General features: G+C 43.5%; 3 protein-coding genes, 2 long non-coding RNA genes, 1 other non-coding gene and 2 pseudogenes across 12 annotated transcripts; 1 reads left to right on the forward strand and 7 right to left on the reverse strand.

Moving 5' to 3' along the window:
* Positions 1-3,837: 3,837 nt before the first annotated feature.
* LOC122216329 lies at positions 3,838-26,382 on the reverse strand. The gene is made up of 3 exons (XR_006200832.1): positions 26,096-26,382; positions 25,429-25,734; positions 3,838-4,359 (listed from the first exon to the last, which is right to left on the reverse strand). It is a non-coding gene; the product is annotated as an uncharacterized LOC122216329 (long non-coding RNA).
* Positions 26,383-27,255: 873 nt separating this feature from the next.
* TRNAK-CUU lies at positions 27,256-27,328 on the reverse strand. Its single transcript has one exon. It is a non-coding gene; the product is annotated as a tRNA-Lys (tRNA).
* Positions 27,329-31,157: 3,829 nt separating this feature from the next.
* Positions 31,158-35,904, reverse strand: CHCHD5 (coiled-coil-helix-coiled-coil-helix domain containing 5). Of its 2 annotated transcripts, XM_042933029.1 has the most exons (4): positions 35,657-35,904; positions 34,445-34,585; positions 34,179-34,344; positions 31,158-31,327 (listed from the first exon to the last, which is right to left on the reverse strand). In XM_042933029.1, coding segments are annotated over exons 1-4 (333 nt in total). In that variant the 5' UTR covers positions 35,659-35,904; the 3' UTR covers positions 31,158-31,303. The 2 variants fall into 2 exon arrangements, with proteins under 2 accessions (XP_042788963.1, XP_042788962.1); XM_042933028.1 differs by lacking the exon at positions 35,657-35,904 and having other exon boundaries at positions 34,445-34,596.
* A 67-nt stretch (positions 35,905-35,971) lies between these two features.
* Positions 35,972-41,556, forward strand: LOC122216332. 5 transcript variants are annotated; one of them, XR_006200836.1, is made up of 5 exons: positions 35,972-36,270; positions 36,862-36,908; positions 38,580-38,724; positions 39,211-39,390; positions 40,892-41,556. It is a non-coding gene; the product is annotated as an uncharacterized LOC122216332 (long non-coding RNA). The 5 variants fall into 5 exon arrangements; XR_006200834.1 differs by having other exon boundaries at positions 38,672-38,724; XR_006200835.1 differs by lacking the exon at positions 40,892-41,556 and adding an exon at positions 39,776-40,389 and having other exon boundaries at positions 38,672-38,724.
* Positions 41,557-43,554: 1,998 nt separating this feature from the next.
* POLR1B (RNA polymerase I subunit B) lies at positions 43,555-70,469 on the reverse strand. The gene is made up of 15 exons (XM_042933030.1): positions 70,234-70,469; positions 66,158-66,325; positions 65,759-65,905; positions 63,963-64,095; positions 62,734-62,870; positions 61,728-61,951; positions 60,567-60,738; positions 58,019-58,190; positions 56,405-56,686; positions 55,362-55,495; positions 50,703-50,873; positions 49,937-50,093; positions 46,848-47,044; positions 45,609-45,862; positions 43,555-44,965 (listed from the first exon to the last, which is right to left on the reverse strand). Exons 1-15 carry the CDS (start codon positions 70,408-70,410, stop codon positions 44,083-44,085), a joined length of 3,408 nt encoding a protein of 1,135 aa, XP_042788964.1. The 5' UTR covers positions 70,411-70,469; the 3' UTR covers positions 43,555-44,082.
* LOC122216334 lies at positions 68,450-69,014 on the reverse strand (annotated as a pseudogene).
* Positions 70,470-78,355: 7,886 nt separating the features above from the next.
* TTL (tubulin tyrosine ligase) lies at positions 78,356-116,274 on the reverse strand. 2 transcript variants are annotated; one of them, XM_042933033.1, is made up of 8 exons: positions 116,059-116,274; positions 113,061-113,139; positions 102,499-102,731; positions 94,441-94,576; positions 93,242-93,511; positions 84,775-84,918; positions 83,377-83,485; positions 81,754-81,838 (listed from the first exon to the last, which is right to left on the reverse strand). In XM_042933033.1, exons 1-7 carry the CDS (start codon positions 116,213-116,215, stop codon positions 83,416-83,418), a joined length of 1,089 nt encoding a protein of 362 aa, XP_042788967.1. In that variant the 5' UTR covers positions 116,216-116,274; the 3' UTR covers positions 81,754-81,838; positions 83,377-83,415. The 2 variants fall into 2 exon arrangements, with proteins under 2 accessions (XP_042788966.1, XP_042788967.1); XM_042933032.1 differs by lacking the exon at positions 83,377-83,485 and having other exon boundaries at positions 78,356-81,838.
* A 4,609-nt stretch (positions 116,275-120,883) lies between these two features.
* On the reverse strand, positions 120,884-121,038 carry LOC122215093 (annotated as a pseudogene).
* Between the last annotated feature and the right edge of the window lie 23,141 nt (positions 121,039-144,179).

Consider the following 144,179-nt stretch of genomic DNA (forward strand, 5'->3'; position numbering starts at 1 on the left):
TGTGCTGACAGATCAGAGCCTGGAGCCTGCTTTGGATTCTGTGTCTCCCTCTCTCTCTCTGCCCCTTCCTCTCTTTCTCTCTCTCTCTCAAGAATAAACATTTAAAAAATTAAAATAAAGAAATAGTACTATGAGCATTCAGATGCATGTGTATGATCATTCATTCAACAGTACTTATTGAGCACCTGCTATGATCCATGCATTGCTCTTGCCCAAAACACACAAAAATTCTTGCTCTGAGAACTTACGCTCTGAAGAGGGGCAAAGGAGTCGGGCAATAAATGAGACAAATCAGTCAAATCTGTGATATGTTAGATGCTGATATGGGCAATGGGAAACACTTTAGTAGGGGCTGGGGCGTGATCCCAAATGCCTTTCCTCTCTGCTGCCTCAGCTGCACCCTGAAAACCTGGGGCTGCTCCCTGCCCACTGAATCATGCCTCCACTGTGCTTCCTGGGGGGAGGGAGCGGGGGGGGGGGGGGGGAGGAGATTGCCCCGCGTGACTAGGAGGGGCTGTGGCAGGCCCTTGGGGTCAGATGGGGAGCATCCAAGGCATGTGTTGGCACACGGGCTGCTCATCTCCATTTATCCTGGGTCAAAGTTTATGAATATTTTTCTGGCTTTAATTAAATATTACCAGAATACTCTACATCAGTAGTGCTCAAAGTGTGGTCTGTGGACCAGCAGCATCAGGATCAGCATCATCTGGGAACTTGTCAGAAATGCAAATTATTTGGCTTCACCCCAATTCTACTGGATCGTAAACTAAGAGTAGAGTCCAGAAATCAGTGTTTTAGCTAGTCTTAATAGCTAAAGAAATGCTTTACCAACTCACATTCCTACAAGCTATGGTTACAACACACATTTTCTACAGTCTTAAGACTTTAAAAAATCTTTTCCAAATTAAATCCTAGACTAGGGGTACAGATTAGATGTTAAGTAAAAAGGTATTTTTAAAAAACTTATTTAATGTTTGTTTATTTTTGAGAGAGAGAGGCAGAAAGAGGGAAACACAGAATCTGAAGCAGGCTCCAAGCTCTGAGCTGTCAGCACAGAGCCCGATGTGGGGCTGGAACTCACGGACCATGAGATCATGACATGAATCAAAGTCAGATGCTTAACCAACTGGGCCACCCAGGTGCCCCAAAGATATTTTTTGAAAGAAGTAAAAGATAACTCTTACAACTCAATTATTTGAAAATAAGGATCAAATCATCTGATTCTCTGGGCCTTAGTATCCAGTCTGTCATATAAGAATATCCATTCAACCTGATGATTGACCTAGTCCTAAATTTCTATCCCTAGATTCTATGTTGTTAAGAAACAACAAAAATTGGAAATAAATGAAAAATAATTAAAATGCATAAAGTGAGCTATTAAAATACTGATAGTCATACATATTTCTATTCTTCTTTATATTTTCCAGAAGAAGTAGAAGCCGATAGTATTGACGGATGTTAGGCTGTATTCTAGGCAGCGTGTAAAGCACTTGGTGTGTAATCTTATCACATCAGCACAAACAAGAAACAATCAGAAGAATATTTTTGGCTTTAATTTATGGATGAGCAAACAGGCTCAGGGAGTTTAAGGATTTTGCCCAATATACGCCTAGCAAAAGAGAGGATCAGGAATCAGGTGCTTTAATCTCAGTCTGTGCTCATTTTCCTGAAAGCCACATTTGTAGATACGGGTGCTTATCTGGGCCTAATCCCTGGAATACTGTGATTCTTTGGAGAGAGGATTAGAGGTCAGTATGAGGATAAGTGTTGGCCAGAGTCCATCTCACAGAAGGTCAAGTGGGATCCCAGATACATCGTGTGGTTATTTTGCCAGCCTTACTTCCCTTACCAGAGGAATAGGTCTATTATGGTAAGAATGGCCAAATTCCTTCCTTGAACAGGCCTCCTATAGCCAAGATAATACCTAAGAATTCTGTGCTTGTGGAACAGTGCAGAAATGAGTTCCATAAAGATTTGAAAGAGGCAGGACTAATGATTTTTACCGCATCTGCATTTACCTCCCATTTGGTGAGTGTAAAAGGCAAATGGTGGTGGGGAATGAAGGCAAGGGAACGCAAACATATTCTGGGTGTGGATTTGCCTACGTGCCCACGGCACTTCTGTCAACACTGCTGTTCATAGATTTACAAACGCTTATTCAATTACAGTGGTGTCTCACAAATTATTTGGCCATGGGATACTATTTTATGACAAAAAATGTGGGCAGTAGGCCCAAATCACGAAATTCCCTGACGTTACCACATGCCATATCTCCTAGAAGCAGACAGCTTCCCAGAATGGTGTGACCGCCTACTGGAGTCTCAGCTGTAGTGGCAGTGTGAACACAATGACTTTAGGGTGCAGAGTAGACCTGTGGGTGCCTCCCCAAATCCCCCATCAGGACCAAGGTGGTCATTCCTCAAGCTGCCAGGGTTTTAACTGCTGGTAGCTCAGTGCTGAGTCCCCTTCCAAGAATGACCTTGGCCCACGGGCACAATTTCACCCCGAGTCATGCACCCTCCATGGTGTGGGGATACGCAGCGTTTCAAGCATGTGTAGAACTTCTCTTGATGGTAAGAAGCCCTGTGGGGAAAACGCTACAGTGAAGACAGGGCCAGGGGAAGCAGTACCCATGTGGGACCCACCAGGCGCCCCAGCCCAGGCCGGTGGTGTGGGTGAGGTAGTGCAGGACATGGGGAAGAGACCACCGCACTGATGGAAGAGCTGACACAGGCAGGAGAGCTTCTGACCACCTTCCTGTGGGCTGTCCGCCCTGCCCTCCCCCTCTGACCAGTTAGTCCCAGTAAGCCTTTGAAACTATAAAAGTCAGTGACTAACTGCTCTGCTGACTAGAGCCTCCAGGCATCAAAGGAGTCAGGTTGCTGCATAAAAATGTGGCCAGACATCCCCAGATGCGGCAACCCCAGAAGGAAAGTTTGGGCCAGCGCCTCCAGCTTCTTGGGGGCACTAGTCCACCAAGGTCTCTGAGGATGCCTGGGCCTGGTTCACAGATGGATCAGCCAAGTTAAAGACCAGTGGAATGTGCTTGGCCCCTGCAGCTGTGCAGCCACAGAAAACAACTGTTTAAAACTTTGCACGAAAAAGAGAACTCTTCCCAGTGAACAGAGTTGGAATCAGGCGTGCTTGTCCTGAATAAACCCTCCAAAATGTACCTTGCTATATCTTTATTGATTCATGGACAGTAGCCAATGGATTGCAGGGATTGGATATACCAATCATGTGACCATGAAAGGAGAGCAACCACCTGGGCTGGTGGGAAGAAATACCTTAGACCTCTTGGTTCCTGCCCGCAGAACACCTGGCTTGTTCTGTCATCTTGGAGTAACCTTTGTACCACATAGTCCCCACTGCCTGTGCCCTAACTGCAGGACACCCATTCTAGTGGACACCTTAAGTTAAGGACTTTAAAAGCGGAGAATCTTTGCCCAACACATCAAAAAAATTAATTTTCAGGACACTTATGGTTCTACTTAGGCTTATCTTATTATTGCTGATCTCCCTCTTCCACCTAAATACACACACACACACTTCCCTTGGATTGCTGAATCTGTCTCACCCTCTTGACCCTGCTGATAGATGCTTGAGAGTTCCTTCTTTGAACACTTTGGAAGTATTCTTCTAGAAAGTATTCTCTCTTATAGGTTCTTTCTGGTACTTAAATTTCCTTTACACGGCTAATCCCAACCCCCAGTCTTTTTTTTTTTTTTTTTACATTTATTTATTATTTTTTGGAGAGAGCAAGGGAAAGGGGCAGAGAGAGGGGGACAGAGGTTCTGAAGTGGGCTTTGCACTGACAGCAGAGAGCCTGATGTGGGGTTTGAGCTCTCGAACCATGAGATCATGACCTGAGCTGGAGGACACCCAACCTGTCACCTAGGTGCCCCTCCCAACACCCCGGTCTTGCAAGAATTAGACCTTGACCTCACATAAGTAAAATGCTGCTGCTGAGATGACTCAAACCTTCTATTAGCAGAATCTAAGTAACCATGGGCAGGACACAGTATTGAGGTTGGGCTGGGCTACGATAGCTAATATACCTTTGCCCCAAGTGAATAGTACTGTTCACAGTTAATATCAGGTATATAATCACCTGCCACTCATAAACAGTCCGAACTATCCAGTGTCAGTGGTGATGGATGATCACATTGCCTGGATTTTCTGCTGACCAGTCAAGTCAGGGTATGTGTAATAACCAACACCTCTTCTGGCACTGAAATTAATGACATGTTAAATTGGCCTGGGCCTGGAAGGGAAGACTGGTTGCCATCCATCTTCTTGTAAGTCAGCCTGGTTGTCCTACGAGGAGTTACGGAGGTGGCCATTCTCATTCATTGTTGCCTAAAGTAAGGAAAAAGGATTTGGTCTAAGCTCTTATCAGTACAACTAACTATAGTATTTGATGGCGTGGTTTATATTTCTCTTTTTTTCATTTTGTTTTTTAAGTAACCTCTACACCCAGTGTGGGGCTCAAACTCAGAACCCCAAGATCAAGAGTTGCATGCTCCCTGACTGAGCCAGCCAAGAGCCCCTAAAAAGAATTCTTAGCCATGATATATGGAGGTACAGAGGTGGTGAGGTAAAACATCTCCACTATAGTGCCCCGGCAACCTTGCATGTCTCCACATAGCCCACGTAGGCAAGGCTAAACTGAAGTCTGATGCATGTCGTGGAGGAACACCTTCTAACCCCCTAAACTATGACAAGATAGGCAGTCTTCTGAGGAGCTGTCATGAGACAGTTTATCATCTGCCTCCCTGGTTCCAGAGAGGCATGGGACTTTAGGTCTCACCCTCCTATGAGGACCACCACAGACTATAAAACGCTGGCTATAGTTTATAGAGTTGGCACCAACATTCAAGGGGTGAGGATTAGACAGGACATTACGGCAGGGGGTGGGAATCTTGGAGGCCACCTTCAAATTCTGCCTACCACCGCTCTTGCCACATCGCACATCCTTAGCCGCAGTCTGGCACGGTGCCATCCATCATCCACATTGCTGTCATCTGGCCTCTTTTGTTTTGCTGTCACCCTGCACAAGGGCCATAGGGATCTGGCACTTCTGACTGCTCACACTTTCACTCTCTATATAAGTAATAAAGTGCCCAATCTGAAAAAGTAGCTCATTGTTTCTTTGCCCGCTAAACCCGTCAGCTAGGCCTTACCTTGTCTTGATCCCTCCCAGCTGGAGCAACCACACTGCAGTCCTCTTGGCCATAGCGGGAAGACAGCAGGCCTACCAAGTGGGAGAAGGAATCGAACACCAGTGGAACTGCAGGACATGGCCAGTGAGTCCAGCAGGAGTTGGAGAATTGACATGGGACTGGATTCTCCTTGTGTTGCATCAAAGGAGGCAAACCATGAAGTTGGATGGAGAGTGGATTGAATTGGGAGCACTGCTATGTGGTACAGGATGTAACACCCTGGCAAGGAGCAGGCAGTGGTATTTATGCTCTACTTGGTTGGCTCATGGAAGCTTAGAAAAAGCAATGGCTTGCACTAAATGAAACAGAACTGCCAGCACTGCCATGGCAAATAGTGGCTGAAGGGATCAAAAGACTCAGAGAAGTGGGCATGCTGGTGTAGACAGGCTACTGAGGACAGAAAACCCACCAGGTGGCTGTGGTCCACAGGAGGACCTGAAGAACATTCTATTTTTCCCAAGTGATAAGGAATGTGCTAGTGAATATGGCCACCAGCATGGGTAAAAAGTCCAGTGGCTGCTCCTCTCTAGGCCAGGGCTGATGGGAGATGCCCGTGCAGAAAGAAGTACGCTTCTAATTCTGATGAGGATGACAGAATCTCAAAATAATAGAGGCCAGTGATGGCACGCCACTGCCAGCCGCAAGGTGGGTAAGATTACTATAATACATGACAAGAACAGTTGTAATTCACAGCAGCCAGAGGAGTCTGTTCCCATAGAGAATTATGGAGATGGTATTAGAACATAGTATTCCTAGGGGGCAAGATATAGCTTAATTTATACAACTAAAGGGAATCAGATGGATGATAAAGGCTCAAGGCAGCCATCCCAGTAAAAAATTATGATCAGTTGCCCATCAGACCTCTGACTGAAGGGAGGCTGAGCTGCATAAGGAAAGATCCTACAATGTCATGGCAAATGTATATGGTAGTGATGGTCCCTCTCCAAATGGACCTCTAAAGGGACCTCAGAAGAAAGGAGAATAACCAGATATTTCAAGGCCTGTTGGACACAGGATGAGTTAACACTGAGAAGCAGAGACGTGAAGTATCATCATTATGGAGCCCAGCTCATACATGGCATCTGGGCCAGGCCAAGTCATAGTGGACCCACTGTGCCCATAGATCCACCGGATGCTCATTTCCCTGATCCACAAATAGATCACTGGAATGGACATGTTTCCCAATCAGAATAACCCCATATGGTCCTCAGCCTGTGGGGAAGAACCACTATAGGGGGAAAAGTCAAGCGGAAGCCTCTGAAACTGCCTCCCCTGACCAAAATAGTATGTCAAAAACCATATTCCATCCCAGGGGGGATTGGCCTAACAAATTAGTGTCACCCATAAAGATGAAAGAATGTGCAGGTGGAGGTGCCTATCATACCCCCTTTTAAATCACATCTGGTTCCTGCACAAACCAGATGTATCCTAGCAGAAGGCAAGTAAACAACTGTGAACACAACCAAAGGGTAGCCCCAGTGGTTGGTTATCACGGCTTTGCCTGAGAGGTGTCCAGAAGATGTTTCTTGGTTGAGCTTAACAGGCTATCAGGAATGCAGTACGCAGTCTGATCTGGCAAATGGCTGTTTTGCATCCCGATCAGGGGCCATTTACAATCTTGCCCCAGGGTATAACTCTCCCAACCTCTGGTTGTTGTCAAAAATGCCTTGGGGTGGAATTAGGACCCCTGAGAGCAAGTCTGGGTTAGGTTAAAAAAAAAAATCTTGCAGGGTGAAGAGCAGGAGTAGACCAACTAAAAGTGTTTACAGAGAATTGCAGTCATATGCAACATAATGTTGAGCTCCCTTTTGGAACACAAGCTCTGGGAATCTGTACTCATTTCTGGTACTCCTTTCCTCCCTCAGGATGGACTGGGGCAAGAGACCTTGGAAGCAATGAAAGGGGTTACTTCCACAAGCCTCCTAGCCTCTCTCCAAGACCGACTTGGCCCACTTTTTGACCCTGTCCTGCAGATTTTGCATTTATTGTACCTTCCTTCCCAGCCATTCCAAACAAGAGACTTGCTCTTTCTCACCTAAAACTAAGCAGGGACCTCCAACTTCTTCCACCTGTTGGCCCTTAAACTCCACTCGCTGCATCACAGGTATCTTAGGAATCCTTGACCCTCAGCCTCTAAGGCTCTCAGCCTGTGCCTCCCACAATTGACCTGTGAGTCCAGCAGACCCCACAGGTGCCTCAGAGCTGCCCAAGTTCCTCTAAAATAATTTTTTGTATGTATATATGTATTGATGTATTGTATTTAAAAAGAATTTTTTTTTCACTGTTTATTTTTGAGAGGCAGAGAGACAGAGCACAAGCAGGGAGGAGCAGAGGGAGAGGGAGACACAGAATCCGAAGCAGCTCCAGGCTCTGAGCTGTCAGCACAGAGCACGACACGGGGCTTAGACTCACGAACCATGAGATCATGACGTGAGCCAAAGTTGGACGCTTAACCGACTCAGCCACCCAGGTGCCCCTATTTATGTGTTGTAAAGAATCTTTCTTCCTGGAGAAAGCTTCTTGCTCAATTCCAGGCCCGAGTAATCCTTCAGGCAGCCTGGGTCACAAGTTATGATGAGCAGGAATGTCTCTGGGTATTTAACATTCTAAGGCCTCTTCTTGTAGAATCCCTTCCTTCACCATTTTTGGGCAAGTATTTGAGTTCCCACCGTGTGACAGCCACTGTGCTTGAGCTGAGAGTATCAGGATAGCATCTAGACTTTCAGCTGACTTCTCACCAGCAAGATCGGAAGCCAGAAAATGATGGAATATACCCAGTGTTCTGAGGTGAAATGACGGTGTGTCAGGACTCCTTCAGGTTCAGCAATTCGTATAGTCGGACTCATTCCATATAGTAAAAAGACATAAAGCAAAACAAAAAACAAGCAAACAAACAAAAACAAACAAAAAAGGAAATGGTGCGTGGGGCACAGTCCAAAGGAAACCAGGTGCAAGCTTCCAAGAGTCCTCTCCCAGGGGAGTCACACAGGACACGCTCGATTCTTCCAGCAGAGTTGTGACAACATGTGTAAAATGTTGTCCATCAGGGAAGCTCATTAGAGGCTCAGGGTGTAAGATTTGTACTGGGAACTGGGAACGTAGGCACCTCTGTCTAGCACAGATCAAAATTCCAGACTCCCAGTAGGAGAGCAGATGTTCAACATAGACCATATGGTACAGTTTCGACACAGTAAGCCATTCTTGTCAGTCAGGGAATGATGGGAACACTTCTGAAATCCAAGGACCCACATGCCAGCCTCAGGCCATCCTCGTAAGCAGTCCTTTCTAAAGATAGCGGTCTTGAGCCACCCTGTTAATGCTTTTTTTTTTCACAGACTGTCAACTTGGAATTTTACAATCAATAAAAGTACCCTTGAAGAATGAAAGCAAAATGAAGACATTCCAAGCCAACAAAGTAGAGGCTCTGCCTCCAACAGAGCTGCAGTACAGATGGAAAGCAATCCAGAAAAAAGATCGAAGGAAAGAATGAAGAACACTTGTGGTGCAAAACATAATAAAAATGTCTGCCAGGCTTAAAATAACAAGATGAACAACAAAATAAGGGGGAGAGGATGTGAGGCTAGTGTATTCAAATATCCTTGCATGATGTGAAGGATGGTAAAACTATTCACTAATTTTGGACTTTAATAAGTTAATTGTGAATGTCAAAATACCTAAGGTAAGAATTATTAGACTAGAAATAGAAATCCCACACTTGTACAAAGGAAAAAAAAAGGAATTCTATAACAGTATTTCACCAGTACAAAAGAAGCCAAAGATGAATAGAACTAGAAGAAAAGGCAAAATATAAAGCACAAAAGAAGATGACAAAAGTATTCCAAACGGGTCACTGATTATCATATAAATTATAATAGAATATACATAATATAAATAACTGAAAATTTTCACTTAAAAGATTTATAGTAAAGGAATACAAAAGGATGTATTTAGACAAACTAAGGAAAAGAAAGCAGATGTGGCTATGTTATTATCAGACCAAATAGAATTTAAGGCAAAAAAGCATTACTAGAGATAAAGAGGATCACTCCATTATGATAAAAGGTTTAATTCACCAGAACATGAAATAAATACAAACTTCTGTGAACCTAACTGAATAGCATAAAATACTGTATATAAATAAAAAATGGGCAGAACTACAAGCAGGAATTCACAATGCTACTATCCATGGGATATTTTACACATCACTTTCTGTAATATTTTGATCAAGATGTTACTATATTGACTAAACTTGGCAGCCAAAGGCATTATCTTTGGGGCAAAAACGGAACAACAGTTGTGGAGCACACATTGTTTTGAATTTCACATCGAGCTTTTACGAAAAAAGATCCCACGTAACATTGTTCACCAAATCTCAAAGGATTGGTGTCACTCCTTGACCATAATTCAATTAAGTTAGAAAGTGTTAACCAAAAGAAAAGTAGAAAAACGCCATATTTGCAAATTCATGAAATAACTTCTATTTTATTTATTTTTAAGTATGTTCCATGCTCAACGTGGGGCTCAAACTCACCACCCTGAGATCAAGTCACAGACTCTACCCCCTAAGCCAGCCAGGCATCTCCTCATGAAGTAACTTCTCAATATTCATGTGTCAAAGAAGAAGTGGAAATCACTTAGGATGCAGAAATGAAAAACAATGATAATGCTACCATATCACAAACACTGTCTAGATATTACAGCCCTAAATGCTCATGTTAGAGAAAAATAAAGGCTAAAAGTGAAAGATCCATGTAAGTAACTTAAGTTACAAAAAGGACAAAATAAATGAATTTCTAGACGATGAACTGCTGCATTAAAGTTACTGGTATTTTTCTTAGTTGTATTAAATCTTGCAGACATGCTTTCCCAGTTTATACTCCTAGTAGCTCTGGTTGGAGCAAAATTTCTTACACTCTCACCAACTTTTAAAAGAAATAACTTGCTAAATTAAGTTCTAGGATAGGAGTACAAATGTATTTTCAAAATGTAAGTTAAATTGTATGGCTCATCGTGTGAAAATAAGGAGCAAATCATCTATATTCTCTGGGTCTAAGTATCTAAAATCTCAAGGGGGGTTTGTACCAGCTCAAATCTACTTTCAAGAAATATTATGAATAATTAAGTGATGTAAAACCTTTGAAATTAAATTAGAAAAATCAAAATGCTATGGAATGTAAGTTATCAAAATATTGATGAAGGAATGACAACAACTCAGGTTTGCACTCTCCTTCCAAAAGAAGTAAATGGGGGCGCCTGGGTGGCTCAGTTGGTTAAAGTGTCCGACTCTTGATTTCAGCTCAGGTCATGATCTCACAGTTGGTGAGTTCGAGCCCCATATCAGGCTCCATACTGACAGTGCAGAGCCTGCTTGGGATTCTCTCTCTCTCCCTCTATCTCTACCTCTCCGGCTCTCTCACTCTCTCTCTCTCAAAATATAAACTTAAAAACACATTTTAAAAAAAGGAGTAAATGGTATTCATGGTCATTAGACTACATTCTAGGCAGCACTTAAAACACTTGATGTAAGTGGTCTTGCCATATCCTCACAACAATCTGATAAGTATTTTTAGCTCCATCTTACTGATAAGCAAACAGGCTCAGAGAGCTTAAAAACCTTGCCTCTTCTCCTCCTCCCCTTGCCCTCCCCACCCTCCCCCAAAAAAAAAACTGGAAAAAAGTGAGGTCAAGAATCAGATTCTGGTCATTTTTAAAGCTGTGCTCATCCCACTAGCTGCCATATTGTGGATATTGCCTCATATCTGAACCTAATCTTTGGAAAGCCAAAGTGCCCCATCATCCAATGGAAAGGAAAGAGCTTATGGAGATCGGCAGATAGAGTTTTGGCTGAAGTCCATCTCACAGTGGGCCAGGTGAGACCTTGAACTAATCTTGTGGTTATTTCCCCAGTCACATCAGATATATTTCCCAGCTGGTGAAATCCCCACATTTCTTTCCTGACCCAAAGAATAAAGCCTATTGTGATGGGACAGGTCAAGTGAAAGATTCTAGAACTGCTCCTCCCCACCTCTACCTTAAATACTCAACCAAAAATCAATGCCCTATCCCTGGGGGAATCCCTATCTCTTGCTACCACCATCCAGAACCACCACCATCCAAAGCTCAAAAGATGCAGACCTGGTGATCCCCAACATATTTTCATTTAACTTATATGTTTGGCCTGCACAAAATTCAGATGATAGATTTTCACAAATTTAATCAGGTGGTGATGCCAATGCTCAATAGGCCCATGTACAAGTGAGAAGAGTGTACATGGAATAGTCCATGTATGAGATGGCTTGGCCATAGTGGGTAATGGAGTCCATGCCTGGGTTCAACAGAATGGCTTTTCCCTCACAAAGGCTGGTATGCTATGACACTGATGAGTATCCAATCTGCCATCAGAGGAGGCCAACACTGAGCTATGGGAATTCAGAAATATGGTTTAGTCTAGCCAAGCTGTCATACTACAAAAACATCACAGTGACCAAACTGCCTTACTAAGGTATTTAGACAAGGAGGAGATGAGAGAGGTAGAGTCTGAAATCTTTGTGAGTTGATTTCCAAGGAGAGTGTTTCAAAGCTCAACAATACCAGAAGCCTGTGGATGATAGAGAGCATATAGATTCATTGAATACTTGGACTCTCAGTCCCTTGTTGGGTGGCTTTGCAGGCTTTGTTACAAAAGGTGCACCACTGTCAACCTGCAAATGATCCAGAAAGCCAAATACATGATAGTCTGGTTTCAAACACCACAATGGTATGCCTAGAGTCAGCTAATGAGACTGGACCAGCAACATCATAACCTAAAAAAGTGTAACAATGGTGAAGCACTGTTGGAAGCCAAAAAAACGAGAGTCAAAGGTCCAATGTAGGCAATCCATCAAGAATGGGTAGAGCCAATGCCCCTGTCCTGTGGATTCCTTCACTGTTAAATAAAGGGGCCAATTTTTGGCAGAAGTCATAAGTCTTGCATGTAGTGGAGGCTTCTGCATCAGAAGCAGGGTCCTCAACTTTGTGTCCAATGTAGGATGGTGGATGTAGTGCCATGTTCAGTATGACTGTGGGTTCAGGAGGCAATGTGGACCACACAGGTTGGACCAGCACCTTGACTCCAATCAGTCTCCTCAGAGAAAGGGTCCTTACTATGTGTCCAGTATGCTGAGTCATGAACTACAATTTGTTCTTAGTCTGCAGCCCAAAGAGTCAGTAGTTTTCTAAGTAACAGAACCGATGGCTAATCCAATGGGGACAGGCCAAGAGTCAGAAAAAACATGACTTAGAATATCATCTAAAGCAATGGTTCTTCCCTTGTGCATGTTGGGTAGGAATCTAAATTGGCATTGCCACTGTGGAAAACAGTATGGAGGCTCCTCAATAATTAGAAATACTATGTGATCCAATAATTCCACTACTGGGTATTTATCCAAAGAAAACAAAAAAGACCCATTAGAAGAGATATAATATGCACCCTGTATTTACTGCAGTATTATTTACAGTAGCAAAGATATGGAAACAACCTAGGTGTCCACTGAGAGATGAATGAATAAATAAGATGTGGTATAGGGACACCTAGGGGGTTCAGTTGGTTGAGCATCCGACTCTTGATTTCAGCTCAGGTCATGATCTCACAGTCTGTGGGTTCGAGCCCCACATTGGGCTCTATGCTGACAGTGTGGAGCCAGCTTGGGATCCTCTCTGCCTCTCTCCTGCTCGCTTGCTCGCTCTCTCTCTCAAAATAAATAAAACAAACATTAAAAATTTTTTAAAAAGATGTTATACACGATGAAATGTTACTCAACCATAAAAAAATAATGAGATCTTACTATTTGTGACAACACAGATGGATGTAGAGGGTATTGTGCTAAGTGAAATAAGTCAAACAAAGAAAGACAAATACCATATGATTTCACCTACATGTGGAATCTAAAAAAAAAAAAAAAACAAAACAAAGCAGAAACAAACTCATAAGTACAGAAAAAAAACTGATGGTTGCCAGAGCTGAGGGGATGGGGGGATGGGCAAAATGGAGGAAGGGGAGTGGGAGGTACAGACTTTCAGTTATGGAATAAGTCAGGGGGATGAAAAGTACAGCATAGAAAATGTAGTCAATGGTATTGTAATAGCAATGCCTGGTGACACACGGGAGCTACACTTGTGGTGAGCACAGCACAATATATAAAACTGTTGAATCACTATGTCATACACCTGAAACTAATGTAACACTGTGTGTCAACTATACTTCAATCAAGAAAATAGTAATACATTAATTTTAAAAATAAAGTGATGGTTCTTAACCAAGAGTGATTTTTTTCGTCCAGGAGACATATGACAACGTCTGGAGACATTTTTGATTTCCATGACTGAGGGTTGGGATGCCACTGGTTATCTAGTGGGTAGATGCCAGGATGGTGATAAACACATTACAGTGCCTGGGACCTCCCCATGCCCCTGCAGAGAATTATAGTGCCTAAAGTGTCCATTGTGATGAGGTTGAGAACCTTGGTGAAAGGCCCTTCAGTCCTTATTGCAGTTGGTCTTCCAGAGTTGTCACTGGGGCTGGATGGGTGTTCCCCATTCTAGCCTACCTTTGTATCTGTTTTAAATTCTCCATAATGAGGGCACCTGGGTGGCTCAGTTGGTTAAGCATCCAACTTCAGCTCAGGTCATGATCTCACCATTTGTGAGTTTGAGCCCTGCATCAGGCTCCGAGCCCTGCATCTGAGCTCTGAGCAGCCTGGAGCCTGCTTCAGATTCTGCATCTCCCTCTCTCTCCTCGCCTCCCCTACTCACACTCTATCTCTCTCTCAAAAATAAATAAACATTAAAAAAATTTTTTAAATAAATTCTCTGTAATGAAAAGTGTAATTAAATGTAGAGGCCTAAGGAACCAGAATTCTGGGCAATCTCCATTCTTATTCAGACTTTCCAGAGATTCCTATGCTTTCTGAAGTCTGAGAACATGACTATAATTGCCAGGAATGCTAGGAGGATTGTTTTTGTTTTTTGTTTTTGTTTTTTTTCTGGGCCCAACAGAGACTCAACAGAGACTCTGTTATGAAATTTCCCACCAATCTTTGACAACACACTTACTTGCAAACATTTTACTTCTTCCAGATCCTCTTTCTAACACTTGAACTAAAATTTTCTGCTTGTGCTCTCTTCTAATTTATCACCTTCACAAGGGCCGGGAATTTTGTCTGTTTTGTTCACTGATACAGGTAATCCCAGCACTTAAAACACTACCTAACACTTTATAGATGCTCAATAAACATCTGACTGACAGACTGAATGGATGAAGGAGGGAACGAGCTAGCTTTTTAAAATTTGTGAGTTTTTTTTTTTAATGTTCATTTATTTTTGAGAAAGAGAGAGCATGAGCAGGGGAGGGACAGAGAGAGAGGGACTCACAGAATCCAAAGTAGGCTCCAGGCTCTGAGCTGTCAGCACAGAGCCTGATGCAGGGCTTGAACTCATGAACCGCAAAATCATGACCTGAGCCAAAGTCAGTCACTTAACCGACTGAGCCACCCAGGCACCCCAAAATTTGTGGGCTTTTTTTTTTTTTTTATTTTTTTTTTAACGTTTATTTATTTTTGAGACAGAGAGAGACAGAGCATGAACGGGGGAGGGTCAGAGAGAGGGAGACACAGAATCCGAAACAGGCTCCAGGCTCTGAGCTGTCAGCACAGAGCCTGATGCGGGGCTCGAACTCACGGACCGCGAGATCGTGACCTGAGCGGAAGTCGGCCGCTTAACCGACTGAGCCACCCAGGCGCCCCATGTGGGCTTTTTTAATAGCAATCTTTTTCGAGATAGTATTCACACACCATAAAATTCAACCTTTTAAAATTCAACCTATTAATTTGGTTTATAGTATATTCACAAAGTTGTACAATAATCCCAACTAATTCCAGAACATGTTTATCACCCCCAGTAAGAAACCCTGTACTTTTAACTAACTTGAATTTAAATAAAAACTTGAAGCATTTAAAACAATAAAAATAAAAAGGGAAAATGAAACAAACACACAAAAAGAAACCCTACACTCATGAGCATTCGCTCCCCGTTCCTCCCTCACCTTAGTTCCTGGCAACCGTGAATCTACTTTTCTGTCTCTGGATTTGCCTATTCTCCGGCCATTTCATATAAATGGAATCATACAGTATATAGTCCTTTGTGACCACCTCCTGTTACTTAACATGATGTGTTCAAGGTTCATCCATGTTGTAGCATGTAGCAGTATTTCACCCCTTGTTATTTAAATTTTGTTTTAACGTTTATTTTTTTTTTTTTATTTTTTTTTTCAACGTTTATTTTATTTTTTGGGACAGAGAGAGACAGAGCATGAACGGGGGAGGGACAGAGAGAGAGGGAGACACAGAATCGGAAACAGGCTCCAGGCTCTGAGCCATCAGCCCAGAGCCTGACGCGGGGCTCGAACTCACGGACCGTGAGATCGTGACCTGGCTGAAGTCGGACGCTTAACCGACTGCGCCACCCAGGCGCCCCTAACGTTTATTTATTTTTGAGACAGGGAGAGACAGAGCATGAACAGGGGAGGGTCAGAGAGAGAGGGAGACACAGAATCTGAAACAGGCTCCAGGCTCTGAGCTGTCAGCACAGAGCCCGACGCGGGGCTCGAACTCACGGACCGCGAGATCGTGACCTGAGCCGAAGTCGAACGCCCAACCGACTGAGCCACCCAGGCGCCCCTCACCCCTTGTTATTTACGGCTGAATAATATTCCATCATACAGAGATAGCTCGTTCTGTTTGTCTATTCATCAGTTGATAAATACTTGGGTTTTTCCCACTGTTGCGCTATTATGAATAATGTTATGAACACCCTTGCACAAACTTTTGTGTGAACATGTGTTTTAAACTCTTTCGGGTGGAATATACCTAGGAGGGGGATTGCTGGGTCATATGGTAACTCCATGTTTAATTTTCTGAGGAAGTGCCAGGCTGTTTTCTGAAGCAGTGGCACCATTTTACATTCCCACCAGAAATGTATGATACTGTGACTACCATGGGTTCTTGCGTAACAATGTATTTCACAAGAGTGAAAAGCACCCACTTAGCACCCAGTTTCTTGCTTCTTCTCAAATTCAGTAAAAATCCTGATTTTAACAAGTCAGGGATTTTGCTGAAATGAAGGCAAAAAATAATTTAACAAAATATTTAATAAATCTGAATTCTACTTGTCTTTATTTTATTATTCCTCCAACCATCATCAATCACCCAGACATGAGCAGTAAATGTTAAATGGAGTCCCCTATGATATGCTGTCAACTTTTATTGTCTATAGCCACAGCTTTATACATTGGGGTGTTTTTTTTTTTTTAATGTTTATTTATTTTAAAGAGAGAGAGGAAGTGCATGCACCTACATGTGACCTGAGGAGGAGCAGAGATAGAGGAAGACAGAGGATCCAAAGCTGGCTCTGTGCGAGAGCCCCATGAAGGGCTTGAACTCATGAACCATGAGATCATGACCTGAGCTGAAGTCGGATGCTTAAGTGACTGAGTCACCCAGGCACCCTATACATGTTTTTTGATTCTGTTAATGTAAATATGTGTTTATCATGGGAGGAGGATAAGACATATTTCATTTAGCATCTTGTCACTTTGGCTTTGTAAATATTGGATGTATTGGTGCAGGGCCTCCGTTACACTCTTGCCTTGGTTGCGAATGTTGGGGGCCAGCTGGTAGCTGCCTAACTCTGCTTTGTGATCTAAGCAATTAATCTCTTTTTTTTTCCCCTTGCCAAATCTGGTAGGTACAAAATGCTGGATAAGACCTATGGTTTATTTTGTATTAAAAAAGAATTTTTTTTTAACATTTATTTATTTTTGAGAGACTGAGAGACAGAGCATGAGAAGGAGAGGGGCAGAGAAAGAGGGAGACACATAATCCGAGGCAGGCTCCAGCTCTGAGCTGTCAGCACAGAGCCTGATGCAGGGCTCAAACTCACGAACTGTGAGATCATGACCTGGGCTGATGTCAGACGCTTAATGGACTGAGTCACCCAGTGCCTCAGGATCTATGGTTTAAATGGCAAGTAAGAGAACAGCCCTCCCAAAGGAAGTTAATGAGACCAGGTCACTATCTGCTCAAGTTGAGGTGGACTTTCAGCCTCTCTTCAGGGCTGGGGACATTACCAAGACAATGAGTTTAAAGTGGTTTAAAAACAATAGGCAGACTTACTCTTCTGGAAATCTGACCCCTTTATGTGAAAATGCGGGTGGGGGGAAGGCCATGTTGCTCTGTGCAGCTATTACAAGCCTGTTTCAAGGTGATTCCACTTGGTGTTATTCTCCATGAACACAGATTATGAGATGTCTTCTCCATGAACTGAAATTTTCTTGGACTTCAATCAAATGTAGACAAGTAGAATGAAAGCATGGCCCAGCTGATGCTTCCACCTCTGGCATTTCTCCAAACCAAGGTGGCCTTGATGCCTAGGAAAGCCCCATGCACATGGCAGCCTGGGGAGCAGGGGCAGGAAAGGCATCTCCCCATGAGGAAGAACATCCACATAATTTTTTCCTGTGCATGATGTGAATCCATAAATTCATGAGAGACAAAAACCAACATCCTCTAATGAAAATTTCGGACTTAGAGGACATTAATAAAATGCTGTCATAAAATTCCCAAATTCTCAAGGAACACTTAAAAGTTAAATTAAGATCTGTCACAGGTACATACATGCAATTGAATAGAGGACAGGCATCTGATCAGAAAAAGCGGAAATATAAAATTTTAATTTGGTGGGTAAAAAAACCGTGGTATTTCTGTCCTCCTATTATCATGCCTTCCCCCTTTCCTATCTTGTTGGGAAAGAAGGTTGAATTCTCCATTCAGTGCTATGGCAGTCAAGGGGTGGGGAGTGGGTAATCCCTTCACAACAAAAAGAAGAAAACCAACTCTCTTCTTCACACGCAATGGTTCAGGAAACTGTAGGGGTGAACTGCAAGGAATTAAAAGCCTGAAGGATGCAACCAGTGTGCAGAGCTCATAAACATGACATGATGTAAGCTACAGGATCTGCATCTGAGTAAATGGTTGCATATGCAGGAAATGGGAACCGTGTGAGGGATCACAGCAAGGGTGAAGGATTGTCCCTCCCCAGACAAGACTAGCACAAGATTAACAGAGTCCTTGTTTCATCTTTAAAATGAGCAAAACGAGGGGCGCCTGGGTGGCTCAGTCGGTTGAGCGTCCGACTTCGACTCAGGTCATGATCCCACACTCATGGGTTTGACTCCCGCGTCGGGCTCTGTGCTGGCAGCTCAGAGCCTGGAGCCTGCTTCCAATTCTGTGTCTCCCTCTCTCTCTGCCCCTCCCCCACTCACTCTCTCCCTCTGTCTCTCTCTCTGTGTCTCTCAAAATAAACATAATAATAAAAATAAATAAATAAGTAAAATAAAATGAACAAAAGGGGAATTGTATATAGTCAAGGCTTAAGATACTGGGCAGCAACAATAATGCCACCAAATCTTTTTCCTTTTAATTTCTTTTTGAAAGACGAATGTGTGAGTGGTACTTGGCCAAGTAGAGGTGGAATATTTGATTAAGAAAATGATGTTATCCAGAGTTTGTAAGGCTACTGGATTGAAATGATGTTGAGCCATTTAAGTTAAGGTGTTATCAGTTGGATTGTACTTTATATTGTGTCTTAGATTTTTTTTTCTTTCTCTTTTTCTTTTTTTTTTAGAAAAAGCAATTTTTCTGGACTGTAGCTAAAAACAAAGAGGATGATAGGGGCAACTGGGTGGCCTAGTCGGTTAAGCGTCTGACTCTTGGTTTCAGCTCAAGTCATGATCTCACGTTTCATGAGTTTGAGCCCCGCATTGGGCTCCACACTGACAGTGCCGAGTCTGCTTAGGATTCTCTCCCTCTCCCTGTCCCCCTCGCTCTCTGCCCTTCTCCCCCTCGAAATGAATAAATAAACTGAAAAAAAAAAAAAAAAAAAAAAGAGGATGATGATGGCCTGAACAACAGTCATCAAGAAGTTCTTCTCCAACGCTTCTTGTACTTTATGTGATCATTCATTTCCCCCCAACGTTTTATTTTGGAAAATTTCAAACCTACAAAATGCTGCAAGGACAGTACAGCATACCCTTCACCTCGATTCATCAATTCTCAGCCTTTTTCCATATTTGTTCTTTCTAGACAGATATAGCTGTAGATACCTGTTTATATGTAACATGTATATATACATGTACTTATGTATAAATATACATGTATATGAAGGATAGGTATAGGCACATATCTAAACTTAGATATAGGTATAGGCATATATAAACACACATTTTTTTCCTGAACTGCTTGACAGTAAGTTATGAGACTTCAACCCTACACACTTCAACATGTATCTCCTAAGAAGGACATTCTTCTATGTTAACTCAATATCATTATCAAACCCAAGACACTTAACATTTCTTCAATACTTTTATCCAATATCCAGTCCTTATTCAAATGTCCCCAACTGTCCAAATAATGGCTTTGAGAGACTGCCCGCACAAGGGTAATATCTCTTCAGTCTCTTTTAATCAAGCACTGTTCCGTGGGTATTTTCTTTCATGATACTGATGTTTTTGAAGAGTCCAAAACAGTCACTTCACATGGTACCTCTCAACCCAGATCTGCCTGATGTTTCCTTTTTCTTTTTTTTTTTTTAATTTTTTTTTAACATTTATTTATTTTTGAGACAGAGAGAGACAGAGCATGAATGGGGGAGAGGCAGAGAGACAGGGAGACACAGAATCGGAAGCAGGCTCCAGGCTCTGAGCCATCAGCCCAGAGCCTGATGTGGGGCTCGAACTCACGGACCGCGAGATCGTGACCTGAGCTGAAGTTGGACACTCAACCGACTGAGCCACCCAGGCGCCCCGATGTTTCCTTTTTCAAGGGAGGTCACGAATGAGAGGTTTAGGTATTGCTATGAAAACACACAGAAGTGGAATCTGGGCCTGTGAAGAGGGCAGGGACAGGGAAGACTCTGAGGGGCTCTGGACTGACTGAGCTCAGGTCTGAATGATGAGTAGCAATTAACTCAGCACACTGAGCCATCGAGAGCAAAAGCACCCCGGGCCCAGGGTCCACGACGCTGTAGCAAAAGAGAGCGTGGCGGCCGAGGGAAATTACAAGCTTGGGAAGACAGCTTGGGGCTGAGTGTTCCCGTCAAGAAATCTAAGAGGAAAAAAAAAAAAAAGAAATCTAAAGAAAAGTCTATGCAGTCAAGTGAAAGCCCACGGCAGGGGCCTGGGCTAGTGATAACTATCTACGAGCCAGTGATTTAATATGCTCTATAATGAATGAGATCACTGCAGAGAGTAGAGAATAGAAGAGATGGGGTTTAGGCCTTGAAAAATACCACCACATGATGGCTGGGTGGGAGAAGGAGGAGGAACAGCCAGAGAAGGAGGAGGAGACCTGCAGAGTGTGTGTGAAGAAAGACAAAGGAAGAAGGGGTTCAAGAAAGTAGTAGGGCAGTTAAAGAAAAGATCATCTGACGCTTGTTAAAACAGTAAGGAAGACTTTATTCGGGCTATTGCAATAGGGATATGGCAACCGGGGAGCAAGATCTGGCTCAACTCTGAATCCAAGGCCAAGTGGAGATGTACAGCCAACAGAGTGTCGGTGGATGGAAAATTACTAAGAGGGGACATCAACGATTCTTGCCTTTACCAAGAATCAAAGGTAGGGCATGAGGAATTTGAGTAGATGTCAAAGATGAGGAGATTCTCACTAAACCGACTTCGTAGAATTCTTTGCTGAGACTGGGCTGGGAAGGCCAGACACAGGATGGGGGGGTCAAAGCTGAGATTTAGTCAAAGAGAGGCCCAGAGGAACCTGATTAAAATTTGATCAAGGAGAGAGTCCTTGTCAGGGGTCAGCCGTCCAGAGCTGCAGGGATGAGGACGGAAAAAGTATAACCACATGGACGTCATTTGACTTCTGCAAGAGCTATGAAGTTTGAGGATATCTTTTATACAGTTCTATGTAAAAATACTTATTTTTAAAAGTAATTCCTTTTGTATATCCATATATGGAAATATGATGAAGCCATAAAAAGAACAAGAGAATTATTTATGTAGTGATATGGAATGGTTGCCAAGTTAAATCTTTAAGTGATAAAAGGAAGGTGCAGAAGAACATGTATAGTAAGTTAGCATTTGTATAAAAAAGGGGGCAATAAAAATACACAGACATATATATGGGGGAGTGTGCCCCCATATAAATGCGTTTGCTGGTGTATGTGTAAGATGCTTTGCAAGGAGATACAAGCAACTGGTAGCACTAGGTGCCTGCAAAGACAGGAACTCAGTGACCCAAAGCATGAGCAAAGACTGTGCAATGCACAGCCTTTTGTACCTTTGGAATTTGGGGCCACATGCAAGTATTGCTTATTTTTAAAATTAGTGTATGAATATTCTGAGATATTATAATTTGCATTTCGCTAGACATATGTTCAAATGATAATATAAGGAGATCTATCTTCATTTCTAAGTTATATGTATCCCATTTTATAGACAAACCATTATTTGTCCAATGTTTCCAACTATTCATTATTAAAAACTATACTGCAAGGTCTTTCCTGTACATTCATGTTTGTACGCACGTTTCTGTCGCATAAATTCTGATAGATGGAGCAAGACAGTTCCACATTCCCTTCCAGAAAGGCTGCTCTAGGCCACACATTTCCTCCATCCACACCAGTGGATGCCCCTTGCTCCATGTGTTTCACACTGAGTATCCGCCCCGAATTGTGCAAGGTCTCTAGTGTGGCAGAGACGAGGCCGAGTGCTCACTTGCTTTTCCTCTGGAGCACACAGGTAGGCCACATTTCCCGGCATGCCTTGCGCTGAAGCAGGGCTGAGTTCTGGTTGATGGCAGTAGTGATATACAGCAGCACGGCTAGAGCTGGCCTCTAAAAACTCTCCCCGTGGTCCTCAAGCTTTCTCTCTTCCTTCATCTGCTCAATGGGTACAGAGGGTCACATGGAGGACTCTGAGCTCTAGAGTATTACTTGTCAAGCAGAGAAATAAACTTATCATATCCCATTGCTGCCTCCCCCCCCCTCCTAACTAGGATTTGACCCACACACCCAGGACCTGTCACCAAGTCCTTTGCTCAGATGTCATCTTCTCGGGGCACCTGGGTGGCTCAGTCAGTTACGCATCCAACTTCAGCACAGGTCTTAATCTCAGGGTTCCTGAGTTCGAGTCCCGCATTGGGCTCTCTGCTGCCAGTGGAGAGCCTGCTTTGGAGCCTCTGTGCCCCGCACCCCCCCCTCCCCCCACCGCCCTCTGCCTCTGCCCCTCCTCATCCCTCGCAAAAATAAACATTTAAAAAACAAACAAACGTCATCTTCTCAAAGGGCATTCTCTACCACCCAACCTAGCACAACCTTCTGCCATCACTCCGCTTATCTGACCACCTTTGAGGGATCTGATTGTCTTCTAATACTTATATTTCCTCTGAACCTTCTTCCCCAGACAATGCTGCAACCTTGATCAACCTGGCTAGCACCATTTAGGGTAGGAGGTGAGACATAGCTGCAGGTGACCACTAGGCCCCTGACCTCAGCCCGCCACTCACCACTATTCTGGGGACCCTGTACCTCACGACAACTACAGCCGCACTTCCCAGGATATAATCCAAACAGAGGATGGTGACCACCTTCTTCATTCATTCTAAAACACTTATTGAGCACCTACTATGTAGTAGACACGATTCTAAATGCATTCAATATACCAGGGAACAAATGAGACAAAAATTCTTGCCCCATTCTGGTGGACGAGACAGACAATAAACAGTAAGCCCAATAAATAAGTGCCTTATATGAAAAGAGGCGATGGGGTGAAGAAGTTCAGGGTAAGAGGTAGGTGTCTATGCTAAGTCGGATGGAAAGAAGGTGACATCTGAGAAAAGACCTAGAGGTGACAGTCACATGTTTATCTGGGAGAAGTTTTCCAGTGAAACAATTATGCAAAGTCCCTGAGGCAGGGCCAAGTCTGCAGTGTTCAAAGAGCAGGAAGAATTCCATGTGGCCGGGAACCTGGAAGGAAATGAGGTCAGAAGTAATGATGAGGAGGGTGCCCAGATCACACAGGTTTTAGAGGTGAGTGTAAGGACTTTGGCTTTTGCTCTGAGTAACATGATGTGCCTTGGCAGTTTTAGAGAAGTGACATCTATTCTGACTTACATATTTTAAAGCAATTTTTTTAACGTTTATTTGTTTTTGAGAGAGAGAGTGTGCATGCGTGCATGGGGGAGCAGAGAGAGGGGGGACAGAGGATCTGAAGTTCTGTGCTGAAAGTACAGAACCCGACGTGGGGCTCAGACTCACAAACCTTGAGATAATGACCTGAGCCGAAGTCAGAAGGTCAACTGACTGAGCCACCCAGGAGCCCCTATTCTGACTTACATATTCAAAGGGATCCCTCTGGTCATCGTACTAAGAACCTGCCCAGGGGTGGGAGCTGAGTAGAAATTGGGAGAGCAGGGAGGAGGCTGCTGCAGAAACCCAGGGAGAGTGACAGTGGCTGGTGCTAGATTTGATAACAGGAAGTGTGGCTCTGTTTGAAGATGGGGCCAACAGGATCTCCTACCGCACTGGCTGCTAAGAACACAGGAATCAAGGAGCCTTCCAAGCCAGCCTGAAGAGCTGGAAGAATGGAACCACCTGAATTAGGGAAGGCTGAAGGTGGAGTGGTTCTAGGAGCAGCATCGGGGGCTCAGGTCTGAACTTGGTAAGGCTGAGAAGTTTCAAGACATCAAAACAGAGACACTGGGTAGGCAGTTGATTGCAAGCGTGGAGTTTGGGAGAAAAGTCTGAGTGGAGACTGAACTTCAGAAGTTGACTACTTTCCATAGTTGTTGTTGCTGTCCCCACCCCCACCCCACCCCTGGTCTATATTTTGTGACTCAAAATAATGAATCATGCGTGGCCACATCACTCTGAATGATAGGACTTATGTGTGCAGCTGAGGAGCACTGTAGTTGTGTGTTAATAGTCTTTTTTTTTTTTAATGTGTATTTATCTTTCAGAGAGAGAGAGAGCGTGTGCACATGTGGAGAGGAGGGGCAGAGAGAGAGCGGGAGAGAAAGAATCAATCTCAAGAAGGCTTCACACTGTCAATGCAGAGCCAGACCCCAGGCCCAATCCCACAAACCTTGAGATCATGACCTGAGCTGAAATCAAGAGTCAGACGCCCAAGCAACGGAGCCCCCCGGGGGCGCCAACAGTTTGTCTTCGACTGTGGGTTAACTGTTGTGCTCTCTAGAGAGACCACACTAGTCTAACTTTCAGCACTTTGAGTAGCGTGACTGTGTTTTCTAGGAGTTCAGACAATGAAAATGAGAATGATTACGTAACAACACCAGCATGACATAGACGTCACTGAAACACAGATCCGGTGATTGAGGCAGGTGAATGACAAATGGGAGGATGCGTGTAACTGGGTTAGGAAAGCAACTGCGCAGAAAGGAATGTGAGCTCGCGCACAGTGCGCAGACACGAAAGCACCCACGGAGACTGAATCTCACAAGTTCAGGATAAGACAGGCGAGTACTTCCAAATCTATCAAAAATGGGGGCTTTTCGGTCTCCCCCAAAGACACCAATGCTCAGTGGAAACTAGCCGCCACTGAACTGGGGTGGGCACACCACACAAACAAGCAGGCATTATCATACAGTATCCTTCCCTTAAGGATTCAGATATTGCACATTTCCAGATTCAGATAGTGCAGCTCAAATGTCCTGTGGGCTAACAAAAGGGGGAAATTCTGGAAACAGATGTGTTGGCCCCCTAGGGTGCAAAACCGATTCTGTCAGGTCTTCCTGTAGTTGGTTATTCATGCTATAGTTAGTCTTCCTATAGTTAGTCCACTGCAGCATGGCAGCAACAACAAACGTGCCCCCTAGCTCTCAGGTACTTCGATTCGAAAAATGGAGTTTCAATCAACTTTCTTAACTCCTATGACTACTGCAATGCAATCACAGAAGACGTAGAAGATTGCTGATCCTTTATCCAAAGACAAACTAGACTTTTCTTATTTCTTTGCATATTTGGCGGGCATGCAACCCATCCCATTCAGTCTCTGTTTCTTAGCAAGGAAAATGAAAAGACCTTACTTGTTAGACATCCTGGACATCTTCTGTACAACATTGCTAAAACAGAGATGTAATTTACTTACCTGTGACATTGAGGTGTTCATAATGTGCATTTTGGTCATTTCCATTTCCTCAAAATTCACAGACGCATTTAATGAGATTTTTTTTACTTGATCGCTTTTACTTCATTATGTAAAATTTGCTTTGACGCGCAGCTCAGCAAGCCCACATCACACTAATTCCTGGTGTCAGTCCGATGTGATGACATCAAGCTCAGTATCCTCTTGACAAAAGCACTGATCATGGAATAATTAGGATTTTCGGTTTCACCACCACATAGAAGAAAAGAAGGGTGTCCTCAAGACTGCAGGCAGTTTAGAGAATTCTTACTGTAAAGGGAAAGAGAAAAAGCAAACTTACCGTATTGTCAGAAGAAAAAAATATGTCGTTATTTTTTCTTCAACGTAGATAATTTGCTTTTTAATCAGTACTATTGGGTTTACATTCTCTTTTTTAAGTCTTTCATTTAAAGGGGTGCCTGGGTGGCTTAGTCAGTTAAGTGTCTTGATTTTGGCTCAGGTCATATCTCATGATTCATGGGAGTGAGCCCCAAACTCAACTCATATTGAACCCTCTGTCAGCACAGGGCCCGCTTGGGATTCTCTCTCTCTCCCTCCCCCACTCATGCTCATGTGTACTCTCTCTCTCTCAAAATAAATGAACATTCATTTATGTATCTTAAGAACATACACGTTTGCCTGGGCCTGGTTCCATGGGACTTGTGCTCTGCTGGGTACAGATGCTCGGGGTTGTTCTGGTCTTCATTTTCTGGTCTGCATATCCCCCTTTTCCTCCCCAGCACCGTGCACTGCTCCTCCACAGTCCTGGTGTTATTCTCAGTGGCTTCTCCTGGAAAGTACGAGATTTGCCTTGGACTAGACTATCTGCCCACACTCTGCAGCAAGAGCAGCTCCATCAACCGTCCAGGCATCTGCCCTTGGGAGCCTCAGGAGGGCAGATCCCTTTGTTACACAATCTTGTCCATGTCCTTGGCATTTTTTTTTATTTTTTTTTTTATTCTTGAGAGAGAGAGAGAGTATGAGTGGGGGAGGAGCAGAGCAAGAGAGGGACACAGAATCTGAGGCAGGCTCCAGGCTCCAAGCTGTCAGCGCAAATCTCGATGCGGGGCTCAAACTCACAAGCCATGAGATCATGACCTGAGCTGAAGTCGGCCACACAACCGACTGAGCCACCCAGGTGCCCCACATCCTTGACGCTTTTGCCGCTTCTTAATACTTTTCAAAGTGACACTCTTTCCTTCTGTCCAGCTGACCTGACATACCATGCATCCCATAATGTCTGGCCCATCAGAGAAGAAAGAACGGATTCAAATTATTTGGGTCTGACCTTGTTTCACGTCACCACCTCACTGGCAAATATTTATTGGGTTAAAAAAGAAAGACTATGACACTCGTCAGCTCTCTGTGTCATCAGGGGCTTCCAGATAGGCTCAACAGCTTTCACACCTTAATTCCAAGCACGTTAATATTATAAAACACAGTCAACCAAAATTGAGAAATTCCAGTAGGACAGCACTTCTCATCCTTGCCTGCACACTGAAATAGATTTTCAAATCAGTATATACATTTTTTTAAAGTAGGCTCCATGCCCAACATGGGGCTTGAATCCATAACCCAGAGATCAAGAGTCACATGCTCTACTGATTGAGCCAGCCAGGTGCCCCTTGGTATATATTTTTTAATACCAAAGTCTGGGTCTCACCCTAAAACATTCTGATTTAATTGCTGTAGGGTGTGGGCTCAGACTTTTTAAAAGCAACATACTTTATGGTAGAAGCCAGCTGGCTTTTTTTTTTCTTTCTTTTTTTCTTTTTTTTTTTTAAAGCTCTATGCCCAACATGGGGTTTGAACCCATGACCTTGAGATCAAGAGTCACATGCTTTACCAACTGAGCCAGCCAGGTGCCCTGCCAACTTGCTTTCTTTCAGGGTTATAAACTTCCTTAGAGAATCTGGTTCTATTTGTGCATATTCTGACTGAAAGCTTTTCACAGCATAAATAAGGTGCTTGCTTGCCCACTGAAGGGAAGTACTGACTGAAATACTTATTTCTTATTCTGATGACTTTATCAACAAAGTCAGTATATTCGAAGGCAAGCACAGATCCTCAGTTCAACCACCAAGGTGAAATGGAGATTGCTGGACATCTGCTTTCTGCTTAACAAACCCTACCTCCTCACCTCTGCACTCCCTTGACTGCCATTTTCTGCCTCCTCAGAATCCTGAGGGTCATCGGCTCACTCAACCACTTCAGCATCTGCACACGTCCCCATACACCGCCACCTGTCCCTCCCCGCACTGTTCTCAATACTCCCTCAGCCTTCATGCCCACCACTTCTAGGTGGCCTACTTGGTTGAAGGTAGTCATTCTTTGTGAACTGAGTCAAGCATTTTGAAAGCATTCCTGTTATTGCAATACCTCCACCAATGGCAGTTGTGACAGGATGCAGTGATGGGTGGCAGCAGCAGCGACAGGCAGCAAAGGAAGTTGAGATGATGGTGGCTGCTGTTAAGGCAGCCGTGACAGGCTGGGGCAATGGCGGCTGTGGCAATGGGTGGTGGCCATTGTAATGAATGGCCACAGGGTGGCTACCACTGAAGTGAACTGCACTGAGGCAGCTGCTCTTTGCTAGAGAGCTTTCTCTCCACCGAAGTCCACTCTGCCTCTGTATCTGACAAACAGGAAGCAGCAGGGAATTTGAAACTCCAGTCCCCTAAGTGACCCTGAACTAAATGACTGATGGGGGTTAGTGTATAAATACCCCCCACCTCTTGAGTGGGAAGGTATGTTCTCCACTGTTTCCCAGAGTTCCCCAGAGAATTAAGCTGTTGCCCAGTGATAATCTGCTTGATAAGGCAGCCTTGATGTACTGCTTTCCCTTCCTGTTTCACTTCCCTCAGCCTTACCAGGGCTTTCTGGGGTCATCTCCCAATGCCTTGCCTCAAAGTCTATTTATGGGGGAACCCAACCTAAGATAGTGCATCATGAACCAAGGATTATGATCCAAGCACAGATGGCACATTAACAAAAGCTGACCCTATGCCAAGCCATAAAGTCTCAACATATTTCAAAAGATTGAAACCATATAAAATGTGTTCCCAGCCCAATTGCAATTAGGCAAGATAACTAGAAAAATCCCCATATGCTTAGGAATTTAGAAATACAGTTTTAAATTTCTAAATAAGCTGGGATCAATGAAAAATGCAAAACAGAAAGGCTTGCTTTGTGGGAAATTTAAATACATACATTAGAAGAGAAGAAAGATGAGGTGCCTGGGTGGCTCAGTTGGTTAAGCATCTAACTTCGGCTTAGGTCATGATCTCACCGCTCGTGATTTCGAGCCCCGCATTGGGCTCTGTGCTGACAGCTCAGAGCCTGGAGCCTGCTTCAGATTCTGTCTTTCTCTCCCTGTCCCTCCCCCGCTTGTACTCTCTCTCAAAAATAAACATTAAAGAAAAAAAGGCTAAAATTCAGTGAGCTAAGCTTCCATTTCAAAAAGGTAGAAAACAGGGGTGCCTGGATGGCTCAGTCAGATAAGTGACTGACTCCTGATTTCAGCTCAGGTCATAATGTCACCATTCATGAGCCCCACATTGGGCTCAGTGCTGAAAGTGCAGAGCCTGCTTGGGATTCTCTCTCTCTCTCTCCCCCTCCCTCATTTGCTGTGTGTGTGTGTGTGTGTGTGTGTGTGTGTGTGCGCACGCGCATGCGTGTGTTCGTGCGCACACACGTACTCTCCCTCTCAGAAAGATAAAAAAGGTAATTATAAAGAAGATAATTAAATTAAAAACAAATACACAACACAAAGAACATCGACAAAGCCAAAAGTAAATTCTGTGTAGATTAAAATTGGTAAACTAATCAAGACTGAATAAGTAGAAAACAAAGAGGGTACAAATAACCAATGTCAGAAATGAGAAAGCAGCTTTCACTGCAGATTCTATAGACATTAAAAAGATTATATGAGGTTATTATGAACAACTTTATGGCAGTTTGAAATTTTAGATCATGTGAAAAATTCCTAAACGCAATTCACCACAGGAATAGAAACTATTAAAGTTCCTATGGTAGTTTAAATGTGGGCAAAATTCCTTGCAGCCAAATGCCATCAAGAGGTGGAGTCTCCTACCCCTTTAACCTGGGTTGACCTTGTGACTTGCATTGACCAACAGAAAGTGGTAAAAATGGACCTTGACGGTTCCATTTTTGCTCTCTTGGACCGTTGATACCACCAGATAAGGAAGCTGGTCTAGCCTATTGGGAGAGAGGCCACTTTGAGAGGTTCTACATAGTCTCGACCTGTTTTGTCTGTTCTTATCACAGTTCCTTTAGCTACATGGAGCAGAACCCCACTCAAGCTTACCCAGGCAAAGGGGGTTGGCTGAATACAAAGAATCTGAGGACTCAATCCACAGCCCAAGAAAACTGGAGCTGCGAACAGAAAGCCAGCAGGACCCAAGCAGCCCTTTTAGGGACCACAGAAGCTAATCACAGTCCTCCCTCTACCTGGGTTTTCCCTGCTTTGGGCTTCCTGGCATCTGTTAGCTCTTGCAACCCCGATGGCAGGACTTCTACCTCAGCTCCCAAGCCAAGTGACAACTTTCTTTGTCTTAACGATCAAATCCTGAGGAGACACTCTGGCTCGTTTTTCCAAGCCAGAGCACAAGACTTAGGCTTCAAATAGTCAGTCCAGTCATCACTGGTCAGTCACTTCTAATTTCCGGAAGTCTGGAGTCACCCACAGGGGGAAGCGACATGTCTGAATGAATCTGGCTGCAGGTCCTGGGCACACCAACTGGGCACCTGGGGTTCTTTCTCCTACATACGTGTCTGTCTGCCTTCTGTCCTTTAGGACATGCCCCTGCTGGGGAGCGTGTAATCAAATAGCTGGGCCCACAGAACACGGACTCCTGAGGAGAAATGCTCAGGAGCTGCAGCAGCCATTGCTGGTCCCTGCCCACATCCACTCAGCATTCTTCTGGGCCCTGAATGCTTACTTGATTCTCCACTACTCTCCGCTCAGGGCTCTTTTGATGGCAGGGCACATGACAACGCAGGCAGAGGTGCTAGATGGTCAACACCCATGGCAACAGCCCCAGTGACAGATGGGGAGTTGATGATCTATAGCCCAACTTCCTTGCCCCTTGGATTGAGCCCACTGACCACGGTGGTGACTGGCCTGATAATGCACCTTTTATTGGCTGCCTTCCTGTCTCACCTCCCCATTCCCTTCCAAATGCTTCTGGAATCACACATTCCAAATATACTATCTGCTCTCCGGTTCTCAGGGTTGGACTCTGGAAGAACACAAACGAAGGCAGAAGTCCAGGGCAGCAGACTCTAAGCCACATTCCACAATGCAGCCGTTTTCAATAAGAAAGCCAGTATTTTTAGCCCCATCGCCTAGTGTGCATGTCTATCACACAACTGGCTCAAAACTCAGAAGGAAAAGAAGTGTGATATTTATTGCCCTCCAAGCCTCAGGTAAACACTCAATAAAGACTTGGTAAATGCTAAAGTGGAAGGGAGAGAGAGCCTTTTCCCATGTCTGTGCAGGAGACAGGAAGTGGCCGTTGACAGAGTTAACAAGGGAAGAGGAGTCAGCTTAACCCTGGTGAACACGTCCTTCTTTGGCACGGTAAGTGAAGCTGGGGAACAGAGGAGCAAGGTTTCTGCCCAGCCAGCTCTCCAGGGGCCCCTCAGGTGCTGAAGGCAGGAATCAAAGCCCGGTATATAGAGTCTTTATTTATTGTAAGTCCTGCTGTCCAGAGAAGCAAGACCCACATCCAGGGTCCTCATGACTTCACCTGGCCACTCTTCAGGGGTGGGGGCATCAAGTGGCCACTCACGTCTAGTTTTCCTACGGCTCAAAGAGTCCTCAGGAGGCAGGAAGCGGCTGTGCCTATAGAAAAAACACATCAACACCTACTAGCACCTACTTTGTGCCCGGCCCTGGGACCACCACCGGGGAGATTGCAGCAGAGGCTGCCCTTGCCAAGTCCACAGTCTGGAGGGGGAAAGTATTAAGTGATGACCATGCCATCTGCCATGTGAACGCGTGAGACACAGTGAATTGTCACTGGGAGCAGGGAAGGCTCCATTTACTATATTTACTGAGCACCTCCTCCGTAACGTTGTTACAGGGCACTGAATGAAGCAGGCACAAATCTCTAACTCGAGGAAGAGACAGACAACAAACAAACAACTAAAAATATGTCAACTGGGTAAGTTCTACGAAGAAAAGTAAATCAGGGTGTGTGGAGGGGGAGGTAGAGGTAGCACTTCTGTCAGCTACATGAACATAAGACGTCCTTATATCATGTTTTCTGAGATGAGACTGGCTACATGTTTGCCACTTTGCAGAGCAGAGAACAGAGACTGGCATCTCGCTGCCCGCAATCAGGTGGGGAAAGCTGCACCTGGGATGCCATTACCCAGAAGGAGGAAGATGGGGAGGAGGAGCAGGTGTGGTGGTAATTATTCTGAGTGCACTGACGAGCTATGACAAGGCTGTAAAGGGGAGAGATGTGACCTAATTGCCATTTTTACAAGTTCCTCTGGCCGCCAGGGGAGAGTAGACTTGGGGGGCGGGGCAGGATGGCCACAGGGAAGACCAGGGAGAGGCTGGCTGCTTATGTAGGGAGGGAACAACTAGCCCTAAGATGGGAAGGTGAGGTCTTTACTGTTCACATGCCCAAACAACTCGGAAAAAAAAAAAAAAAAAACAATGCTAACGTATGACCAACATATAGACTAAGAAACTAATGTGAACGGTATGAAATTACTAAATATTCTCTAAGAATTAAAAGTCCTGATAAAGAAGATGTGGTTTATATATACAATGGAATACTACTTGGCAATGAGAAATAATGAAATCCTGCCATTGGCAGCAACGTGGATGGAACTGGAAGGTATTATGCTGAGTGAAATAAGTCAGTCAGAGAAGGACAGATATCGTATGTTTTCACTCATATGTGGATCTTGAGAAACTGAACAGAAGACCATGGGGGAAGGAGACAAAAAAATAGTTACAGACACAGAGGGAGGGAGGCAAACCACAAGAGACTCTTAAATACAGAGAACAACTGAAGAAGGGTGGGAGTGTGGGGGAGAGGGAAAGTAGGTGATGGGCAATGAGGAGGGCACTTGTTGGGATGAGCACTGGGTGTTGTATGGAAGCCAATTTGACAATAAATTATATTCATTAAAGAAAAAAACAAAAGTCGTGCTAGTGTCGGCTGTTAGGGCCTGAACTTTTCATTTACTGCTGCCTTATCAAAATGAAACAAAACAAAACAAGGACTACAGGGCCTGTCAGAAAGGTATCTCAACGTTTAGCCAAGAACTTCTCTGCAACAGGCAATAGAAATGAAGCAGTGACAAGGCAGTAAGATATAAGCCATGATGGAGGGAGCTCAGAGACCATGGGTGCCTGGGGATGGGGATAGGCCAGCATGGGAGATTTCCAGAGGGAGGTGATATCTAAGTTGGAATAGCAAGTAGCCAGGTGGCCTAGAAGGGCAGTCCAGGCAGAAGGAAACAGTTGGGTAACAGCCTGCCAGCAGGACAGACATGCATGCACTCGAATAACCCATGTTCACTGGGGCTGGAACGCAGGGCTTGAGATGGAAAGTAGGGAGTGGTGGGGCCAGAGTCCACACCATGCAGGGACCTATAAGCTGTTCCAGAAGTGAGATCTGGCCTGGTGGAAATGAAGAGTCATGGAAAAGTTTCTTAAGGGAAGCAGAACATGGTCAGATTTCCTCTGGGACTGCTCTGGAACTATCAGAGAGAATAGATTAAAAGGGATAATACAGAGCCATGGAGGCCCAAATGAGAGGGTGTTAAGAGGGAGGTGGTACAAAATGTGACTTTTGTCTTAGGAGCTCACAGTCCATCCAGTGGGGGGAGACAGTGAACATCTAAAGTAGTGTTTCTCAACTTTGTTTTTTTAAACATTTATTTATTTTTGAGAGAGAGAGAGAGAGAGAGAGAGAGAGAGAGAACAGGGAAGGGGCAGAGAGAGAGGGAGATACAGAATCTGAAGCAGGCTCCAGGCTCCAAGCTGTCACCACAGAGCCCGATGCAGGGCTCAAACTCACAAACTGCATGATCATGACCTGAGCTGAAGCTGGATGCGTAACCAACTAAGCCACCCAGGCACCCCTCAACTTTGTTTTTATTACTGCTCCCCATGAGGTCTTTATAGACATTTTTTAAAAAAACTGCAGTCACCCACAAAATTTTAATACCGTAGTTATACTGCATATCTGTTTATGTACTATATTCATTAAAGAGAGTAAGACTTACCCCCCTCACCCCCATCCCAGTACAGCTGAGGGGCAGTGAGGAAGGGAACAGAGAGCAGGTAAGGAAGCCTGAGGAAGAACACAGAGAACCCAGCAAGGACCTGGGATTTTGTTCTCAATGTGAATGGGAAGCTATTGAAGAGCTCTAAGCAAACATGTAATGTGATTCATTTTTAGTTCCTCTATGCTCTCTCTGGCCACTGTATGGAGGCAAGTAAGACGAGATTCAGGGGGACCAAGGAAAAGGCTGGAGCAGGGATCCTGGAGGTGAACAGGTCAGGAAAGTGGCTGGACTAAAGCAGGGGCTATGGGAAGGGGCAAGAAATGATCCTGTTCTGGATTCTGGATGCACACAGCGCAGGTCTGTGTGGGGGTAGGGTGGGGCTGGGGATAACTCCCAGATCTTTAGTCAGACCAACTAGAACTGATAAGCCCCTGCCTCACCTCCACATTCGAGGGTGAGCGTGGTGGCTGCACCTGGTCAGCACACTGCAGGAAGCGGCGCACGTGCTCTGCACAGTTGCCCACTGCTGCCTCATTCTGTCGAAGACACTCCTCAAAGGCCTCAAAAGGCTCAGCACAGGCCTGGCGGATCTGCCGGATGATTGGGCTGTGGAGGTAGGGCATTTCAGGCATTCAGACTTCCATTCCACTGCCCACCTCACCCCCTGCCTCCCGCCACACATTGTCTCATTCTTGCCCACACTCACTGGGAGGATGTGCATTGAGCGATACTCATCTTAAGGTGGTGGCAGTCCCGCTGCCATGACTCAGGCTTGGCCGCCACACACTGGCCATATTGCTCCAGCTCCCGGCCACAGTAGCGAGCAGTGACCTCCAGGGCCGCCTGCCTGTGGAACATAATGGGCTGAGGATAATTCCAGGCAACAGACAAGAAAGGGAGTTCTGGTCTGGGTTGGAGGTGGAAGCAGGAACACTAGGGAGTCTGAAGGATCCTGGGATAGGGTCAGGGAAGTGGAGGGAGAGGAAAGGCATGAGCCCTGGGGAATGTGGAACAGGTTGGAGGGCTTCTGGGAAGATAGTGGAGATCTTTTCCAAAAAAGACCTAATTATTCAAAGGCAAGCCTTGGGATCGTGCAAGAAGGGTCTTGGGAGTCCAGGCATCCCTCAACAGAGCCCTAACTATACTGAATTCTAGGGGAAAAAAACCTGGGAACCCTAAAGGATTTGGGAGTTCCTAAAAAGAGGTTTGTAAGCCCATGTGGTGAGATCTTGGGTCCTGGGGAAGCGTCTCTTGACCAGAGAGTCTTCAAGATTAGGCCTGAGGACAGGGTTACTGGAGGTGAGACTTGAGGCCCTGGGGTAGGTTTGGGGATCCTGGGGTGGGTCTCAGAGTTCTAGAGATGTGGAAGTCCTGGATGAGGATGGGGCTCTGGGACAGCTCTGGAGGGTCCTAGAAGTAAGCTCTTGGGAACAAGATCTAGAAATCCAGAGCGGAATCAGAGGTCTAAGAAAAAGTCTGCGGGCACTACAAGGCAGGTCTGGGGTACTGCACAGATCTGCAGGTTCAAAAAGGTATGGTCAGGTGATCTAGGGGGACGAGCCCGCAGCTCTAAGAACGGGTATAAAAACCGTAAAAGTCCTGAGACAATCCTGAAGTCTGCAGGGTGAGGGACCAGAGCTTAGATCCTGGGGGCAGGGACTGGGTGTTACGGATGGGCCTGAAAGTCCTCAGTTACTACGAGAAACAGGGGCGGAGCCTAAACGTTCAGAGGGCGGGACCTCCCTCTCTCTTCCACGCGGAGATGGAGCTTGTAATAGACGGCGCTGGGCCCTAAGGGTAGGTTCTCCGAGGAACAAAGAGGCCAATCCTTCTTCCCGGAGTGCGGGCCTAGGTTTAGGTCACTGGGGAAGGGAAAGGGCGAAGCGGCAGATCGGAGGTAGGCGCTCCCACTACTCACATCTCGAGGCCGGTGCCGGAGGGAAATCAGTCAGGGAGAAGAGCCCCGCCTTTTCCGGTGCAGGCTGTCATGGCGGCGCCCAGGTCAGCTGTCCCTGCCTCGTTTTTTCCGGTTACAGAACCGGCAAGTTGCCTCGTTCCCTTTAGGACCAACCTGTCATGGCGGCGCCCTGTGTCTCCTTCCGGTCCCGCCTGTATTGGCAGCGCCTGCGCAGCCACCGCGGGCTCCCAGTCTGACTCGGTTGTTGTACCTCTTTCTACTTCCGGATTGCGGGGGCGGTGCCGCAATGCACCGGAAGTAAGGCGCGGCCGCTACTGCGCGAGTTCTTAGTTACCCACTGGGATTTGGTGGCTAGTGGTTACTGCAGTCTATCAGCGTGGCCCCGTTGGTGGCTAGGTTAGGCACGGTGGCTGCGGGCTGCTGGGCGCTGGGAGTCTGTTGCATAGCGCCGCGAGGCCACCATCTGTTTTGCGCAAGCGCTCCCTGTCCCCTCGGGGTGCTGGTTCGTGCGCGCGCACGGAGCGGCGGGAAGAGGGGTCGCAAGAGTGGGACCAGCCGGCCTGGACGTCCCACCGGCTGTACCTGGGTTACCCAACCAGACCCCCTCCTTCTAGGTATAAGCCCAGGAGCCAGGCCGGACTTGATTTTATTTATTTTTTAATTTTTTTTTTAACGTTTATTTTTTGAGATAGAGACAGAGCATGAACGGGGGAGGGTCAGAGAGAGGGAGACACAGAATCCGAAACAGGCTCCAGGCTCTGAGCTGTCAGCACAGAGCCCGATGCGGGGCTCGAACTCACGGACCTCGAGATCATGACCTGAGCCGAAGTCCGGAGGCTTAACCGACTGAGCCACCCAGGCGCCCCCGGACTTGATTTTAATAATGTCTCCATGTGATTATGGGCATGCGTAATTCTTTTTTTTTAATTTTTTTTATTTTTTAATGTTTATTTTTGAGAGAGAGAGAGAGTGTGAACAGGGGAGGGGCAGAGAGAGACACACACACACAGAATCCAAAGCAGGTTCCAGGCTCTGAGCTGTCAGCACAGAGCCCGATGCGGGGCTCAAACACACGAACCGTGAGATCATGACCTGAGCTGAAGTCGGTCGCTTAACCGACAGAGCCACCCAGGAAACCCTTCTTTCTTTTTTAATTTTTTTTTTTTTTTTTTTAATGCGCAATTCTTTCTGATTTCTCCTGGCAGGGTATTGTTTCCACCTCCTGTCCTGTCCTCCAGTGTGAGGCCTGATGGTATGTTTCCCCACCTGTGAGGTTGGGCGCAAGTATCCCTTGGGCAGAGACTAAGCATCAGCCCAGCAGTCTAATATGTAGGGGTCTTCCCAGACTCTGGCCAAAATGAACATAAAATGCACTTCATCTTGGTGTTTGAGGAGCAAGAGCTACTTGTGAGCAAGTGACAATTACTTGGAGTATTGTGTACTTGCTCATCTGTAAAGTAGGGATGATGATATTGACATCTTTTACATAGAGCATAGTGCATGTGAACAGTTTAAGGCACAGCCTGGACCCTCAGGAGTTCTGGATAAGTGAGAGCTGTTGGAGGAGGCTATTACGGTTTTGCTGCTCTTGGTTGGCCCTTGGTATAAGATTGTGCCACTGGCCATCTGAACCTGCCTCAGATGACAGGGACAGGTTTGGAGCCATGGGCACGGGAGGAAAGCTTTTCACCCAAAGCCCTCCTTCTTACTTGCAAAAACTTCCAAGTGTATTTCTGGTAGGAGAGAAGGGGAGGAAACCCCATAAATAGCAGAATATTTTGGCTTCAAATGTGGACTGAATCCTCATGTTTCACATTTAAGTGAAATCTTAACCTGTCCCTTGCCACTTCTCGAGTCTAATCTCGAAGTCTGGGTAATGTGCTTCCTCAAGGGAAGGGGTTCAAAGATCTGGGTTCACAAGTAGAGAAGATGAAGACCCCAGCAAGAGATCCATTCTGGGGAGTGTGACACCTATGCCCCCAAGCTTCTAGGCTGATTTTGGCCTATAGCACAAGAGTGTAACTAAATTTCTCTCTAGGGATCAAATGTCAGGCAGACCTAAGTGACGATGGGGTTTGGCGTGAAGCAGACCTGGGTTTGAAACAGAGATCTTGGACAGAATCTTTCTGCTCTCTGGGTTTCAGTTTCCTCCAGAACAGCTGCTTCAGGATGCCCTTGTGAGCAGAAACCGAAGTGACATCTGCAGAGCAGATGGTTTGGAGCACTTTGTACTTTCCCTTTCTAGCCTTATCAGAATTTGTTAGTATTGTAATTGTTTTCTTATTTTCTGCCTGCTTTAAGACCCTGGAACTTTACAAGGGAAGGGGCCTTGTATCTATCTTATGGTCACCACTGGATTTCCTCCCACCCACCCACCCACCCATAGCATGGGGTCTGGCAGAGTAGTGGTGGAATGAATGAAACCATATGCTCACAGGATTGCGTGAGGATAAGATGAGACCCAGTCATTGACTCGAATGATACTTATTAAGTGCTGCTTTATGTGCCAGGAACTGTTTTAGCTGTTGGGGAAACAGCAGCGACTAAAATAGACAAAAATTTATACTGTTAAAAAGGAATGGGGCGCCTGGGTGGCTCAGTCGGTTAAGTGTCTGACTCTTGATTTCAGCTCAGGTCATGATCTCACAGTTCGTGAGTTCAAGCCCTGCGTTGCGCTTTACAATGACAGTATAGAGCCTGCTTAGGATTCTCTCTCTCCCTCTCTCTCTGCCCCTTCCCTGCTTGCTTGCTCTCTCTCAAAAAAAACTAAACTAAAAAAAAAAGGGGGGTATATGGTGTGATGTTTTGATATACGTAGGCATTGTGAAATGATTACTGCAGTCAAGCTGATTAACATATCCATCAGCTCCCGTAGGTACCATTTCTTAAGTGTGATGAGGACATTTGCGATCTGATCTCTTAGCAGATTTCAAGTGAGGCCTCCAGAACTTGACTCATCTTACAACTGAGTTTATACCCTTTGACCAACATCTCCCCATTTCCCCCACACCCCAGGCCTGGCAGTTACGATTCTGTTTCCATGAGTTCCGCTGTTTCAAGTTCCACATGTAAGTGAGATCATGTGGTGTTTGTCTTTCTGTGTATGTCACTGAGGATATAGTCCTCCAGATAGGGCATGTCAGATTTGATGAGAGGCAGGGAGTGTGATGGGTGGGTACCGGGTGGTGGATGGGAGCGTGCACTTGTTGAATGTGACTGACTTGGAAGGAGTTGTTCAGTGTTTTGATCCCTGGCCAGAGTAAGAGCCACCACTAATGGCAGCACAGAAACAACTTTGACCAGATGATCTGTGAGCTGGCAACAAAGTGAGTCCTGACTCTTGATCCCCCGAGGGGCCCACGTGGCAGGAAGGGATGGTGCCTGAGTATGTCAATGATTTCCTAATGGAGTTATGAGAAGAGCACTGTAATTAGGAGAGGGTCTCCTGGACTTCTGAGAGCTCCTTCTGTCCCCTCAGGTGGCTTTACTGCCACCTTCATCTTCTGGGCTTTTCTATTTTGCCTTTTCTAGAAGCTCTCCCTCTTGATCTTAAGTTTATAGGACATGATGGGTGGGAGGCAGATCCTGACAAGCCCAATACATGTGAGATCTCCAGGCTGAGGACGGCAGTGAGCAGTCACGTTCTTCCAGCCACATTACATCTTTTCTCACTAGTCAGGTGGCTAGTGACGTAGAGCTTCAGGACCACTCCTCCTCTGGAAATAGTGGCACAGGTAATTGTTAGAGGAAACCATATACTCTGAATCGGGGTGGGGGGGGTGTCTCCTGGCCTCTTTTCTCCATATTTTTAAAAATAATTTCAGGGTTTTTTTTTAAGGTCTATTTATTTTGAGAGAGAGAGCAGGGGAGGGGCAGAGAGAGAAAGAAAGAGTCCCAGGCAGGCTCCTCACTGTCAGCGCAGACCCTGATGAAAACTGAGACCGTGACCTGAGCTGAAATCAAGAGTCAGATGCTTAACCGGCTGAGCCACCCAGGTGCCACTTAAGCTCCTTAGTTTAAAAAAAAACAAAAACAAGAAAAGACAGGGAGAAAAAGGAATGCTTTCTTTGAAGCTTAACTTTCACTTCACCAGTGTCTCCTGGATCCCATGTCTCCCAGTTTTTTTCTTCCAGAGCCCAAAGCCTTAGGATTCCTGGGAACTGCAATGAATCCCATCCCTGCCTCTTGCTTCTGGATTCCAGCCATTTGTCACTTCTATGCAGTGGCCAGTGAGGCTTGGAAGAGGGTCCACTTGTTGGGTCCTGCTGTGCTCCACACAGGCCTGTATTAAGGGTGTTGGGTGAGGGAGGGTTTGGGAAGAGGTGAAAGTCATGGCTCTGTCCTAGAGAAACTGACAAGCACTAGCTTAACAACTTAGGTGATGATGGGTGTGCTGCAGAACAGAGGGTGTGGTGCCCTCGTGGTGAGGTCTGCTGGGCTCTGTTCTGCCTCCTGGGGACTGGTCTTAGGCAAGACCTTGACCGCTCACTCAGGGCAATTCTTTCCTCCTCCCCTGGGCTGCTGCCTGGTGCTGGGGTTCCCAGTGGGCCTGGCCACCTCCTCAGCACTGCCTGTGCCTTCCTCATCCACTGCAGATTCATGGGGTTTGAGGCATAGGAGATACAGATTCAGAAGCTGCAGCTGATGAATGGGTCCCAGTGACGATCTCTTCCAGGTCCTCCAGAGCTGTGGGCCACAGGCTGAAAGGGAGGTGTGCAGAAACCCATCCTAGATTAGAGAACATTGCCCTCACTTTCTTGGCTTTGCCTTCAAGAAGTGGTATTTGAGGGGTGCCTGGGTGGCTCTCTGTTGAGCATCTGACTCTTGATTTCAGCTCAGGTCATGATCGCAGGATCATTGGATCAAGTCCTACATCAGGCCCTGTGCTGAGTGAGGAGCCTGTTTGGGATTCTCTCTCTCTCCCTTAAAAAAAAAAAAAAAAAAAAAAAAAAAAAAGTGGTATTTGATGTTTCAAGTAAGACCCTACACCACTTGGGAAGGAAAAGGAACCATGGAAAGGGTTAATTAAGTGGTTTGGTTCCCTTACAGCCAGTCTGGGCTTCCTCACCAATCTCTGTCCACATGGAGGCACCCTGGGAAATTGCACACTTAGAACTCATGCTATCTAACCTGTGCTCCCTAGGGAGCTGAGCCTCAGCGGGATTAGATTCCTGAGGTTGCTATAACAAACTACCACAAACCTGGTGGATTAAAACAACGGAAATGCATTTTCAGGTTCAGGAAGCCGGAAGTCCAAAATCAAGGTGCTGGCTGGCAGTTGATTTCCTTCTGGAGGCCCTGAAGAATCTGTTTTATGCCTGTCTCTCAGCTTCTGGTGGTCGCAGGCAGTCCTTGGAGTTCCTTGGCTAGTAGATGCATTATTCCCATCTCTGCCTCCACTCGCATCACCTGGGTGTCTCTGTCCTCTCCTCTTGGGACACCAAGGCCAAAAACCCAGGGGGCACTTTAACATACATCCCTTTGCCACAGGCTGCCCTCTGTATCATTGTCAGTAATTAATACTTGCAGTTTTGTCAAAAGACTTACTGAGACTGATCAGAGGCCGAGGGCAGTGTGGACAGCCTGTGGGAATGTGTGAAGCACTCCTGCCTGTACCAGCTCTTCCATCAGTGCGGTGGTCTCGTCCCTAGTCCTGTACTGCCTTACCCACACCACAGGGCTGGGCTGGGGCACCTGGTGGGTCCCACATGGGTACTGCTCCCACTGACACTGTCCTCATTGTAACATTTTCCCAACAGGAACGCTTCTTACTATCAAAAGATGTACTACACATACTTGAAACCTCTTTTTTATAAATAGATCTTGTAGTACCTGTTACAACCACTTGGGTGTATGGCATGTCCATTAAATAAAACTCAGGTTACTTTCAAAGACCACAGCAGGGCAATTCATTTTTGTTATATCAACATTCTTGACAGAGACAAATAATTTACTTCATCTTGTGTATAGCTCTTTGATTAAAAATGCACTTTTGGGGGGGCACCTGGGTGGCTGTTAAGTGTCTTGACTCGGCTCAGATCATGACCTCACCGTTCGTGGGTTCAAGCCCCACTCGGGCTCTGCGCTGACAATGTGGAACCTGCTTGGGATTCTCTCTTTCTCTCTGCCCCTCCCCAACTCATGCTTTCTCTCTCTCTCAAAATGAATGAACTTTTTAACTAAATATTAATCTTGAAAAAAAAAAGACATTTGTTTTATAACAACATTCCATTCATATGTGTATCTTGTCTATACCTGTATCCTTTTACTGCATATAGTGATTTGTGTTGTACCAACCCAACATTCCAAGAGATACAGAATATATCACCCAATCCTCTGGCACAAAAAAAAAAAAAAGAGAGAGAATCTTGATCTGAACCTCACATCTTACACAAATACTCAAAATGGATAAATGGATCATAGATTTAAATGTAAAGCATAAAACTGTAAAATGTTTAGAAGGTAACATAGGAGAACATCTTTAGGGTTGAAGAGTTCTTAGGACACCAAAAAGCATGATCCACCAAAACCCAAAAGCAAATGAAGAACTGTGCTCCATATCATGGAATGCTGAGCGGCAGTAAGAAGGAATAAACTACATGCAACAACTTGAATGGATCTCAGGGGAATTGCATTGACTGTTAACAGCCAATTTCAAAAGGTTCCATACTGTGCGATTCCATTTATGCAATATATTTTTTTCTGATATTCTTGAAATGACTAAATTCTAGAGATGGAGAACAGATTAGTGGTGGCCAGGGGTTAAAGATGGGGGATGGAGGTAGGTAGTTATAAAGTAAAAGCCTGAAGGAGCCTTGTGATAGAATAGTTGTGTGTCTTGATTATGTTGGTGGTTACACCAATCTACACATGAATAAAACAGAACAAAACTGTATACACAGATACAAATGAATGCATGTAAAACTGGTGAAATATGTCTCAGCTCTATGAATTGCCCCAATGTCAATTTTAGTGACGAATCTAAAAAGTTTAGCTGGGGTACTAACAGTAGGTGGAAGTATCAGCCAGTAGGTACAATGTATTTTTCCTTATTTTTTTCCAACAGTCTCATGAAGCAAAGCCAGGATATCCTTTGAATGGATATTCTTCTCAGTCTAGCACGATCTGTCTTACAGTTAGTAATAAACACCTAAAGCCAGACTCAAGAAAGAATTATTAGTGAAGTTTAACATCAAAGAGCATGCATTCACAAGTGAATACAACAAAGTTACGTATTGCAAACACTGTTTATAATAGCCAAAGAATGGAACTTTCCAAATACCCATCAACAGGGGACGACAGTATATCCATGCACTGAAATACTGTACACAGGAAAAACAGCCACTGGATTTTAGAGACTGGTATGAAAAAAGAATGTAAAATATCTCAATAAATTTATTACATATGGAAATGGCATTTTGATGATATTACATTAAATATAGTATATGAACATTATTTCTGAGATACGGAAACAACCTAAATGTCCATCGAGAGATGAACAGATAAAATGTACTATATACATATAATGGAATATTATTCATAAAAAAAAAATTCTGCCACATGCGACACAAGTAAACCTGAAGGACATTATGCTAAGTGAAATGAGCCAGTCACAGAAGCACAAACTCTGCCATGATTTCACTCATACGAGGTATCTAGTCACTCACAGAAACTAGAATGATGGCCCGAGGAAAACGGGCAGTTGCTGTTGAACGGGTGTCAGATTCCACTTAACACAAGACGAGTAAATTCTAGATACCTGTACAATGTTGTGCCTGTCATTAACAATACTACCATGTACACATAAACATCTGTTAAGAGGATGGATGTCAGGGTGGATGTCAAGTTCAGTGTTTTTACCAAAAACGAACACACACGACCCCAAAGGGCACAAGGAATCTTCTGGAAGTGGCGTTTATTACCTTGATTACAATCATTTCACAGGTGTATGCATGTGTTCAAACCCATCAGATTGTATACATTAAATACGTGCAGTTTTGTACAACAACTACATTTCAATAGAGCCACCTTTTGTTTTTACTTTAATGGAGATATAAGAAAATATAAAATTACATCTATGGCTTGCATTGTATTTGTATTGGACTGCTCTGCTCTAGCCAGAGAAATGTTTGATGGTCACTGCCTGCTGAAAATAGGATACAAAGAACCTAGGGTTGGAAAGACTTCCCTGTATATCCGTCAACTTACCAGTGTATCATTTTTTGAACATAATGTATTAAAAATCAACTTCAGTAGTTCTTATACTGGATAGACTCAGAAATCCTGAATTCTCAGTTGCTAGGTCTTGGTTGAAAACTCTAACACCCTTGGAAAAACTCCACAGTAACCAAGTAATATCTTCACTAAACTGAAGTTACATCTTATTTTAATCTGATAGTTTTCCTAACCCAAAAGGCCACATCAGGTTAAATGACATCCAATTTCACTTTGATGTTCATAGCTGCCAGTTCGGCTACAAAATACCGGAAAACGTAAGGCACAGAAACGGTGTCAATAGTATCGCTGCGATTACACAAAGTACAGTTGTACTTTCTGTTGCGCATGGCAGACCAAGAAGGCGGTGGCTTCTCCAACAGTGGAGAGAGTAAACTACCACACTCCACGCACACGTGGGCTACCGATCGATCCGAACAGTTGAAGAGGCGGTCATGAAGGAGAAAAGATGTACCGTGGGCTAAAAGAGCATCCCGCTCCATTTCCCCAAAACGGATTCCGCCCTGGACGTTTCTTCCCCCAATAGGCTGGTTAGTGACTTTGTCTCTGGCTCCCGTCGTTCTAACCTGGAATTTGTCTGAGACCATGTGGCGTAAACGTTGATAATAAACCACGCCTATGAAGATGTCTGCTTCCAGTTCTATCCCACTGATGCCACTATACAGCCTCTCGGTGCCATAGAAGTTGTAGCCAGCAGCTTTCAACATCTCACCGAAGTATTCTAAGGCTGAGTTCTCCTCTGAAAAGGTGAAGGGTGTAGCATCGTGGCAGAGACCGTGCAAAGCAGCAGACTTCCCCGCCATGCTCTCAATTAACATACCAATGGTCATGCGGGAGGGAAAACCATGAGGATTGAACAAAATGTCTGGGACCATCCCACTCTCAGAAAATGGCATGTCCTCAGCTGGCCACAACCGGCTCAAGATGCCCTTCTGCCCATGACGACTGGCAAATTTATCTCCGATAGTTGGGTTCCGAGGGACTCTCATCGTGATGCAAATACACTTGAATTTCCCACTGCCGGTGTCATTACTACACACTTTGATGTTATCCACAATGCAATTTTCTTTACTCCTAGGAAAAAATAAGCAGACGGGAGGTCAAACTATGTTCTTTAAACTTACAAAGACACTTAAGTCTTATTGATATAATTAGTGCATCTTATAGGGTATTTGCAAAACTTATTCCTACCTCTACTCTCCAGTACAAATAGAGATGGTGTCCCTACAAGTATTTACGAACAGGGCTACTGATTACATTCACTACACAACTATGCCCATCCGAAAGAACGGTGACAGAGGCAACTGAAAAACTATGATGAGACCTACTGTTGAAACAATTTTCTGGATGTAAAATAAGCTAAGAAATTTTTAATTTTAATAAAAGGCACAGTGAACTTGACATTTTAGCTAGGAAAATTCCTAACAACATGCCTGAGAGAGATGATCAAGTCTGAATAATACAGTTTTGAAATAAATCACAGGTAACTTATCAAACTATGAGACTGACAAGAGAAGTAAAAAAACAAAGGCCATACAGCAGACACAGAACTTTGTCTCATTTAAGAAACGCCAATTCAGTTATGACTGAGTCAGTGACTAAAACCATCACTTCTGTCTTCTCCAGAATTCTCCTGTTAAAAGATAACATTCACTGACCACCAGCAATTTCATTGAGAAACAGCCTTCACAAAGTAGTATTGGGTATCCGAACTTACTTATAGTAGATCACAAAGTTTTCCCCGGTGTTGAGGTTCAAGTAGCCATAATACGGATCTCCATACTGCAACTGTGCTCCGATAAATGGCAAGCCATCATCATCTAACTTCTGCAAAACCCGTGGGTCACCAGGTTTGACTCCGAACACCAGACTATCATCTCCTTGTTTAATTTTTTCAGAGAGATCTATGAATTCAGACTTGTAGACACTTCCATGGGCAAAGCCTCGTTCCCAAGAGGCCTTATTCACAATCTGTGAGGTCAAAAAAATCATTAATTTAAGAGACTGAGGCCAAATGGGGATTTTCAAAATTAAAACTAGTTAGAATTAAAATACTGCGTTTATGATAACTGCCATTCTAATTTTAAAACTCCAAATTTTCCAAGTCACCTACACTAATAAAACCCAGACACTTGTAAATGGCTTAAGACCTGATCATACATAAATATAAATGATAGGGGCACTTTGGTGGCTCAGTCAGTTAAGCATCTGACTCTTGATTTCGGCTCAGGTTGTGATCTCACAGTTCATGAGATCAAGCCCCACATCGGGCTCTGTGCTGATTAAATTAAAACATTAATAAAAAAATTAAAACATTTTTTTTTTAATGTTTGTTTATTTTTGAGAGAAAGAGTATGAGCAGGGGAGGGGCAGAGAGAGAGGGAGACACAGAATCCGAAGCAGGCTCCAGGCTCTGAGCTGTCAGCACAGAGACCGACGTGGGGCTCAAACTCACAGACTGCGAGATCATGACCTGAGCCAAAGTCCGACGCTCAACCGACTGAGCCACCCAGGTGCCCCAAGGCTTGCCATTTTCAACTGAGACTAGGAATTCATCATTTAACAGAACAGAACAGAACAGAACATTTAACAGAACAGAACATTTAACAGAACACATTTAACAGAACAGGACATGAAAATATTCCTTCAGTAATCCCACAGTAAACAAAAAAGTTAAAATGAAAAGAAATGAGGGGTGCCGGGGTGGCTCAGTCAGTTAAGCATCCGACTTCGGCTCTGGTCATGATCTTGCGGTTTGTTGAGTTTGAACCCCGCGTCGGGCTCTGTGCTGACAGCTCAGAGCCTGGAGCCTGTTTCAGATTCTGTGTCTCCTCCTCTCTCTGCCCTTCCCATGCTCATGTTCTGTCTCTGTCTGTCTCTCAATAATATAAACGTTAAAAAAAATTTTTTTTAAAAAAGAAAAGAAATGAAACTACATTCTCTTGGCAGAACTCACCATGGCATCTTCCATATCGTAGCCAGTGTAAGAAATAACAGCAACAATGGCATTTGTCCCAATTGGATAGTTATCCATATCATAATAATCATACATGTATGGTCTCACTAAAGGGCTTTGTGGAGTCTGAAGACGATACAGTTTATTATCTGATCGAGCTTGGTAAGTGAGAAGTGGAAAGCCCATAGTTTGCTTCCCTACAAAGGAAAAAAAACCCTTAGCATCGTTTTCCCCTTGACTATAAAGGTCATATATAAAATTGGTAACAATAAAACATGCATCATCAGGGAATGAATAAATCAATCGTGGTGGTTCTGCTCACTACAGACTAATACACAGCATGAAAATGAAGCAGACCACGTGTATCTATGTAGCCAGACCATGAAAATGATGCTGAGAGGGAAAAAGCACAGAATGACATTTAATATTATACGCTTTAGGTATACATCCCAGATAATTCCACTCCTAGTTTATGGACACGTGTATAATGTAAGAAAAGCATAAAAAGGATGCATATAAATTACAGGATATTACTAGTTGGGGGACAGACGGGATGAAAAGCAGACAGTAACTATTATCTACCTACTTAGATTACTTCCTTACACACACACAGAACACAATGTCAGTATCTGCTAATTCTGGGTGTGGGGTACAGAGGGTAGGGAAGTAAGACTCTTCTTTGTACTACTTCACATTACAGAGAATCAACCTGAAACAAAATGATTTATAAGACCATATGTGTATGCATACATACACAGTGAATTTTAAAATCTAGAAAAGGAGACTTCCAGCTTCCAGTAGGAGAAAGCTACACCTCAGCACATTAAGATCCAGAACAATGCAAAACAAAAAACCACCCCCATCCCCTCCCCAAACACACACAGTATGAAAGCACTGGAGTCAGAAACTGGAGAGGAATTCACACTTGGACAAAAGAAACAGTACAGAGGGAACTACTAGCTTTTTCAGTTTTTAATGTTTTTGCCTGATGGTTCAGTCACTGTAGTGGCTACAACTTAGATAGAAACCTACAGTCTTACCAGCCTACAGAACCAAGGAACAGAGTTCAGAACACAACAGCAACTGGAAAGTAAGGGGGTAGATTTTATAAAGGAAAGAACCATGAAGAGCCTTAAATTCTGCAAATAAACGGAGTCCAAATCCTTGGCGGACTAAACTATGCATGTGACAGATCCAAGCAGGCCACCTGAGGCTAAAAGAACATACTTCAACTGCTGTGTTCAGCTATCTACCAATTAAATCTAAAAACCAATCTTTTTGAAGGACCATAATAGAACTGACAATCTTTAAAACCTATCATTCACGATGTCATGGATACAATCCAGTATTACTAGAAATACAAGGAAATAGGAAAACACAACCCATACTTAAGAAAAATGTAATCAATGCAGATGGATCCTGAGATGACCCAGATGTTAGAATCAGAAGACAGTGATTTTTAAAAACCTGTAATAACAATGCTCAAAAACATAAAGGAAAATATGTTCACAATGAAGACAACAACCTCAGAGAAAATAGAAACTATAAAAAAGAAACAAACAGAAATGCTAGGCTAAAAAACTAAATATCTGACATAGAATGAAAAATCAGTGAAATTAACAATAGATCAACAAAATGATCCAACCCGAAGACGAAAAAAAAAGACAGAAAAGGAGATTATAAACCAATGGCTTACAGAACGATACCTAAAGGTTTAATATACATGACACATAAGTGAAATCTCAGGAGAGGTATGAGAGAATGGGGCAGAAGCAGTGTTTTTACAATTAATGGCAAAAACTACTAATTTAATTACATCTTTTATTTTTTATTTATTTTTTGACAGAGAGAGTGGTAGCAGGGAGAGGGGGTAGGCGGGGGGAGGGAGACAGAGAGAGAGAGAATCTTAAGCAGGCTCCATGTCTAGCAGGGAGCCCAAGGCTGTGGGGCTCATTCTCAGGACCCTGAGATGACCTGAGCCAAAATCAAGAGTTGGATGCATAATTGACTGAGCCACCCAGGCGCCCCGATTAACTCTTTAAAACCAGATTTAAGAAGACCAATACACTCCAAGCACAAAGAACATCATATCTCGGCATATCGTACTCAATCTGCTATGAATCAAATATAAAGTAAAAATCTTAAGGACAGGGGAGGGTGGGGCGCTGGGGGGAGGAACACATTATCTACAAGCAATCAACCATACATGTAACCACTGACTTCTAGTAAAAATGAGAGACCAAGAAGAGACAGTTCCATACCTTTTAAGTGCTGAACAAACTAACTCTCAATTTAGAAATGTACATCTATTTCCTTCAAGTGAAGATCAAACAAAGACATTTTCAGAGAAATAAAAACTAAGAGGATTTGTAGCCAACCACCTAAACTATAAAAAATGCTAAAGGAAGCTTTTCAGGCTCAAGAGATATTACTTGGAGGTATTCAACGGAACACGGAATCATCAGGCAGGAATGAAGAATACTGCAAGTGATAAGATGTGGGTGACTACATGGTTTGTATTCTTCAGAAGTCAAATCACAAGACTTCAAACAAATCCAAATTGACAAACATCGTACAAAATAAATTACCTTTTGGTTCAAAAACATCAATGTCAAAAGTGACAAAGGCTAAGGATCTGTTCTAATTTAAAAGACTAAAGAGACATGACAACTAAATGCAACTTGTTATCCTGGACTAGGTGCTACGCAGAAAAAAAACCTGCCACAAGCCATATTTTTGGGACAATCAGTCAAAATCTGAGTAAGGACTATAAAATAGTATAACAACATCAATGTTAAATTTCCTGATTTAAACGCTTGCCCCTGGTTACGTAAGCGAACATGCTTGCTGTTAGGAAATACACAATGAAATATTTAGGGGTAAAGGGGCATCGTGTCTGTAACTTCCCTTCAAATGGAAAGCAGGGCAGATGAGACAAAATGTTAACAGAATCTAGATAAAGGGTTTATAGGAAATCTTTGTACCATTCTTGCAAGTTTTCTCTGAGTTTGAAAGTATTTCAAAATAAAAAAAGTTACAAGCGCTTTTCTTCTGTGTGAATACCACCACCACTCTCTACTCCCTCTTACCCATCTGGCACTGGTACATGTTCCGAGGACTCTGGTTGTGATCAGAGAAAGGGATGAAGTTGGCGATCACACTCAGCAGGCTGTGAGGGAAGAGCTCCTGGTGGGTGGTAACTCCAGCCAAAACCTCATCCTCGAAGATGGCAATGTTCATGAAGATCTGGAAAAAAGGAAGGGCGAGAAGTTCAAGGCACAAAATAACTGGCTGCTAACATATTAACTCATCTTATCTCTCAGAGTTTAGGACTCAAAGCCTTGAACGAAAACCTTCCCCACTCAACATCATGAACACGGACAGGATCCACTGAGAAGCATGGGGAAGCTTCCAGTTAGAAATATCGCTTACCTGACCCGTGTCACTCTAAATCCACCCTGGTTCAACTGTGGAAGATTGGAAGAAAGAAATTTTTAGGTAGCACAAAGCCCACAGTTTCCCAACTGCAAAGATGGAGGCAAAGGCGGTGAGTGAGTCTAATGGAATGTTCCCACCTCACCACCTGACGCAGAGTCAGGTGCATAGGAGCTGGGCAGGATGGGAAGGCAGGTAACATGACCATCAACCCTCTCTCTCAATAGGTGAGCGGAGGGAGGAAATGTGAAAACGGCTTTGTGTTCATCACAGAGGAGACAGAGGTAAGTTGTGATTTTCTCTCAAACTCCCGATGGTTATCAAACAGCGCTAACATTTTTAAAAAGTAGCAGTGATTAAGTCTTCAGAAGTCATATACCACACGAGTAGGTTCAGGCACCAACACAATGCTTTGTGTACCTGTTCCATAGTTCCAATTAGTTCTTCTTTGCCTAATTCCAAGTTCTGCACAGGCCGCACAAGTCTACAAGGAGTAGTAAACAGGAATAACCCTGGGTATAGACTTGGTTTCCCCGTCATGGGGATAAGGGCCACTTCCATCCAGGGAGGAATTCTTTTTTCTCTCAACACCTGTTTTCAACAAAAAGAGAGTTCAATTAAGAAGTGATGTAGGGGTGGGCACTTGGGGGTCATGATCTCACGATTTGTGGGTTCGAGCCCCCGCGTCGGGCTCTGTGCCGATAGCCTGGAGCCTGCTTCAGATTCTCTCTGTCTCTCTCTGCCCCTCCCCTGCTCATGCTCTGACTCTCTTTCTCTCAACTAAGCCACCAGCCAGACTCCCCTAAATGGATCAAATTCTTAACACAAAGGCCAAAAAAAAACAACAAACAAAAAAAAAACCCAAAAAACCCACACACACAAAACCCCCACAAGTTAACAAAGATAAAACCTGAAATTAATACTGAAAAAGGTTCAAAGTAATAAATCAAAATTCTGCATTCTCTCAAATACCCACTGCTTAACCTAACCAAGAAAAAAAGCTGGAGGGGTGTGTGGGGATGGGGAGGGGGACAAATGTACAGAGTAAGAAATGAAAAAAAAAAAAAAAAAAAACCCAGTGAAACTAAAATTTAAAATCATGGGTCTACTCTAAGAAATCAAGATGAAATGGATAAAATGCAGGTTACCAAAACAGAAGACCCCAACAGAGGTAGAAAGCCTTTTTAAAGATGATCGATTTCCATATTAGAAATAAACGTATCTAGAAACTATCCCCAAAGAAAGCACTAGAGCCAGATGGTTTCACAGGGGAATTCTAGCAGACTTAGGACCAGATAACCCAATTTCTACAAACTGTTCCAGGGCACTGAAAACAAAGGAAAACTTTCTAATTCTTTTTATAAAGCAGAAATGTATCTATTAAGAAAAAAATAAATTTTTACTATTTAACTGGTATTTCTTAAATATTAAGAAAATGATTCACCATGACCAAGTGGGATTTATTCCAGGAATTGAGGGTTCATTATTCATCACTAGTACTAGAGAATGATGATCAGGGAATAAATTAATATAATACACTTAGTATATCGAAAGGAAAATACTACAGATTTCCCCCAGAACACATCAAAGAATGAAATACAGAATTACCGTATGATCCAGCAATTCTAATTCTAGGCATACACGCCAAAGGACTGAAAGCAGGAACTCAAACAGGTACTTGTACATCCATGTTCACAGCAGCATTATTCATGGTAGCCAAAAGGTAGGAGCAACCTGGGCACCTAGGTGGCTCAGTTGGTGAAGCATCTGACTCTTGATTTCGGCTCAGGTTATGATCTCACAGTTTGTGGGATCAGGTCCTGCATTGGGCTCCGTGCTGGAAGCACGGAGCCCGCTTGGAATTTTCTCTCCCTCATTTTTGTCCCTCAGCCCTGTCACTCAAAATAAATAAGCTTAAAAAAAAAACAACAACAACAACAACACAAAAGGTGGAAGCAAGCTAAGTATCCATCAATGAACGAATGGATAAGCAAAATGTGGTAGTATACCCAATGGAATATTCTTCAGTCTTAAAAAAAGGAATGCAATTATTTTTACGTTTATTTATACATGTAATCTTTACAGCCAACGTAAGGTTCAAACTCATGACTGTGACATCAAGAGTCACATGCTCCTCCAACTGAGCCAGCCAGGTGCTCCAAAAAGGAATGAAATTCTGACACAGGCTGCAACAGGAATGAACTTGAAACATTACGCTAAGTGAAATAAGCCAGACACAAAGGGACAAATCCTGTATGATTCCACTTACATGAGGTACCTAGCAAAGTCAAAGTTCACGAAGAAAAGTAGAACAGTGGCAACCAGGGAAGGAGGAAATGGGGAGCTCCTGTTGAATGAGTACAGACTTCCAGTCTGGGATGATGGAAGACTTCAGGAGATGGATAGGGTGGTGGTTGCACAACAACCTGAACATACTTAATGCCACTGGACTAGAAGCTTAAAAATGGTTACAATGGTAAATTTTGTTATATGCATTTATGAACAAAACAAAACCACAGGGACCTCTGGAAAAAGTGAAATCATACAACTTGAGCATCAAAATAAGCAACAGCAACAGAAGACTCATGAAATAAAACAGGCATCTGTAAATCTATGCTGCTGTGAATAAAAAAACAAATAAGTGGAAGAGAAAGGAAAACTCTACCTTACAAAATAGCAACTCACAAACACAGAAGGAATGATAGAGCTAGGAAACAATCACGGGGCAGCCATCACAATAATCATTCCCTCAGGAAAGAATCATCAATGGGAGAGTAAGAATTCTGCAAAGAATTCGCCAACTTGCAGGTAAAAACTTGATGAGGATTTCACATAGCTTCTTCCAAATATCTCTCCACAAATTACTAACTACCCAAAAAATTAGCAACAGCACAGTGCATCAACCTAGAGAACACAACCTTACCGCGATCATAATTAGCATCACTAGCTGCGGGACAAGTCAACATCATGTGCCTCTTTTTTTTTTTTTCATTTTTTAAATGCTTATTTATTTGAGAGAGAAAGAGAAAAAGAGAGAGAGAGAGAGAGAGAGATTGAGAATGAGTGGGGGAGGGGCAGAGAGAGAGACACACACACAGAACCTGAAGCAGGCTCCAGGCTCTGAGCTGTCAGCACAGAGCCTGATGTGGGGCTTGAACTCACAAACCGTGAGATCATGACCTGAGCTAAAGTTGGCCGCTTAACCGACTGAGCCACCCAGGGGCCCCAAGATCATGTGCCTCTTGAAAGGATATCCTGAATTTCATCATCAGAAAGCTACACACCAACATAAATAAAGGATAGCTATACAATAACTGGCCTGTAGTTTTTAAAAAAGTCAAGACACGAAGAGCTGAAGGGCCGTTCAAGATTAAAGGAGACTAAAGAAACATGATAATTACATGTAATACATGATGCTGGACTGGGTCCCAAACCAGGATAGAGAAAAAATTGCGGTGGAAGACATTCCTGAGACAACTGGCATAATCTGAGTGTCAGCTGTGGACTCCACCACCCTAACCTTCCCTGATGTTGAAAAGTGTACTGGGATTATTGAGGAGGAAAAGCCCTTGTTCTCAGGAAGAATGCACTTGATGGTGGCAATCTTCATGGAAAAGGGGATTGGTCTGTATACCATCCTCAAATGGTTCAGAAGAAAAAACTATACAGGTTTATAAAGGGCATACAAACGGATAAAGCATGTGGGGCAAAACCTAACAACTGGTGGATCTAGGTAATGGGCAGATGGGAGTTCTCTGTGGTGTTCGAACACCTTTACATTTAAAATTGTATTGAACAGGGGCACCTGGGTGGCTCAGTCAGTTGAGCGACCGACTTCGGCTCAGGTCATGATCTCACGGTTTGTGAGTTCGAGCCCCGCGTCAGGCTCTGTGCCAACAGCTCGGAGCCTGGAGCCTCCTTCGGATTCTGTGTCTCCTCCTCTCTCTGCCCCTCCCCCACTTGTGCTCTGTCTCTCTCTGTCTCTCAAAAAATAAATAAATGTAAAAAAAAATTTAGAAAAATTATATTGAACAATTTGAAAACTAAAAATACCGAAAACTGAACCAGAGTACAGTTTGAAATAAACCAGAGCACGAACTATAATTCATCCTGTTGCCAAAGAACAATTCTTCAATGCCCATTGTCTCATACCAAAACTCTTGTTAGGAAAATTCCAAATATAAGTTAGTCAAAGAATGTTATTCTACTTTTTTTTTTTTAATGTTTTACTTATTTTTAAAAGAGAGAGACAGAGCACAAGTGGGGAAGGGGCAGAGAGAGAGGGAGACACAGAATCGGGAGCAGGCTCCAAGGCTTTGAACTGTCAGCACGGAGCCCAGTATGGGGCTTGAATTCACGAGCTGTGAGATCATGACCTGAGCCGAAGTTGGATGCTTAACCAACTGAGCCACCCAGGCGCCCACACCTGACTTTTTAAAAACATACTTTCATGGGGCGCCTGGGTGGCTCAGTTGGTTAAGTGTTCGACTCTTGGTTTTGGCTCAGTCATGACCTCACGGTTTGTGAGTTCGAGCCCCACATCAGGCTCTGTGCTGAGAATGCAGAGGCTGCTTGGGATCCTTTCTCTTCCTCTCTGCCCCTCCCCCTCCCTGTGTCTCTCAAAAATAAATAAACTTAAAAAAATTGTTTAATAATAATAAAAAATAAATAAATAGAAATCCACTTTTAAGACCCAGAAGGTAACAGGGTGTGACTTATAACTCGCATATCTTCAACATTACTTGAAATATAAAGGATGTATTTTGAGGCCCCCTGTATGCCACTAGTATTAACAAAACAAAAAAAGTTAAAAATTTGTGAGATTAGCAGACTAGGGCCTCAATGAAACTACCAAAAAAATGCATGCAGGTCAAAGTATCTGTCACTGACCCTAACCTCTGAAGCCAGCACAAGACAAGACTGTGACACTACAGGGGATGTAGAGGCACTTTCGGAATCAGCTTCTGACCTCCAGACCCCCTGGCCAGTCTACGCTGCCCTGGGGCTACCTCGACAACGAGAAAAGGACAGACAACCTAGGAGTAAGGGACAGAACAGTTCACAAAGACACAAGATCACCTTAAAGTGTCGGAGAGAATCTGCAACACCAGGAGCAAGGTCCTTATCCACCCAGCCAACCATGACGCCGTCCAGCAGGACAGGGTAGCACTCGCTGTACGGCCGGTGTGGAGCTCCATCAACTGGAGTGACCCCTGGGGAAGTGAACAGACCAAATGCTCACACCAGAGTGCTTTCTCCTACGTTAAAAAGTCCCTCCAGATAGGCTCGACAACCGCTTCATCATTTTAGAGATCTGGCCTCCAAACCAGAACATTTTTATATTGCTTACATGTTTCTAAGCCCTTTCAGCAAGGATACACAAGAAACTGGTGACTCGGACTGTCTTTGGGGAGAGCAGCTGGGGGACAAGGGTATAAGAGAGGCTTTCCTATGTATATCTTCTATGTTTTGATTAGAACCATGTAAATAGATAAACTTTTCCCCAAAACCTCAACTGCACTTGATCCTCCTTATTTGAGGATTCCACATCTGTGAATTTGCCTACTTGCTAAAATTTATCTGTAACCCCAGCATCAAGACTAGTGGTGCTTTTGTGTTTATTCCAGGACATTCAGCCAAAGCAGAGTTAGCAGCTGTGAGTCCCCCAGAACAAAGGCTCTGTCTCTTATGACATCAGGGTACAGACTACTAGACAACCTCTTTTTAATGGTCTTCCTGCAAACTGACACTGTTTCCTACTTAGAGATGCAGTGGTCGAGTCACCAGATACAGGGAGTGACCCAAAATGTTATTTCTGATATTGCTGAATGTTAATGCATTAACGATAATGCTGAATGCTGGTGTATTTGAAATGTTTTGACATTTTTATTTTTGCAAAAAATAAAATAAAACTATAGCATTTAATTTCTCCCTCACTCATTCTCAAAAAAATGCACCTGACCTACAGACGAGCCAGGAAACCAGCCCGACTCCTGCACAGAAGAGTAAACAGAATTCTTGCAGAATTCTTGCTTAGTTCCCAAAGAAGTATAACTTGACAGTTTGCACCTGTTAAAACCCCCACACCCAAACAAGACTGTTTATCACTGTCCATCACATACCCAAGCTGCAGAGCAAAGCCGGAATAGATGCTGTATACACAAACTGTGTGACGACCTCACACACGGCAGTCAGGTGGTTCATCAGGCCACAGGGCTCCCCATCTGGGGTGTGCACAGGACAAAGGAAACCCCAGGACTCCGGCAGCAGCCTGCGTACTGTGGTGGTCCTCATCTTAGCAAAATCAGCCCCTCTGTGCACACAGCGGAAATGGGAGAGATAGCGTATGAAGTTCAGCTTATCAGCCACAACACAAAGTCCAGAATCTTGCAGGAAGCCAAGACCTTAATAAAACAAAAGTCATTCAAAAACAGGCTAAACTTAAAAAACAAGTGTATTTCGATGTGAGGCTCTGAGGACAAAACCTCAGAGCACAGTAGAAATCAGAGTGAGTTATAAAGTTTATTAGCACTGACGAGTGGGAGGGATTTACAAAATTAGTAGTAAAAAGGCAGTAACCCCTCCCCCCAGATTTCCCAAGTTATATTAGCCCCACTGGTTCCCTCTCTCCTCCTATTACTACCTCCTTTGTGGGAAACGTTAAATGAGTGTGAAACAGCAAGTAACTAAATGGGATTCATCAGAGAGGGATGGAAAATATGTAAGAAGTTGTTAGTCGTAAAAAAAAATCTGCATCGGTACTATCTGTGTAAAAAAAAAAATCAACAGTATTACTTCTGGGCCCTCAATGACTACTTAGGTTTTTCAGGCCTTTCTGATGCACCTGGTTTAGGTGATGCACCCCCACCCCCGCCCCAGACTACTAACGGTTCTTCACAGATCTAAGCTATCTTTAGAATTCTAGAAGGAGGCACAGAGATGCATGTGGTGATAAGAAGTGGATTTAATCGGGGCGCCTGGGTGGCGCAGTCGGTTAAGCGTCCGACTTCAGCCAGGTCACGATCTCGCGGTCCGTGAGTTCGAGCCCCGCGTCAGGCTCTGGGCTGATGGCTCGGAGCCTGGAGCCTGTTTCCGATTCTGTGTTTCCCTCTCTCTCTGCCCCTCCCCCGTTCATGCTCTGTCTCTCTCTGTCCCAAAAATAAATAAAAAACGTTGAAAAAAAAAAAAAAAATTAAAAAAAAAAAAAAAAAAAAAGAAGTGGATTTAAGCTCTACAGATGCCTTGTCTCAAGCCCTTCAGATTGATGCACACTGATGCACACTTGTCAAATTTACAACATGAAATCCGTCTTTAGTGAAAGGGACAAATGCACTTTTTTAAAGGCTTTTCTTTTTTTTTTTTTTTTTAAGTAGGCTTCACACCCAGCACAGAGTTCAACATGGGTCTTGAACTCATGCCCCGAGATCAAGACCTGAGCTGAGATCAAGAGTCTGACGCTTAACCAACTTAACCACCCAGGTGCCCCAAGAGATGAGTTCACTTTTAAAGAGAACCTCTCTCAGCAATATATAAATCCATATTGATCAAATAACTTTAAAACTGTACCTAAAATGAAGTCTGTCTATTTTTATTTTTTAATTTTATTTTTTTAATTTACATCCAAGTTAGTTAGCATGTAGGCAACAATGATTTCAGGAACAGATTCCTTAATGCCCCTTCCCCATTTAGCCCATCCCCCCTCCCACAACCCCTGAAGCCAATCTATTTAATTTCACCTGTTTTAGAACGCAGATTCCCAGTAGCAAGAAGATATTCAAATGGTTTTGTAAGGTCTGTTCCCATATTAAAAATCTTCATCAAATTTTCAGTGTTTATGGACACATTGGCCTTCTGAGCCCTCTTGTCTAGAGCAATTTTTATAGACACTAACCAAGCTTCCATTTTTTCCTGAAATAAAAAAAATTGAAACGATTACATTTAAATTACTCACATTTCATACTTACTCCCACATAATAATCCCATGTCCATAACAAAGGCCCACTAATTTATACATTTGACATGGAGAACGTCTGGTCTATAAGCCTGAAAAACAGTCTTTCCTCACACTATTCCTGTTCAGGCAGAAGCCACAAACTCCTGCATATCAAGGTTTCTCAACCTCAGCACCACTGACATTTTGGCTAGATAGTTCTTTGTAGTGAGGGGCCAGGCCCTGCATGCAGGATATTTAGCGCTACCCCTGGCCCTGACCCACGGGATGGCAGTAGCATCCTGCAAGCTATGACAACCAAAAATGTTTCCAGGCACAGTCAAATGTCCCTTGGAGTGAGGCAAAAACTGCTCCTAGTAAAGATTACCCACATTCACGAAAAGAATCAAAAGTTTGCTCTGGGAGGAAGCGCCTGGGTGGCTCAGTCAGTTGAGTGTCAGAGTCTTGATTTTGGCTCAGGTCATGATCTCAGGGTCGTGGGATCAAGCCCCGCATTGGGCTCTGCTTGAGATTCATTCATTCATTCATTCATTCATTCATTCTCTCTCTCTCCCTCCGCCACCCCCACTCGTGCACACACTCTCTCAAATTAAAAAACAAAATTAAAACAAAAACAAAAATCACGTTTGCTTTGGCTTTAGAAAAGTTTTTCATTAAAATGCTCTCATCAAGTAGTCAGAACAGCTTCAACCCCAGAAACAGGCAACGAGAGCAAAGCTTTAAAGCAGCAGCCACTCTGTTAACAGTAAAAACAACTAAGAAGAGTCCAAGTCCCCAAATGACGCCCAACACACAAGACAGTTGACACTGGTAGGAAAGAGTGACACTCTCTTCTCCTGTAAGTCTGAAGCAAAATGGAAAAGAAGTGAGATAGCAGAGTCAGAAAACAGGAAAGAAAAGCCACAGACCTGAGGACCAGAGACCCAGGCAGCAGCTCTGTGACCTGAGACAGGAGACCAGAGGAATGAGGACCGAAACGGTCTCTCCCTGGTAAGAGGTTTGCCTATTGTCACTTTGTAGTTAACTTGCTAAGGTGAGCAACTAGCATGGGGCACATACTGTAAGCTGGCACTCTGCATATTTATTGAAGCCTCACGACAAACTTTTCTTCAAAGAGCAGTGCATTATAGGACGACCTGGGCCCAATTTATTTCTGTCTTAAGAATTTTCCAGACTTTACAAGGGTAGCAGGTACATAAACTTATTATGAAGACTGAGGTGCCGGCTTGTAATCAAACACACTTCTACGGAGAGACAAACAAACTATCACACTAAGTAGAATAAATGAACATTATAAATAGCCTCCCGTCAGTGCAGGTCAGGTTCTCCTGCCAACTCGCATTTTTGGAGTTCTAGCACTTTTTGACTTCAGAAATGCAGTCGAGTGACTGGAGACCTGTATGTAAGGCCTGCACACAACAGCGCAAGAGAAGTGAGAAGAGGCCTCTAAGAAGCCTTCCTATGAGGTCCCCAGCCTTTCTGGTAAAAGGTTCAGGGGTATAAAGCTGAGCAGACAGTGCCTCTGGCAGGGAGGGCAGACACCACAAAGGATGATGAACAGCGTTCACCAGAGCTGTTCTAAAGTTCAGAGAGGGCAGCTCTTCAGTATCTCTCACTCCCTCACTATTAAGAAGCCCTCAGAACCAAGCACGGAAATCACAGGACACCTCAATCTCCGCTGTGATATTCAGTGAAATGGCTACTGAAGTCTGTAGTTCAGATTATGTCACTGTCCTGTACCTTCCTGAAGATTCTTACTGTGTTCCAGAGTCAGGGGTTCAGAAGCTTAAAACAAAGCTGGTATAAAAGTATGGAAATGTGGGGCGCCCGGGTGGCTCAGTCGGTTAACCATCTGACTTCGGCTCAGGTCATGATCTCACAGTTCGTGAGTACGAGCCCCACGTCTGGCTCTGTGCTGACAGCTGAGAGCCTGGAGCCTGCTTTGGATTCTGCGTCTCCCTCTCTCTCTGCCCCTCTCCTGCTTGCTCTCTCTTTCTCTCTTTCTCTCTCTCTCTCAAAAATAAATAACATTTTAAAAAAAGTATGGAAATCACACACGTTTGGCCAGTTACATGTTATCATTAACGTTATGACCGAGACTTGATGTTGCCTTTAACCTCTTAGAAATATTAAAGAAGTTTCTGAATTTGGTGTAAACTTAAGATCTTGGATTAAATCCCTTACTGCCGAACAAACAAAAAATTAAAAAGGCAGGCTACGTAAAGTGCCGAAACTACAAATTGCAAACACGCAGAAAACAGTGCTGCCGGAAACCGTCTCACCATTCCACAAGAGGGACGACTGGCCCAAGGGTGAAAGCAGCAAGCGTTTACCTTCAGAAACATAAGGAAGAGCTGACCAGGTGTAAGGACTTCTTGATTCACTAAACTGTCAGGATTCTCCTCCATGCACTCTCCTTTGGCTAAAGCAAAGAGCTTCCGGGTCATGAGACAAAGCATGTAAAACTTTTCAGTACTGGATTTCAAGTGGATACAGATGCACTGGCTGTGTCAAAACAGAAAGCGAAGCTGAAAACGACTGAGCTGCTACTAGAACTTGATGTCCTACGAACCCAGGTTCCCGATTCCTGTTTACTTAAAAGTTCATGCTCATTTTTAAAGACAACTGCTTTTCCTCTTTACTGGCAACATTAGCAAAAGGACAGTACATACTCACAGGGTCTAGAGCTGTGCTGGACCACATGGCATGACATGCAGAATGTGGCTATTTAAATGTAAATTAACTACAACTAAATAAAATTAAGAATTCAGTTTCTCAGTGGCACTGGCCATTCGGGTGCTCAACATGTGACCTGTGCCTACATACTACTTTAAACGCTAGTAACTGGGGGCGCCTGGGTGGCTCAGTCGGTTAAGCGGCCGACTTCGGCTCAGGTCATGATCTCGCGGTCCGTGAGTTCGAGCCCCGCGTCGGGCTCTGTGCTGACAGCTCAGAGCCTGGAGCCTGTTTCGGATTCTGTGTCTCCCTCTCTCTCACCCTCCCCCGTTCATGCTCTGTCTCTCTCTGTCTCAAAAATAAATAAACATTAAAAAAAATTTAAAAATAAATAAATAAACGCTAGTAACTGTACATGGTTATATAACAGAGTCCTTGCCTTGGGCAAATAAAGGGACAGGATGCCTACAACTTTCAAATGTTACAGGAAGAAGAATGCTGACCTACGTAAAGAGAAATCAAGAGAGCAAACGTAATAAAAATGGTAACAACTGGTGAATGTGAAGTGTCCACGGTACTATTTTTGCAGCAATTCTGGAAGTCTGGAGTTGTTTCAAAATAAAAGTTTAAAAGCACAATAAAATAAAACGAAACTACTATAGAAAGAAAGGTGTGGATGGCCAGAGGAACAGAGCTGGGCCCTGCTTCCTTAGACCAGAATGCTACCCCCAGGTCCATTCTGATTCCCAGATGACTCATAGCCCTAACTACAACCTCCCGCCCCACAGACAACCGTTTAGGCAAAAGCACGTACTTACTTAAACAGAAACTCTGCAGCCTGTTCATTTGGGTACCAGTCAGGGAGACTGAGCTTCACTCTGAAGCGTTCACCTAGATAATTAAGGACCTGTTTTTGTGTGGAACAACCCTCTTCCGTTACGATCCTTAACATCTGAGAAATGGAGTTCCTAAAGAAAGAGTCCTCCTCTTTGCCTTTGATGAGCTCCTGAAAAATCTGGTAATCAGAGAAGTTGACAAGTGCCTAGAAAAGAAAAAAAAAAAAACAAAAAAAAAAAACAAAAAAACCAAGGTTTTCTTTTTAATCGCTAGTCATAACTAAACAATTTTAGCCATTCTATTTCTCTGAGGAAATTTAGCACTCCACTACTGGCAAATCCAAATGAACTCTCCAAAACAAGGCATGGCTTGTATGGTAAGACAGCAAGATGGCCCCATCATCATCCTTGCCTTCTGGTATTCACAGCCTTGTAGAGTCTCCGCTCACACTAAGTCAGCACTGGCTGTGTGACCAAGACAACATGGTAAAAAAGTTGATGTGTGATTCTCAAGGTCAGGTCCCAAAAGGGACTGTGGCTTTGGCCTCACTCTCCTGGCTAACCCTCTCGGGGAAGACAGCCGCTTCCAGCAGCCTGTGGAAAGGCCCACGTGCACAGGAACCAGGACCTGCTGCCACCAGCCTGCAATGACCTGCCAGCCATGAGTGACCACCTTGGAAGTGGATCCTCCGGCCCTACTGGCCTTCTAAATGACTGCAGCCCCTGCTGACATCTCACCGCTACCTCCAGAGACCTTGAGGCACAAGTGCCCCAAATCCCAGCCACTTCCAAATTCCTGACCACAGAAATAGTGAGAGAGGAATGGTTGTTGATATTTTGAGCCACTGCATTTTGGGTAATTTGTTTTGGAGCAGTGCACAGCTGATACAGCCATCAATTCCACTCGGGAGAACCTATCTACTCTGCACAGAATGTGACCTCCACTGAACCTCTTCATAGCAAAAGAAACACATTCGTTAAGTCACACCTTCAGTGCAAATCCCAAAGGAAGAAAAAACAGTTCTTTCCGGTAAATAAAGTTCAACATAACCGTGCCATTTTCCAGGTAGTGAAGGTTCATGTTGACAGCAGAATGTTCTTCCCTTACACAGTGCATTGAAACTCCTATTGAAACAAAGCAAAAAGTCAAAAACTCAGTAATACTGTAACTGCTTTGATAATTACTTTTTTCCCTAAATTATTTTTAACCCTCTTAAAAATAGAGCCAAATCACTAAGGTTAGCCAAGACTGGCAACCAAAAATGTCTCCAGACCTTGCCAAATCCCCTAGGGCACACAATCTCCCTAGGCTGAAAACCACTACAAGTAACTGAAACTACAAATTTAATGAAACTTCAAAGTTTCCTTGTAGAGCTGGGTCCGTGTGTTATATAACACGTTATATCACGAGCACCTTGCAGAGCCTCATCATACAGCGCTTTATATCCCCTGTACTCTGTGGAATCTGATCAAGAGAAAATGGCTTCATCCAAGAGTCCAAATGGAGAAAAGCAGAATTTTAGATTTTGATTCAGCTTTAAACAAAGACTGGAACGGCATTCCACATCAGTGATGCAAAAGAATAAACGACTAGCCGTTTTGACTTGCTGAGATGCTATTATTCTAGGGATAGTATATATGGTTATCATTAGAGGCTGATTTTTAGCTCAATTATAAAAACAAGTTATTCACTTGCAGGGTTACCAAAGAATGAAAATGCTGTCTTATGAAGCCAGGCTCTGTCACAGTGAGCACTCAGAGGCCAGGTGGCTGTCAGCCAGGGACTCCAAGAGGAATGCCACGGAAGAGGAAACCTACATAGGAGACTTCTGAGGCCCACACCCCCCTCTGGTTGAGTCAGGCCAGCCTTCGTCTCCATAAATAAGAACATCAGTACATGCATTCTTTCTTTCTTTGTTGTTAAATGTTTATTATTTTTCTGAGAGCAGAAGACAGAGGATCCAAAGCAGGCTGACAGCAGAGAGCCCAATATGAGGCTTGAACCCACAAACTGCGAGATTATGACCTGAAATGAAGTCAGATGCTTAACCGACTGAGCCACCCAGGCGACCCATACATGTGTTCTTTCAATGTGAAAAAAATTAAACATAATAAAAGTAGGCTTCCTGCTATAACATGCTTACTAACTTAACAGAAATGCTTACTAGAAAAACAAAACTTTTCTAAAAGAACATTCCAAAGGTCACTACAACTTACCATACTGAGTATAGCCAGGCCCTCTGGTTTTCCATTTTGGTCTTACCATTGCAATGGGGAAATTTCTCCGAGGCATAATTAACATTCGGATGACTTTTTCAATGCCATTGATTATAAAATAGCCTCCCATTTCCTGCCGAACAGATGAATTATAATTTGTTAAACAAAGATACACCGTCAACATGAAGATAACTGCCAGACGCAGTGCAACGTGCAGAAGAGGCACGCAGAGGCAAAAGGGTCTACAGGTCCCCTGGAAACTTCATGGAAACTGTCAGTGTGTGAATTAAGTTCTTCTCTTAAGTGCACTAAAAAGGTTCTAGGGACCTGGCAGAAAAGTATGGAAGGATCAGGATACTTTCCTCTACTAGACAGACTCGAACTAACTTGCCTTTCTGTCCCCCTAAAATGATTTCATGATTTAGTCTTCAAATGATATTTAAAAAAAAGAAAAAAAAAAACCTCTTACTTGAAAGAGATAAGAGATAATAGCCATTTTGCTTCCAGGTGAATATGGTTCCCAAAGAAGTTAAAAAATTTTGACTGTATAAAAACTCTGGAAACCAGAAATTCAGATTAGCTAAAGAGGAAACTGTTTTTCATAGTTCTGGTATCACATTTTTTTTTTTAACTAAAAAAAATGTTTTTCATGCTTGTTTATTTATTTTTGAGAGAGAGAGAGACACAGAGAGAGAAAGAGAGAGAGAGAGACAGAACACGGGCAGGGGAGGGGCAGACAGAGAGGAGAGAGAATCCCAAGCAGGCTCTGCACTGTCAGCACAGTCTGATGTGGGGCTCAAACTCACAAACCGTGAGATCATGACCTGAGCTGAAACCAAGAGGTGGACACTTAACTGACTGAGCCACCCAGGTGCCCCTCTGGTATCACAGTTCTATAATAAATAAAAAGCTACTACACATCGATACTATGAAGCAGGTATATCATGCTGGGTGCTCTATGTTACCAGCCCCGTTAATCCTCATTACAATAAGTGGCACAGTTATTATGCCCAGAAGAGGAAACTGAGGCACAGAAAGATGAAAATTCCCATGGGGCGCCTGGGTGGCTCAGTCGGTTAAGCGTCCGACTTCAGCTCAGGTCACGATCTTGCGGTCCGTGAGTTCGAGCCCCACGTCGGGCTCTGGGCTGATGGCTCAGAGCCTGGAGCCTGCTTCCGATTCTGTGTCTCCCTCTCTCTGCCCCTCCCCCCGTTCACGCTCTGTCTCTCTCTGTCTCAAAAATAAATAAACGTTAAAAACAAAAAATTAAAAAAAAAAAAGACAATTCCCAAAGCCACATAACTGGTAAGTGGAGCACTTGGGTGTCAAACCCAGATCTGACACCATAACCCTCATCCCATCACAAAACAGTCTCCCTACTGCCAGCAGAGTCTATACGTCTTGAGTACTTCAACTCAATACTGCAAAACCACGTATCGCAGATGAAAACCATGCCGAAGGAGAGGTACAGGAAGCAATTCAATATGCTCACAGAATCTTACTGTTGGTAAAGCAAGCATCTCATACGGAAAGTGTATCATGCAGGAAATTAGGGAACAACCTATCAATACTTCCCCCATAATAATAATAGTCTCTGTGTGGCAACTTTTCACACACGGTCTCATCTGAGACTCATTCTGAGCCTACGAAGTATGCAGCACACAAGATACCAAGCCCCATTTTACCTATCCAGAACTTGGAAGCGGAGAAAGAAAAACTGACTCTCACTGGCAAGTTTCTATCTTCTCACTCCCATCTCAGGCCTTTTCTACCATCACCTGGATGCCCGCAATTACCTCTGCTTCTTCATGGTGCTCAATGAGGGCTTTTGGAGGAAGGTTGTATAAGTTGCAAAGCTTAGACTTCACCATGATGGGAACATAGCCAAGAAACTGTTTAATGACTCCTTTTGAGATGCCATTCACTGCCCAGCTGATATCAGCCTAAATGAAAATGAGAGAAGAAAATTACTTAATAATAAACAGAAACTACCTGGATCTACCAAAGCAAGTAAGTATTTTAAAAGAGTAAAGAAGAAGACCATCAGGTAAATGATTTTATCCTTTGGATTTAAAAGATAGGATCTTTAAATGACAGTACCAAGAAAACAGAATTCTGGTAGAAGTTTTATTAGGCACCAGCCTTATTCTCAAAAACGTACAACCTAAGAGTCACACGCTGTCACTTGTACTCACTGTCAACTTGCCCCGGTAGGTACTCCTCCGGCCCCGACATTCTGCGGGATAAATGTTGAGCTCTTTGCAGATGTTTCCTTTTGGAACCATCGGTGGACTGATGACAGCATCCACAATAGTAAGAGAGATCCGCTCATCTTTGAAAGCAAATTCAAAGGGAGGTATAGCCTGAAATACAATCCACACGATGAACTGCTTGCATTTCCAAGGCCCTCTTTCTCCAAGATTCTTCCAAAGCTCTCGTGTTCTACAAGCACTGATGCCCAAAATGCCAAACATGACATATCTAAAAAGACGGTTAAAACTACATCTGGTCTACTCATACCCTCGTTAAGTACCTGCAACTACAATGAACTAATTCAGATTGTGAGTGTCTGCAACACGTCACATTTGTAGCAGGCTCTAGGGTACAGTTGTGTTCAGAACAAAACTGTTCTGTGAACCAAGTGCCTGACTTCTCTATTGTACGTGGTACCTGCAACGTGCACAGCAAGACAAAAGGGACTGCTCCTAACAGGAGAGGATACGGAAACATCCTCCTGATTTAGGACCGGGCACTCTAATGCCATCATTCTTTACGCTGATATTTGTACATTTCATTCCATGGTGGCCTCATGCTGAAACCAGAGCCTCACAGGTGGTGGCCACGGTGGTTCTTCCCGTTGCACAACAGCTGCTTCTCTGCACCACTCCCTGGGGAAGCTCTCCTGTTCCGAGGAAGGGGCATCGCTGAGCTCTCCTACATATTAACTAGGAACAACCTCCTAGCCTTAGCGTTAGAACAAGAATGCCAGAAATGGAGCCAAGAATATAGAGAAGGTTCTCTACCCCCATGTCAGTTCAACTGACCTTGTCTCCATTTTCAAATGTTATCTAAAGCTGGCATTGTTCTAGGATTTAGTATTTTATTCTAACATAAAATTTTCATGTATTTTTTATTTAAGGATGAAGCATCAACTTTCAAAAGGGAGATCAGAAGATTTTCTTTCTCAAGTCGCAGCTACACTATCTCACAATACAATCTTGTTATTTGATATAGTTAAGGTCTATAAAGTTGCCACAAACACTGAATTGTTCTTAGGGGAAAGTTAGGTTCCTGTCTCTGATCACACTTTTGTCAACTGATCAATACATAAGCTTGTTTTATGTACATTTCTACTTAAAGACACCTTACTTAATATATACCGTTTATTCATTAACACTGAACTCACAGCCAACAGCACTAACTCATGACTGAACAAAGGTTATTTAACACATATTTCTCTTAAGGGTACATCACAGCCTTTTTGCACTTAGAACATGAGATAGCACTTCAGCACTATGCTTGAGGGCTATTTTAAAGAGTGAAATCACCAACAAAAAGCACCAGAAGGAGAAAAATTGGACAGATTTAGAAAAGGATACTTGTTTATAGTATGGAACTTGAAACAAGAAATAGAGCATCACCTTGTTGGACCTCAGTTGAAATGGTGCGCACTGGGCAATTCAAAATTTTCACCATTCTGCACATGGTGGTATGTACTGATTTGTGGGCTATGAATAGATTTTAATGAGTAGGCAATTCACAAATACAAATTCCTGAATAATGAGATCGAATGTATTCTGAAAAGATGCCTGTGAGATTTATCAATTTAGACTCACAGAATGAAGAAATACATCCCCCCCCCCCCCCATATTGGGCAAAACTGTAAATAAACCAAAATATGACAAAGGCTATCTTTCCCTTGACTTTATAAATGTTAGTCGTTTACTTTACTGTTTTATGTAACAACATTTTCCATACAGTATTCTGGTACTAATACTAAGTTGCAGCATCACTATCTGTGCTGACCACACTTTCTACATGTACTTAATCAAAATAACTTATCACAAGAGGCTGAATACAGAAGCAGAAATGCAAATCCAGCTGTCTTCTAATAAGCCAGACATTCAAAAGACAGGAAAAATATCATTTACCTATTAATTTTTCTGCTCTAGAAAAAAAAATTTTTTAATGTTTATTTTTGAGAGAGAGACAGAGTGCAAGTTGGGGAGGGGCAGAGAGAGACGGAGACACAGAATCTGAAGCAGGCTCCAGGCTCCAAGCTGTCAGCACAGAGCCCAACGCAGGGCTCGAACTCAAGCTGTGAGATCATGACCTGAGCCCAAGTCGGACGCCCAACTGACTGAGCCACACAGACGCCCCTAGAAAAAAATTTTTTAACCATACCACTGTTTTATTAGGGATTTATTCAGGTTAAGTCTCTAGAAATAAGGGAGTCACTTAGGGGGCACAAAGCTGACGAAGCTTCCTCAGATCTCATAACGAACCACCAGCTTAGCAGGCTCTTTGGCTGTATCACTGCCTCGTTCCACCTACAAATTATTTTAAGGATACTGTTTTGGCCCCACAGACTAGTAGGTGGGGTAGGTTTCCCCAACCCAAAACATGAACAGCATGAAGGCCATGAAGCCCAAGAAGTGCTTACACATGAGATTCCAGGAAACAGGCGTGGGGGGATGTGCCCACACGGTTCCTGATATACATGTCAAGGCCCCAGTGCATCGGTTCACCCCAGTTCAACCTCAGGTCTGGGTGGTCCCAGTCAGACCATGTCCCTCTCCTGTTGCAAGCCATCAGGAAGCTTCCAGTAGTTGCCTTACCCCATGCCATCACCCGGATGTGGTTGGTAGGTAGTCTTCCACCCACATATTATCCTTCTTGGCAATGGCAGCCTGTTCTTCTGGGATCTTGGGATAGGGCCCTGGAGCATGTCCTTGGTAATGTGGGAGGCTCTCTGTGCACCTAATGGCACCAGGGTCCCAGCTGCCCTTTGAGCCTTCAGACTACCAGGACCTGTGCCCTGGTCACTGCCATCTTCACCTTCCCACCCCCCCAATTTTCTTTTAACGTTAATTTATTTCGTGAGAGAGAGAGAGAGAGCGAGCAGGGGAGGAGCAGAGAGAGAGGGAGACTCAGAATCTGAAGCAGGTTCCAGGCTCTGCGCTGTCAGCACAGAGCCGGAAGAGGGGCTCAAACTCACGGACCTCAGATCATGATCTGAGCCGAAGTTGGACGCTTAACTGAGTCACCCAGGCACCCCTCTCCAAAAATATTTTTAATAAAAATGTTAATATATCATTGGTTTATCTTTTAAATGAATTCATACTTTAAAATTTTCTCAATTTTAATTTCTAATAGAGTAAATACTGATAAACAAAGCTCTTTAGGACCCCTCAAAAATTTTAAGAGTGGAAGGGGGTCCTGGGACCAAAAAGTTTGAGAACTTCCAGTCTATGTATTACTGGCACCCTCAGAGCCCACTGCCTGGGAGACGCTGGCGATGCTAACCAAATGAGACCTTCCCCCACCATCTTCATTTGAACTCTGCTACCGTATCCTTTAGATCAATCAAATCACTTAATGTTGAATAAGTGTCACTACTACTCAATCTCGCTTTCAGGCCTCATTTATATCTTCCTCAACACCCACCTAATTCAGAGCAGGTGCCCAGTAGTTTCTCCCTTTAAAGCTAAGAAGAACACCGTGGAAGGATGACCTCACATGTACAGTCTATGTACAAATAGGTTCAGAACCTTTTCAGGTAAGTTTCGGAGAGGTAAAACTTCAGTGACATGAAAGCATGTGCGGTGTGAATGGCACACCCACCATAGCATAGCGCCTTCCTCACTCTCACGCATGCAGGCACTGGCTACAAAACACTAAGGTTCCAACCACAAAGAAATCCAGAAATCACAAATACATCTAGTACTCCCCCAGTCGACTAGACTACAAGTGCCAGGCCCCCCGCCGAGCCTGGCGCGATCTATCTGGGAGGACTATTTGGGATTATACTGTGATCTCCCAGCCATCTCTCTGGGAACCCTACCCAAGGCCACTGCCCCACTTACCCCAGCATCTTGGATCTATCCCGCACCCCTCGCCACACAAGCATCCTCCCACCCACCCCCCTCGTCCAGCCCGCGGGGTCCTTCTCCTGTGCCCGCCTCGAGTTTCGCCTCATCTGGGGCCTCGTCGGAGCAAGTGGCACCGGAGATCGCAGAGCGACTGCAGCCTGGAAGGACGCCGCGCTCACCTGCACCGCGTGGCTGAGGCCCTCGCGCACAGCGTAGTTGAAGGACTCGACATGCGCCCGCGTCAGTTCCTGCAACGCTGGCTTTTGCTGCTCCCGCGGGATCCCATAAGACGGGTCAGTCAAATGCTTTAAGCTGGGCCCCTTGGGCAGGCTCTGCCACCGGCCGGCGGGATCCATGCGTCCTCCTGCACACCGGGCGCCAGCGACGGCTCCGCACGCGCCGGGAAGAACGGCAGGCGCCCCGGTGCCCACGGCCTGCTGGGAAATGTAGTTCTTCTGGTTCCGCCGGCCTTGGCCCTTGGATTTTTCTGCGCCGACTTGAAACCTAAACCTTGGAGTGAACGGGCCGGGATAAAGCTGTACGGAGCCAGAATGTGGTCTCCCCACCCATTTCCCCTTCCGCGGGAAGGAAGGCAGAAGCCGGCTTCACGCTACCTCTGAGCCCAATTCAGCGTGTGATCTGTTCAACGTAAATTCGCACTGTTGATTAGGCCCGGAGGAGAGCTGTCATCAGAGATTCATTCCCTTCCTATTCTCCTTGATCGTTTTCTGAGGCTGATGCCTGATGCTGACCTTGGCTTCAGGAAAAAAGTAGATGTTGGGCACCAGACTGCTGTCTCTACCCAACTCTGAAGTCGTGAAGACTCTTCACAGTGAATGGGAAGGAGTGCTCTGCCCTCTCTACCCCCTCTCCACATCTAGATCCGAGGCCTGGGGGGAGGGGGAGGCCGTACATCCAAGGGGAGGTCCAAGGAGACGTCCAGCTTTAAGTTTCTATGAGTGCTATGAATCCCTTACCAGCCCAGAATATGGGGTTATCAAGGAATGCCTGCAGTTGTTTCTCAACTTTGTGTGTGTGTGTGTGTGTGTGTGTGTGTGTGTGTGTCTAACAGTTGTATTCTGTATTGCGACACAATTGACATAAAATACATTTCAAGTGTAAACGTTAAGTTTTGACCTATGTGTACAACCCATGAGGCCATTACGATAGAAGATAGGATTCAGTAGGCGGAAAGGGAAAGATTAGGGCCTGAGGTCCCTCAGTGGGGAAAAACACGTATTTTGGAACAATGCTGGGTGTGTCTGACCACAGCAACACCCTCAGGCATGAGGTTCCTCTTAAGAAAAGTAACAGAGCCTACCTACTCCCCCTCAGGTTTCCCTCAGGAATTTGACAAAAGACCTAAGTATGGCCATAGACCACCCCTCATACAACATAGAGGAGCCAATCAGGAATGGACAACCCAGCACCTAGAGCTATGAAGCCAATAAGGGTAGAATCTGAGAAGGAACCAGAGGGAAGGGAAAGCACTCAACCGAGTGAGCCACCCAGGCACCCCTCCACCTCTTCATTCTTCAAAGCGGCAGGACAATGAATCCTGGGTATTGTGGTAAAAAAATCCTGCGATACCATCACAATTAAGATAATGAATTAATCCACCTCCTGAAAAATGTCCTCCTGCCCCTTGGGAATCCATCCCTCCTGTCAATTTCACCTTTACCTAGGTCAGCTGGTTGTTTTCATTCCTATATCACTTTTAAAAGTTACCGTTTAGGACACCTGCGTGGCTCAGTTGGTTGAGCATCCGACTTTGGCTTAGGTCATGATCTTGAAGTTTGTGAGTTCGAGCCCCGCATCTGGCTCTGTGCTGACAGCTCAGAACCTGGAGCCTGCTTTGGATTCTGTGTCTCCCTCTCTCTCTGCCCCTTCCCTGCTCAGGCTCTGTCTCTCAAAAATGAATAAACGTTAAAAGAAAAGTTTTTTTTTTTAAGTTACCTTCTGTTTCTATGTTGATATCATTAAACCTACCAAGATGTGTGCAGCTGTAACCTAAGTTCTGTCTTCTTCCCCTTTACTATCTCTGCTCCTTTTAAGGAAAACTCTCCTTCATTTCCTCTCCCCTAGTCAAGGACTCCTAGAAGGCCAGAGAAGGAGGAGATTATTGCTGGGGCAACTATTTGCATCAGCATACAAATTTGCTGGAAAAGCTGTTACACAAAACAAAACAACAAAACAACTAACTGATCACTTGTCTCTCTTCAACTACCAAGTCTCTTTAGAATACAAGTTTTAAAAGGGTTGATCATCCTATCTCTCCACTGCTTTCAAGGATTATCCATGTTACAGCACCTTTCAATACTTCATTTCTTTCATGACTAAGAATCCATTGTATGGATGCATTACATTTTTAACACTTAGAATTCAACACTGAAGCTATCTGTTACTGGGCTTTTCTCTATGAAAAGACTTATTATTATTAGTTCAATCTACTTGTTAGGTCTGTTCAGATTTTATCTTCTTGAGTCAGGTTCATCAGTTTTGTGTCTTTTTAGAAATGTGTGCATTTCATGTAGGTTATCTATTTGTTGGCATAAAATCATTCATAGATCCTCCTAATCCCTTTTTATCTATGCTTTAGGAATGTCTCCTTTTTGTTCCTTATTTTAGTAATCTGAGTTCTTTATTATTTTTTTTTCTTGGTCAGTCTAGCTAATGCTTTGTCAATTTTGTTGATCTTTTTGAAGGACCATCTTCAGAGTTTGTGCTTTTGGTCTCATCCATTTTCATTTGTTTTGAAAAGGTCTCATTTGTTTTTCTATTCTCTATATCATTTAATTCTACTCTCATCTTTATTATTGCTTTGTATTTAAACTCTTCTTTTTCTAATTTCTTTTCTTTTTTCTTTTTCTAATTTCTTAAGGTAGAAGTTAGTTTATTGAGAATTCCAAGCAGGTTCCACACCACCAGCTCAAGCCCCACTTGGGGCTCAACCTTACAAACTGTGAGATCATGACCTGAGCCGAAATCAAGAGTTGTACACCTAACCGACTGAGCCACCCAGGTCCCTGAGACATATCTTTTTTTTTTTTTTTTTTTTTTTAATGTTTATTTATTTTTGATATAGAGTGGAGTAGGGGCAGAAACAGAAGGGGACAGAGGATCCAAATTGGGCTCTGTGTTGACAGCAGAGAGCCAGATGTGGAGCTTGAACTCACCAACTGTAAGATTATGACTTGAGCCAAAGTTGGACACTTAACGTACTGAGCCACCCAGGTGCCCCGATTTGAGATGTTTTTTTTTAGTTTTATTTCTTTTTAATTTACATCCAAATTAGCATATAGTGCAACAACGCTTTCAGGAGTAGATTCCTTAATGCCCCTTACCCATTTAGACCATCCCTCCTCCCACAACCCCTCCAGTAGCCTTCTGTTTGTTCTCCATGTTTAAGAGTCTCTTATGTTTTGTCCCCCTCCCTGTTTTTATATTATTTTTGCTTCCCTTCCCTATGTTCATCTGTTCTGTGTCTTAAAGTCCTCATATGAGTGAAGTCATATATTTGTCTTTCTCTGACAAATACCCTCTCTAGCATAATATCCTCTAGTTCCATCCATGTAGTTGCAAATGGCAGGATTTCATTCTTTTTTTATTGCCAAGTAATACTCCATTGTATATATATATACCACCTCTTCTTTATCCATTCATTCATCGATGGACACTTGGGCTCTTTCCATACTTTGGCTATTGTTGATAGTGCTGCTATAAACATTTGGGTGCATGTGCCCCTTCGAAACAGGATACCTGTATCCCTTGGATAAGTACCTAGTAGTACAATTGCTGGGTCATAGGGTAGTTCTATTTTTAATTTTTTGAGGAACGTCCATAGTTTTTTCCAGAGTGGCTGCACCAGTTTGCATTCCCACCAGCAATGCAGAAGAGATCCTCTTTTTCTGCATCCCGATTTATTTTTTAAATATAGTCATTAAAAAAATATAAATCTCCCTTTAGGCATGCCTTTAGCTGAGTTTCATAAGTATTAGTATGTTGTGTTTCCATTTTCATTTATCTCAAAGTACTTTTTAATTTTCCTTGTTACTTCTTTGATCCATGGTTACTTAGGACTGTTTTTAATTCCCACATATTTGTGATTTTCCCAAATTTCTTTGTTAACGATTTCTAATTTTATTCCATTGTAGTCAGAGAACATATGTATTATTTCAGTAATTTTTATTTTTCTTAAAATTTTTCTTAAAAGCAATATCTACATCCAAAGTGTGACTCAAACCCATTACCCCAAGATCAAGAGTAGCACATTCCACTGACTGAGCCAGACAGGGCACCTAATTTCAACAATTTTTTAATTCACTGAGGCTTTATGGTATACCATATGGTTTATTCCAGAGAATGTTCCATGTGCACTTGAGAAAAATGTGTATTTTACTTTGTTGGGTGGAATTATCTATAGATATTTCTTAGATCTAGTTGGTTTACAGTGTTTTCTATTTCCTTGGTGATCTTCTGACTTGCTGTTCAGTTACGGAAAATGAGGGGCTGAAAATTTGAACTATTGTTGGAACTATTCCAACTATTCCAAATATTGTTGAACTATTTCTCTCTTCAATTCTGCCAGTTTTTGCTTCATATTTCTTGGGGTTTTGTTGCTAGGTGCATATTTTTATAACTGTTATACCTGTTTGATGGATTGATCTCTTAACCATTATAAATGTCCTTCTTTGCCTGTAGTAACAATTTTTTTTCTTAAAGTCTATTTTGTCTAATATTACTATGGCCACTCAAGCTCTCTCTGAGCTACTATTTGCATGATACATAGTTCCCATATTTTTACTTTCACTTATTTGTATCTTTGCATCTAAATTGTGTCTCTTGTAGATAATATAAAGTTGGATTATGGTTGATTTGTAATTTATTTGGCCAGTCTCTGCTTTTTTGGTCCTAGTATTTAATCCATTTATATTTAATGAAATTACTGAGAAGGTAGGATTTGTGTCTGTAATTTTGCTATTTGTTTTCTATATGCTTTATATCTACTTCCCCTATTTCTTCATTAATGCCTTTTTTGTTAAATAGGTATTTTCTAGGGTACATTTTAGGTCCCTTGTCTCTTTTACTGTATATTTAAAGTTATTTTCTCAGTGGTTGATGTGTCTTGGTGTAGATCTCTTTGAGTCTGTCCCACTTAGAGTTTGTTGGACTTCTTGGATGCACTTAAAATTTTTTTTATTTTATTTATTTTTTATTTGAGAGAGAGAGAGCACATATATGAATGGGGGAGAGGGGCAGAGGGAGAGGGACAGAGTCTTAAGCAGGCTCCTCAGTCAGTACGGAGCCCAATGTGGGGCTTGATCCCATGACCCTGAGATCATGACCCAAGCCAAAATAAAGAGTTGGACACTTTGGGGGCACGTGGGTGGCTCAGTTGGTTAAGCATCTAACTTCAGCTCAGGTCATGATCTCATGGTTCATGAGTTTGAGCCCCACGTCAGGCTCTGTGCTGACAGCTCAGAGCCTGGATCCTATTTCAGATTCTGTGTCTCCCTCTCTCTCTGACCCTCCCCTGCCCACCTCTGTCTCTCTCTCTCTCTCTCAAAAATAAACATTTAAAAAATTAAAAAAAAAAAGAGACTCAGCTGACTGAGCTACCCAGGCATTCATTCTTGGATGCATTTAACGTTTTTCATCAAAGTGGAAAGTTTTGGGCTGCAATTTCTTTCAATATGATTTCTGCCTCTTTCTCTCCTCTCTTCTAGGACTCTTGTTATATATATGTTGGTAAACATATACATGTCTGGAGCACTGTTCATTTTTCTTCATTCTTTTCGTTCCTCAGACTGGATGATCTTGATTGATTTCAGATTCACTGATTCTTCCTTTTGCCAGCTCAAACCTGCTTTTGAACACCTCCACTGAATTTTTCATTTGCACTAATGTACTCTTTAATGCCAAAATTCCTACCAGGTTCTATTTAAAAAACAATGTGTATCTCTTTAATGATATTCTCTCTCTGCTGACACAACACTCTTATCATTCTTTCAGTTCTTTAAACATTTTAGATAGTCTTTGTGTATAAGACCAATGCCTTGGCTTCCTCAGGGATGGTTTCTACTGATTGCCTTTTCCTTCCATGGGCCATACTTTCTTATTTCTTTGCATGCCCCATAATTCGGGTTGAATATCGGAAAATTTTAATAATATAATGGGGCAACTTTGGAAGCCAGATACTCTATCCTCTGCAGGGTTAATAGTTGCTGTTTATTCTTTAGAGTTTCCTGAAATAATTCTGTAAAGGCTATATTCTTTGATGTGTGGCCAGTGAAGTCTCTGCTGTTAGCTTAGTGGTTAACTAATGATTGACAGATTTCCTTAAACACTTGGACTAGTAAGTCTCCCAGCCTTTGCCAAGGGTGTGTGTGTGTGTGTGTGTGTGTGTGTGTGTGTGTGTGTGTGTGTGTATTGGGCATGCCTTCATGCCCAGGGAGGCAGTTTACAGCTCTGCATTAATCCTTCCTGCTTGTGAAGATCCTCCTGGTCATATAAGCTGAGGCAATTTAGGTCTCCCCAGGCATGCACAGAGCCCTATACATGTGTGTGGCCTTCTATAGTCTTCAGAAACTTTTCACAACTTCCAATGGACATCTCATTCCTCACCTTTTCCTTCTAAGTTTTTTGGTTGGCTTGTTGTTCGTTCTAACTCATGTAGTCTACTCAGGAAATTGAGGTGCTAAATAAACAATTGCTGCTGATTATTTTTAACAAACTCACCCAGGGAAAAGGTTGTTTACACTGGGCACACTTTGAGAAATGTCAAAGACAAGCCCTGAGATAAGGACTTAGATGGAACTGCCAGACAGGTCAAATAATGACAATTCACTGGGAAAGGGGCTTTGGAGGAGCTCCAACCCCACTCTGTACCCTCCCATGGTTGCTAAACTCCTGGGTTTCACCATGATTGTGGGGCTTTTCATTTCCAAGGCTACCATGGAGCTAGGAAAAGGGGGATGAAAATAGAGCGATTTAAAAATTCACAAAACTTGCTGTTCTTACCAAAGTGCAACCATTTTTCTTTAATAAATATTTCTGGATTGTTGCAAACCTTTGGTTAACTTCCAGACAGTTTTTGCCAGTGTTCCCATTGCTTTCATGGAGAGACAATTTTCAGAGGACACCAACACTCAATCTGCCTTTGGGGATGCTTTGGGGAAGACATCTTTAAAATATCACTGAACCTCTGGGGCTAATGGGATAACCCCAGCTTCTTTAAGGAGAAGGGGCAGCTACTGACAGCAAGCAGGACCAGCCTCCAAGAGAAGTCCTCCACAAGTTTTGAACCTGTCCACTCTCAGGATCCTAAATAGTTTCCTGCGCGGGTCCATGTGTACTTGTCCCTGCACCCTGCCTGTGCAATCTACATGGTGTCTAGTGGGTATGTGTTATATAGCATATCAGAAACTTGTTTGGAGTGCTTAACCAGCCAGGGTTTGCATTTATGGAAGGCCCTTTCTCTGTGTCAGAAGTGTGTTTATGGAGTGAAAGCAGCCATATATGGGAAAGATGTCCAGAGCATTCAGCCTCATCATGCATGAAGTCACAAGTTAACTATAGTTTACATAAATGACACTAACTGCCAGAGGTATGCAAGACTTACCATATACCTGGCCTTAGTAAAGTCTTAGTAAAGACTTCATGGCCTTCTGGCTGATTGTAGAATCCTTTCAGAAAGCCCCTCTACCTCCTCCCTTCTCACAACCATGGGACTCATCTGGCAATCTGCATCATGATTCAGACAATATACAAGACATATAAGACATGGACTGGATTTTGGCTGTGGAAATTGTTCCAAAGCTTCACCCTAGAGGAGCTCATTACACTTTCAAAAGACAATCTGTTGGCTTATGTATTCAGTAACATGCTGGGATCAGCAAACAATGGCCACATCTGGCTTGTGTTTGTGTGTACTAAAAAAAATAAATAAAAATAAAAATAATTTAAAAGTAGGCTCCATGACCAGCATGTAGCCCAATGCGGGGCTTGAACTCATGACCCCGAGATCAAGACTTGAGTTGAGATCAAGAGTCAGACGCTTACCCATCTGAGCCACCCAGATGCCTCTGTTTTAAATTTTTAAAGAGTTGGTTAAAAAAAAAAAGAAGAATATGCAACAAAGAACCCGTTTGGTTTGCAAAGCCTAGAATATTTACTAATCTGACCCTTTCCAAAAAAAGGTCTGTCTACCTCTGAGTAACGAAGTCATGGATTCAAATAGCCAGTGCTCTCCTAGGACAGTCAACAACCACAATAAGATGATAGAACCCAAGGGCACAAAAATACTTGAAATATTACTTTACTTTAATGCTCTGGGAATTTTAAACATTCATAAAATCACCTTATTTTCAGAAGTCATTTCCTCTTAGGTACAGATTCTGTGTTCACGATCAGAGACAAGTGTGTCACTGCATTTTCGCCACAGCAGCCACATGCTGCAGGAAACCTAACTCTGGCACCTTGTCTTCTCTAGTAGAGTCCCCCCCACGCCCACAACAGGGCTGGGTCCACACGTGCTGGACACAACCTTGGCTGTCAATGAAAACACCCTCTGGGAGCTTCACCGCTGCTTGCGGATTCCGTGGATCCCATACATTTCCAGCACTGCTAAGTCTGAGATAATGATCCTGAGGCACTAGTATGAAACATCAAGTCAGCTGGGAAGTATGCCGGCACCTGCTCCACTGTATCCTACAGACACGGAGGCACTTCAATGTTCTGGGTAAAATCGAGTTTAGGATTACGCCAGGAGTTAAGTGTGAGGGAAGGGGCTTTTCTCTCAAGCGTTAATAATCTTAACACATATTTAACAGATTTATAAATTCCTGTCTGTTTACATTTGTTGTCAGGGCTTCACAAACTGTGTGAGTAAATGAAAGCACGTTTGCGTTTACAAATGCTGGGACAGGAAGCAAAAAGAGAACGTGCTGAGACAGCAGTTGCCTGTATCAGGGCAACAACATGGTCATTCTTAAAGAAATGCCTGTCCTTCCAAAAGGAACTTTAAAAAAAAAGGTCCTAGGCCTTATCTGATTATTCTAAGGTAATAATGCATTTGTCTTTCCTTCTCAAGCAGTGGTTGAAGGCATCTCAGAGCATACTGATGCCTGATGTTTGGATTCGATTGGTCAGAGGTGGGAGAGAGGGGGAGGGTGTAGACACCAACATTTTTTAAAAGCTTCCCCAGTGAGTCCAGCATACAGTCAACACTGAGAACCTTGGTACTACAGGTTCTCGAGTCTTCCTAATTTCACCTGTCCTCACTAAACGCCCTTGAGGTAGTCCCTGGGTCAGGCAACAATTTCTTCCATGAGATAAGAAACTAAGGCACAGTGAGGTTAACGAGTTCATCTCACACTGTGCAGCTAAATGACACCACCAAGACTGGAATCATCTCCAAATAAAGAACACCTCCTCCCCCAGCAACTGGCGAAATGTACTCGGACTGCACATATAAAGACTAACTGAAGAGCGAGGCATAACCATCTGTGCCAAGGATATCATGGAAGGGTATGGAACAGTTCGGAGGCAACCATCTCACTTGATTGAAAATAAATGCATAAAATAGACACTTATTTGAAACCATGTGAGGAATGAAGCAGAACCTTCTTTTTAAAGCCTTACTCCCCTCACGTATATGCTACTGATTTAAATTTCTTAGAAAATCCATCAAGATCCATGAACTTCCAACATCTATTCTTAGCTCTGTCACTGTAAGCGCTGGAAAACTCTCAAATGTCCCTTTAATTCGGGTCGAAAAGATTGTTACAAATCTGCGTTCACATGTGATAGCACTATAGAAACCTCCATGCTTTCCCCAAAACCAGTCCACAGAGACCTCCCAAGGACTCAGACACTTAGACTTTCTAGACACTAACCCAACAGTGCTGGGCCTCCAAGACTGACACCTCCACCACTAACTGTTTTATTTTGCTCTGGATGCAAACCTCATTATCTGTTTGCTGGGTAACCACCCAGGCTTTTGTCTTGTAATTCCAAATTCACAGAAAAGCTAAACCAGCTGGGCCCTTCTCCTTCACCCCGACATAATGCCATCACATCCTACACCCACTGCTGCATCTATGAAATATTCCTTTCTTCACTGTAAGCTCCCACATCTCATCATGTTTGAGGAGGCGTTGCTCTCTTTTCTCTTTTTAAAAGTCTCCCTGACTACAGAACTGTTGTCTGGTGACAAGTAGAAAGAATAATGGAGCACATATATACACGCAGGAAGAACAAGCATGTATTGGACAAGGGGCCTGCTGTGGTTCCCAGCACACTCTCTGGAGGACCTGTTCAGTCAGCTCGCGCTGAACGCAAGTAGCATCTTGTTCTTCCCACTGGTAGTGATGCAGCCTCCTGAAAAATCTACAGAATATTTGATCCAGTAAATGGAAACTACACCTAATAGGACACACTTGTTGACCTATAAGATGCTCTGTGGAGCTCTGAAACCATGTCTTTCCCAGGCCAGACATACACTCGTTCGGAGCCTCACCCTGATGTCAAGAGGCAGAAGCAGAGAAAAGAACAAAACCCTGGAAGAAAACCTCTTCCAGCTCCTGCGGGAGGTGCTTGGAGAGCAAGAAAATGGAGGAAAGCCGCCTGGGTCTGGGGCAGTGCCACCTGGTGGCGGCGGTGGGGTGTATGTGGAATTCTACTCTCCTGCCCCCTAGAGGGGTTTTTACAAAAGTTAAAACGGCAACAACAATAACAACAACAACAACAACAAAAAGAGAACAAAAGGGAACTTTGCAAAAGTGCATGTAGAGTTCTGGTTAAAACCAAGATAACTGAGAATCATCATATTTCAAAGATCCACCATACCCAACTATTAAGTAAAGCAAGACATCATGTTTTTTTCTCTCTCATGCTTATTTGATGCTTATGTTGTGGCAAACTTGCTGTTTGGTTTCTAAAACATGCACAGAGCAGATCGAGAGCAGCATTTGCCGTTTTGGTGCCCAGCCCACAGCAACCCTGACAGGTGACTGACCAAACGCCATCAGGAACGTGGTGAGGAAAACCCCCTTTGCCGCGAGGTGGCACCTAGCACGGAACCAAGGGCTGTTGGTGCATGCTTGTCCAGACTCCCACGGGCAGGGTGCTGTGGAGAAGGATGGGCGGGGAACACATCGGCCACCTCCCGAAAGCTATCACATCCGATCCCTGTCCCAGACAAAAGGGTTGCAGCTGGGCATAGAGCTAAGGCACTAAGGCTGCAGCAGGTGGAAAGACACCAACCAAAGGTCCAACAGTCTCGATCCCCAGGGAGGAGAGGCGCTGCTCACAATGCTGCCTTAGGATAAAAATTGGATTTTTTTTTTTTTTTTTTTTAAAGAACGAGAACATAAAATAATCAAGTCCCTGTCTTTTCCCCTTAGAAGAATATTGTACTCTCCCCTCAGAGAAGTTTGCCGCGGTTTTCACATCTCGACAGCAGTGCTGCGAGCACCACCTGGGAACCCCTGAGCAACCACTCTTCGGGGAAGTCGCCTTTTTTTCTCATGCTCTCTCTTCGATCACGGCTTGGCCGGTTGCCTCTCTTTCTCCAGTTCTGGCTTGGGAACGAGCGATCCTGACCTTTCACCTTCCCCTGGAGCAGGAGCTCATGCTTCTTCTGAGGCAGCTCTGGGCGCCTCCCTGGGTCACAGCTTGATGAACGCAGCCGGCTGGACGTGCTGTGGCTCCACGTCTGGGGGCGGGAAGACACTGGATATGGCTATGTCCACGATGCCCTGGCACAGTTCTGCATAGAGCTTCCTGAAACGGGTTTTTAGAAATATCACTGAAGATGTTCATCAAAATGCACATGAAAAGTCATGATGTTTATCACCAGGACCTGCCCTAGATGTTCCATCTCGTGACCAAATTTATAAAACTGGGTTCCACCGTACATACGAATGCTGCACGAGGCATGGCATGAAGATAAAGCACCCCATTAACAAACATTTCTAGAAGGTCTCAGGTGAACAGACAAACAGCTCCTGCTCTCACCGGCAGGAAAGACGGGCAATTTTCAAGGGTAAGTCTTTCATCTGGCCTGTCTGCAGTGGGTATACTGCCCCCTCTCTGTGTGGCTGAGGAAACTCCAGGAAAGACAGCTAAGGAGTCACCCAGGAGTGACAGCTAAGCCAAGATCTGGAGAACGAGTGAAGTCAGACAAACAGTGGATGACGGGGGTGGGGGCTGAGTGGCTCAGTCAGTTAAGTGTCTGACTTCGGCTCAGGTCATGATCTTGCGGTTCACAAGCTTGAGGCCCGTGTTGAGCTCTGTGCTGACAGCTCAGAGCCCGGAGCCTGCTTTGGATTCTGTGTCTCCGCCTTTCTCTCTGCCCCTTCCCTGCTCATGTTCTGTCTCTCTCTCAAAAATAAGTAAAAACATTTTTAAAAATTTAGAAAAGAGGATGGAGGAGAGGAGAGACAGACCCAAAAAGGCAGAAGGAGGGGGAAAACAGGGAAGGGGAGAGGAGGAGAGAAAGAGAGAACATGTTGGGGGAGGGGGAAAAGAGGGGCAGCGCCCATGGAGGAGCAGTGTGCACGGAGAGGGGGTTTTACAGGGGCAAGAGCAGAAGAAGAGGTCCCTGTTGGAGGCTCCTGGCAAAAGCGTCCACGGTGATGGAGGATGACCTGTGGGAGAACGAGGGCAGGGGAGGTGGACGGCAGGGGACTGCCAAGGCTGGAGGCCAAGCTGACAAGCCTCAAGCCAGAATCTGAGGGTAATGGAGAGAAGGAGGCCAGATTTGGGTCAGGATTCCAGCTTAGATTCTGTGCAGAGGGGAGGTGGTCATTCACGGGGACAGGCGAGCCTGGGGCAAGGGGTGCCTCTCGGACAGCCACAGCCATCCTTGCAGGACGGTGGGCAGGCCGGTGCAGACACTGGTCTGGAACTTTGGCTGTGATGCAATTTGGTGGTTTTAAAATTATGAAGTTGAATAAGATCACGTTCAGAGAAAGCGTAATAGAGAAGACAAACAGCCAGGGCGATGAGGAACAAGGGGCCAATCTTGCCCACCCCTCCTCAGGCAAACCCTCCCGGTACAGAGTGTGCCTGAAGCCACAACAGAAGAGCGTCTCAGCAAGGTGTGAGCAGCGGCCTCAAACACTGCCGAGAGGCTCAGGGAAGTGCAGACAGAAAGGGGCCGCTGGACTTGGCAACGTGGACTCGGCTGGGGACCTTAGAGCAGTTTCTACGGGATGGAGGGGACAGCATCCAGCCCAGAATGATCCACGGCATGCATGAGGGCAGAGGAAGAGGAGACGGCCTGAGCAGGCGCTGCTTTCTAGAAGTTTGGCTCTGACCCGAGTGGGGAGGAGGAGTCTCTGGAGCAGGACATGGCATCAGGGGAGGGCTCTTTTCTGACAGTTGTGGAAATCTGCTGTGCACCCACGTGCTGATGGGAACCACACCCTGAAGGGGGAGAAAGGATGATACTGTGAATGAGGAAGGCCAGGGGACGTAGGACAGGAGTGGGGATAGGGCACGGAGCACGAGGGAGGACAGAACCTTTACTGCAAGAACAGGGGAAAACGGGCAGGCTGAGGTGGATGTGGTGAAGAGAAGATGTGAGCCAGCCTGCTTTCCCCCTTGCTTCAGTCTGCTCACCTCTCCTTCCTCCTTCCGACTCAGTTCCAAACACCACCCCTCAACAGCAGCCCTTTGTTCAATGATATTACCGTTCACATCCTTTACCAAGGATAAAATGTCCCAGCTTGTAATCTGTATTTGTCTGGTCCTCTGTCATGCCCACAGTCTCTCTAAGGGCAGGGTCTGCATCTCTGCTCATGACTGTGACTCAGGGCCCAGTACGGGGCCTGGCGAGTTGGGGGGTACTAACGAGTACTGGTTGGCTGAAGGGAGTGCCGAACAAGACGAATCACACCCGCCATGTCGCAGCCACTGAGCGCGTGGCAAAGGCCTGGCTCCTAATGAAAGAGCTACTTGTGTGTTAATACTGCCGCTTGTAGGTTTGGGACTTTCTCCTAAACCTGTGGAGGAAGATCACCTCAACTCCTCCAGGACATGGATGTGGGGAACCACGGAGGGGTTTCGACCTGATGAAAGTGAATCTTTAGAAAAACCAGCAGCATATGAGGATAAGGTCCGTCTGACTTTCCCTTACATTTAAGGCCTCCATCATGCTTTTGAGGGCACATTCTGTTCATCTGTGCAACTCCCATAGCGCCTGGCATGGGGCATGGTTCCACTGGATGCTATGTCCCCCTCCTGAAGGCTCTCCCCTCCTCCCCTTGGTGCATGTGACACTCTTCTCTTACATACCATTTCTAGCTCCACTGTGCCTACAATGCCTTCTCAGAACACTTCTTGCCCAGGGAGCCCCTCGATTTCTTGGTCATCACCGTCCCGGTCCACTCACAGGACCTGCTCCCTGAACCGGTCACACAAGAGGGTCTCCTCTGGCAGTTTTTTAGCTTTGTTGAAACTTTCATAGCAACTACCGCCCACTTGAGCACAGACTACTGCTCAACACACATGGGGGAATTAGGAAGGACTGACTCAGCAAAGCCCCCTGACCCCCGCCAGCCAGGGTCCGGCCAAAGGATATCCTCCCTGACAGCAGTTACATGGTCTACACTTGAACACTTTGGTAATGGGAACTCACTACCTTGCCAAGATAGGCTATTCCTACTGTGGAACCAACTTCCCGTTTGTTAAAACGCAGTGGTGTTCAGGCTTACTGGGCACAAGCTGGGGCGCCGTTGACCTCAATGAGCCAGACCTTCAGCTCCTCGTCCACCATGAAGTCAAAGCCAAAGAGCTGGAAGCTCTGGTAAGGGAGGTGCCTGGTGCTGATGGCGGGCTCCACGCTCATGAGGCAGCTTCTGTGGGGCAGAGTGGGAGAGCTCACTGAGAACGGGTTGGTTGAGGGAGAAGGAACACAGAAGACATACTTGGATGATTTTATATCAAAAGTGCTGATAAAAATCCACTTTGACTTAATTTTTATTTTATTAAAAATTTTTTTTAAATGTTTTATTTATTTTTGAGAGAGGAAGAGAAAGAGGGTGAGTGAGCAAGCAGGGCAGGGACAGAGAGAGAGGGAGACACAGAATCCAAAGCAGGCTCCAGGCTCTGAGCTATCAGCACAGAGCCTGACACAGGGCTCAAACTCACGAGCAGTGAGATCCTGACCTGAGACGAAGTCGGACGCTTAACCAAATGAACCGCCCAGGTGCCGTGAGATTTTATTTTTAGGTAATCTCTACACCCAACACCCAGCTCGAACTCACAACCCAGAGATCAAGAGCTGCACACTCCACTGAGACAGTTGGGTGCCCCAATTCTCTCTTTTAAATTTGTTACCAACAGATTATTCAAGACAATACTACTTATCAAGCTATTTGTTAGAAAACTCTGCAGTCCTGTTCTTACAGGTAGGGGCTGCTTTCCTACCACAGCGCTGAGTCACTGTGGCCCGTGGATAGGTGGATTCCTCCAACAGTAGGGCTGCTGCCATATTTGTTTGTAATAAATAAAACACTCCCACGCATTTTTGCCATATAAAAGAAATGGACTACCATTTGGTGAAGGGCAGAATTTGCAGTGAAGCTGGCCTCATTCATTTCTTCCACTAGCTCCAGTTCTAATGCCAAATTATTACTAATTAAAAGATTTAAATATTGAAATAGAAAATAGAATTATTATTAACACCACTACTGTTCAAAAAAATTGGGAAAAAACACAAACACAAAAAAGTTCAAAGTCAATCTCAGAAAATGAGTAAGTACATGAGATCTAAGGTCAGGGGGCTAAGCCCAAAATTTGGAACAAGTTTTTTTTTTTAACCTCTCTGGGCCAAGCTTTGATTTCTTTATCCATAAAGGAAGGGGTAAAAATAATACCTAGTCCTAGTGCTGGGATAGTTCAATGAAATAATTTATAAAGAACCTATGAATAATAAATCACTGTTTTCCAGAATAACCATCCCAGACAACCTATGCTATTTCTGTTTTATGAAGACCTTCCCTGATTTTTCCCTCAACTGAATGTTGGGGCAAAATATCTATTCTAGTAATAAAATGAGTTATGACAACTCTAAGATTACCAGGAATGGCTTTCCTCCTACACAACTGTATGTTTAGAAGGAAAAATAAAGAAATTGGCTTCCATGTGACTGACTCCACAATGTATCTGTACAGGTAGTTTGTGACTAATGACATTAAAGAACTGGGACCTCTAAAAAAAAAAAAAAAGAAAGAAAGAAAGAAAGAAAGAAACAAACAAACAAACAAACAACTGGGACCTCTGTGAACTTGGAGCCGGGGTCTTGCTCCCCCGACTTCCCTCCATCTCGACCCCCTCCAAGTGTCAACTTACTTTTTCTCCCCCTGAAAAGGAAAATATTTCTATGCATATATTTAAACCTTTAAATATAATTTTGGTCAGTTAGCCATTTAACAACCAACTGGAATAAAATTTTCTTCTCTCATTCATTTTTAACCTACACTGGTAAGGCACATATCACATTTTTTTCTGTATCTTTATCTCTACTATGAAAGAATAACCTTAACTTTTTTTTAAACATTTTTACACATGACATTTTTGTTTTATTTTTATTTTATTTGTTTCTTTCAGTTTATTTTTTTGAGAGAGAGAGAGCAAGCAGAGGAGGGACAAAGGGAGAGAGGGAGAGAGAGAATTTCAAGCAGGCTTTGTGCTGTTAGCACAGGCCAAGGTGGGGTCCAATGCCATGAACCATGAGATCATGACCTGAGCCGAAACCAAGAGTTGGACTATCAACCGACTGAGCCACCCAGGCGCCCCTTATTTTATTAAAAAAAATTTTTTTTAAACATTTTAATTCATTTTTGAGAGACAGGGACAGAGCGTGAGTCAGGGAAGGGCAGAGAGAGAGGGAAACACAGAATCCAAAGCAGGCTCCAGGCTCTGAGTGGTCAGCACAGAGCCCGATGCAGGGCTGGAACTCACGAATCACAAGATCATGACCTGAGCCAAAGTTGGACGCTTAACCAACTTAGCCACCCATGTACCCCAAATGTTTGTTTATTTTTGAGAGAGAAAGAGAGAGGGAAAGAGCGTGTGCACACATGGACGCGCTTGCCCATGCGTGAGAGGGGGAGGGGTAGAGAGCAAGGGAGACAGAAGACCCAAAGCGGACTCTGCACTGACAGCAGAGAGCCCTATGTGGGACTCACAAACTCACAAACCAAGAGATCATGACCTGAGCCAAAGCTGGACACTTAAGTGTCTGAGCCACCCAGGTGCCCCTAACTTTTGTTTAAAATATCCTTTCCAATATTATAATTAAGAAAACATTTAAATTTAATAGATGTTCATGATAGAAAGAAAGAAAGAAAGAAAGGGAAAGAAGGAAAGAAAAGAAAGAACCCCAACAAAGTGAAAGAAACATGCTCAAACAATAAAGGAAAAACCGAGAGCCAGAAGCAAATCAAAATTAAATATTTTTTTAAATTTGCTGGAAGCTCAAGATTAATAATTCACTTTAAAGAATTTTTTTCATCATTGGAGACTTTATACAGTACATCTTTTTTCAGCAGGAGTGGGAAGTTAGGGGGAGGCTAGCAGGGGGAAAAAAACCACACACACACATGCGTAAGAGCTGTTGGGAGCATTTATAGCACCAAAGTAGCAGCACTCTCTGAACTGTACAGAACAATGGGGGAGTGGTGATGGTGGTGGTGGTGGTATAACAAATATCTAATAAATCTTTTGCCTAAAATAGGAAATCTTTCTTCAGCATACTTGATTTCTCTGGTGTCAGAATTCTAAGCACCTACAATCCCTGAAGGAATGGGACTCTATAATTATTCTGCCAGACTCTATAGTAGAATACATTAAGGAAAAAGTCTCAGTCATTGTGACAGGTGGTAATGACAGAACAGATAAGAGACCAACAGAACAGAATGGAGATCACTCACATAAAGGATCACCTGATTTATAACAAAGCCTCACCAAAATACAGTGAGGAAAGGTCAGCCTTATGCACAAATGGTCCTGGGTCAACGGGATACCCCATAGAGAAACATGACACTTGACATATAATAATTCAGGTAGATTATAGGTCTAAGATATAAAAGATAAAGACCAAGATGTCCATCAACTATGGAAGGGATAAATCATGTAATAACCACACAATGAAATATCACACAGCAGTAAAAAAGGTAAATTACTCCTATGCAACAATACAGATGAAACCCATAGGTATACTTGTGAAAAAAGTTGAACAGAAAACAGGAAATACAGTATAATTCCATTTACATAAAGTGTAAGAGTAAGCAAAAGGATGGTAATAAAAGTCAGAAGAGTGGCTATCAGTGGCATGAAGTATATATTTTGAGGGAGCTCAAGAAAGTATTCTGAGGTGCTGTAAATATTTTATATCATGATTCGTGTAATGATTATCTGAGTATACGCATAATTAGAAGTTCACCACACTGTACACTTAAGATGTATGGAATGTGCCATACATATTTTATACCTCAACTTAAAAAAAATCTCTATTGGGGGCGCCTGGGTGGCTCAGTCGGTTAAGTGTCCGACTTCGGCTCAGGTCATGATCTCGCGGTTTGTGAGTTCAAGCCCCGTGTCAGGCTCTGTGCTGATGGCTCAGAGCCTGGAGCCTGTTTCAGATTCTGTGTTTCCCTCTCTCTCTGACCCTCCCCCGTTCATGCTCTGTCTCTCTCTGTCTCAAAAATAAATAAACGTTAAAAAAATTTTTTAAAAAATCTCTATTGGATTTAGTAAACTATAATAAATGAATAATAGCACTAAAAAATTATTTTCAGGCATATCAACAAACAGGACCGAGAGAAAAAACAGACAACAGAAGCAAACATGTAAGTCAGGGGTTGGGAAACTTTTTCTACAAAGGACCAGACAGTAACTATTTTAGATTTTGAAGGCTACAGAGAGTTTCTGCTACGTATTCTTCTATTTCTAAAAAATCTTTTAAAAATGTAAAAACCACTTTTAGCTTATGGTTTATATGAAAACGGGCTTTAGGTTGGATTCGGCCCATAGGACATACTTTGCTAACCTCTACTACAGGTAATTCAGATTTCAGACTAATCAAATGAAGATGTTAAAGAATCACTGTTAACATGTTCAAGACAATATAAGACAAGTGGGAAATTTCACAAGAGAACTATAATCTAAAAAGGGTCAAATGGAAATTCTAGAACCGGAAAGCACAATCCCTAAAATCAAGAGCTCAAGAGATGAGTTATCAATACATTTTATTGGCATTTTCCTTTTTCCTTTTTAAACAGGTTTTAATTGCTAAAGGAAGAGATCAAATGATACACAAAAACCATGGGAGAAATATGAGACAGTGAAAAGGATTGGTACCATGTAACTACAGTCCCAGAGGAAAGAAGAATGGGACAAAAGCCAAAAGGGAAAAGATGGCGGCCACGAATATTCCAAAACAAATAAAAGACCTGCAGCCGCAGATTCAAGAAGCACTATGACACCTAGGCAGCAATAAGTACAAAGACAAGTATACACAACTCACAGTAACGCTTATAAAAATCGATGAAAATAAATCTTCAAAACAGAGAAAAGACACAGAGCAAGCTAAAATTGTTGCTGACACCTCAAAGGAAGAGACAGAAGCCAGAAAGAGACAGAAGCCAGAAGACAATGGTAAGCCATCTTCAAAGTGTTTAAAAAAAAAAAAAAAAGATTTTGCTGATCTAGAAATCCATTTCCATAACATGTCTTTAAAAAATCTTTCCATGTCTTTTAAAAAAATAAAGAAAAAATAGGTGCACCTGTGTGGCTCAGTCAGTTAAGCTTCCGACTTCGGCTCAGCTTATGATCTCACAGTCCATGACTTTGAGACTGGCATCAGGCTCGGTGCTGAAAGCTCACAGCCTGGAGCCTGCTTTGCCTCTCTCTTCTGCCTCTCACTGCCCCTCCCTCCCCCCTCTCTCTCTCTCAAAAAAATAAACATTTAAAAAAATCTTAAGAAAAAATAAATGTAGATAAATTATTAGATAAATAAAAAACCAAAATGATTCATCAGCAGCAGACTTTACTTAAAAAGGAATAAAAATGAGTTTTTTAAGAATTAGGAAACTGATGGGGCGCCTGGGTGGCTCAGTCGGTTGAGCGTCCAACTTTGGCTCAGGTCACGATCTCACGGTTCGGGAGTTCAAGCCCCGCGTTGGGCTCTGTGCTGACAGCTCAGAGCCTGGAGCCTGCTTCGGATTCTGTGTCCCCCTCTCTCCCCGCCCCACCCCTGCTTGTGCTCTGTCTCTCTCTGTCTTTCAAAAATGAATAAACATAAAAAAAAAAAAAAGAGTTAGGAAACTGATCCTAGACAAAAGCAAGAAAATGCATGAAAGAAAAAAAAGCAACATAAAAGGTTAAAATGTATAGGAAAATCTAAATGACTGTTAACTCTATAATAATAATGATGATGATAATGATGATGTCTTGTGAGTTTAAAATATAGGTGGCATTAATGACCACCACGTATCTACAATCCAATTCCTTTAGGATCCTTTCTCTGGTCCCTTCTGCTTCCCCTTCAGAGATAACCACTATTTTGAATTTTATGTTTTTCATTCCTTCAGTTTTCTATTTTAACCACACATGCACATTCCTCTAAATAACTTCAGTTTTGCTTTTCAATTTATATGAACAGAATCAACCTGTATGCATCTTATATACACAGTTTATATTTTTTGTAATTTTTGCTTGACATTGTGTTTGTGTAACAGCAGTGAAAATATCCTTCAGGAATAAGGTGAGACAAAGGCATTCTCAGATGTCAGAAAATTAAAAGACGTTATTACCTACAGAACGAACTGCTCTAAAAGAAATGCTAAAGTCTAAAGGGAAATAATATCAGAGAGAAACTTGGAACTTCAGGACTGAAGGAAGAGAATAAAAAAAAGCAAATAAAAAAATATTTTTCTCTTTTTATATTTAAAGTGGGTTTCTTGTAGACAGCATACAATTTGGTCTTGTATTAAAAAAAATCCTGGGGCGCCTGGGTGGCGCAGTCGGTTAAGTGTCCGACTTCAGCCAGGTCACGATCTCGCGGTCCGTGAGTTCGAGCCCCGCGTCAGGCTCTGGGCTGATGGCTCGGAGCCTGGAGCCTGTTTCCGATTCTGTGTCTCCCTCTCTCTCTGCCCCTCCCCCGTTCATGCTCTGTCTCTCTCTGTCCCAAAAATAAATAAAAAACGTTGAAAAAAATTAAAAAAAAAAAAAAAAAATCCAACCTGATAATCTGTCATACATATAATATATATATATATGAATATTGGTAACAAAAATTATAACATTACGTGGTAGAGATTTCAATGGATATAGATGTAATATATACAACAACTATAGAGGGGGAGAGTTAAGTGAACTATAAGGTTATAAGTTTTCTGCACTTTATTTGAAGTGATAAATTATTAACTCTAAGAAGGCTGTGAAATAAATATTAGGTATATAAATCATAATCCCTAGAGTAAACACTAAGAGAGAGGGAGAAAGATAGCCAAATACTCAACAGAAAAATTAAAATAATTTTTATTTAAAAATTCTAAGTAATTCTAAGTAAATTCAATAATTTTAAGTAAACTCAAATAATTTCTATTTAAAAAAATTTTTTTTAACATTTATTCAGTTTTGAGAGACAGGGAGACACAGAATCCGAAGCAGGCTTCAGGCTCTGAGCTGTCAGCACAGAGCCTGACGCGGGGTTCGAACTCACAAACCACGAGATCATGACCTGGGCCAAAAAGTCAGAGGCCCAACCAACTGAGCCACCGAGGCACTGCAGTAAATTCAAATAATTTTTTAAAAGGGAGGCAATGGGAAAATGAAAAACAAAACCAAAAGGGGACAGATAGTAAATAAAAAAATAGTACATATAAATCCAGCCAAACCAATAATAATTAAATTCAAATGATAAAAACACACCAATTAGAAAGGTAGAGATTACCATATTGGCTGTTTTGTTAAACAAAACAAAAACAAAACCTAACTATACACTGTCTACCAGAAGCCCACTTTAAATATAGAATGGAACAGAATAGGATAGAGGTAAAGGGATGGAGACATATCACTAATCAAAAAAAGCTGGAGTGGCTACATTAATTAATATCAGACAATGTACTTTAAAATAAGAAATATTACCAGAGATAAAGACAGAAATTACATATGGATAAAGTGGTCAGTTGCCAAAAAACAAAAAAGGTAACAATTCTAAATGTATATGCACCTAAAACAGATCTTCAAAACATATAAAGCAAAACTGATAAAACTAAAGGAGACATAGATAAATCCAAAATTATACTTGGAGACTTCAATGTTTTCCCTTTCAATCATGAACAGAACAAGCAGAACAGAAATTCAGCAAGGATGTAAAAGACTTGAACAACACTAATCACTTTCACCTAATTCACATTTATAGAACACTCAGCCCAACTATAGCAGAATAAACGTTATTTTTAGTGCACATGGAACATTCACTAAAACTGGATCATATTGTGGGCCATGACACAAACTTTAACAAATTTTAAAGTATGTTCTCTGACCATGATGGAATTAAAATAAAAATCAGTAATAGAAAAATATCTGGAAAATCCCCAAATATTTGGAAGTTAAGCGAAAATTTCTAAATAACACAAGTCAAAGATGAAATCACAAGGAAAACTAGAAAATATTTTAATAAAATGAAAATGAAAACACAACATAGCAAAACCTGGGGGATGTGTCAGTAAGTATTTAGAGGGAAACTGACAGCATTAAATGCACTTAAAAAAGGTAATCTCTCAAATCAATGATCTAACCTTTTGCGTTAAGGAAACTAGAAAACAAATTAAACCCCTCAAAAAAAGCAGAAGAAAGGAAATAATAAGGAGCATAAATCAAAGAAATAAAAAATAAAAACAATAGAGAAAATCAATAAAGCCAAAAGGTGACTTTTTAAAAAGATAACACTGATAGACCTCTAGCCAATAGAGGTAAAATAGAAGATACCAATATAAAGAGTGCAAACAGTGACATCATTACAGTTCCTACAGATACTGAAGGGATAATAAAGGAATATTACAAATAACTTTTGTCCTTAGAGAGCTTAAATGGAATAATTCCTTGAAAGGCACAAACTTTCCAAAGCTTCTTCAAGACACACAACCAAAAAAGATACAATTCAGTTACCTTATTATATGTTTAATTTGTAGCAAGATACTACTCTCCAGCGTAATGTTCAAAGCACTTATTAGGTACTTATTGAACTCCTCAAAGAACATTTCATTCCCTTCTTCGTACTTTCCATAGTTCTTTGAGTATTCCTTCTGAATGCAGTGATTGGTCAAATGGCAGGTTTTGTCTTGGAAATTATCAACATGATATGGTTCTGAAGCAGTCCGAAGCACACCCTCTTTGTAGAGGTAGATATTATACTGATGATCCACTAAGACCCAGCTTCTGCAAGTCAATGAGAACAATTTTATTCAAAGTTTCTCCACAGTATATATATCATCCCCATTCCTTACCTTTTTTGGAGGGATGTAGAGGAAGGAGGTAGATTCTAAAATTATATCAGGAAAGCCATAGCCAAGATAGCAGATTATGAATCTGCTATTAGCTAAGAGAGCAGATTATGACATAAATGACAAGAAGACTTTGATCAGTTCAAAAGATACAGCATTTTAAAGAGATCCAGATGGGCTGGGTCCTAAGGTTTATCCATGAAACCTCCATTTGCCATGTTTGCTCTATTAGTAATCTTAAGAGGAAGACTGTTCACCCTGAAGCTGATCTGACACAGGATTGGTGTTGAAGAAGCAGCAAGTCATTACAAAGGCATCAAGAAGACAGAGTCCTCAATGAGGAAATGTCAGCAAGGTCACAGGAAGGCTGGGGACAGGGCTGTTTAGAAAGCACGATACAACCTCTTACTCTATGCCAGGCCTGTTGCTCAGAAAGTTAAAATCCAAAAACCTAAGGTGTGTTTATGAAATTCTTAAAAAATAGGACACAAATAATGAAGTAAGAACATTATTATTTTGTTGTGTCTTAATTATGAGTTGTATGTACATCTCACAGCTTCGTCCATAAGCAAGCCCCATACATTTAGACTCTCTTCTTTGGAGCCACAAGTCATTTTGATTAAAGAAAACATACAAAAAAGAGAAATCCATAATTTTAGCAACATTTTCTACAAGGAAAAGAGAAATACTAAAGGAAAAACAGAAAATTAGGTACAGAACCTGAGTTCCATTAAGCTGTGCTCAATTTTGGCTACTTATGAAACATGGTCAAATACTTCCTTACATTCCATGTTACCCTCCTCATCACCCACCCCTGCATTTTTTTCACCTCACTAACAAAAACTCCAGACACTGATGCATTACCGAATGTCAAATTTGCGGTGACCTGGCTCCAGAAGCAGAGGGTGCTCAAGGTATTTCTGGATCACATGCACCTGACCCTGGTTGTCAATGAAATCCAGAAGTTCTGAAGCCTCCGAGGAGATGAGGATGCCTTCACCTAACAGGGCAAAATTGTAACAGAAATCAATCAAGTTCATCCCAAGAGTTAAAGCTCTCTACAAAGCCAGCGGGGAGATACTGGGAGAAAACTGGAAGGAGGCTTCTACTGGCCTTCGCACTCTTCCTCCTCCATCCCTTCAGTCCCCCAAGTCTCTCACACTCTCCCCTCTGCCCATAAGGGCACCAGGGCTATCTACTTCCTTCTCCACATAGGACCATGAACACTAACTACTTTGACAGGCTCCAACCATGAAATTTCCATTTTTACAGACATTCAAAACATCCAAGCATCCTAAATAAATGCCACTCTACTGTTGGTCACTAGCTACCATGATCAAAACTTTAATAAACCCACCTCTCACTCTACAGCTTATAGAAATATCCAGAAGGTTAGAGCATAAACACACTTGTACAAGTCAATTCCCTATAGCATTGTAATAGGAACAATTATATACGTGTAAAGTGTCTATCAACATTAAATAAATGTCCTTTTCAACAGTTGTATTGAGATGCATATTACATACTATAAGATTTGCCCTTTTAATGTATACAATTCAATGGTTTTTCATATATCCAAGAGATTTGCAACCATCACTAACAATTTCAGAACATTTTCATCACCTCCCCCCAAAAACCCATGTCCATTAGCAGTCACTTCGCATTCCTTCCTTACCCTATTCTCTGACAACCACTAATATACTTGATGTCTCTATGGATTTGCTTAGTCTAGATGATTCATATAAATGGAATCATAAGATATGTGGCCTTTGTGTCTGGCTTCTTCACTTAGCATAATGTCTTCAAGATTCATCCATATTGTAACATGTACCACTACTTCATTCTTCCTTTCCAGGACTTGGTAATATTCCATTGTATGGATATAGCATTTTTGTTCATCCATTCATCAACTGATGGACATTTGAGTTTTTTCCATTGTTGTCTGGTACTTATAAATAATGCTGTTATGAAGATCTTCATAGAAGTTTTTGTGTGGACATGGTTTCAATTCTTTCATGAATATACCTAGGAGTGAACAGTCAGGTCATATGGTAACTCTATGTTTAACTTTTTGAGAAACTGCCAAACTATTTTCCAAAACGTCCATGTCATTTTACATCCTCAATAGCAATATATGAGTATTTCAATTTTGTCACATCCTTGCTAACACTTTCTGTCTTCTTGATTATAGCCATCCTAGTGCGTATGAGGTGGTATCTCATCGCAGTTTTGATTTGCATTTCCCTAATGACTAACAACATTGAACGTGTTTTCATGTGCTTATTGGCCATTTGTATATCTTCTTTGGAGAAATGTCTGTTTCGTTTCTTTGCTCTTTTGTTAATTAGGTTGTTTTTGTTTTTTTTTACTCTTATCTGAGTTCTTTACACATTCTGGATACAGGATATAGATCCACATTCTGGATCCATTATTGCATGGATCCCTCAGTGTTGTTACAACTACTTCCTTCCCCATAACACCCTCCTGACAACTACTAATCTGTTCTCCATTTCCATAATTTTGTCTTTTCAATAATTTCATATAAATACGATTATACAGTATGTGATCTCTGGGGATTGGTTTCTTTCATTCAGCATCATTCCCTGGAGATGCATCTAAGTTGCTGCATGTATCAATAGTTCATTCCCTTTTATTACTGAGTAATATTGCAAGGTATCAATTCACCACAGTTGGCTTAATCCTTCAGCTTTTTTTTTTTTTTTTTTTTTTTAATCATTCAGCTTCTGAAGGAATCTGAGTTGTTTCCAATTTGGGGCTATTACAAATAAAGCTGCTATGAACAATCATGTATAGATTTTTGCATGGATGTGAGTTTTTCTTTTTCTTTCTCTTTCTTTCTTTTCTTTCTTTCTTTCTTTAAGTAGGCTCCACACCCAATGTAGGGTTCAAACTCACGACCCTGAGATCAAGAGTCACACACTCCACCAAGTGAGCCAGGCAGGCACCCCAACTTTTAATTTTTCTGGGACAAATGCCCAAGTGTGTGCAATTGCTAGGTTATATGGTTGTTACAGGTTTAGTTTTACAAGAAATCGCCAAACTTTTTTCCATAGTGGCTGTACCATTTTACATTCCCACCAGCACTGTGTGATTGGTCTAGTTTCTCCTGACCCTTGCAGCATTTGCTGTCATTACCATTTATTTTAGTCATTTTAATAGGACTGTTGTGGTTTTAATTTGCATTTCCCTAATGGTTAATAATATTGAAAATCTTTTCATTTGTAATGTTTTATCTGCAGAGCCTTTCAATGGTATGCATTCTCATGTCTTTTGCCTAGTTTCTTTTATTTATTTTAATTTTATTTTTTTTAATTTATACCCAAATTAGTTAGCATATAGTGCAACAATGATTTCAGGAGTAGATTCCTTAGTGCCCTTCCCCATTTAGCCCATCCCCCCTCCCACAATCCCTCCAGCAACCCTCAGTTTGTTCTCCATATTTATGAGTCTCTTCTGTTTTGTCCCCCTCCCTGTTTTTATATTATTTTTGTTTCCCTTCCCTATGTTCATCTGTTTTGTCTCTTAAAGTCCTCATATGAGTGAAGGCATATCATTTTTGTCTTTCTCTGACTAATTTCATTTAGCATAATACCCTCCAGTTCCATCCACGTAGTCACAAATGGCAAGATTTCATTCTTTTTGATTGCTGAGTAATACTCCATTGTGTATGTATGTATGTGTATATATATATATATATATATATATATATATATATATATATATATATATACACACACACCACATCATCTTTATCCATTCATCCATTGATAGACATTTGGGCTCTTTCCATACTTTGGCTATTGTTGATAGTGCTGCTATAAACGTGGGGGTGCATGTGTCCCTTCAAAACAGCACACCTGTATCCCATGGATAAAATGGCTAGTAGGGCAATTGCTGGGTGGTAGGGTAGTCCTATTTTAGTTTTTTGAGGAACCTCCATACTGTTTTCCAGAGTGGCTGCACCAGCTTGCATTCCCACCAACAATGCAAAAGAAATCCTCTTTCTCTGTATCCTCACCAACATCTGTTGTTGCCTGAGTTGTTAATGTTAGCCATTCTGACAGGTGTAAGGTGGTATCTCATTGTGGTTTTGATTTGTATTTCCCTGATGATGAGTGATGTTGAGCATTTTTTCATGTGTCAGTTGGCCATCTGGATGTCTTCCTGGGAGAAGTGTCTATTCACGTCTTTTGCCCATTTCTTCACTGGATTATTTGTTTTTTGGGTGTTGAGTTTGATAACTTTTTTATAGATTTTGGATACTAACCCTTTATCTGATACGTCATTTGCAAATATCCTCTCCCATTCTGTCAGTTTCTTTTGCCTATTTTCTAATTGGATTCTTTTTATTTTTTTAACTGCTGAGTTTTAAAAGTCATTTATATACTCTAGATATATCCTTTGTCAGATATGTGGTTTGAAGATACCTTCTCCAAGCCTATAGCTTGTATTTCATCCTCTTTAATAGGGCCTTCACAGAGCTAAACAACCTCAGTTTGTTGAGATTTAACTTATCAACTTTTACTTTTTTGGTCATATATGTGATATCAAGATTAAGAACTCTTTGCCCAGCCCTATCTCCTATTTATTTTCCTGAAAAAAAAATTTATAGTTCTATACTTTACATTTAAGTCCACAAATCCATTTTGCATTAGTTTTTGTGTAAGGTGTGAGGTTAAGGTGGAAGTTCATTGTTTTTTGTCTAGGGATATCCATCTGCTCCGGCACCATTTGTTGAAAAGTCTATCCTTCCTCTATGGAACTGCTTTTGCACCTTTGTTAAAAATGAGGTGGGCTTGGGGCGTGGTTAAGCGTCCAACTTCAGCTCAGGTCATGATTTCATGGTTCGAGGGTTTGAGCCCCACATCAGGCTCTTTGATGACAGCTCAGAGCCTGGAGCCTGCTTCAGATTCTGTGTCTCTTCCCCTGCTCTCTGCCCCTCCTCCACTCATGCTCTGTCTCTCTGTTTCAAAAATAAATAAAACATTCCAAAAATGTTTTAAATAAAAAAATGAGGAGGGCATATATGTGGGGTTTATTTCTGAGTTCGCTCTTCCACAGATTCATGTTTCTGTCCCCTCACCAATACCACAGTGTAGTGATTTCTGTAGCCATATAGTATGCTTTAATACCAGACACAATGACTCTTCCCATTCGATTCCTCTTTTTCAAAATCATTTAAGCTACTCTAAGCCTTGTGCTTTTCCATATGAATTTTAGAAGAAGCTTTATGGATACACAAAAACCTGGCTGAGGTCTTGATAGCAATCATAGCAATCATATTAAATCTACAGATCAATTTAGGGTAAACTGACATCTTTACTATGTTGAACTTTGCAATCCATGAACATGGTATATCTGTCCACTTATTTAGGTCCTTTTTGACCTCTTTCACAGTTGTTTTGTAATTTCTTTCTGTTTCATCTCCCTCAGGAACCATACTCAGATATCCTGGTTCCTCTTTATTTCCACTTGCCAGTTTTTTAGTATAGAACTTAGTCTCTTCACTTCTTCTAAAATCGTTATCCTAAAACACCCCTTCCTACTAATGCCCTGAAACTGTATCACCTTTGATGTCTTGCTCTCCATAATCTGCTCACATTCCCTTCTATCTGTTCCAACTTTGTTTTCCTTATGCTATTCCTTATGTAAATTATTTCTTATTGAAAAAGGAATATACCTAATGCTGATAGGTGGGGAAAATAAAGGAAGAAGGTAGAAAGATACATTTTGATAACTTTAAAAACTATTATCATTGCAAAAAACATGGCATTAAAGTGAAATAGAAAAGTTACCTATAGTCTTACTTCCTAATTATTTTTATCTTTTAATATTACTTTCCTTTCCATAAGAGTAAAGACTGGCTCAATCACAGTGAACTCGCCTTAAACTGTCAATTTTTTTCACTTAATATTGTCAATACTTTCACTGTTTCTACATTAACATCACAATTACATCAGTAGCTGAAAAAATATCCCATTGTGTGGATATAAAAAATTACACATTTATTTGCTGATTGTTGGACAGTGGGATTGTTTCTAAGTAACACTTTGCTATTACAGGTCACATAATAAATCACTCTTGTTTCTTTTAAAGTATTTTCCTGAAGTTAAGTTTTTGGGAATGAGATTAGTGGGCCAAAGCCTATGCATTCTTTATGGCTCTTCCTCTGTATTATCTTATTACTTTTTCAAAAGTCTGTGTATCACCACTAAGAGGAAGCAGTTCATAACAAACTTTCAGCAACAGTATGACTGAAGGTTTTTATTTTATAGGTATAAAATTTACATAAAATCTACATTTATTTTGTAAGTGTTGGATACCAGTGTAGCATGTTTCCATGTTTCATTAACTGTATTATTTTTTTTTTTAACGTTTATTTATTTTTGAGACAGAGAGAGACAGAGCATGAACAGGGGAGGGGCAGAGAGAGAGGGAGACACAGAATTGGAAGCAGGCTCCAGGCTCCGAGCCATCAGCCCAGAGCCCGACACGGGGCTCGAACTCACAGACCGCGAGATTGTGACCTGAGTTGAAGTCGGACACTTAACCAACTGAGCCACCCAGGTGCCCCTGGAATTCTTTAAGAAGTTTCAAGGTGATAGTCTTTTTTCTTCTTTGTTCTCATCTCAACTATTTATCTAGAAATAGATGCATCTCTGGCCTGCTACTCCATTGGGTCCATGAGGGCAAGAGATCAGGTCTATTTTATCATCACTGTATCTCCAAACACTCATGACTTCATTCGTTTGTTCATTCATCACTCAATACAGATATTGAACTTTTGCTGGGTTCCAGGTGCTGCCCCGGCACCAGGGAGACAGCACTGAACACAGATGTGACAGGGACTGCCTGTGCTTTAATAGGATCTGGGTCTGCTGTACTATGTGTAGACTCTGGAGAGCAGCCAAGGGCAGGAGGACAGGGAGCAATGCTCCAGGTGAGTGGTGAAGGTGGCTACAATGCAAAATGTGTGGTGGGGTGGTGAACAGGAGGTCTTCATACTGGATATAGTGTGAAGGTTGAGTCAACTATTCCCAGCATCTGATACATACTCAATATTTGTTTAACAAGAATATAAGACATTCATTCATCCTAATGGTTTAATTTTGTAGTTACCAAACAAAACAAATGCATACCACTTATCTCAACTTCTCAAGCAAAATTTCTTCTTTGTTTGGCATTCTATTCTCTTTTTACCACTCCCTGATGCTGACCACGACTCCATGTCTTGTCTTGGTGAGGGTCCAGGTACCACCCAGGTAGGATCACTGCCATGACCTGACATGTCCTTCGCCAAAGGCCCTGCCTTACTCCTGGTTCTCACTCCAGCTAAGGCTCCATGATACAGGATATCCTTACAATGGCCATTATGACTCAAGCCCAAATCCACAGAAGGAGTATGGAGTACTGCAAATGTCTATTTCCTCTTCCAATTTCCCCATTTATCATTAGAACCAAGCTACTAGGATTGGTATTTGAGAAGAGGTCACAAGAGGGGAGAGAGAAGTAGGTGAGGTACCTGGCTCGTGGCAAGAGTCCAACTCTCCCACTTTCAGGAGATTCCAGGTGATGCCCTCCTGTCTCATGGTTGGTGGAAAAGAAGGTGAGGTCCACTGGACCGGGAATAGAAATGAATACCAATGGCCAGATGGTCTTCCAAGGCAATAAAAGAAGAATTAAGTTCAAAATGGAATGGTTTTAAAAGGAGCATATGATGGTAGCTACAGAGATAGACTGTGTTTATGTGTTCATTACATTGGGAACAGCCTGTATTTTGAGCCTGAGTCAATATTCTAAATCTCATTCCTTCTATGCATTCATTCAACACATATTTACTGAGTGCCTCTGGGGAGGGTACAGAGATGAACAAGACAGAATGTCTGTGTTTACATGGAGCTTACGGTAGGATAGAGGAGACGAGCAGATAAACAGATATGTAATATAGTGCTGGGGAGAGGTTAGTACAAGGATAAAAAAATAAAGCAAGGCAAAGGACAGAGAGCAATGGACATAAAAGCTATTTTAGAAAAAAAAAAAAGGCTTCTCTGACAAGGTAACATTTGAGCTGAAAGAAATAGAAAATAATCGATAAGCACATTCAAGATACACAGACAAATTTAGAGTATTTGTAGGACTCTAGGCAGGCATGGTTATAGAACAGCAAACGAGGCAAAGAACAGAGATGGGACCAGAGATACAAGCAAATGTCAAATGGTGTCGGCTACCATCAGCAATCTGGAGCTTATCTGAACTGCATTGGGAAGCCAGCTGGTCAGTCTTGAGCAGGGAGTAAAATGATTAGATTTGTGTTTTTAGATACCACTCTCTCTTAGAGGAGAACTGGCTGGGAGCAGGCACAGCAGTTACACAGACCAGAGACAATAACAGTTTTAACTTCAAGTAAGAGCAGTAGAAATGGCAAGAAAAAGTCTAATTCAGAATGTGCTCTGAAGGTAGAGCTAACAAGACTGGCTGATGCATTAGGTATGGATTATAAAGAAAAGAGCAATAAAGGAGGAATCCTAGGTTTGGGGCTTCGGAGACTAGGTGAGGAGTGGGATCACATACTATGTGGGAAGACTGAAAAGAGGGGTAGGCTGGGGTGGGTTAAGTTGGGCAGGAAATGAAGAGTTCTGTATCAGACATGTTACATTTGAAATGCCCTCCACACTGGATCTGGAGCGTAAAGGGAAATATTTTGGCTGGAGGTATACATTTAGAAGTCATCAGTACCTAGATAAATATTTAAAACTATGTAACTAGACATGGTCTCCACCCTTGAGCATTCAGATTAGAACAGTCATTCACCTAAAGATATCATTGAATTCTACTGCACAATAGAACAAAGCACATAGGAACCTACAGGAAAGAAAGAAGGGAACAGCAATGCCAACTCACCTTTGGCACCAGCTGATGACTTTGCAATCCAAACATTGCCTTCTCCCTCTTCCTTCTTTCTGTTGTAAGAAGCCAGGAAGAATTCCCTTTCATCTGTCCTTGAGCTATGGATCGGTGGGTGGATTCCATTCTGTGCTGGGGCAACTGGGGTCTTGAGATTAGTTGGGTAAATCACATAGGACTCTGGAAACCATGTGCAGGACTCAGCCAGGTCTGGGCTCGTCTTGATTAGCCTGACAGATGACAGAGGGTCAGTCTCCCTTCTTAGTACACCCTGCCACTCCATTCAGAAAAGCCAGTGCTTTCCCCCAGAGCTTGTCAGGAGGCAGGGCAACACCAGAGCCAGGAGCTGGTTTCTTTATCCCACTCTGCTCTTGGCCTCCCTGAGCAGACCCGTGAGACACTATTGGGCAGCACACAGCTACTACCTGCAGCCCTTAAGGCGTGTTCCAAATAGTTACACAGGAGCTTAATGTCTAGAACTTTAGCTCCTTTTATTTGTTTACTTTAAAAGCAGTATTTAACTAGGTTATCTTTCACTTTTTTAAAGTTTATTTATTTATTTTGAGAGAGACAAGAAACAGTGTGAGTAGGGGACGGGCAGGGAGGGAGAGAGAATCCCAAGCAGGCTCCACGCTGCCAGCACAAAGACTGACACAAGGGCTCAAAGTCATGAAACCTCAAGATCATGACCTGAGTGGAAACCAAGAATCAGACGCTTAACTGAATGAGCCAAGAAGGCGCCCTCAGAACTTCAGCTGTTTTTAAAATGCATCTCTAGGGGTACCTGGGTGGCATAGTTGGTGAAGCGTCTGACTTCGGCTCAGGTCATGATCTTACGGTCCGTGGGTTCGAGCTCCACGTCGGGCTCTGTGCTGACAGCTCAGAGCCTGGAGCTTGCTTCATTCTGTCTCCGTCTCTCTGCTCCTCCCCTGCTCGCACTCTGTCTCTCTCTCTCTCTCAAAAATAAATAAACATACATACATACATACATACATAAATACATAAATTTAAAAAATGCATCCCTAAGGAAACTGGAAGTAAGTCTGAAACCATACTTTTTCAACATTTACATTGTGGTTAGGCTAAACTTATGCTAAAAAAACAAAGTAGAGAATTTAGGAAACTATATTCTAGTATTTACTAGAAAAAATACTATCTTGGCCCAACTCTCTGAAGAACAAAGGCCACTGCTTAGGAATCTGAGTTATCCGGGGCACCTGGGTGGCTCAGTCAGTTAAGCATCCAACTTCGGCTCAGGTCATGATCTCACAGTTGTGTGGGTTCAAGCCCCGTGTCAGGCTCTGTGCTGACAGCTTAGGGCCTGGAGCCTGCTTTGGATTCTGTGTCTCCCCTCTCTGCCCTTCCCCTGCTCACGCTCTCTCTATGTCTCTCAAAAATAAATAAAAATGTCAAAAAATATATTTAAAAAAGGAATCCAATTATCTGTTTAGTTCATTGCTTGTTTTTAGCTCAACCTGGCTTCAATGACTATTAGAATAAAGGAGGAATCTATCTTTTTTTAATGTTTACTTACTTATTTTGAGAGAGAGAGAGAGAATAGGGGATGGGTGGGGGAGAGAGGGAGAGAGAGAGAATGAATATCCCTGACCTGGGGCTTGAACTCATGAATTGTGAGATCATGACCTGAGCCAAAATCCAAGAGTCAGACGCTTAACTGACTGAGCCACCCAGACACCCCAGAATAAAGGAGGCACAGAATAATGGGGCACAGGACTCCAGTGATCATAACTAAAAACACCTCCTTACCCCAAAACAACATAACATGACAGAAGATAAAGTCAGGCCATGAGCAAGGCACTTAATAAACACAAGGGCTTACTAAGGGCCTCCCATTTCATTTACTCTCCAATCAGACCCCCAACGGGGAAAGCCACTAGCATCCCATTTCATAGATGAGGCACTGGCTCCAACCAAGAAGTAAATTTCCAAAGATCATAAAGGTAGTAAGAAATAGGTACTATGCAAGCTCCAAACTCCCAGTCCTCACTCGAAACTTACTCTTACTTCCCAGGAATCAGAGGCAGGAAGGAACGCACACAAAGATCTGCAGGCCTTCCCTAAGGTGCACTCCCTTCACTATCTAGAACAGAACTATTAATGTTAAGCCTGTGTTAAGATCCACCAGCAAGGGGCACCTGGGTGGCTCAGTTGGTTAAGCATCCAACTTGATTTCAGCTCAGGTCATGACCTCATGGTTCGTGAGATCATGCCCCATGTCAGACTCTGTGCTGAGAGCACAGAGCATGCTTGGGATTCCCTCTCTCCTTCTCTCTCTCTGCCTCTCCCCTGCTCATCCTGGCAGGCTCTCTCTCTCTCACTCTCTTTTAAAGAAATTATTAAAAAAAAAAAAAAAAAAAGATCCACGTGCAAAATCAATCTATGAGCAAACGGCAGAAATAATGAAATTTTCAACAGAGATTTAAAGTAAAATTATTTTTTCAGAATTTTTAAATGTTTTTATTTACTTTTGAAAGAGCATGAACGGGGGAGGGAGAGAGAGAGAGAGGGAGACACAGAATCTGAAACAGGTTCCAGGCTCTGAGCTGTCAGCACAGAGCCCAACGTGGGGTTCAAACTTGTGAACTGTGAGATTATGACCTGAGCTGAAGTGGGACGCTTACCTGACTCAGCCACCCAGGTGCCCCTAAAGTAAAATTATTTTTAAGCCAAAGGCAACAGAATTTGAAAGTTACTTGAATTCAAAGGAACAAAAATCAATAAATTTCTAACTCACTGAATATTCAACTCTATCTACCCTGGCCAAACAGCGGCCACTAGCCACACGTGGCCTCTGAGTACTTGAAATCTGGCCAATGTGACACGGGAACTGAATTTTAAACTTTGTTTAGTTTTAATGTAAAAACCGAAGCGTTGTATTCTCCCATTATTCACAACTTCACTTTGTTGGTTGGATGACATTAACCATTGCACGACCTCAGATATTTCTCCGGTCCTGCAGCAGGCACGTCAGGCCATGTGTTGCTCCTAGTAGCTGACATAAACATGTCACTGTTCTACTCTGCGACAATAGATTGATTCAGTTCAAGTGACTTTATCCCCCATCCATTGATGAAGCATCATAACGTGCTTATTATGCGGACAGCACGAGTTACAATGATAACTATGTAAATCGTAACTGGCAGCTACTGTGAAATGTAACTATGTATCTAGCTAAAAAACAAGGAGAGAAAAAATTTTAAATTTAAAACAGAGGCATACTACCAATGCCAAATTTTTTTTTGTAAAGTTAATGTGATAGTTTTATTCCCTTTGAGTTTGTGTATCATTCACACCTTCATTGCTACAATTCCATCTGCTCTTAACCTGACGAGTGACTTCATAAGCACAGCCTCCAGCATATTCCTGGTGTACCCCAGACAGTTATTTACCATGGCTTTGATAGAGGAAGAAATTTCTTCTCTCAGTTTTTGATTCTCATTTAAAAAAATTTTTTAATGTTTATTGAATTTTGGGAGACAGAGAGAGACAGAGCATTAGTGGGGGAGGGACAGAGAGAGAAGGAAACAATCTGAACCAGGCTCCAGGCTGCAAGCTGTCAGCACAGAGCCCTGTGCAGGGCTCGAACCCAGGAACCTGAGCCGAAGTTGGATGCTTAACCAACTGGGCCACCAGGTGCCCCTTGATTCTTATCTTTTTAATCAAAGACTGATGCAGAATTGAGTGGGGATGCCAAAGCTAGAACTATGACCAGGACAGTAATGGGGGGGACAAAAAAAAAAAAAAAAAAAAAGAACTGGCAGAAGCTATGACAGAAATTTCACAATAAATGGCAACTGCAACTTGCTATAACAGAGTTACAAAGGAGACATTTTCAGAAAATACATAATGTAATGAATTTCATAAGCAGTTTCCACTCAACCATAAGAAAATGGGTGGGGGGAGCAAACCAAAAAACAGACTTTTGGGGCGCCTGGGTGGCTCAGTCGGTTAGGCGGCCGATTTCGGCTCAGGTCATGATCTCGCTGTCCGTGGGTTCGAGCCCCGCGTCGGGCTCTGTGCTGACAGCTCAGAGCCTGGAGCCTGTTTCGGATTCTGTGTCTCCCTCTCTCTGACCCTCCCCCATTCATGCTCTGTCTCTCTCTGTCTCAAAAATAAATAAACGTTAAAAAAATTAAAAACAACAACAACAACAAAAAACAGACTTTTAACTATAGAGAACAAACTGGTGGTTACCAGAGGGGAGGTGGGTGGGGGATGGGGATTAAGGAATGCACTTGTCACGATGGCACCAGGTGTTGTAATAAAGCTTTGAATCACTAAATTCTACACCTGAAGCTAATATTACACTGTATGTTAGCTAACTGAAATTTAAATAAAAACTTAAAAAAAATAATCATTGAAATTTGTGGCTGAAATCAGAATTAAATACCTAACAAAAAATGTTTAAACATATTTTTAACAGGCTCTGAACTTGTAACTTTGGTCAGTTATAAAATGGCATGGATTCTTGCATAAAAAAGAAAACCATTTCTATTTATTTGTTTGTTTGTGTATTTATTTATTTATACATTTGTATTTTAGAGAGAGAGAGTGAGCAGGGGAGAGGGACAGAAGGAGAAAGAGAGTTGGAGGCTCAACTGACCGAGCCACCCAGGTGCCCTCAAAAAACCATTTTAGATAGAAATACAGCTGGAGGAAATATTTTGAGGAAAACAGTAAAAATAAGACATTTTACAAAGAGTGAACAGCCTTTAGCTAAGTCACAAACACTGCCCAAGGAATACAAAACTTTTCTAATAGTATCAAAGACTGATTCAAAAATGGAAAAATCTTAAATATCTTCCTTCAGTTTTAGTTGAATTCTGTGACATGAGATGCTGCCCAATGAATATTTTGGGAATGTTCTGCTTCCAATATTTTTTATAAGTTTATTTAGTTATTTATCTTGAGAGAGAGAGCAAAAGAGCACACACACACACGCACAAGTGAGGGATGGGCAGAGAGAGAGGGGGAAAGAAACCTAAGCAGGCTCTGCGCTGGCAGTTCAGAGCCCAACACGGGGCTCAAACTCACAAATTGTGAGATCATAACCTGAGCTGAAATCAAGAGTCAGACGCCTAACTGACTGAGCCATCTAGGCGCCCCTCAAAGAATTTTCAAATACATGAAAAAATATCAAATTTCAGCCTTAAAACTACCAACCTTGTGGTGTATTTTTAAATCTTTTACATCTGTCAAAGAAGAATCTCACCTACATGTGAAAATTTCTATTGTGACAGTGCTTCAGCTAGGTTGGGTTGAAATCTGATTTACTGGGATTTTAATACACCGATGCTTCCTTTAGTGTTTCATTGTACTATATGGTACATATTGGAAACACTTGCACTCAGTTTTCTGAAGCCCACTCTATGAAAACTATCAGGGATACAGTTGTTGAAATGGTTTAGTATATACTTGCAAATGCTACAATGATTCCCCAGTATGGAACTGTTGAAAGAAACAGAAGACAATAGATTTAATGATACTGTGTTCTTTGCCAGTGTTCACTAATTGAGAGAAAGGAGTTCTACAAAGATTCACTATATTGTCAACTCCAAATCAGATTCTCTTGAAATAAAAGAAAATGCTTCCCAAATCAATAATTATTTTATTCAATAATCAAAGGTAAAAAGTGGCAGTGTGATTTACATCTTCTCATCAATATACGCTCTAGGCGATCAAGCTAAAGTTGAAGCTCCAAGGAAGGGAAAAGAAGATCTTATTTATGACCTAACCAGACAGGTGTGAGAATTTATGCTCCAATTTCATAACACAGCCAACAATAATGGTTTCACATATTTTTATAACATGACTCAGTATAGGAGAGCCTGGTGGCTCAGCTGGTTAAGCATCTGACTCTGGATTTCAGCTGAGGTCATGATCTCAGTTAATAAGATCAAGCCCTGCTTCAGGCGCAGTGCTTGACAGCATGGAGCCTGCTTGGGATTCTCTCGCTCTCTCTGCCCTTCCCCAACTTGTGCATGGGCGCATGTGCACATGCTTTCTCTCTCTCTCAAAATAAAGAAATAAACATTTAAAAAGAGCATGACTCAGTATGTAGAAGATTTAAATTGAAATAGACAGCATTATGCAAATTGGCTACAAAAACTAAAGAAAAGTTTTAAGAACACTTTTGTTGACATTGCTAAATTTAGAATTTCTTTTCACTTTATTCAATATCTCTTTTGAATTAGATATTAATAATACGTGTTGACATAAGAGTTGATGAATTTATTTAACTTAGATATAGTTCTGAAAACTCAAGTCATTCTTCTAAAAATATGAACCAGTTTTGCCAATGTGTCTGCAACTATGAAAGGAAAATGATTTTTCATTGAGTTACTGAAAAACTTTACGTGGGAACAACTTGAGTATGTAAATCAACATTTCAACCATAAATGTTCATGAAATCTAAATACAGAGCAAGGGTTTTAGATGAAAATTTAGTGTCTGGATTAAGATGTTCCAAAAATGTGAACTTACACCAGAGTTTGAAGACTCAGAAAGAGAACAAAATCTATAAAATATCTCATTAATTGTTTTTATATTAATAACATATCAAACTGATTATTTTGGATTTTTCTGGTTAAATAAAATATATTATTAAAGTAAAATATTAATCTATCACCAAAGAACTGATCACCTTGAGGAAATTAAGCAAGTCAAATTTGGAATCAGCAAGGCCAGGTCTCCAAGGACTTCAGTCAGTCTAGCAAGACAGGTTTTCATTTGAAGCTTGTTGTGGCCAACCAGCCCCCTGCCATCGCCTCACCACACTCTCATTCAGTTCTGGCAGAGAACAGAATTCATTGTTCCACAAAAGCGAGAAGAAATATTCAGGATTTCCCAGGGTTGACTCAATCAACTCCTAAGCTACAGTAAGAATTGCTTCAACGAGTATGAAATAATGGATTTAATCTTTAAAATTCTTCCTCTCAGGGGCGCCTGGGTGGCTCAGTCGGTTAAGCGTCCAACTTCGGCTCAGGTCACGATCTCATGGTCCGTGGGTTCGAGCCCCGCGTCGGGCTCTGTGTTGACAGCTCAGAGCCTGGAGCCTGCTTCAGATTCTGTGTCTCCCTCTCTCTCTGACCCTCCCCTGTTCATGCTCTGTCTCTCTCTGTCTCAAAAATAAAATAAAAACGTTAAAAAAAAATTTAAAAAAATAAATAAATAAAATTCTTCCTCTCAAATGTTTTTCGACCAGGAGGTAAAAAGAAAATTTGTCCAATGACAACCTGTTCTCAATACTGACCTCCTTATAACAGCTAAAAATATCAAGAAAAAGGGAGAGTGTTTATATTTACAAATAAAATAGATGGAGAAGTCAGAAATACGTTGTTGTGTAATTATTATTCCATCTACCATCTGATAGAAGGAACTATGAAGGAATTAGGAAACCGACATTCCATTTTGGCTTAAAAAAGAGAAATAAACTATGATCATTTGCTGTAACATCAATTCTAAATGCAGTGATTTTTGTTGTAGTGTATAAAATATTTTCAGGCTCGGGGCGCCTGGGTGGCTCGGTCGGTTAAGTGTCCGACTTCGGCTCAGGTCACGATCTCGCGGTCCGTGAGTTCGAGCCCCGCGTCGGGCTCTGTGCTGACAGCTCAGAGCCTGGAGCCTGTTTCGGATTCTGTGTCTCCCTCTCTCTGTGACCCTCCCCCGTTCATTCTCTGTCTCTCTCTGTCTCAAAAATAAATAAATGTTAAAAAAAAAATTAAAAAAATAAAATAAAATAAAATATTTTCAGGCTCAGCTTTTGAAACAATTGTTTAAACAGAAAAAGGTCAACACAAGCTTCTACAATGGACCAAACATTTCATAATGTTACCATGGTATGTATACCCAAGCCCAATAAAAACAAATTTAAAGTTAGGATTCAAGGGAGAGTAGTAGAAAACACAAATAGGTTTCTGTAGATATCAAGGATTTTAAATTATTAAAGAACTGTACCAAAACGATTAATTTATAGATTTTGTAATAAAAATGTTTTAACAATTAAAAAAAGTAAAATATATTGCACCTATTTCTTTGTATTTATTTTAATGTGGCTACTAGGAAATTTAAAATTACACATGTGGCTGGCATTCTGTTTCTGCTGGACAGCATCCTTTGTAATTGTTCCATTCCCTCAGAAACCCATTTAGAAGGAAATCACAAATGGAGGCTCATTTATATATATTAGGGGAAAAACTTCACAGGAGAAAAAGAAAGCCTTCAACCTAGGTCAGAGAGAAAAGCCACTCAGGGCTCTGAGACTACAGCCACAGGGTCTTGATGAATTTGTCAAAGTCCCTGAAGTAACAGGAGGAAGGCACTTGCTGTCAAGGGTCCAGTGGAGAACACTATCGAGACTCTAGGAAGCCCTGTGAGGGATGCCCAGTCACATGGCCCATAGGTTCATTTGTACAGACTGGAACTGCACGATGTGAAGCGACATTAACCGCTATGGCAATGGGCAACCCAGTTATCCTCTATGAGTTGCCATTCTGCCCTACATTAAAATGAAGAAATTACATTTTTTACTCTTTGGAGCCCTCCGAAGCCATACAAAATTATGGAGAGAGACAAAATGACAAAGGGAACCATTGCTTCCTGGAACTACTACAATCCCTTGCCAGCCACCTAAGAGAATGAAGGAAGCTTATGAGGATAATGACAACCCTCAGCCTGCATAAACCATGTCACCATTTACATGGTGTCATCACAGACCATGTCACATGTCACAGAGGGGCAAAGAACAAGTATAATCATCCCATCCACACTGACAGATGGGTCACTGGGATTTAGAGCGGTGTCGTCCAGGGTCACAGAGATCTAGATACCTACTCAGACCCGATCAGGACCCCAGTCACGTGGTCATGCCACTTCATTATAACTATGCAAATATGTAGAATGTTACGTACATAATTTTTACAACATCCTCTGTTCATACTTCTAAAAGCTAAATTCTCCCTTTATCCTCAGATTAAAAAAAAAAAGTCATAGTAGAAAAAAGATTGAATAAACCTTAAAAAAATTTTTTAAATGAATGATCTGGATAAATAATCATGTCCCACTTCTACTCTTAGTTCTGGTGAAATAATCTTTTGTGTTCTAAACATGTAAATATGTAATAGGAATTCAGAAAGCTTCACTCACCTTTAGGGGTGGATGGTGAATCATGAAAATCCATCACAGACAGAACCGGATATATAAGTTACTGGGGCCAATGAGTGTGGACAAAAAGGGGAAGCTAATGCCATGAACACTCAACTTAGTAAATAGATAGGGCCCAGAGTGAAATGTGAGTGGGGAAAAGAGCATTTGCGTTGAGTCATATCTTCCGGCGTCTTCCTCCCTAAATGATTTGTTAGGCTACACACGCATGTTCACTAGTCTTCATGGAAAGAAAACTGGAGACTTATTACAACCCTGATTGGGGGGGGCACTACCCAGTTCTTTCCTACTGAAATGATAACAATAATAGCAGTGACAGGCATAATAACAGTAGTAAGAGCTTTTACTTATGTCATGTGAACTATGAGACAGACATTATTCAAAGCCAGCGCATAAATGAACTCAAGTAATTCTTACAACGACCCTGAGGTGGTTACTATTATCCCCATTTTATTTACAGAAGGAGAAACCAAGGCACAGAGTCCAGTACTTACTACCACTGTGCCATATACGTGACATGTGTCGCCTTAGCTAATCCTCACAGCCACCTCATGAGGTAGATTCTGAGGCCTGGGGGGATGAGGAAATACACCCAAGCTAATGAGAGGGAGACCTGGGGTTAAAACCCAAGCTGCTAATCCTCCCCCTTAATCCCTGTATAATACTGTTTCCCCCTACCTTATGGGACCGTTCTTATGACACCTAGCCATAACCCCACTGCTCGGAGGTGGGCAACACAGCAGATACTGTTATACCCTGCCTGGGTGTCCTTTCTGGGACCCCTGGCTGCTATGAGCTGGCTGCCAAGAGCTCACGTATGCCTCTTCTGCAGGGTCTAGCCCCTGTCCAGAAATGGAGGGGAAGCTACATTCTCCACTTCCCCTAACAGCCAGTGGCTGACTGGTATTAGAGGACAGAAGCCAGGTCCTCTCGTCTCAGTTGGGAGGTACCATTTATTCCCGAGCTCCATGGAGTCAGGCTGAGGAGAGACTTCGGCTGAAACCGTGTCTTTGCTTGGCTTCCTCCCCTGCTGTCTGCACCCCCCACCCCTTGCTTCTGGATGGGTTTCTCCCAAGAGCCTTCACCTCCACCCCTCCACCCCCCTGCCATTAGTCACCCACCACATAAGAAACCTGGGCCTCCCGTTCTGCTTCTAGGGAGCCTCACCTAAGAGACAGGATTTATCAGGCACAAACGGCAAAGTTTTAGACTGTAATCAAAGTAGCATGGAGGATACTCCGGAACTAATATTGGTGGCTTTTTAGACAAAAGTATTTTTGTCCAGAAAAAAAAATCCCACATTTTTGCTAAAGGGCTTCAGGATGAAAGTTGAAAACATTTATGTAATAGACTGAAAATGACTCTTCAACACTTACTTCACTAAAGAAGCTTTGCGACACAGTTTGTCAGCCCCCCTGTAGTAATTCACCAACTGCATCAGCCCAGGCTCGTGACCTATAAAGGAAAGAGGAGGCTCAGAAGGGAAAGAGGACAGGTGGGAAACGACAATGTCAGCACCAGCACGCAGGAGAGAGAACAGCTGTGTCATGCCCAGCTTTTCCTTCTCTCATTTCAAGACTGGTTGGTGGAAATGGAACAATTCCATTGCCCTGCACCTGTACCCCCTTCCACAGCATGGAACCAGAAACCCTCCCCCTCCCCAGAGTGGATATTAGAGATACCAATATCCTAGGTCTGCCGAACACCACTGCTGCCTTTGTTTTTTCTTCTTAGGGCGGAAGGGTATTTTCTATTTCACCTCTCTTTGATCCCCCCCAAACCCCACTCTTGGCTTCACACATAGGGACTTAGTAGTCTCTGCATAGTAGGACTTTATTTTTTTTTACACTTTAAAAATATTTATCTATTTGTGGAAGAGAGACAGAGCGTGAGCTGGGGAGGGGCAGAGAGAGAGAGACAGAAAGGAGACATAGAATCTGAAGCAGGCTTCAGGCTCTGAGCTGTCAGCACAGAGCCTGACGTGGGGGTCGAACCCATGAACCGTGAGATCATGACCTGAGCTGAAGTCACATGCTTAACTGACTGAGCCACCCAGGCACCCCAAGCACAGTAGGACTTCAACAGTGACGCCTTGGCACCCCTAACCTTGCTTTCTATAGCCATCAAAGAAGCACTAGGACTAGGATATTACTGTCTTCAAGCATGTCTAACTCTGTGAGCTTCTGGGAGAGCCACAAGAGGTGAAGGAAGATAGTAGAGAAGCCATGTCTATAAAATCAGAAGCCCTGAAGACTTTCTTCTGTATATCTCCCACAGAGAAACTCATTTTCAATGAATCCTACTGCATGTCCCCTCCTCCATAAAACAGAGCAGAGACGATACAAACAAAAACAAAAGCCTTAATATTTGTTTAAATTCCTAACAAAATGCATTCAATTTCCAGCAACAAAAATAAAAGTAAAACCAAACAAAGGGAGTCTGAGTAGAAGATGCCAGAGGTAAAAAGGATACATCTGAGAACAGCATATAATCAAATAAAAATATTTAGGTACTAACTTGCTGATGAACCTGCCTCACACCTGCGCCTACCTTCTCATCCCCACGGCAAGAGCATTCCTGAGACTTTATCTGGCTCTATAAGCCATCTCCTTGGGTTTCACACAATGCACTGAAGCAAAAAGTAAACATCCCTAACAGTGAAGACATATAACCATTTTGGTTGTGATGCTGTTTTCTTTTCCATAAAAACCAAATGTTTTCTTACCATCTGTTGACTTTGTGGTACCTGTTTAGGATTTGGACCCTGTAAGTTTCTGGCCTTGCCCCCAGTCCTGAGCACCATAGCAATGCAAAACCACCCCTGCTTCAGCCCCAACAGAGACATTTTTGCCAGTTTTGAATATTAGGATTCCCCCTAAGCTTTTATAGCCAGGCACTGCCCAGTCTATAGAGGAAGGTAAGTCAGTCAGGCAGGGATGTGGACAGAGCAAGAAGGAAATATATGTTCTCAACTATAAGTAGTTCTTCCTTCAGGGAAGGTATTCTCTTTGCTGAGGGCTTCCTGGAGAGACAGTTTAACAAAAGGGAATCTCCAGGCACATTCCCTGTATTCCAAGATTGCTGGGGGTTGGAATCAGTCCCTCCATGGAGTCCTCATCATACATCCTAAATTTGTATAACAGTAAAAAGTCCATTCCAAAGAAAAAATTTCGATAAGGCTATGCTACAACACCCTTCATTCCTGAAATTACAACTGTACACACCCCCCGCCCAAAGGCTCTATGGAAGTAGCCAGTGAGTTCCAAATGGCCTATTTTCAGTCTGCTCATTCAGCCTCTCTACCCTCTGACCACACCTCTTTCTAAAAACTATGTCCTCTGCTGGACACAGAACACCGCTGTCTCTGGATTGCCCTTTAAGACAGAGATGACTTTTCCTCATTATCGATCCTCCTCTTCCGTCTTTGGCAAATCTGTTTGGTCCCCGCCCCAGGAGAATTTTGGCAAGGAACGGAGGCTGCATCTCCGGGATGACTGCGCAGTGAGGAGAGGCCACGAGACGGTTCAGGTCAATGGGATGTAAGTTGAAGTCATCTGCACAACTTGTGGATTACGTCATCTAGAAGGGAGCTGCCGGTCTTCTCCTTTCCCGTGCCCCTCCCTACAGGCGAGGATGTGGATATGGATGTAGACATGATGCCAAGCTGGCATCGACCATGGGAGTGAAGGTAACTCTCTCAGGGTGAGCAGGGCAGAGAAGTGGGACGCAGGTTGAAGCCATCATGCAAAATCTGCATTCAACACACAACTGAAAACACATACTTCGGGGAACCTCAGGAAAGGTCTACATCAGACACCCTTCCTTCCGCCCTGGCCCGAGCTTGGCTCACTTCTGCAGCTCCTGCTTTGGGAACCCAGAGGTCTTTTCCAAAACCCCAGTTGATCTGAGCCTTCCGGTAGCTGAATCCGCAGGGTTTTCAACACACACAAGGATCCCTCCCGCGTCAACACCAGTCACGGTGAAATCCTCAGCGCAGAAAATTCGCAAGAGGACTCCAGCTGGAGGTCCGACGCCGGCTCAGCGGGGCCTTGCCCCGCCCCAGCTCTGCCCCGCGGCCCTGCGCGATTTGGGGGCGTCGGGCCGGGGCAGTGCGGGAGCGCGCGGCCGACGCCCCCCCCCGCCCCCCCCAGCCCCCCGGGCTGCAGGCACCAGCCATTGTCCACAGGCAGCGGCGGCCACGAATCCGATTTCGGGAACGGGAAGGCATGCAAAGCGGTGGGTTTAGACCTTTATGGATCCATTTTTTCTCTGCCCGGGGAACGACGCAGGGGAAGATATATGACCTTAAGACAAAAGCGCTGCTGCTAACGGGCCGTGGGAGGAGCGGGAGGGCGGGGAGGGGGAAGCGCTCACCCAATCTCCCGAAGGGCAGCCGGTTCCTCTCGCCCAGCATCAGGTTGAACCTGGGGTTGTCTCGCCTGAGCCTCTTCCAGTGGCCGGTGGCGAGCAGCAGCCGCGAGACCTCGGCGTAGACGCTGCTGTTCTCGTCGCGCACCACGAAGGTATACATGGCGAAGGGCCGTGCGCCCGGGCCGCCCGGGCAGCCTCCGCAAAGACCAGCCGGCCGAGGTGGCGGCTCAGCGCGGAACCCGCCCGGGCGCCCGCCGCGTCCCGGCCCCCGCCGCCACCGCCGCCGCGCCGGCTCCCCGCGCCACTAGGGTCCCGGCGGCGCTGCGCCCGGCGCCCGCGCGTCAGCCCGGAGGCCGCGCCCACCTGCCGGCGCGGCCCCGCCTCCGCCCCGTGATGCCGCGCGGCCGCCCCCGCCAGGGCCGGGGGGTGGGGGGCTCGTGCGCCCCGGCTCCGCAGCGCGTCTCGGACCCGGTTGGGGGTCGCCCGGGGGCTGGCGGGGGCGAGCGCGGCCTTGGCGCAGCGTGGGGACACCGGAGACTGGGCGCGTGCCCCTGAGTCCCGGGTCCCATCCAGGGGGCGGTACCGGCGGAGGATCCCTTTCTGCGCGCGTCGCTGCGGCTCTTCCACCCACTGTTGCGAAGGGACGTTTTATGGGTAAAATTGAAAAGTTCCAAGGCACAGTCCCAAGTCTGCGGAATGTAAATGGACAAGGCAACTCTAAAATTTATACAGAAATGCAAAGGTCCGAGAATAACTAAAGCAATCTTGAAGAAGAAAGTTGGAACACAACACTAGCAGATGTCAAGACCTATAAAAGTTACAGTATTTAAGTAAGTACAAAGCTGTGGTAATTAAGAGAGTACGGTTTGGGCACAGGAGAGACAAACAGACCAAAGGAACGCTATCTGTCTATTGATACATGTAGTCACTTGGTTCATAATAAAGGTTCAAAGGTTCCTTTGCAGTACAAAGGGAAAAAGGATGGACTTTTCAATAAATGAAGCTGGGTCAATGGATATACATTTGGAAAACAAAATTAATCTTGACTTCTGCCACTCACAAAAGCAGTTGCAGATTCATTGTGATCTGATGCATGTAGATGTGAAAGTAAAGCAAGAAAGCTTTTAAAAGAAAACGGGAGAAAATCTTAAAAAAGAGAGAAAATCTTATGATCTTATTCTAGGTAAAGATCTTAAAGAGAACATAAAAATCTTTAGGAGTAAAGGAAAAAACGGATGAATTGACAACCTTAAAAATAACTTTTATTTATCCAAAGACACCATCCAGAGAATCAAAAGGAAAGCCACAGAATAGGATATGATGTCTGGTGTGTGTGTGTGTGTGTGTGTGTGTGTGTGTGTGTGTATACATACCTATCGGACAGAGGACCCATATTTAGGATACACGAGGAATTACAAATTAATAATTTTAAAAACTGGGAAGCTGGTTAACAAAAAACTGAACTAGCTATTTTAAGGGACAATTCAATAGGTAAACTCTCAGCAAGAGAGATTTGTAGAAGTGTCCTACAAAGACACTTTATAACTAAAGAATATGTTGGGCTAAAAAGCAAGGCCACATCTAAAGTTGTAGGACAAGAGTACAAATGGAAGCCATATGTCTACATGTCTACCATATGTCTAAATATTTTAAAGTTATAAGCCATGCCAATAAGCTGCTAGGTAAAATGCCTATCTTCCCACCTTACAAATATATGTTGATAAGGATGACCTGAAAGGCCAAGATTTTTTAAATGCTCAGATTCATGGAAGTTCAATGCCAAAAGTAGGAAATACTGGAAGAGATGGCCCTGGCCTCTGACCATGGCCCACCCGTTTCTTACCTTCCTTGACTCCATCCTGCACCACGAAGGGCCATGCACACATGCATGGGGACGCTACATCCAGGAAATTCAGGCTCCATCCATTCACCCAGCACCTCCCACAAACAGCTACATTTTGGCCACTGCTTGGTCCTAGGGGTGCACAGCAATGCCATTGACCCTTGGGACAATAGACCCAGGGAAGAAGCCAGTGCAGGTTCAGGACAAGAGCTGGGCTATTTAGACAGTATTCTGGTTCTCAGGTACCTAGCATATTCTGGAAAGTGGGAGGGTAACCGTCTTTGGGTGGCCATATCCCTTTGACCCCACAAAAGTCTCATCCATAGGGAGGACATGGCTAGCCAGACTTGGAGCCTCTAAATCAAGGACTTTTCTTAGAAGGGCCTGAGGGTCATACTCCTAAGAAACAAGCTTCAAAATCCTCAACTACACTTTCCCCTCTCCCTTCTCTTTGTGTCCTATACTTGGACACCAAACAACTCAAAATTGTTTTTCACTCATCGTCTCTAACGTTACCACGCTCACTTCATGCTTTGGGTACTGCACCTGTCTTCTAGCTGCTCTTCTTGCTTCAGCCCCTTTCCCTCTCCAATCTTCCCTGAACATCATCACCGAATGAATCTTTCTGAAACACAGCATTCATCACATCTCTCCATGCATCACAGCCTGCAATGGCTCATTGAAGACAGCATTCTCAGTTTCAAAGTCACAGCCTTTTAATTAAGTCTCCCCATTGTATCTCTCTTACCACGTTTACCACACTACTTCAGCCAAAGTCTTTGAAATACCCTGATCATCATCAAGGTCAAGTGAAAGTGTGTTAGATGGAGTTTTAATGTGAAGTGTGCATTAACCCTTCCAAAGCTGATGAACCATGTACCAGATGGATCATAAAGTCCTTATTAATCAAAACCTTTAATTAGCTAGCATTTTCTGCCTCACAGTTGTGCTAAATAAAATAAGACTTACTATTTCTTTAGACTTAGGTCTTAGTTGCTCTTTAGCAAGGTAAGACTGGTTCCCTTTTCAATGGAAGCCTTTCAACACCCCTCCCTGAAGAGGCATGCCACTCATACCTTTCTGGTCTAGAAAACCTGCATTTAACACATTCTTGTTCCAGGCAGTGTTCAAGGCACAGAGGACATAAGACAAAGTCCCTGCCTTCACAGAGCTCTGTTCCCTGGGGAAGCTTACATTTTTTTCTGGATGCTAGTTAGAGGAATTTAACTAGAGGAGCAAATATTCCTACAGTTTCTAGAATTCTGAGTTGGGGTGACAGTTGTGGGGACAGGAATACCTTGTAGAAACACTCACATCTCAACATGTAGGAGGAAGCTGCTCATGTCCATGTGGCACTGGAGTCATTTTCTCCTCTATTTCCTGTTCTTCCTGGATGAATGCAGTAGCTCCCACACAGAGATAAAGGAAATAAGAAAAATAGAAAAATAACTCAGTGAGTTGCATTCAAAGGACATTGCAAAACCTAGAGTCACAGGCTGTCAGTGACCGTGAGGTGATGCCTGTGCCTCCCATCCAGAGGCCTCTGCTGGAGCACATACTCTCTTTTTGCCTGGGTCATGTTGCTACAGCATGATGTGTGCTCACAGTTTGCACATAGAGTAACGGGCCTGTGAATAACCGACTTAATTAAATAAAAATAAACTTAATCAAATAAAATATCAATAAATGTAAGAAAAATTTTCCCCTTCAATAAAACTATAATAACTAATGGTGCTAAGGAGGCAGGAATACTAGAGGCATTTGAGAGAGCGGAGACGCATCAGGGAAAATTTCTTAGAAGAAATGAGTTTTGAAATGGATCCACAATGGAAGGAAACTGAGTCCCATCTGTATTGACCAGAGGAAAGGCCAAAGGCTACATCTTCCTTACCCAGTTTATCCCTAAAGCTCACGTGCCCTGGGGTATCACTGAGGATAGCATCAAGGTTTTGCTAGTTCATTCCCTCACTTACATAACTCCTGAGTCTTATGAAATTCTCTTCCCCTCAGATATTCCTGGGAGGATGCTTTCCTTCTCATGCCAAGCCTCACCAAGCCTCCTCTGTGGTTCACCAGCCTGCAGTGCTCCTCAGGGTGAATCCTACCCTTCTTTGGGCTGTGTTGCCTGGTGTTCTCCCAAAGCTGGAAAGACCATGTAAGTGCCCCCTGATGGCTCTACTGAAAGGGAAAGACTACCTCTTCATAGAGCTCCCAGCCCTAGAGTAGAGCAAAGGAGTGACTCTTCTGTTTTCTCAGCGACCCTACTGAAATTCTCATTTCACTTCCAAGCCTCTGCTCCAAAAACCAGGCCCCTGCTCCTCCAGGCAGATCACTTGCCAGCCTGTCTAGATTACTGGTTGCAGCCCAGCTGAAACAACCTTGGGTAGATCCAGCTTGGGTAGATTCCTAAGAAATAAATTGCTGTGTGTAAAATGGTAAATTTATGTTTAACTTCTTAAGACACTGCCAAACTGTTTTCCAAAGGAAACCTACCATTTTACATTCCCACCTGCAATGCACAAGGATCTCAGTTTCTCTGCATCCTTGACAACACTTGATATTATCTTTTTTATTATAGCCATTAAGCTGTCTATGTAGTGGTGTCTCATGCCTTTAATTTGCATTTCTCTGATGATTATGTTGTTGTTGAGCATCTTTTTACTTGCCTTGTACGTACTTTCTTTGGTGAAAAGTTTATTGAATCTATTTAAGTCTATTTAAGTCTATTAAATCTTATGCCCACTTTTAACTGGGTTGTCTTCTTATGTTGACTTGTAAGAATTCTTTTTTTTTCCCCCAAACAGAAGGTCTCACATATGTATTGTTGAACTAACCTACTGGTGCAGAAGCATGTAAGAGAGAAAAATCATTTCCCCGATAAAACATATCCATTGTTCAAGTAGTAGTGATGTTTACAGAGTGATACGATCTGAGGGCGTAACCTTCATGCAGCATAAATATGTCTGCCACCTCACGTGTGATCCCTTATAGACCCAGCTTGGTTCTTCTCCAATGCCTCCTCTTGGAGTTGTACCTGATTTGATTGCCAATTTTCATCTGAATCCATGAGGAGTGGGATGATTTTGCTTTTGTTTCTTGGCCAGGAATCGCTTGATCCTGAACATCTTGTGAGATGACATGGCAAAGAACGGTCAACCGCACACAGCACAATGGCTGAGAAAAGGAGAGAGAAGTAAGAATTCTTTTTTTTTTTTTAATGTTCATTTATTTATTTGGCGGGGGTTGGTGCAGGGAGAGAGGGAATCACAAGAAGGCTCCACACTGTCAGCACAGAACCCTATGTGGAGCATGAACCCACGAACCATGAGATCATGACCTGAGCTGAAATCAAGAGTTGGACATGTAACCAACTGAGCCACCCAGACACCCCAAGAATTCTTTCGCCAGATATATGATTGGTAAATATTTCTCTCAGACTGTGGCTTATCTTTTCAATTTTAATGATGTCTTTTGTAGTGCAAAAGTTTTAAATTTCCATGAATTCTAATTTCCTGATTTTTTTTCCTTTTATGGATTTTAAAGCTATACATTTCCCACTAACTACTGCTTTAGCTGCATCCAGTACATTTTGATCTGTTGTGTTTTCATGTTATTTCAATTCAAACAATTTTCTAAGTTCCCTTGTGATTTCTTCTTTGATCTATAGGCCATTTATTAGTGTGTTGTTCAATTTTTAAATATTCAAGGATTTCCCAATTTTTTTTCTAATGTTTATTTTATTTTTGAGAGAGAGAGAGAGAGAGAGAGAGAGAGAGAGAGCATGAGCAAGGAAGGGCAGAGAGAGAGGGAGACACAGAATCTGAAGCAGGCTCCAGGCTCTGAGCTGTTAGCACAGAGTGCAACGTGTGGCCCGAACCCACAAACCGTGAGAAGATCATGACCTGAGCTGAAGTCAGATGCTTAACCAACTAAGCCATCCAGGTGCCCTTGTATTCATTCATTTCTTTCTTTCTTTCTTTCTTTCTTTCTTTCTTTCTTTCTTTCTTTCTTTTCTTTTCTTTCTTTTCTTTCTTTCCCTTTCTTTCCTTCTTTCTTTATTTCTTTCTTTCTTCCTTTTTTTTAGAAAGAGAGAGGGCACAAGTGAGGAAGGGGCAGAGAGAGAGAGAGAGTCCCACAAAGGGCAGAGAGAGAGAGAGGAGCGGGGTTCCCAAAGTGGGGCTCGAGCTGACCCAACATGGGGCTCAAACTTATGAACCATGAGATCATGACCTGCGCTGAAGTCCCATGCTTAACCAACTGGGCCACCCCAGCAACCCTCATTTTTTTTATAGGGCTGGTAACAAATTGGGTAGCTTAAAACAACAGAAATTGATTCTCTTACAGTTCTGAGGCTAGAAGTCTGAAATTAAGGTGTCATCAGGGCCATGCTTTCTCTCAAGGCTCTAGGGAAGAATCCTTCTCTGTCTCTTCCTAGCATCTGGTAGTTGTCAGTAGTCCTTGGTGCTTCTGGCTGATAGATACATCACTGCAATCTCTGCCTCCATCATTGCATGGCATTCTGTCTCCCTGTCCAAATTTCTCTCCTCTTATAAGGATATCAGTCATTGAATTAGGGCCTACTCAAATCTAGTATGACCTTATCTTTAACTTGATTACATCCTTCAAAAACCATATTACTAAATAAAGTTGCTTTCACAGGTTCTCAGTAGAGATGAAATTTGGAAGGATACTGTTCAACCCAGCACAGCACTCTTGCTGTCTTTTGGTTCCTTTTTGCAAGGGATAGCTTATTCCCATCACTTTATGTTCTACCTATTTGTGTCAAGGTTGTATCTCTTATAGATAGAATTGGGTTTTGCTTTTTTATGCAGTTTGTCGATGTCTGTGTTTTGATTAGGGTGTTTAGAGAACTCAGATTTAATATGATTATTGATTTAGTTATACATTTGTCATTTTGCTATTTGTTTTCTATTTTCTCCTTCTTGATTGCCGTCTTTTATGTTAAGTAATGTTTTCATTATTTTTTTTTTTTAAGTAGGCTCCATGCCCAACATGGGACTTGAACTCATGGCCCTGAGATCAAGAGTCGCATGCTCTACTGACTGAGCCAGCCAGCTGCCCTTAGTATGCAATTTTAATTCATTGTTGATTACTTTTAGTATTTTTGTAAAAAGATTTTGTTAAAAGTAATCTCTGCACCCAATGTGGAGCGTCAACCTATGATCTCAAGATCAAGAGTCACATGCTCCACCGACTGAGAAGGCCAGGCATCCCTACTTTTAGTATTTTTTAAAGTTATTTTCTTGCCATTTGCTTTTGGGATTATAATGTGCATCTTAAAAAAACTTTGCTTCAGCTCAGTACTAATTTAATCCTGGTAAAATAATGAAAATTTGCTTTAATGTAGTTCTATTCTCCATCCCCTCCTTCATGCTTTTATTCTTGTAAACCCAACAATATAGTGTTATAATTGTTATTTTACATAATCTTATATTTTTAAATCTGTTAAGAGAAAAAATGCATGTATGGTTTTGATAATTCCTTATGTAAGTAACTGTATAGAAATTTTTCACTGCTTTCTGTTGATTTGAATTACCATCCAGTGCCATTCCCCTATAAGCTAAAGAATAGTATGTCTTGTAATAGACAGACTCTCCTGCCTCTGGGAAATCACTTTCACTGACAACGATCCTGGGTGTCTTCACCCATTGCTCCAAACTGGGTGAGCCAGTTTGGCAATAGAGAAGGCAATAGAGAAGCTGCTGGTCCTCATGGATTTCCCTCCCTCGTAGAGCCCCATGTTGATGGCATAGGTGGAGTCAGCCCCATACTAGAACGCCATAGAGCTTCACAAAGTCCAGCAAGTACTCAAGCATAAACACACCTTGGATTGTTGTATGCATTTGGTCAGTTTCCAGAGTGCTGAAATGGTTGTTTTAGGGCAGTTCCATCCCATATTTCCAGTTGCTTCTAGGGAAGAGAATTTGACAGTCTCTTCACTCAACCGTTACCAGAAGTCCTACCTCAATCACTGTCCTTCCCAACATTTTTGTAATTAATTTCTTGAACCAAATTCCCTCCACTTACAAAAAATTTTTTAGAGAGAGAAAAAAATATTTTTGAGAGAGAGAGAGAGACAGAGCATGAATGGGGACGGGGGGCAGAGAGGGAGACACAGAATCTAAAACAGGTTCCAGGCTCCAGAGCTTCAAGACAGAGCCTGACGCGGGGCTCGAACTCACAAAATGTGAGATCATGACCTGAGCTGAGGTTGGACACTTAACCAATTGAGCCACTCAGGCAACCCCAAATTCCCTCCATTTTAAATACCTAGAGTCATTTCTGTTTTCTTGACCAGACACAACTCAGACACTGTAATCTTTAGAAACTTACTGAAAGTCCAGGGATGGCTAATAATCTGAATAGGAAATCGTTCTCAAAGATTTGGCACCATTCATACACCCCAGTCTTCAGCTTCCTCACTAATGAAGTGAAACTTTTAATAACAATTAAGTTGTTCCATGGAATAAGTGAGTTGATGTGTGGAAAACATCTGAAACACAGTACACACCTAATATGAATTAAAGTCTATTTTTCCTGTAGCTTAAGCCCCATTCCTTTTATTGTTCTCAGAAACTGCCAGAATATTCCCTCAACAAACCCTTGTGAAAACCCACACGAGGGAACTAGAAAGAAGCCAAGTTAATTAAACTGCTCAATGATTCATCGTCTGCCTTTCATTAGCCCTGGTGCCAGATTTCCTTTTCATTCCCCACAACAAAACTGCCTGAAGACTCAAAGTTGCATCTTATTTTTATGACTGGATTGATTAGAACAGTTCACTTTTCCTCATAGTTTAGTCTAGTTCTTATTCTTATGAATAAGCATGACTTTAAATACTGCAGAAACAGCAGATCTTCCATAGCTCCATGTATAAATTATGATGTTTGTCAGCAATCCTGCCTGTGACGTCAGTAGCAGAGTCAACTAACAGTTGCTGGGCGATGCCACGGTCTTGAACTGTCGCGTGGATGTAAATAGATTCCTGCTGCTGGTTAAAAACAAAAGACAAAAAACTGGATTCCTTACATCTAGAGTGAATTCAGTGGTCTACTGTTTGGCTTAGAGAGTGGGAAGTATCGTCTCATAAAGGTAAGCAAAAACCTTCATCTTCCCCCCTTCCCCACCGCCTTGTTGGTTCTGCATGGGAAGCTACACTCTTGGAATTATCGATCAAACATTTCAGCATTGCAATTTTGTCCGTTCACCCATACGATGCTTAAAATTTCCATATGGTATCCTCAGCTTGTCATTCAGCCTTGTATACATCCAGGGGAAGGAAGTTTATTAATCCCCAAGTAAGAGTATTCTTAGGATCTTTGAGAATTTTGATTTGAGATGCCCATTCAATCTAAGAGAGAACTTTGTCTTGCCACATGGCTTTCTTTCATTCCTTGTTCTGAGAAGCTCCAAAGAATAAAAGACAATATTTCTTTCCTCTACTGTATTAGTTCTACAAATAAAGAAGACCTCAGTCATATCTTCATAGTTAGATTCACCATTGGTTAAACTATCTGTTTCATACAGTTTGTGTACATAAGTCTGTTTTCCATCCTGTTTGCCTTCCTCTAAACCTGTCCCGTGTGTCCTTATTTTACTTTTTTACATGTTGCTGCTAAGCCACAATATATTCTGTACTTTGAAGGTCCTGAAAATTACCCCCATTTAGCTCTTTAATATTTTATAGATTTCTTTCCCATTGTAGGGGTAAAATTAGGTGAACATCAAGGCAGAGAAATATTTATACATGTCGGTCATCATGGGCTAACACCACGTCACACTTCTGTTCAAAGACTAGAAGAGATGGAATCTTTTCTCTCAGAAGACATTGGCTCTATGATACAGAACAAGGCCATTGAGAGAATCATCTCCCCAATGACTGTTCAGCTCTGCCATCTGATCATTTCGATGGAGAAGAAAGACCTGGAAAATGAAGCATTTGCCTGTTTGGAGAAGATGGCGGAAGAATTGGCCCAAGCTAGTGAAGACTTTGTGCAAGTTGCCAAAAGGTAAAAAATAATCGCAAAGAACTCAAGCCCTTTACTCTGACAAGCTTGCAGAAGAAGAGGGGTAACTAGAGCCTTGCTGTAGTCTCCTTAAATGTTTTCAGAAAGAAGTCAGGTGGGAAAATAAATCGGTAAAACATAAAGTAAACCTACTTCATATGTTGTTACTTATTAGTTGGTGTGTACTTTCAGTATACAAACACTTCAGAATTAGTTGGGTTTTCTACTAAGCCAATTATATGTCCCATCAAAAGGTTTCTAGATTTTTTTCTTCTTTCACAGATTATTTTTTGTTACAGAGATAAGAATTTTCAGAGTTGTCCAAACATAGCTTGCATTATCTGTCATTCAGTGCATTGGGCCTGATCATGAACAAACTTGCATACAAGTTATTTACATATTAAATTCAGTTCCGGGGTTCATATAAAAGGGCCTAGTTGTAACAACAAAACCAAACTCTATAAATGAAACAGAGTTGAATACTACAACAAAAGTTTTACATTTTCACTGCCCCAGACTATAAAAAAACATTTTAATGTTTATTTATTTTTGAGAGAGACAGAGACAGAGCACAGGCAGGGGAGAGGCAGAGAGAGAGGGAGACACAGAATCCGAAGCCGGCTCCAGGCTCTGAGCTGTCAGCACAGAGCCCGAGGCGGGGCGTGAACTCATGAACTGTGAGATCGCTTAACAGTCGGACGCTTAACTGACTAAGCCACCCAGGGGGTGGCAGTGCCCCTCACTGCCCCAAAATTAACATAAGTGCAGCAGGTAGACTGTTTTTTATTTTTTTTTTAACGTTTATTTTTGAGACAGAGAGAGACAGAGCATGAACGGGGGAGGGGCAGAGAGAGAGGGAGACACAGAATCCGAAGCAGGCTCCAGGCTCTGAGTTGTCAGCACAGAGCCTGATGTGGAGCTCGAGCTCACAAACCGTGAGATCATGACCTGAGCCGAGGTCGGACACTTAACCAAAGGAGCCATCCAGGTGCCCTAAAACAGATTTTAAATATGAAAAATATATCCAATTTTAGACTCAGTAGTTTGTTTACCAAACAATGTAGCAAACAACAAAATGCAAATAAAAATGGTAAGATGCTATTTTTCTGGCCTCACAGAAATAAAAATTGTAAAAAACTAGAAATAAGCTCAATGTCTCAGTCTAGTAAAGCATGATGTAACTTTATGGTGAGACATAAAATACAAACTAGATGCTAAAAATGTTGATGAACATTTGTAATTAGGGACAACTTGTAGCATTCCTTTACATGGAGAAATTTTTAAGCTAATGTAGAGCCTCAAACTCATGAACGATGAGATCACGACCTGAGCTGGAGTTGGACTCTGAACCAACAGAGCCACCCAGGCGCCCCTGGCTTGTACTCTTCATAAAATGTCAGTAGTCAAGACAGAAGGTCTCAGGAACTATTCCAGAGTAAAGGGGACTGAAGGGACGTGTATTAGTTTCCTGCTGCCTACTGTAATAAGTATCATCAATTTAGGGACCTAAAACAACACAAATTTGTTGTCGCACATTTTTGCAGATTAGAGGTTGGTGGCCTTGGCTGGTTCCTCTGTTTTGGGTCTCACAAACCCAAATTGAGGTGTCTGTGGGCCGGGCTCTTAGGCAGATGCTCTGGAAGAATCCACTTCCAGGCTATTAGGGTTATTGGCCCAATCCAGTTCCCTGTGGTTTATGGGACTGAGAAAGCCATTTCCTTGCCGGCTATTAGCCGAAGGCTGGGCTTTGCTCTTCCCGGCTGCCTGCATTCCCTGTGGCCCCTCCAGCGATGGCAGGTCAAGTTCCTCTCATACTTCAAACCTTCTGACTTCTCCATCTGCCTTCCTCTTCTATTATTTTTTTTTCTTCCTCTTCTATTTTTAAGGGCTCATGTGAGTACACTGGACCCACCTGTGTAGGTCAGGATACTCTCTCTTTTTTAAGATCAGCTGATTCTTAATCTTGGTTACATCTTGGTTATATCTGCAAAGCCCCTTCATAGAAGTACCAGATTAACATTTGATTGACTAGCCAGGGGATGGGAATTTGGACTGGGACACCTTTAAACTGCCCACAACAGGACTTGACAGTTAAATTTAATGCGTGTTCTCAGAGTGCAGACAACCAGCAAAATTTGAATATTGACTTTAGATTAGATAAGAACATTGTATGAATGTTTAATTTCCTGATTTTGATGATTGTTCTGTAGTTATGAAATTGAATGTCCTTGTTCTTTTTTTTTTCTAAGTTTATTTATTTATTTTGAGAGAGAGAGAGAGAGATAGCTCATGCGCATGTACAAGCCAGGGAGAGACAGAGAGAGACTCCTAAGCCAACTCCGCACTGTCAGCACGGAGCCCTATTCAGGGCTTGAACCCACAAACTGTGAGATCATGATCTGAGCCAAAGTCAAGAGTTGGATACTTAACAACTGAGCCACCCAAGTGCCCCTGAATGTCCTTGTTCTTAGGGAATGCACATTGAATCATTTTGGGCTAAAGGAGCATGATATCTGGAACTTTCTATACATACACGCAAACGCATACACAAAGAGAAAGAGAGAGAATGATAAGACATGACAAAATGAGAACAATTAGTGAATCTGGTTGAAGGATATATTGGAGTTCTATAATTTTTGCAACTTTTTTTGGTGTTTGAAATTATATAAAAAGTTACAAAAATATTGTTGGAAAAATACCCATGCTCAAAAGTTAAGTGAATCAGGGGTGCCTGGGTGGCTCAGTCAGTTGAGCGTCCAACTTTTGCTCAGGTCATGATCTCACAGCTGGTGAGTTCGAGCCCCACGCTGGGCTCTGTGCTGATAGCTCAGAGCCTGGAGCCTGCTTCGGATTCCGTGTCTCCCTCTCTCTTTGTCCCTCCCCTGCTCACTCTCTGTCTCTCTCTCTCTCTCTCTCAAAAATGAATAAACATTTAAAAATTTTAAACAAAAAGTTAAGTGAATTAGAAACAAAAAGGATTCAAAACTGTACACAAGTCCTCAAAAAATTAAAATTAGAATTACCATGTGATCAGGAAATTCCAGTTCTGGGTATATATCCAAAAGAATTGAAAGCACAGACTCTACCAGATATTTGTATTCGTGTATTCATAATGGCATTGTTTTTAAGAGCCAAAAGGTGGAAGCAACCAAAGTGTCCATCAATGGTCGAATGCATAAACAAAATGTGGTAACATATACACATATACAGTGGATCATGACTTAGTCTTTTTTTTTTTTTTTATTTTTTTTATTTTTTTTATTTTTTTATTTTTGGGACAGAGAGAGACAGAGCATGAACGGGGGAGGGGCAGAGAGAGAGGGAGACACAGAATCGGAAACAGGCTCCAGGCTCCGAGCCATCAGCCCAGAGCCTGACGCGGGGCTCGAACTCACAGACCGCGAGATCGTGAGATCGTGACCTGGCTGAAGTCGGTCGCTTAACCGACTGCGCCACCCAGGCGCCCTATGACTTAGTCTTAAAAAGGAAGGAAATTCTGGGGCGCCTGGGTGGCTTGGTTGGTTAAGCGTCCGACTTCGGCTCAGGTCATGATCTCACAGTCCGTGAGTTCGAGCCCCGCGTCGGGCTCTGTGCTGACAGCTCAGAGCCTGGAGCCTGTTTCAGATTCTGTGTCTCCCTCTCTCTCTGCCCCTCCCCTGTTCATGCTCTGTCTCTCTCTGTCTCAAAAATAAATAAATGTTAAAAAAAAATTAAAAAAAAAAAAAAAAAGGAAGGAAATTCTGACAACATGGATGAACCTTGAGGACATTATGCTAGGTGAAATAAGTGAGTCATAACAAATACTGTGTGATTCCACTTATATGAGGGATGTACAGTAGTCAAATTCACAGAGACAGAAAGAATAATGGTTGCCAGGGGGATAAGCAGGGATAAGGGGAGATAGGGAGCTAGTGTTGAATGGGTACAGAGTTTCAGTTTGGGAAGACGAAAAAAGTCTTAGAGATAGATGGTGGTGATGTTTGCACAGCAATGTGAATGTGCTTAATGCCACTTTAATGGTACACTTACAAATGGGTAAGCTGATAAATTTGGTTCAGTATATTTGAACATACACATACAAAAAAATATGGAGCCGGGGACGGTATATAGTGTGACTCCAATTATATAAAAAGAAAAACATTCATGGAAAGAAACTTGCCAGAATATTTATAGCAATTTACTTAGGAGTTTGAGAACAGAGTGAATTTATAGCAATTTAATACTCTTTTGTACATTCTTAAGTTTTTTAACACAGTGCATTTGTAACCACACACAAAAAAAAAGCACACAAAATTTTGAGAGAAGCTGAGTGTCTTTTTTGTCTGTTCCCATATGAATGCCTTTGTTGTATTGTATTGTCTGTTCCGGGCAAGTAAGTGATTTATAAAGAGAATTGTCCATGCTCATGACCATGAGAAATGGTCCAGCTCACCAATCAGGACAATACTGCAAATAATTCATATTCTGATTCGGGTTTGGCTCCATTGGCTTTCTGGGCAGCTCCTTGGGCACTTCTCAAGACAGGCCAAATGGAGGCAATCAGTACAAAACGTGGTAAGTGTTCTGCTGGCAAGTTTCCTTGTCTCTCTCTGCTGGGTAAGCTCTCAGGAAGCCAGAAAGAACTTGCTACATCAGCCGAATAGTGTTGGCAACAGGACAGGCTTCAGGGAAGATCCCACAAGAAAAGGTCAACACAATATATGTTTCCTTTTGCTTAAAAATGTATTGGATGATAAACATTTAGAAAATATGAATGAGATGAGGAAGAAAATAATTGCCCATAAGCCTACTGCCTAAAGATAACCACCATGAACATCTTGGTATAGATTGATTAATTTTCCCTTTCTCTCCCTCTTCCCACTCCCTCTTCCCATCCTATTTTCTTCTCCTTCTCTCCCTTTTCTTTCTTTCTTTTTCTTCTTTTTTTTTTTTTTTTTTTTTTTTTTTTTTTTTTTTTTTTTTTTTTTTTTTTGAGAGAGAGAGCAGGAGAGAGGGGCAGAGGGAGAAAGAGAGAATCTTAAGTGGACTCCACACTCAGTGCAGAGCCTGACGCAGGGCTTGATCTCATGACCCCTTGATCTCATGATCTCATGACCTGAGCCAAAATCAAGAGTCAGACATTTAGCCAACTGAGCCACCCAGGTGCCCCTCTCCCTTTTCCTTTTTTTATTCATATAAAAAATATCTGTGTAAATCTGTCTATCTATCTATCTATCTATCTATCTATCTATCTCGTACTGTTATCTCCAGTTCCAATCTAATACCACAGGGTTCTTTCTTGCCTTCCCCTTTCTTTGTAGCTTCTCCAACATGAGAATCCTGGCTCTCATTATCCAAAATATGTCCACTTATCTGTTCAGCCCTAGTGTACACATTAAAAAGTTGCAAACTTAACCTGTAGCCATATGAGAAACAAATTGACTAACTAGAGGGCAGTATTTGTGTGTAATTTGTTTTGTTTTTAGTCTGACCTTATCCAAGAAAAATACTGTTCTGCAAAGTTACTTAGGTTAGTTCTTTTTCTTCTCAATCCCTTTCAGAGTTGTCATGTTATCCATTTGTAATCATAATAGTTTTGTACTGTTGCATTGCAAATTGCCACAGCTTGAAACAGTACATATTTATTATCTCACAGTGTCTGTGGGTCAGGAGACTGGGCCTAGGGCAGCTGGTCCACTGCTTTGGGTCTCAGCAGGCTGGGTGAGCTGTGTGACTCAAGTATCAGAGGGGGCTGCAATAGTTGTGGCTCGGGTCTCTTTTCTAAGCTAACTGGTTTTGGTGGAATTGTTTCTTACGGTTGCAGAACCAGGGCCCTGACACACGGCCCTCTCCAGAATGTGGCAGTTTGTTTCTTCAAGGCCAACCAAAGAGTGTCCTTGCTGCTTCAAATCTGTATCACTCACACCCTCTTTTGAAGGCTCACCTGATTTGGTGAGGCCCGCTCAAGATACCCTCCTTTTGATGAACTCAAGCCAACTGATTAGAGACCTTAATTACATCTGAAAAAATTTCCTTTTCCATATAACATAACTTGATCATAGAGTGACATTCCATCCTATTCATAGGCCCTATTCACATGTAAGGAAGGAGAGGCCATTATACAGGCTGTGTGCACCAGGGGATGAGAATTTGGGGGCCATTTTAGAATTCTGACAATTTTAGTAACTAGTTAAATTTATTTGTTCCTGTTCATGTTTCATTCTGGGTGTTTCCCCACATGCTGGTTGATTTTAAAACATGTATTTTTGGGGGGTGCCTGGGTGGCTCAGTCAGTTAAATGTCCGACTTCAGCTCAGGTCATGATCTCATGGTTCATGGGTTCAAACCCTGTGTCAAGCTCTGTGCTGACAGCTTAGAGCCTGGAGCCTGCTTCAGATTCTGTGTCCCCCTCTCTCTCTGCCCCTCCCCTGTCACACTCTGTGTGTCCCTCTCTCAAAAATAAACAAACATTAAAAAAATTTTTTTAGGGGCACCTCGGTGGCTCAGTTGGTTAAGCGACCGACATCGGCTCAGGTCGTGATCTCACAGTTCGTGGGTTTGAGCCCCACATCAGGCTCTGTGCTGACAGCTCAGAGCCTGGAGCCTGCTTTGGATTCTGTGCTCCTCCCATGCTCATGCTCTGTCTCTCAATAATAAATAAACATTAAAAAATTTTTTTTAATTTTTAATTTTGCCCCTCCCATGCTCATGCCCCTCTGCCCCTCCCATGCTCATGCTCTGTCTCTCTCTATCTCTCAAAAATAAATAAACGTTAAAAAAAATTAGAAAATACTTTTAAACATGTATTTTTTTAAATGTTTGTTTATTTTGAGAGAAAGAGGCAGAGAGAATGGGAGGAGCAGAGAGAGAATCCCAAGCAGGCTCCACTCTGTTAGTGCAGAGCCTGACTTGGGGCTTGATCCCACAAACCATGAGACCATGACCTGAGCCAAAATCAAGAGTCAGATGCTTAACCAACTGAGCCACCCAGTCACCCCTGAATTTTGAATCATAGTTACAAAGGTTTCCTGATACCAAGATTAAAGAGGCATTCACTTATGTTCTTTTCTAGTACTTGTATGTTTTTGATTTCACATTAGATTCCCTAATCCATTCAGAGTTCAATTTTGTGTATATCTTGAAACAGCAGTCTCACTATGTTTTGCCAGATGGCATTCCATTCTCCAAGCACTGTTTATTATGAAGTCTATTTTTACCCAAATAATTTGAGATCCCACCTTTATTTTCTCATGTGGGAGGTAATTTTTAAAAATTAAATGCAGTACAGAGGTGCTTTGGTGGCTTAGTTGGTTAAGTTTCTGACTGAATTTTGGTTCACAGTTCATGAGATCGAGCCCCACATCAGGCTCTGCGCTGACAGTGCAAAGCCTGCCTGGGGTTCTCTCTCCCCGTCTCTCCCTGCCCCTGCTTGGCTTGTGTGCGCTCTCTCTCTCTCTCTCCCTCACTATCATTCAAAGTAAATTAAAAAAAATTAAATACGGTACATTATGAATGAAAAGTTTTAGTGCTTCTATATAGCATTGCCTCCTTCTAGAGAAAATTTAATATATTCTGGTGGGCATTTAATGCAGGGAAAGGTCATGCTTATCCAATTGAAGCCTTGAGATGATTCAAGATGAATTTCAGTCTTTGGGAAAAGATATTTATTTCTCGTTTGTTCTTACTCCTGGGGTGTGGCCTTTGGGGGTCACAGCTGGAATCCTGGGGTGTTCCTCAGGCTTGCTTCACATTGACGAGACCCAAACTCTAATTTTTGTCTTCTCAGCACGTTAAGATTGCTGAAGTGGTGTAGCTACTGTTTTGTGCATGGCTTTTCTGCCTCGTGGCCTGTTACTCAGGAATAAGTCCTGGCTGTCTCTGCTGCCCTCTGGGTTTAGTAAACTACTTTATCCATCTTTTAGAACTGTTCTTGGTGAGAAGTTTAGTCTGATACCCTCATGGCTTAAAGCAGAAGGTTGAGAATGTTGATAATTATGACTCCAAGCATGATCTGAAAGATCATCAATAATACAATTCAAACCAGAGAGTAAAAGCAGAAAGATAGAAATCATGCATGAAAACAACAACAACAACAACAACAACAACAACAAACAGGGGTGGCACAGTCAGTTAAGCGTCAGACTCTTGACCTCAGCTCAGGTCATGATCTCGAGGTTCATGATTTCAGGCCCCGCATTGGGCTTGGTGCTGATGGTGTGGAGCCTGCTTGGGATTCTGTCTCTCCTTCTCTTTGACCCTCCCCACTTTGTACTCTCTCTCTCTCATAATAAATAAATAACCTTAAAATTTTTTTAAAGAAAAAAAAATAGTAGAATTGGAGGACAGATCCAGGAGACCCATTTTGCAAATAATGGGGCTCCTAGAAGGATAAAAATGAAGAAATTGAGGAGAGGACGTAATTAAACAAATGATGGAAGAAGATTTCCCTGAGCCTATTAATGACCCAAGTCTGTACACAAAAACTGCTCCCCTGTGGTTCTTGGTGAGGCTGAGGAGAAAAGATACACATAAAACATGTCAAAATTCCTGAACTCTAAGTGCTTTCAGACACAAGAAAAATGAATTACTTACAAAGGAAAATCAATTGGACTGGTATTTGGATTTCACACTTGTAACTCTGGAGGCCAGCAGGTGCTGGAATCGGGTCTGTGGGCGGCCAAGAGGAAAGTCACGTCAGATAGAATGGCCCCTTATCATTCCGTTCCCCTGAGCATAGGAAGGATGTATATAGTGCAGATGTGCAAGGATGTAGTCACTCTTACCACCATGTACCCCAACTGCAAAAACCAAGAAGATCAAGGAAAATAAGGATAAACAACACTAACCCACAAGCAGAAACCAGACCTCAAGGTAAGGGAAGATGAAGAAGAAAAGACCTTTGTACAGGACAATATCTTGGAATGCTTAATAGTCAAAATTCTAGGAAGAGAAGATACAATGCTGAGGGAAATTCCAATGGTAGCTTCAAATGAATAACATTAAATATCTCAGCCAAATCTGAAAGCAGGGATGGGAGTGAGGGGCAAGGGAAGGACAGAAGAATGTCTCACAAGTCTCAAGGAAAAGGGAGGAGCGTGGGGAAGTCCAGCAGGTCACCATGGGGTGTCTGCTGACATTCTCTGTATGAAGCATCTGTACTCAAGGTCCTATTAGGGCATAGTCATTTGAATCGCCTTAACACAGGACTCCACAGCCTCCTTTCACATATACAGCCCTGATCCTTGACAGTTTTCTCTCCTGTCCTTTTTTTTTTTTTAATTTTTTTTAATGTTTATTTATTTTTTGAGACAGAGAGAGACAGAGCATGAATGGGGGAGGGTCAGAGAGAGGGAGACACAGAATCTGAAACAGGCTCCAGGCTCTGAGCTGTCAGCACAGAGCCCGACGTGGGGCTTGAACTCACGGACCGCGAGATCATGACCTGAGCCGAAGCTGGCCGCTTAACCGACTGAGCCACCCAGGCGCCCCTCCTTTTTTTTTTTTTAAGTTTATTTATTTTGAAAGAAACAGAGTGCAAGTGGGGGAGGGGCAGAGAGAGAGAGAGGGAGAGAGAGAATCCCAAGCAGGCTCCACACTGTAGCACAGAGCCTGATGCAGGGCTCGAACCTATGAACCTCAAGACCATGACCCAAGCCCAAGTCAGATGCTTAACCTACTGAGCCACCCAGGTGCCCCTCTCCCCTCCTTTTAACATTGAGAAATGAGAAAACCCAGGAAGTCCAGCTGCGTGGGTGGAAGTCCCAGTTCTGCCACTGAGCAGCTGCCAGGATGTGGCAGGTCATATTTACGGGCACGTCCACTGCAGCTGATGTGCAAATTCTCCAAGAGGAATTAAACATAAAGTAAGGGAGGGAGGCAGCTGTCATACATTCCTTCCCTCTTCCCTTTACCCCTGGTGTGTCAGCATTTTGCCATGCGGGGTCGTTTGGTTTGTGTGATTCTGTGTACTGGGAACTCAAGGGATATTTCACATGAGGGTAGCTGGGATGTTGGGAGCTGGCTGGGATGAGGGGCTTTGAAACTGGCTGCCACTAGATAAGGGACCAAAAGCTGAGAGGAGCTTCTCAGTGATTACTCCAGCTGGCACTCCTGTGTCTTCTCAGCCTGCAATTCCAAAGGCACAGAGCTCAGCCTCCTTTCCAAAGGATAATCATAAGGGAGCAGAGGACTTTTCTTGTTTTGTTTTGCATGACTGGGGATTACTCTTGAGAGACAAATGTTTCCATCACATGAAGACAGTTGCTGTGGACATCTGTGTTATGCAAAATCTCTCCTCTTGATAACATGGATTGAAATGACATTCTAGATATTTCTTTCTTACAAAAAGAGGCTTTTTTTTTCTTTTGTAGTATTTATACATGTTCATTGCAGCAGCAGAGAAAATGAGAGCAATTCAAAAAGTAATTAAGCATATTTTTACATGCCAAGAAAAAAAACACAGTTTGATGATTTTCCTTCTAGAGAGAGAGTTCTCTATGTAGATCTGTACATAACTGAAAACAAATCACATCTTGCCATGCATGCCATTCTATAATTTGGTTTTATTTACTCAACACTATGTCTTGGAGAGGCTTCTATCACCATAAATACAGACCTACGTCACCAGTTTAAGGGCTTCATAGTACTCTAAATTCTATGTATCATAACTTCCTTATGGGTATATTTTTTTGTGTCACTGTATGTTGGCAATTCTGACTGGAGATGTGTCTGTCCAGGCTGGCAGGAGACTCTGAGGAGGAGTGGCTCTGGGAGGAAATGAGGCCTACTGCTGAGTCTCTGGTCCTGTCTGGGAGGAACATCGTGCTGGTGGCTCAGAAGCTCCATCTTCAGCCGGGATGTCAAAGCCACCAGGAGGAGCTAGTGACTACAGCTCAGCAGATCCTGGTGGACACCACAAAGGTGAGGCTGATATCAGACTGGCTAGCTGGTGGGTTGGACATAGCTCATTGCTGGGAAGCATGGATGGGGCAAGTCATTCCCACAGTGGATGCCCCTGCAGAGAGAGACCTCTGCCCAAGCTTCCGGCAGGATCACAGCACAGAGTTCATTACCAATTTAATAAATGCTAAGTGTGGAAGCTGCCATGGGGAGCTACTAAATTAGGGTCTTTAAAAAATTTTTTTCTTAAAAATCTTTATTTTTGAGACAGAGAGAGACAAGAGTGTGAGCTGGGAAGGAACAGAGAGAGAAGGAGACACAGAATCCAAAGCAGGCTCCGGGCTCTGAGCTGTCAGCACAGAGCCCGATGCTGGGATCGAACTCATGAACCAAGTTCATGACCTGAGCCAAAGTCAAATGCTTAGCTGACTGAGCCACTGAGGCGCCCCTAGGGTCTGTGGTCTTAAACCCATGTGTGGCACCTCATCCCCACACTTGGCAATCAACCCCCTAATAAGAAGGTATCACTGAGGGACTCACTTTTCACCTTGCCCTTGGCCAGGAGCTGTGGGGGAACATTTGCTGAAACCTCTGCAGGTCTCAACCTATTTGGCAAACCCGGCTCCAAAGTGAAACCTCTGCTGTTAGGATCTCCCGAGGCTAGACCAGCCTGTTGGCCTCCCAAGACTCCCCATTTTCCTAACATTCCACCATATGGCACAACTCTTTTAGGTTGGGGCATTGTTCCCTGTTAGGATCTATATAATATTATCACAGTATTATCAGCATTCATCATTAAAGCTTTCATAATGTGGATTATTGTTGTGTGGGGTGTGTGTGTGGGGGGGGGGGGATGAGGAGTGTTGGCAACTGAACAGATCCTCATTAAAGTGAGATTGGAAATGGGGACAAAGCCCATAGAGAGGCAAAGCCATAGGGCTTTGGCACCTGCTGATGGGAGTAGCAGAGGGGAAGAAGGGAGGGTCTTGGAAGTGTTTGGGTGCCAGCTCTGTTGCAGGGGATGAATAGAGCCATCCAGGAGGGGCAGAATCAGGCTAGGAAAGATTCTCAGAGTCACTTCCTGGACAGGCCATCTTTCCAGCCTCCATCATCCTCATCCAAATAGTAAATCCTTCCTGAACACTTTGTGGTAACACATGGGTTCCCAAATAAGACAGTTGGTTGTACCTCTTCTGACCTGGAGATACTCAATCCAAAACCAAGTTGGACCCCACATTAAATGTGGGTCAAATTTAGGAAGCCTCACGTTTTCAGTTAGGCCAAATATTTTCCTTAAACATCGCTCCTAGATGACTTGTTTTGTTTTGGCCCTGACATTCTATACTATTTAGCCTTGGGATGTTTGTAAAACATGGGGTGAGGAGGTTGATGGGGTGAAGGGGGTGGCAGGGGGTGAGGGGGCGGGGAGGGAAAGCAGCTGCCGTTGCTTCTGCTATCGCTCCAGGAACATGCCAGCATTTTCAAGCTTCTCTTCCCCTGGCTGCCCATACAGGTCCTGCTCCTAGAAGACGCGGCGATGGCGAGAAAGATAGTGCGGGCGGCGGGTTGGTGCCTGACCTGCCTGGACGCGCTGGAGGACGCGGACGACGCGGCCTCGCTGCGAGGCCCCTTCGCGGACCTGGCCGCCTCGCTGCTACGCCTGGGCCGCCTGACTGCGCGCGGGCCCGGGGAGCGCCTGGACCACGCCGGCCGCCTGCTGCGGGGCTGTGTCCCCGCGCTGCTCGAGGCCGCCCGCGGCCACCTGCAGCGCCCTTGTGACCCGCAGCTGGCCGCTTCCCAGCGCCACACTTTGGCCCAGACCAGGAAGACCCTAGGCGAGCTGCTGGAGCAGCTGGAGCCCAGCGCCGCGGCCCCAGCGGCCAGCGCCCAGACCGGCGCGCTCACCTGGCGCCTGCGGCGGCTGCGCGAGCTTCTGTCGGCGCCCGGGCACGAGCGCATGCGCGGCGGCCCTCTAGACGCCCTGTTGGCGGCCATAGTGTGGCACTGCATGCGTCTGGCCGCCTGCTCCGCACCGCCAGAGAGGCTGCGCCTGGTGGCCCGCTGCGGCCAGCTGCTGGAGCTGCGGAGTGCCGGGCGCCTGGGTCGGATCGACAGGCATCCGGGAGAAGGCCGGGCCTTCGGGAGCCTGGAACCCGGGCAGGAGTGTGCGGAGCTGCAGGCCGCCATTGAGGCCCTGTACCAAGGAGTCTGCTCTGGGCTGCTGCACCAGATCCTGGACACGTTCACTGACACGCAAAGCCCTCTTCAACGACTGGTCCAGGCCACCTTGGCCACTCGCCCAGTCAGCTCCCTGTGCGATGGCCAGGCCTTGCCAAAGAATCTCCAGCTTTTCCTTGCTGCTTTCCGTGACCAGGCCAAGCAGATGCTCAGAGTGGCTCACTTGGTCTTGGTTTGCTGCCCTCGACAACAAACTGGCAAAGACATGGAGGTCACCATGGCAGGCCTTTGGGGGCTTGTGGTCAGAGTGCAGCAACTTTTCTCACAAAGTCCCCAAGGATCTGGTCTGGACTGGAGCCCAGCTGTCTTGCAGGCCCTGCTTCAGGCATGGACCAGGGCATCGGAAGGCCTGTTGGCATGTTTTGATGATGTTCTCAATATTCCTGAGTTCCTGAGTGTGTCCATTCAAGAAATGACCAAGCACTTGGACTTCTTTAGATGGGCTTTGAGAAAGGGAGATTCCAGAGACTTTCCCCAACTTGTGGCATATTTACAGGGTCGGGCCACTCACATAGTGCAGGTGATGAGCAGGTATGTGGACCAAGATCGAGATCCCATTTTCCGGAATGGCCTGAGAGTCTTGATCCAGCAGCTGGAGCAGTCTTCCCTGTTCCTGAGTGCAGCTGCTGAGTGCTGTTTGGGTGGGCATAGTGCTCAGGACACAGAGGTATTTTTAACCATGGCAAAACATCTGATTTGTTCAGCCCAGAGCATCCAAGAAGGGCTGGATGGGACTAACCACCCAGATATCCTCAGCCCGCTTCGGAACCAAGTCCAAAGGTTTGACACTGCTAAGGAACAACCTTATTTTATTCTCCCCAGCCTCCAGGACTCCACAACTCCTGCACTGGAACACCAGGGAGAACCTGGGTTGGGGGAAAGCAATTCAGGCATCTCCTATCCACTGAGGAACAATCTTTCCCACCCTTTGATTCCTGACATGCATCTACAGAGTGGGGAGCCTCCACTACCAGCCGTCAGCAAATTCATCGTTGCTGTAGAGAGCCAGAGCCACCAGGCAGTGACCACAGCTAGCACCAACCTGCAGGAACAAAATGCCGCTGTGGATGCAGCTCAAGAGGCCTTGGCTGGGGAGGGACCGCTGGGGTCAGAGGGGATGCCTGGACTCCAAGAAATCCCAACACTAACACCTTCTATTGTTGACCTAGGAACAGAGATAGAACCTTGCACGACTGCTAGAACCGGTGGGCTTCCGGAAGTGGCTCTCCAGCTGTCTGTGAGACCCAGGGAAACCGGGCAGGGCTTGGTAGCCAGGGCTGGTGACTGGTACCCTCTGTGTCAACAGCTCTTTTGTCACAACCCAGCAGGTGATCTTCTAGGGAACATGGCAGTGTTCATGGAGCTGCAGCAGAATTTGGCCTCAATGGTTCAACTAGCAGCCAAAAGTGAGCCTGTGGATTGGGGTAAGAAGGACCCTGACTCAGCTGGGCATCCAGAAGCACTTTTACAAATGCAAGGCAGATTGGAGGAGGTGGAGACCCATGCTAAACAGTTGTTGGACAAGGTTCTGGTTTTCGATAGCCTCCAAGCCCCTGCGTCATGGGACGAGAGCTTTGAGGATGGGTGCCTTCGATGGTCAGTGGCTGTCCAAGACCTGCTCCAGTGCATGGAGAGACTCAGCAGGAGACAAGGCCTGTTCTTACTGCCCCTGCGGCAGGCCGTGAAGGACCAGCAGGGACTGCAGGAAGAGTTGGCCCAGGCAGCAGCTGTTTCTCAGAGGCTACTAGAGGCTGCCAGGCTGTCTGGCCTCCTGTGTGGGGACGCGCAGATAAAATGTGAGGTCTCATTTTTGTGCAGGGAAATCCATGTGCTCACAGATGCTCTGCTGGATGTGGCACAGATCCTGGCCTCCTCCCCCAAACCATCTCCCAGTCTGTCCACACGCTTTGAACTCCTCTGCTTGGAGCTCTCCTTTCAAGCCAAGGCCCTCACTGGCCACCTCAGCATCATCAACGCAGACTATGAACATGTCTTCCAAGATGCCTTCTATCCAAGGCTCTCTGTCTGTAAAGAACCTCAGGCCAGGCCAGAAAGCTCCCTGGAAAGAATGGTGTCTGGTATCCAAGCTGCACAGGGAATTGTGGCAGGAAGTCAAGAGTCTGGGCCCTGCCAGGAGGACCTTCTTAGGGCTCTGGAGAGCATTTTTGTCCTCACCCAGGAGGTGGCCCAGAGGGTCCCAGTGCTCCAAGAACACTCAGAGGAGTGGAGAATGCACACCCTGGACTGGCTTCAGTGGGAGTGGGCAGCCAAAGCCCATCATGCCATGGCCCAGCTCCAGGCCTGGAAAGGTGGTCACACCAAGGCCTGGGCACTCTTGGCCCAGTGCCTGAAGCCCAGTGATGAGACGGCAGTGATGAAGCCCAGGGATGAAAAGGCCTCTGCCCAGCCCCAGCTCCACTGTGAGGAGGGTGCCTCAGGAGCTCAGGGTGTTGCAGTGGTCAGTGTGGATTCTCAGGGTGCTGCCCCAAAAGACACCCCAGGGAACTCAGGGGGGGCCTGCACTGTGGACCCAGACGTCACTGGGACAATTGCAGCAGACCTGGACACGGTAGGACTGCCAGCATCTTTCCTTCTCCCCCACCACCGCCCTCTTTCTAGTAACCAAAGGCCACTGCCAAGTTCCAGAAAAAGCTGTCTTGGTGCCCACGTGTGTAATTCACATCTGGCAGGCAGCACAGTACAGCCTTTGAGAGCCTGAGATCAGGAATCAGACTGCCTGGGCTGTGCCTGCCTCTGGCATTTCCTAGCTCTGAGACCTCAGTGAAGCTTCTTAGCTACGTTGGCCTTCAAGATTCTAGTCTAGAAAATGGGAATATTGATACTCTTCTGGCAGAGAGTTAATAAAAGCTTCCATGTAAAATACTCGCACTTGTCTGGCACATAGGAAGGGTCCTCTAAGTAGTGGCTATAATTACTGACTTATGTGAAGTTTTTCCCCGTTGGCCCAACTGGAAATGGTCCCCCTTTGCTGTGACCGACAGTACCTCTCCTGTGGGTCAGGCTGCTTCATGCTGCCTGCACCAGTGTGATGTTACCTCCCTGTCCCAATCAGGGTTCTTTTGTTTGCAAATGGCAGGGATCCAGCAGGAAGCAGTGCAGGCAAAAAGAAAGATTTATTAGAAGGGCGCTGGGTCTGTTGAACACCTTCCACACATAGTCATTTCCTTCTAAGGCACCGGACAGGACAGTCAGCCATTGTGGAGCCCAAACATCTGATTTACTTATACCGGCTATCACCAAAGTAGGTTGGCAGTGCCCAAGAAATTCCCTAGCAAGCGTGCTCAGCCCAGCATTTTATTCACCACTCGATCTATCCCCTCCATGACCTCATGCTTGGCTGCATGGACCCTCCCAAACCCTTCCCTGGGCCTTCTCCCAACACAAAGCCCATCAGACCATGTGCCCCCACCCCCTTGCTCTTCCTTTTTCTCCCTGAAGTGTCATTACTATGAGAGGGGACCCTCTTCCCAAAGTAGTTGGGAGGAGAGCAGACACAGTGCCTTTTTCCCTACAGCCTAAGGCCTCTTGCCTCAGATTCCCAACCCGCCTAACAGAAGGCTGATGAACAGTTTTGAAGAGGCAGGGAATTATTAAATTGAAGAAGCAACAAGAAAGGATAGCGAAGCCAGATGACGCCTCAATACGCACAAGCACAGAGGGGCGTCTGGGTGGCTCAGGTCAGGATCTTGCTTGTGGGGCCTGCATCAGGCTCAGAACTTGTATCTCCCAATTTCGATAGAATTTATTATCATGTTTAAGACTTCACACCTTTCCAACAGTGACACCTAACAGTTATATCCCTTCTGAGGCATTAGTATGCTGCACTGGGGGACTGGAGAAAAAGCAGGGCTGGGGGCAGGCCCAAGGTCCCTCCCACTCTTTTCCCTTCCCACCCGCACCCAGGGCACAGCCCTTGCCCTAAGGAGCTCAGGATCTGACAGACGAGGCAGAGAGAAATCAAGGCCACTCTTGATCCTCTGCTATTGGATTTGCCTCCAAGCCAGAACAACTTGTCTCAATTCCAGAGTCTGGAAAAGGCTTAGGGGAGGCTCCACGAAGGGTCCAATAAAAAAAATCACCTGGTCCAATAAAAAAATCACCAGGCCTAGTGCTGAATGCCCTGCCCACTTCTGGGTGCCAGCGGTACCTCTCTTTCTCACTAGAAAATTAACAAGGAAGTCCATGGGAGAGAATTCCTAAGTATTCATATCAGAACTGTGAAGTGCTTTCATGTAGAATGATTGGTGAGAAAGCGTCTGGGTCCCAAAGTTAGAACATTCAAGGATTCCTGCATTTCCTCAAGAAGCTGTAAATTCTCCCATGTAAGGCCTAAAACTTGACAGAAGGAGAGAACAGGTGGTATTTGAACCGTACTGGGATCCCAGCATGCCAGGTTTCTGGATGAACAGAGCCTGGAGGAATAGGGATTCACTGTTTCCCTACCCACGTGGAGTAAACTGCCTGGAGCTGCCAGCATGTGGGGAATCAGCAGGGTGGGAGGGACCTCTTGACTCCCACTCTTCTTTTTTTTAATGTTTATTTATTTTTGAGAGACTGCATGAGTGGGGGAGGGGCCGAGAGATGGGGACAGAGGATCTGAAGTGGGCTCTGCGCTGACAGCAGGGAGCCCGATTTGGGTCTTGAACTCACGAACCATGGGATCATGACCTGAGCTGAAGTCTGACGTTTAACCGACTGGGCCACACAGGCGCTCCGCCCACCCTTCTTCAAAAAGTGGCGAGAGGGCCCTTGATAGCAGCACAGGAGTTTCAAGGCCTGAGCATCTGGAGTCTCATTAGCTGTACCCTGTCCTTTGGCAGGAGCAGCCACACAGCCCAGCACCTGGCTCCACAGGCCCACTGGCCTGGCTGGGCCCTGAGCCGGACCAGCTGCTCCCGGAGGATGGCGGCGTGGAAGGGGGGAGCAGGATCATCCAGATTACCCGAGAGATGGCTACAGAGGTGCTCCTGATGGCTCAGAGTCTGAGGAGGAGAGGACCCGTCTTGGTACTTGGCCTTCAGCGGGCAGCCGCGGTGGCAGGGCTGGGTACCCTGGGGGAAGAGAAGCCCCCGACTGCTGCCCTGCAGGAGGTGGGCCAGGCCAGGCAGGGCAGCTCC

This window comes from Panthera leo, chromosome A3 (assembly GCF_018350215.1).
Source record: "Panthera leo isolate Ple1 chromosome A3, P.leo_Ple1_pat1.1, whole genome shotgun sequence".
In the NCBI taxonomy this organism is placed as follows: domain Eukaryota; kingdom Metazoa; phylum Chordata; class Mammalia; order Carnivora; family Felidae; genus Panthera; species Panthera leo.

Coding starts and splice junctions, on each gene's coding strand:
- TTL (XM_042933032.1), bottom strand. CDS start 116,215: ATGTATACCTTCGTGGTGCGCGACGAGAACAGCAGCGTCTACGCCGAG. Junction 113,140..116,058: donor GCTGCCCTTCGGGAGATTGG/GTGAGCGCTTCC, acceptor TTTCCTTTATAG/GTCACGAGCCTGGGCTGATG. Junction 93,512..94,440: donor CACCGCAAATTTGACATTCG/GTAATGCATCAG, acceptor ATTGACTTGCAG/AAGCTGGGTCTTAGTGGATC.
- CHCHD5 (XM_042933028.1), bottom strand. CDS start 34,596: ATGTTCCACAGGCAGGCGGCCCTGGAGGTCACTGCTCGCTACTGTGGC. Junction 34,345..34,444: donor GCTCAATGCACATCCTCCCA/GTGAGTGTGGGC, acceptor CTACCTCCACAG/CCCAATCATCCGGCAGATCC. Junction 31,328..34,178: donor GCTCACCCTCGAATGTGGAG/GTGAGGCAGGGG, acceptor TTTTTTCTATAG/GCACAGCCGCTTCCTGCCTC.
- POLR1B (XM_042933030.1), bottom strand. CDS start 70,410: ATGGATCCCGCCGGCCGGTGGCAGAGCCTGCCCAAGGGGCCCAGCTTA. Junction 65,906..66,157: donor CCTACCGGGGCAAGTTGACA/GTGAGTACAAGT, acceptor ATTTTCATTTAG/GCTGATATCAGCTGGGCAGT. Junction 56,687..58,018: donor GAATCTGCGTTCTAAAACAG/GTGAAATTAAAT, acceptor TGTTTTATTAAG/GTCTTGGCTTCCTGCAAGAT.